This window comes from Pipistrellus kuhlii, unplaced genomic scaffold, assembly GCF_014108245.1.
Source record: "Pipistrellus kuhlii isolate mPipKuh1 unplaced genomic scaffold, mPipKuh1.p scaffold_m20_p_21, whole genome shotgun sequence".
Lineage (NCBI taxonomy): Eukaryota > Metazoa > Chordata > Mammalia > Chiroptera > Vespertilionidae > Pipistrellus > Pipistrellus kuhlii.
The window spans coordinates 501,522-635,742 of NW_023425520.1; the positions used below are offsets into that span (position 1 = coordinate 501,522).

Below are 134,221 nucleotides of genomic sequence, written 5' to 3' on the forward strand. Positions count from 1 at the left end.
ATATTTCAGAGAGGAAGTAGGAGGGAGAGAGATAGAAACACCAACGATGAGAGAGAATCATTGATTGGCTGCCTCCTGCATGCCCACACTGGGGATCAAGCCCACAACCGGGCAGGGGACTGACCAGGAATTGAACTGTGACCTCCTCGTCACAGTTTGATGTTCAACCACTGAGCCACGCCCGCCAGGCAAAACTGTGATAATTTTATGGTATGTGAATTATATGTTAATTTAAACATGTGTATGAGAACATGTTTTGCCTGGGAGCCCTGTATTCTTATTTGCCCAATCCGGTCACCATAACGTGGTGAGTCCTACAGAGCCTCCCAGGCAATTGGTGGCTGACCTTTCGGAGGGTCCCCTTCAGCCTCACAGACTCTCATGACCAGGTCCAGCAGAGGGGCAGCCGAGAAGCCTGCAGCTGCAGAGACCGTGGGAGCCCCAGGGAAACAGAGGACACGGATGCTGTCTTGGGGTTTTAGGCTTTTCCCAGCCTTAGGTTTCCTTCTGCAAAGCGGGGCTGAACAATTGTCGTCAGGTTCTTGTACGAGGTGGTCTCACAAGGCACTTAGCCAGATATCCAGGTTGGCACTCTTCACAGGCAACCATCCTCAACAAAGGAACGGGCAGCCCTGGCCAGTGTGGCTCATTGGATGGAGCGCCCTCCCCTGCGCGGAAGGGTCGCAAGTTTGATTCCCAGACAGGGCACCTACCTGGGTTCAGGGTTCCATCCCAGATTCTATGCTTGCCTGAGGCAACCGATCCGTGTTTCTCTTTCACAGTGATGTTTCTCTTTCCCTCTCCCTGCCTCTCCCTCAAAAATAAGTTAAAGAAACAAAACATGTCTTTGGGTAAAGATTTTTTTTAAAAGAAAACAATCTGGCAAAACTACAGTGGCTTCCTGTTCTTATAAATAACATTTTATTGGGACTAGGATCAGGATTAGGTGAGGCAAAAGAATCAGGATTTAGGACTACCTAAACAGTCCTTGCAGGGCAGTGCAAGGGCAGAGCTTGGTCCTGTCTTTATTTAAAATGGTGATATTTTGTAGATCATGCATTATTGTATTAGGTTTGATTTTTTAAAATAATGAGTTTGGGGAGAGCTTTACATTTTGCACGAAGATGAGTGCCAGCCTTGTGGGGTGCCCTGGGCACACGGATTAACCTCTTGGGACCGCAGCTCCCTCATCTGCAAAATGGGGGTGACAATGCTCCCTTCTTTCTAGAAGGATTCATTGAAAAATGTTTACTTCTGGGCCCAGGATGGGGCGGGGCCTGGGAGGGCTGGGCCGGCTTGCCCAATGGGGTGGGACCTCCGAGGAGGACTCCAGGGAGGGCGGGGTCAGCGGCGTCAGCTGACCGGCTGGATCGGTGGGGGCCCCCACGCGCAGGGGCGGAGCGGAGGGCGTGTCCGCTGCAGAGACCAGCGAGCCATGGACGAGCCGAGCCTCCTGCGGCGCCGCGGGCTCCAGGTGAGGCCCTGCGCGGGCGGGGACCTGGCCTGGGGGCGGGGAAACTGAGGCAGGGGCGGGGCGCGCTCTGATCTCTCCCTTTTGCCCGGCTGGTGGGGAAGGAGTACGTCTCCTCTGACATATGGAGAAACTGAGGCTGCAAGAGCTGGCCCGAGAGAGAGGGGCTGAGGGATGCGCCTTCCCCCACCAGCGGCTCCAATAATAACATGAGCAGCAGCAGCCCAGGAGCGCTCACCATATGGTCATCGTTGCGTTCATCCCGTTGCGACACACTAATATTCATTAATGGGAATTCAAACTTGCCACCTTGTTCCGGCCTCAGCTCAGCCAGAAGGCAAGCCGGGGAGGCTCGGGCCGTCCGGGTGCCCATTTGTCAGATGGGGAAACTGAGTCTGGGGAAGTCACCAAGCCGAGGTGGCCCAGCAGGGATCTGACTCCGAGTCCATAACCGGCTCTCAGACACCGGTGATCAGCTCTGTGCGAGGCGGGCTGCAGAAGGCGCCCCTGCTTCTGTGCACCTCCGTTTCCCTGGGAGCCTAAGAGCGCCCCGTTTTTGGCCGGGGCTGGTACCCAGGAGGTTGCACAGAGGCCTGGGTTCGAACCCCGGTGGCAGCAACTTCTTGGAGCTTAATTCCCAGGCAGGGAACGGAGAGGATCTGCGGGTTTCCTGAGGGCTTAGACCGCGCTCTTTTGGAGCCACCAGGTTGCAGGTGGGGAGCCTGAAATTGGTCATGGACCCAGCACACATGTACTGAGTGCCTTCTGGGTGCCTTCTGTGAGCCCGGCTCTGCAGAGGCAGCGGGGCGCTCCCCTCCCGCCCCCTCCTCCCGGACCCCAGCCGGGCGGGAGGGATGGAGGCCAGAGCTCAGGGGCGGGGGGCGCTCAGGCACCCCGGAAACGGCGGCCGGCCCAGCGTTGCTGGTGGCCTTGGGGCAGAGGAGGCAGGATCTCTGGGGAAAGGAAAGAAGCTGAGGGCAGCGAGAACTAGGAAGGGTGGAGGGTGGCGGGCACCGAGGCTGGCAAAGAAGGGGGAAGGCGGACTGGAACCCAGGCTGCTGCGGGACAGGATCCCCAGGACTGCGAACCCCTGCAGGTGCTGAGGAGCGGTGCGTTGGGGGCGGGGGGGGGGGGGGGGGAACTGGGAGCCAGCGGGCATTGCCGCGGGGCAGGGCCCCCCAGGGCGTGGTGGGGTGGGGAGCAGAAGGGTAGGCGGAGGCCAGAGACCGGAGAGGAGGAGAGGGGGGCGGGCAGGACTGGGGAGCAGCGGGATGCTGTGAGGGGACAGGCTCCGCCTGAAGCCCCAGTTAGGCTCGAGCCCCGCCCGCGGCCTCTTAAAATAGAGAAACAGCCTTCTGGTAGGCGAGTGGGGGCGCTGCGAACGTCAGGAAGTGGGGGCCTGTTCCACTGGGAGGAAGCACCCGTCCGGGTGTTCAAAAGGGGAAATGGAGGCTCAGAGAAATGTAGCCGCTGTTGTTGAGGGGTCACATCAAGGAGGGGGCAGATCAGGATGTAAATCCCGGCAGGTCCTGCTTCCCCTACACACCGGCCCCACCCTGGCCACGGGCCACCGGTTTGGGGGCCACCAGCTGGTGTTGGCTGTGGGTCAGGGGAGGAGTGGACCTTCCTGGTTTGGTCAAGTTCAGACTTCTGGGTAGCATTTATAGGAGCCAGTTACCACGAGCCGTTATTGCGACCATGACTATTTTCCCATCATCTCCCACTTGGCAAACGACAAAATTTTAAAACACCAGATCCCCAAACACAGTATCCAGGGGCAGTAGAGCCTGGGTCTGGATTCTGTCTCTGCTCCAGCGGGAAGGTCCACCCTGCTTCTTCGTGGCCCAGTCCCACTTCCTCTCTCCCCGGAAGCCGGTGCTTCTCCAAGGTGGTCCCTGAGGACATCTCTCCCCTCGGCTCCAGCTGAGAGCTTCCGGTGGGACTTGGTGCCCACTCTTCTGTTTCCCACTAGCCTGCTGGCCCAGCCGGACAATGCCCCCCCCCCCAGCCCCTTCTCTCCCTCTGGGTCCCCTCAATGCCTCCTATGGGACACCTCGTCCTGCTCCGTCTCCTCCAGACTGGGGATTCCTCAGCGTGGAGCTGAGACTTCTGGAGGGAGGCAGCATGGCCAAGCCCAGCCAAGCACAGAAGATGCTGTAAATATTGTTTTAAAAAATATATATCTTTATTGATTTCAGAGAGGAAGGGAGAGGGAGAGAGTTAGAAACATCAGTTTGGTCGGCTGCCTCCTGCATGCCCTTGACTGGGGATTGAGCCCGAAATCCGGCCATGTGCCCTTGACCAGAATCGAACCTGGGACTCTGAAGGCTGGCACTCTATCCACTGAACCAAACCAGCTTGGGCTGTAAATATAATTTTTAAAAGGCAGCTCCAGGGAATCATGGTCCCCTTCCTATGCCTGATGCCCTAACTAGTTGGCTCGGTGGATAGAGTGTCGGCCTGTGGACTCAAGGACCTCAGGTTCAATTCCGGTCAAGGGCATGTACCTTGGTTTTGGGCACATCCCCAGTAGGGAGTGTGCAGGAGGCAGCTGATCAATGTTTCTATCTCTCTCCCTTCCTCTTTGTAAAAAATCAATAAAATATATATATTTTTTTAAATAAAAAGAGGGGCCTGAGGGCCAAAGCAGATGATGCAGGGAGCCAGGGTTTGGGTTTTTTTTTGTTTTTTTTGTTGTTTGTTTTTTTTTTGGGGGGGTGGTGCCTGGAGAGTTCTGTTAGGCCCAGCCTTTGGGAGGGGGAAGTGAAGGTTTAGGGGGCTGCTCATCTTCCCCTCTCCTCTCGGCCACTTCACATCCTTTAGTGTTTGGGAAGCACATTAGGAAATGGTGGTTACTGTTAACCTCACAGAATTGTCTTGACTCCGATTCATAGAAGCCACCCTTGAGCTTGCTCCCTGATTCCTCTCAGGACCCTGTGCAACTGGGCTGTTTTCCAAATGAGGAAACGAAGGCGCCAAGGGGTGATTTGCTTGGGGGGTCACACAGCCCAGACGGGGGGCAGCCGGACAGGGAACCAGGGCTGTCAGGGGCTTTGGAAGGAAATGGCTGGGATAGAGAAGGATGCAGCGGGTACCCTGGTTCAGATCCCAGCTCCTCCCTGTTTCCCGTTAGTAGGAGTGGGGCGGACCGAGAGGGGAGCTGACCTAAGATCCCATTACAATTGGATGGGGCAGAAGGAGACCCTAAGTGGTAGCGGTGGTGGTTCTGGGTCTATAACCTCTTGCCCTGAATGGTAGTGAGCTCTCTGTCCCCAGAGGTATTTAAGCAGCCGGACCTCAGGGGGCAGGTCAGCCTCCTCCCACCTTGAATGGCTCGGTTTTCTGAGCTCGAGGTAGCTGGGCGACAGGTAACACCCCCACGAACCCTCCTCTTCCCCTGCGGGGGGGGGGGGGGGGGGGACCCTGCCAACTCCTCCCCGGGCCCTCCAATTGGCTGCGGGGGCTAATGACGTCACTGGTTGCCACAGCGAACGCTCTGGTCCGGACGTGGGCAGCCCCCAGCCCACCTTAGGCAAAAATAGCAACGTGTCCTGGACTCCACCGCCGGCGTGTTCCGTGTGGCGGGGAGGGGGCGGGCGGAGGAGGTGTCCAGAGACCTGGATTCTCCGCTTTCTTAGCCAAGAGGCGTGGGCGGCTGGCTTCCCTCCGCGCCTCAGTTTCTCTGCCTGTAAAAAAACAAAAAAAATATACAACAAAAAACCGGACTCTGCTCTTGATGCGTAGTAGGCACCTCGGTAAAAGTAAAATTTACTAGTTATTCTGATAGTCTGTGGGGTCTCTTGCTGAGTGCAACAACACACAACGGTAATAAAAATAATAATAATAATGGCTGGTTTACCCGGAACCCTCCTGATGTTATCTCCAAATTGCAGAAGAGAGAACTTCAGCCCGGAGTACAAGCCACTTGTTCTACCGTAGGTCCCACAGCCAGGAGAGAACAGATAGCCCAGGTCTCAGGGTCCCCAGACTCTAAACTTGTGCCACATGGTCTTTTGGGAATTTAAAAACCCTCTACGGTAGGGGTGTCGAACTCAATCAGAGAAGGGGCCAAAATCTAAAATCCAGCCTAAATCGCGGGCCGAATGGTTTACTGAACAGTCATAAACTGTCATTGTGATGGAAATGCAGCGGAGTGCAGTGATGACAGCGCGGTTCGGCCCGCGATTTAGGCTGGATTTTAGATTTTGGCCCCTTCTCTGATTGAGTTCGACACCCCTACCTAGAGTGAGCCACAGTGGAGGGTGGGCTGGGGGACGGGACGGGGGGAGAATACAATGGACCCCAAGCACAGGGCTTTTTTGCCCTGCGTGTGTGAGGGCACCCAGGGTTAGGCAGGTCAGCTTGCTGAGCTCTAAAAGGGTCTTGAATAGTGAGTCATTGGTCAGGGCCCTGCTTCCCACCAGGGCCCAGGACCCAAACCTGAGGAGGCTCCGCAGAGGGTGGAGGAGGAACGGCTTTCAGATCTGAGAGGGGCGGGGTGAGGCTGACTCAGGAACCTCTCTCTCCTCAGTAGATTGTTAGTATCCAGCCACTGTTGACATACGTCTTTTAAAATGTAACTAATTTATCTTAAAGAATGGAGTTATTTATCATACCCATAGGGTGTGAGCTGGGCAAGGAGGTAGATAGGGAGTCCAGAGGAGCTTTGAGGAAGAAGGGATGACTGAGCTGAGACCTGGGCTGCCATTAAGCGGCACCAGAGTGGAGAGTGATCCTGGCGGAGGGCACAGCGGGCGCAAAGATTCTGAGGCGGAGCGGAGCCCAGGATGAGGGTAAAGCAGAAAGAAGGCATAGGCTGGGTTAGGGTAAGCATGGGGCCACTGGGGTGTGAGGTGGGGGGAGGGCCAGGGCGGGGAAGGGCTTGTCTCTGGGAATGACCCATCTTCATCTTCTTTCAGAAGGAACTGAGCCTGCCTCGCCGAGGAAGGGGGTGAGTTTTCGGGTCGGTTGGCTGGGTGGGGGCCCTGTGGTGCGGGGCACACAGATCTCAGCTGCAGCCTCCAAATTGTGAATTTATTTATTTAATCGTTACAACCAAGCTTCTCACCTTGATCCTACTCCTGGTGTTTGCAAAGCAATTCACAAGTGCCTCACGGGGCCTCCCCACAGGCTGGGAGGCCCAGGCTGGTTTGCAAATGAGGAAATGGGGGTGTAATTGCATCACTGGCTCAAAGACACCCAGCTTCTGAAGGCGGGCAGGCTTCTCTGGCATCCGAGTCCAGATTCTCAGAGAATCACAATCCAATGTCCCAGAGGCAGCTTACTTGCCTCCCGTGATCGGGACCTCTTTCGGGGAACATGGGTAAGAAAATTGTATCCTTCAGGGTCACAGAAGTGTTCCTGTAGGCTGGCGTTTCTGGATCCCCAAAAAGTTCAAAGAACATGTTGTTCAGCACCGTTGCTAGTTAACAGATGGAGAAACCAATGCCCTGGAGAGGAGGGGTTTACCTTGTGCTGATGGTCTGGAGGTGCATGAGTGCAGACACCCCCTCTTTGGAGGTTGTATTCAGCCATGTCGGGAGTACAGATTGCTTGCCCACCAGGGAAGTCATTCACTTAACAAACTTTTTTTAAAAAATATTTTTTATTGATTTTCCACAGAGAGGAAGGAAGAGGGATAGAGAGCTAGAAACGTTGATGAGAGAGAAACATCGACCAGCTGCCTCCTGCACACCCCCCACTGGAGATGTGCCCGCAACCCAGGTACATGCCCTTGACCGGAATCGAACCCGGGACCCTTCAGTCCGCAGACCGACGCTCTATCCACTGAGCCAAACCGGTTTCGGCAAACTTTTTTTTTTTTTTTTGAGCCCCTCCTGTGTGCCAGGCCCTGTGCCAGGCACAAGGGGCACGGAGACTGGCCATTGCTGGACCCTGCCCGCTCCACCCTCACTCTCTTGGGGAGAGGGGTGGTGAAGTGGTGTTATGAAGGGGAGAAATGAAACAGAGACAAACCTTGAAGGGAGTAACATTTGAGCCTAAATCTGGAACCAGAGGAAGAGGCCCGGGAAAGAGTCTAAGGGGAACGGCATTCAGGCAGAGGGAACGGCATGGGCGAAGGTCCTGAGGTGTGCACCCGTGTGGCCTGGGAAGAACAGCGTGGAGACGGGTAGCTGAGTGAGCACAGGGGAGGGGGCGGGGGGAAGTGAGAGATGAGACAGAGGCCGGAGACCAGGACACAGGCTTCATCAGAGGAGCGGGAAGCCTGCTCCCAGAGGAAGAAAAGCTCATGTGCAGGGCTGAACATGCCTTTGTAAGGTGACCAGATGTCCTGCTTTTGGCAGGACAGTCCTGATTTTTAACAATTGAAATTGTTAAAAATTTTTACAATTAAAATTGTGAAAACTGGGGCTGTCCCGCCAAAAGCAGGACGCCTGGTCACCTTACGTTTGAGGGGAGGAAAGGGAAGGGACCGAGGCGGGGCTTAGGGCACTCTGCACACGCTGATGGTGGTTTCACATAAGGCACATGATTAGGGACTTAGGAATGGGGGCTTAGGGTATTGGGCAGGTGCGGATTGGTGGTTCAGTGTACAGCCCATGTAAGGTGCCTGGTTCGGTGCTCAGGAATGTCCGGCTGCAGGTGCAGGTTACGTCATTCTCCGTCCATAAGCTGGGGGAGGGGAGGATCTATCAAAAAGAAAGTAGAGGTTCAGGTGTTTGATGACAGTTTGAAATCTCATGGTGGGGACAAGTACAGAGTGGCCCTCAGGCCCTAACCATCTGCTCTCCTGGGACTGGGGCTAATGCAGCTGCGGGGAGAGCCTGTGGCCCCAGCAGGGGCTGGGTCTTGGACATTGCCCGGAGAGTAGTCTTTGCCCGGGCTGGGGGCGGGGTGGCGGACAGTGAATCAGTCCGAACCACGGAGGGCAAAGTCCCGCACCGCGGGCAGGACCGGAGCAAAGACTCCCTAGGGGCTGTCTAGCCTCTGCCACCTGCGGCGGGCCGGACTGGGTCCACCCAGCGATTCAAGGGGGCCAGAGCCACAGACGCCCCCTCCTTCGGGGTCTCGTAGGACGGGCTTCTCCGAGGAAGGGCGGGTGGGGCCAAAGTCGGATCTGAATGCGGGGTGGGGACGGGATTTCGCGGCCTGGGGACCCGCGGGGCACCGGCCTGGAGGCGTGGCCGGGGTCGGAGTGTGCGCACCGAGGCCAGGACCCGCCGCCAGGGGGCGCCAGTGCCGGGGTTGGAGGATCGGGGCGGGACCTGCTCGGATCGTGTGTCCCGGAGACCCCCAGAGCTGGGACAGCGCAGGGGCCGGCGAGGCGGGGCCCGGCGGCGGAGCTGCGATGCGGTCGGGGAAGCAGCGACAGCCTCCCCTGTCCCTCCGTGCGGTCCCGAGGCCCCTTCCCACGAGGGAGTGACACCCACCGCCCCGGCCCGCACTCCAATCGCTGCGGCCGCTGGGCAGGGCCTGCGCGCAGGTGCGGGGCTCGGAGGCCCGCCCCGAGGCGGGGAGAGCCCGCCCCCCGCCCCCCGCGGCCCGGCCCTCGCCGCGTCCGCCTCTGGCGGGCCCGTGCGATCACGCCACCGGCAGGGTTTTGGGGACCGCGGAGGGGGCGTTGGCACCCGCCCGTGTAGACGCGGCCCGGCCTCGCCATGAAGTCCCGCAGGGACAAGCTGCACATCCCGGCGCTGACCCTCGAGTGAGTGGCTGGGGAGGAGAGGACCAGGGGGGAGGGGCGGCTGGCCACCACCCGTCCCCCAAGTCTCCGTTCCAGTGGTTCAGACTGGCACCGCTGCCTCCCAGGAGCTTGCCTGGGTGACCCGGCTGGCCCCGCCCTCGAGGCCTGCAGGAGACCCAGAATCCGGGCCTTGGGCCCCTTCCTCCTTTTCCTGGAGAACCGCAGCCCCTGGAGTGGGCCACCCACAGGGCGCCCCAGGTTCACCGCCCCCGGCCTCTCTCTTTGCAGTCTGTCTCCGAGTAGCCAGAGCCCGTCCTTGCTGAGCCCCAGCAGCCCCTCCCTGGGACTGCACCCCTGGAGGTAAGTGACAGCCAGCAGGGCAGGGCTCAGACAGGCCCTGGGACCCCAAAGCCCTGGAAACTCCCCAAACCCAGCTCCCTCCCCAAGGCACTGTGGGCTGCTGACCTCGCCTTCTGGGCCTCAGTTTACCCCTCCATAAAATGGCGCTGTGAACCACAGGAGGGTCCCGGTGGGGAAATTACACTTTCAGTCACAGCCAGCAGGTCCCCGTGTGACAGGTGGCCAAGGTGAGGCCAGAACTTCAGGTGTTGCCCAAGGCCCTGAGGCAGGTGCTGGGTTCCCAGCCTGCTCCGAACCCTCCCTGCTGAATCAGCCTGGCTCCCAGCCTGTGACCTCAGGGATTCCCCACACCCAGCGCAGCTAGCCAGAAAGCTCCCTCCGAATGAACACACACACACACACACACACACACACACGGTTAAGAGTTCACCATGACAGCCCCAGCCCCTGAACCTAACAGAGAAGTATAGGCAGAGAAGTGTAGGCAGAAAAAAATCCTGCTTGACCGAGCACCAAAGATCCCTCTGAAACCCTTGGAGGGAGGCCCCTCTCCAGACCCTGTTTCCCACCTGAGGGAATAGGCTCCGAGCGGAAGCACCAGTTCTCTTGGCTCAGCGTGTCTGGGGGCTAAGCCTCAGGGCCAGCCTGGCCGCCAGAGTCTGTCAAGGGTTTGAGCCACCCTCTGTGACTGATGGGGCCCAGGACAGGACACAATACCAGCGTTATCCTGGGCTTCTTGTACAGCTCAGGACGGGGACCGATGTGAGTGTCAGTGGCGTCCAGAATGTGGCCGCCCATCAGTCCTTTGCACCTTAGTGTGAATGAGCTGCCCAGGCTCTCCCCACAGGCCTTTAATGGGGAGAAGAGAGGACGATTTGGAAACCATACTGGGAACTGGGCAATAGGCAGACACCTTCAGTTGGTCAGCAGCATTTGTTAGGCACCTACTATGTGCCAGGTGCTGAGGATATAGCTGTGAGCAAAACGAACGTAGTCCCTCACGCACGGGGCTCCGGAAGTGGGTCATGAGCAAGTGGGCGGACAAACAAGATACATTCAGACAGGGGCCTCTCGGAGGAGGTTATGTTTGAGCTGAGGTGTGGACAGAACTAGGGGAGGAACCACTAGGCAGAGGGAACTGCATGTGCAAAGGTCCTGGGGCAGAACTGAAGCTTTTAAAGCCTCAGTGGCTGTCTTAAGGGGAAGAAGGTCTTCTGAGACAGAGGCCAGGAATGGAGATGGCAGAGGCAGGGAGGTGGCTTGGTCAACATATGGGTAGGTGATGGTGGTTCTGGACCATTTCCAGTGTCCAGAGGCAGGCACTGCTGTAGCCTGAGGCACAGGATCTCAGATGATGTTGTCCAGGGGCACCTGGGAGACAGCGTTAGGCCAGGACTGACAGCTCTGACTTGTGGGGACCAGCCGGTTTTAGCAGGAGGAAATGGAGAAGTCTGGAGACTGCCTCACTCGCCACCAGGGGGCAGCAGATCCTCATTGCCTTGGGCCATTTAAGGACATGGGTCTTTGCCTCTAAACTCCCTAGAAACAGGTCCCCAGTTGTCCCCTCAGCCGCAGGGCTTCTTGGAAGTCCTTGCCTCCTCTTCCTCGTCTCTTCATCGCTCACCCTGCTCTAGCCAAGCAGCTTCCCGAATGGCTAGCATGTGAGCCAGCTCAGCCTCAGCGCCTTGGCACTTGCTGTCCTTTCTGCCCAGAGCCTTCTTGTCTCCACTTCCTCTTTTCTTTGTTTTTCAAGTATCCATCAAGCCCACAGACACGGAAGCCTTCCTCGAACACCCGCTGCTCAAGGGTGCCCCAGCCCTGGTACAGCCATTACACCCACCTATTTCTCTCATCCTGATCTCATCGTGGGTGGTATTTCCATGTTTTCTTGTGTGACTGTTGGGCTCTTTTCTTTTCTTTTTAATACATTTTTTTATTGATTTCAGAGAGGAAGGGAAAGGTAGAGAGAGACAGAAACATCAGTGAGAAAGAATCATCAGTCGGTTGCATCCTGCACATCCCCTCCTGGGGATCGAGCCAACAAACCAGGCATGTGCCCTTGACTGGAACTGAACCGGGACCCTTCAGTCCGCAGGCTGATGCTCTACCTTCTGAGCCAAGCCAGCCAGGGCTGTTGGGTTGTTTTCTCTCCCAGAGATCTGGGAGCGACCTTGAGGGCCAGACTGGATCTGTCCTGGCCATCCTCTACCTTCAGGGCCAGCCAGGTATACACCAGGTGCTCAGTTGATGCTTGTGGCGTGGACAAGAGGGAAGCCATTGGGAGGGCGCTGCCTGTGGCCGTGGTGGTGGTGGTGGTGGCGGCGGTGGTGGTGGTGGTCGTGGTGGTGGTAAGAGGCGTTAAGGAAGGTCCTGAGTTGGGCCCTCACAGACAGGGGGCAACAGACGCTGTTCTGGGCAGGAAGAGCACGGTCAGAGGAGAGATCTCTGGGGCCCTGAATGCCAAGGATAGAAAGAATTTGGATTTCCTACCCAGGGTACTTGGAAGCCACACGGAGTATGGGACCGAGAGGGGTGTAGACAGCGCGTGGACAGCTGGGAAGGCCACACTCCCCCTGCTCCAGACAGCTCCTGCTCCCCATGGCTTGGTCTGCTGAACCCGGAGAGCATTCCTGGGGAGACACCCAATAGCTGTCTGGACAAGGTGGGCCACTGAGTGTGACGCGGACATGAGGAGGCAGGATAGGGAGCCGGGAGCCTGAGAAAAATCAGTCGCGAGAGAGACGAGCAGGTTAGGGCTACGCACTAGGCAGCCGCATGCCCCCTCTGCCTCAGTCTCCCTTCTCAGATACGTAATCTGGTGGCAGCCTCAGCACTCGGCCGGGTACCAAAGTGTCATGTGGCCTGTGAAGGGGCCGCCCTCAGAGTGATGTTGACCCTGACTTACTGGGACTGTCATGAGAAGAGGGAAGCATTAATTTACTGCCTACTGTATGAGACCTTTCTCCTTCCGTAGTGAACACGAGGTTCTGTACCCCTACTCCCCCTGCCCCCCAAGCCAGGGAACCGTCACTTTTGGTGCTTCCAGTCCTTCCCATTTTCACGAGGGATTGTGTAGAAGGGGAAACAGAGGCCAGAAAGTTAGCCTGAGGCCGTATGTACATATAATTCCTGTAATCCTCTTGTCAGCCTGTTTCCCTCCCATTTCATAGCTGAAAAGATTTGCAAAATCACATCAAGCCTCTGATTCTGGACTGTAGCCAGGCTGGAGGTCTTTTCTGTCAGACTGACAGGCAGAGCCTGGCCTGCCAGAGGCCCTGACTCAGTTTGCCAAACAGCCCCTCTGTGCCAACCCAGGCCTGGGCGGTGCTGGAAACCCGAGGAGCCCCAAGCCTCGGGGAGACAAAAGCCGGGAGACCCAAGAGAAGGCTTCCTGGAGGAGGGGGCGCTGGGTTTTGCCAGACGCGAAGGGTGTTCCCAAGAGGGGAGCCAGCGTAGGCGAGGTGGCATGGGCCCCGCCTGGCCGCCGGCTGCGCCGCGGGGGTCGCACCGAGCCGAAGGGGTTCGCGCCGCTGGAGAGAAGGGAAGGGCGGGCGGCGATCGGAGTTACATTTTATGGGGAAGAAGGAGCCATGTTCCCAGGCCCAGCCTCCGAGAACCGCCAACGCCCCGCCCCCGCCGCTCCCGCCCTAGCAACGGCCGGACCTGTCCGCGCAGAGGCCCCCGCAACGCCCCGCCCCCCCGCCCGCGGCCCTCGCAACGCCCCGCCCCTCCGCCCGCGGCCCTCGCAACGCCCCGCCCCTGCCCTGGCAACGCCCCTCCCACTCAGCTGCACGCGGGGCCGCGGCGCCGCTTCCGCCTCGCTCGCCCCGCCCCCGACAGGCCCCGCTGGGCGGGGTCCCCGGGCGCGCGCTTCCTCCCCGCCACCCACCCCACCCCACCCACCCGGGCCCCGGGGCCCCCCCCTCCCCACCCTGTGCCTATGCCCTCCCCGCGCCGCCGGGCTCCGGGCGCCGATCCCGCCGCGGAGGCTGGCCCCCGGCCGCCGCCGGCTGCGCCCACGCGCCTCCCGGGCCTCGGGCGGCACAAAGGGAAGCGGCAGCATGTCTGACCCCAGCTACTGGACGGCGGTGGCGGCGCCCGGCCACCGGAGCCGCCTGGCCAAGGGCGCGCTGCTGCAGCGCTCCAAGAGGTAGGGACCCGCGGGGCGGAGGCCCGATGGACACACCGGTTGCCGGGAGTGTGTCTGGGCGACGGGAGGGGGACGGAGAAGGGCGCTCTGGGACCCAGGCATCCGCAGGTGTCCCCGACACCCTTCTGGGGCGAGTGTGTTGTGCCAGTCCGGGTCGCAGCCGGGGTCCGAATGAGGCAGCCCTGAGTTGAGACAGGATTCGAACCTAGGGCTCTCGTCCCGGGCCGAACCCTGGGGGAGGTGCTTCTGGGAAAAACTGACGCCGCCGATCTCCCCGATCTCTCTCTCTCCGTGGGGCCCAGCTAGAAATGGTGATTCACAAACAAACATTGGCAGCACGCGGCTGGCGAGCGTGTGTCAGGAGCGCCGATAGCGGGGTTTACCCTGGAACAAAGCCCGGCCCGACTTGGGAGTCTCAGTTTCCCCTTCTAAAAGCCAGAGACCAAGCAAGGTTCTGTGGGCTCTCCCGGACCTGGACTCAAACGCCAGCTCCGCCACCGTCAGGCTGTGTGACCTCAACCCGTTCCTTTATCTCTCTGTGCCTGGGTGTCTCCTGGTGCTGGGATGGGACATTGCCCAAAGGGGCGGACAGGCGGAGGCTGGGCGGGGGAACCTTAAATGCCAAGTCCAAGGATTTAGGCTCTTCTCCCAGACCCCAGAGAGCCACAGAGGGCTTATGAGCACCTCGGGCGGGGATTGGGTGCAGGAACTAGCCTCAGGCCCCTGTTTTCCCCCATGTTCTCATTCTGTTGGACCACATGGGTGGTGATTGGACTTCAGAGTCCTGGGCCCTCACCCGGGAGGGCCGGGCAAATGCTCAGCACTCAACAGACGTTCAGAAAGTGAGCAGACGGTGCCCACTTCCCTGACATCTCCCATCAGGCTGTTCTCAAGAAGACCCCGCCTGAGAGGAAGCGGTAGGCTGCCAAGTATTTTTCCCAAATGCTGTGGAAAGTGACACATGATGGGAGTGGAGGGGGGGTGAGGAACCAGGTGAGGGGCAGGGAGAGGATGTGGGACTGGTTTGTGTGTGAGGGTGGGGGGTGGGCAGGAAGTTTTGCAGGAACCTGCGGGTTTCACTTTTGCTTCGGCGCCTCAGTCTAGAAGACAATCCCTGCGGCTGTTGATCTGTAGCCTCAGTTTCCCAGGCTGGGAAATGGGCACATCTGGCCTCTCCCACCTCCCGGCCTGTTGGAATTGACACACGGCGACTTAATTATCCGGGGAGGCATGGCCTGCACCCTGACGGTGCACCAGGCTCTCCCTGCAAGCCAACAGGACGACATGAACCCACCACCACCCAGCGCCGGCCCAAAGCTGAGCTTGGTGTATTGGTTTTTATCAAATCTTCCCAGCAGATGGGGAAACTGAGGCTCAGAGGAACAGCTGTGAGCAGGCTGGATCCAAACACCAACCCCCACCCACGCTCGTCTGGATCGGTGGCTGACCACCTTCCCCACACCTCCTCCCGCCCCCTGCCTTCTCCCTGGGACCCTGTTCCTGGGCCGGTGGAGGGAGGCTTCTCTCCCTTGCAGAGTGCTGCGGCTGCGCTGCGTTGGCAGCTGGGGTGTGTGGGCTGATGCACTTGCTGAACAAGTAGAGCTGTTGCTGGGCGACTGATCTGAGGGAGTTGGGGGTGGGGGGGTTGGTGGCTGGAGACAATGTGGTTCCCAGCTTCCCTCCGTCAGTGGGCGCTGGGGCCAGGGCACGAGGTACGGGTGGGCTCAGCCTGAGCCCGGGGGCTGGCGGCCAGGGGAGCTGGGATGGATGAAAGGAAGGAAATGTGTTGACAGAACAGAAGACAGGGCACTCCTGCACGAGATCCTGGCTCTAGGTTTTTGTTTTGTTCGTTTTAAATATTTTTTATTGATTTCAGAGAGGAAGAGAGAGGGAGGGAAAGAGAGAAACATCAATAATGAGAGAGAATCGTGGATCGGCTGCCTCCTGCACGCCCCACACTGGCATGTGCCCCGACCGGGAATCAAACCATAACCTCCTAGTTCATAGATTGATGCTTAACCCCTGAGCTACGGTGGCCCGGTGACTTTAGGGTTTTTAAGGGTCAGGCTGGCATTTTGGGGGGATTTGGGGGAGGAATGTTGCCGAGGGATGGGGCAGTGGCCTGGGAAAAGGGCATGGAATGGGGTAGGGGCGCGCCTTAACCCACTGGTGGGCTCCCGGGTCCTTTCCACCCTCTGCCTTAGTCCCCGGAGCCCCTGGCAGTGGCCACAGCATGGGAAAGGGGTGGAGGTGGGGTGTGGACACCAAAGCCTGGAACATCAGGCTGGCTGTGTGCGGTGACCACCAGGAGGCCGGAAGTGCTTCATGCCACCACTGATAATAACCGAAATAGCACATTTAATACAAACAATATTTGTCTGCCCTGGCCAGTGTGGCTCAGTGGATAGAGCATCGGCCTGGGGAATTGAAGGGTCCCGGGTTCGATTCGGGTCAAATGCGTGTGCCTTGGTTGCGGGCACATCCCCAGTGGGGAGTGTGCAGGAGGCAGTTGATCGATGTTTCTTTCTCATCGATGTTTCTAACTCTCTATCCATCTCCCTTCCTCTCTCTAAAAAAATAAATAAAATATATTTAAAACATAATATTTGTCAAATACAACCCCACTGGGCCTCCAACCAAGGGCCACGGGGGAGTCAGTCAGGGGCGGAGCGGGAGTGGTCCTGCCCAGTTTCCTATCGGGCCCCAAAGCCAGCTGCGTGTGTGCCCCAGCCGGGGCGTGGGAGCCGGGGCCGGGGCAGCGCCTAACCCCATCCCCACCCGCCCCTGCAGCTGCCGCAGCGGGAGCCGCAAGAGCCTCGTGGTGGGAACACCCTCGCCGACCCTCTCCAGGCCCCTGTCGCCGCTGTCCGTCCCCACTGGTGAGCGCGGGAGCCGGCGGGCGGGGCTGTGTCCTCCCTCCACCCCCGATGACTCAGTTTCCCCTGGCCTCCTGATCAGCAGGCAACAGCCCCCTGGATAGTCCCCGGAACTTCTCGGCTGTGTCAGCGGCCAACTTCCCCTTTGCCAGGAGGTGAGTGGTCCCTGGCTCCGGGGGACGGTGTCCTTGTGAGGGCGGAGGGGACAGGCAGGTGTGTGCGCCTGGCGGCCGTGCCTCCTCACCGCCTCCTCCCCGGCCTTTTCCCCGCCCCGGCCCTGTGTCTCTGCCCCCGCCTCGGTCCTCTGCAGCCACGTCTCTCGGACAGACAGGTAACGTCAACCAGCGCTAGGGGTGGGGGTGAGAGGGGCCTCGGCCGGGTCCAAGAAGTACGAACTGAGCGAAAGCCATTTGCTCATTGAATAGGAGTTTATTAACAAGCGTTCGGGGAGGGCCTGTTTGTGTGCCAGGCGTTCGTTTTATTTTTTAACTTACGGGTTGGTTTTAGGGGAGTGGGGGGAAGAAACATCAGTTTGTGGTTCCACTTACTCATGCATTCCTCGGTTGCTGCTTGTACGTGTGCCCTGACTGGGGATTGAACCCGCAATCTTGGCGGATCGGTACGACGCTCTAACACACTGAGCTACCCCAGCCAGGGCCCGTGCGCCAGGCTCTTACACGTCACTTATCCATTCAGCATTTATTGAGTGACCGCCGGCAGGCTGGGGAATGGGGGACTGGCCTCTGGCTTTTGGGGAGTCCTCAGTCTGGTGGAGGCAGCCAGCATGTACCCCAGCAGGTGCGACTCCGAGAGGTGGCAGCTTTGCCAGGGGCAGGGGCAGGGAGGACTCCTGGAGGAGGTGTCTGAAGGACGAGGGAGAAACCCTGGCCTTGCCACCCTGGCTTTCTGCTCTCCGCCTCATAGGGTCCTTCCCCGCCGTGGGGCCAGAATCTGGCAGCCACAGTGTTTGCCCTGGGTCCCCCCAGACCACAGGGGCCCTGTCTTCCTTCCAATTCCGCTTCTCCTTTCCAGGGCCGATGGCAGAAGGTGGTCCCTCGCATCCCTCCCGTCTTCTGGCTATGGCACCAACACACCCAGCTCCACCGTCTCGGTACCTACCGTCCCCCTGTGGCGGGCGGACAGCGGGTGCAGGGGCGGAGGGGGCATCTCTGTGTTTCACAAGGGGTCGTGCCGCTGCCTGTGCTGTGTTCTGGGTGATGTGGGGACCCTGAGAGGACCCGGCCTTAGCCCTGGAGCTCCCCCCGCGCACACAGATTCTCCCGGGGCCTGGCCAGAGCGGGACTGGGCGCTGCCGTGGGGAACAGGCAGAGAGGACTTCTTGGAGGAGGGGGCATTCGGGCTGGGGCATTCAGGGGTCGGAGCCAGGCATTCTGGGCCCTGAGAGGTAGTGCTGGGGTCCTGGCTGTGGGGCTGACCACCAGCCCGTGACTCTGACGCCCTCCTCCCAGTCGAGCTCATCCTCCCGGGAGCACCTCCACCAGCTTCCTTTCCAGCCGACGCCAGACGAGCTGCGCTTCCTGTCCAAGCATTTCCGCAGCTCGGAGAGCGTGGCCGACGAGGAGGGCGGCCACCGCTCACCCCGCCTTCGACCCCGCTCCCGGAGCCTCAGGTGGGCTTTGACCTCTGGCCCGGGGCTGGCTTTGGATGGCAACATGGCTCCCCCTCCCTCCTGGCCTTGGCCCTGGCCCCGCCCCCTTCCCCATGCTGGGTCCCGGGTCCTGTGTCACAAGCTGATCGTCACCCCCCTTCAGCCCGGGACGCACCACAGGAACCTTCGACAATGAGATCGTCATGATGAACCATGTGTACCGGGAGAGGTTCCCAAAGGTGGGCAGCACCCAGGGCTGGACGGGCCCCAACCCCACTCTGTGACAGACGGGCATCCTCTGTCTCGGCTGTGTCCCCACGTCTGTCCATGTCTGTTTTCCCCTCCGGGTCTCAGACGTCCCCCCCAGTCCTCCGACCCCATCAGCCTCATCGCCTCTCTTCCCACTGTCTCCCCCGCCCTCCGTCTGCGGGTCTTGTTCCCCAGTCCCGCCCAATGACCAGGCCACCCGTCTCCCCCCGCCAGGCCACGGCCCAGATGGAGAGCCGTCTGCAGGAGTTCCTCACCGCCTTCTCGCCCGGGGCCCAGCTGGCACTGGCCGATGGCGTCCTGGGCTTCATCCACCACCAGATCATTGAGCTGGCCCGCGACTGCCTGGCCAAGTCCGGAGAAGCCCTCGTCACCTCCCGCTACTTCCTGGAGATGCAGGAGAAGCTGGAGAGGCTGCTGCAGGATGTGTGTGGGGAGCTGGGGGCCGGGGGTCCCCGGGGTGGGGCGGGACAGGACAAGGGCCCATGAGTGATGCCCCGCCCACCTGCCAGGCCCACGAGCGCTCGGACAGCGAGGAGGTCGGCTTCATCGTCCAGCTGGTCCGGAAGCTGCTGATCATCATCTCACGACCCGCCAGGCTCCTGGAGTGCCTCGTGAGTCCCCTCCGTGCAGAGGGCTAGCCGAGCTCAGACCGGGTCCCCGGGAGACAGGGCCTGTGAGGCTGCCGGCCTGGGGTGGGCTCCCAGCAGGACGGGACCCCAGGGACAGGTTGGAGCCACAGGTCAGAGAAGGCGTTTGCAAAGGCCTGGAGGGGAGGCCGAGCCTTGGCTGACCGGAGCTCCGCACCCCCAGGAGTTTGACCCCGAAGAGTTCTACCACCTGCTGGAGGCCGCCGAGGGCCAGGCTCGCGAGGGCCAGGGCATCAAGACGGACCTGCCGCAGTACATCATCGGGCAGCTGGGCCTGGCCAAGGACCCCCTGGAGGGTGAGCTGACGGGCGGGGAGCGAAGGAGACGGAGGGGAGGCTGGTATAGTCATGCTATCCTTGTCTCTCTGTTCCCTGCCTTCGGTCACCTATGGGACCCGCCATGGGGAAAGGGCCCGAGACTCCAGGGTCAGGCGGCTGCACATGGGGCCCCCTGACCTTCCAGGGCAGTGGTCGGCAAACTGCGGCTCGAGAGCCACACGCGGCTCTTTGGCCCCTTGAGTGTGGCTCTTCCACAAAATTCCACTGCCTGGGCAAATCTATTTTGAAGAAGTGGTTTTTGAAAAAAAATTAAGTTTAAAAACTGTGGCTCTCAAAAGAAATTTCAGTCGTTGAACTGTTGATATTTGGCTCTGGTGACTAATGAGTTTGCCGACCACTGTTCCAGGGCCTTGGGACCCTGTGTTCTCAAACGCCGAGTTGAAATGGGCTAGGGCACAGGGACCCCCCCTGGCACTGACATTCACATCGTCCTGCGAATTCTCAGAGCCCGTTTCCGGTCTCATCCGGCGATGGCCCGGGGCTGGGCCGAGTCTGTTCAGACTACCTGCAGGCGAGAACTCCCCCCCACAGCCAGGACGGGGGAGCCAAGATGGAACTGGGGGTGGCCTGTCCTGGGTGGTGAGGGCGGGCTGGAGAGAGGTGATGTGCGGGCTGAGGATGGAGAGGTGACCCGATGCAGATGGGAGGAGAAAAGGGGGAGCTAGCCAGGGGAACCACGAAGGCCCTGAGGTGGGACGGTGCCCGGCATGTCGGAAAGCAGCGGGGAGGATGTCGCCGAGGGAAGGGGAGCTGGCTGGAGGCGAGGGGGTTGGCAGGGCCTGGTGTCAGTGGCCAGTGTCCGCCCAGCGTTACGGCTGTGCTAACGCTGAGCGGACACTGTCCCCATTTAGAGCCGGAAAGACAGAAGCTCCAAGCAGAGGAGGTAGAGCAGGGGATCAGACACAGGTGTGTCCGAGGCCAGCCCCCTGGTGGACGGGCTTGTGGACAGCTGGCTTCCTGTCTGTCCAGTGGAAATAGCTCAGGTAGCGCTGGGGTGGGCCTGCCGTCAGAGGGTGTAGGAAGTGGTGAGGCAGATGGCGGCGGAGGCTGTGGGGGCAGAACACCTCCCCAATACCTTGGGGTGCCACTGAAAGTGGAAGGGGCTGCCTTGGAGCCAGGCCTCTCTCACCCCTGAGTCCCCACCGCCCCATTCCAGACGAACTCTGGGACCGTGAGTGTCATTGCCACGGTCACAGCTCGCAATTCACGGACCACTCACCGTGACCAGCCCTTTGCCAGGACCTGGGGCGGGACTGTAAGGGGGCTCCTCCCCCTTGGCCACGCCCTGAGCTGGGAGGTTTTCAGGAGCCAGTGTCACAACTGGTGTCACTGGTCCAAAGTTTGGAGCCAGGGGTTGATGAGAGCTGAGTATCGGGAGCTTGGGCTGCCTGCTGGTCCTTCTAGACAGTGCCTCTGCTGTGTAGTCCGGCCTCCTGAGCTTCGCTCAGACTTGGGCACGGTAAAGGCCCATTGGCAGTATCATGGGGGTTGGGCAGAGACCCCCCCCATCCCTAGCCCCGGATGAGCCTTGGGGGCCTCGGAAATCTGGGTGACAGGCAAGGTGTAGAAGCCCCGTTCAAGGCTCCTCCCTTGTCTTGCAGAGATGGAACCTCTGAGTCACCTTGATGGCAAAGGACAGCCCCCAGCGCCCGAGTCCCTGGAGGTGAGGCACAGCTTTGGGTCCCCGCACCTGTCTTGTTCTTTCCAGGCAGCTGTGGGAGGGGCTGGGTTTGCAGAAGTTTTTGCATGACTGGTGATTAATAAATGCCTGTGACTATGAGGGGAAGGTGGGGGAAGTTAGGTTGCTGTGCTGTGTAGGTTGGGCAGGGCTGGAGGGGGGCACTGGAAAGGTTTTGAAGGATGTGTAGGAGTTCTCTGGGTAAAGGGCACATCTTGAGCCAAAGCTCGGAAACGTGGTCCCTGAGTTGGAGAAGTTCGGATGGGAGAGAAAGTGGCATCAGGCACCAGGAGGACTTGGGGGCCGGGGAAGCCCAAACCACTCCTCAGGGAGCCAGGACCCTGAGCCCTTCTCGTCCCACAGAGCCGCGCCCTGGTCGGTCCGTCACGGAGGAAGCCATGTGAGAGTGACTTCGAGACCATCAAGCTCATTAGCAACGGGGCCTATGGGTGAGTCCTCAGGTCCCCCGTACACCCATTTCTCAGATGCCCACAGAGATGGCTAAGGCTCAGGCCGGAAACAGAGGCCTACAGAGGGAGACGGAGATGCAATAACACAGCAGACATGGCCTTGAAGGTACTCATCCTTCATCAGGTGTAGGGGGTTCTGGTCAGGAAAGAAGATGACCACACGGTGGCAGTAGCGTGCAGCAAGCATTATTTGCCGCTTGGACAGATTTGCAGAGTGTGGGAGTGGGGAGTCCCTGACAGCATGAGGCCATCAGAGCGAGATAGATGGGAGAGGGGGCCAGTGGCCAGGTGGGGAGTCTTTGGGTCAGAGAGCCCCAAAGGGCAGCATCAGCATCTGTAGGTTCCCTATAACCCCAGGGTTTATCTGTGTCCAGGAGCCGCTGGGTACAATTTCATCAAGCATATAAAGCCAGCAGGCACTCCATGGCTAATTTGGATTCTGTGTCATGGATCTCAGCTACGAATGAATAAATACTCTAAGGTAAGGTGACTGGACGTCCTGCTTTTGGCGGGACAGCCCCGATTTTCAATAATTTGTCCCGCGTCGTTTTAAAAAGTCCCGATTTTAAAAATCGGGACTTTTTAAAACGACGCGGGACAAATTATTGAAAATCGGGACGTCTGGTCACCTTACTCCAAGGGCCAGTACACCAGGGCCACGTCCGGTTCATTTGTAGGACACCAAGGAGGGCAGCTTACTCCTAGGGTGGCTGCTTGGGGAGAGGGGCCGGGGGTGGAGACAGGTGTCCCAGAGGGAGAGCCCAGCACAGACCAACGCCCTCAGACCGGGTCCGAGGCCCGGGCTGGCTCGCCGGGGCCGTGTGCGCAGGCCTCAGCGGCCCGGCCTCCCTCCAGGGCCGTCTACCTGGTGCGGCACCGGGACACCCGCCAGCGCTTCGCCATCAAGAAGATCAACAAGCAGAACCTGATCCTGCGCAACCAGATCCAGCAGGTCTTTGTGGAGCGCGACATCCTCACCTTCGCCGAGAACCCCTTCGTGGTCAGCATGTTCTGCTCCTTCGAGACCCGGCGCCACCTCTGCATGGTCATGGAGTACGTGGAAGGTGCGGCCCCCGGGCTGGCGTGCCGCCGGCAGCCGGGAGCTCGCCCTCTGCCTGGGAGGAAGCCCTCCCTCGGGCCAGGCTGGGATCTGTTCTGTCCTCCGGGGGTCCCTGCCTGCCTCGGGGGCCCTCAGTCTAAGATGGGGCATCAGGGCAGGGGGAGCCCAAAGAAGAGGGTCAGGGAGGGACCCCTGGAGGATGGGGGGAAGATGTACATCCTTGCAGGGGGGACTGGTGGACAGAGACCTGGAGGCTGGGGGGACGAGGGAGGGTCAGGGTGAGGAGTTTTGGCTTCAGGTTTGCAGTTCAGGATGGAGCAGTCCCTGCAGGTAAGTGAGCGAACAGGCACCGAGGTGCTGCCAGGCAAGGAGAGAGCATGCACTTCGGGGTGCCCGCTGTGTACGGGGGAAAACTGTGCACTTGAAAGAGCTGCTCCTCCGTCCGGGGAAAATCAGGAGGCAGGGTCTGTCCTCCCCAAACGCCGTCCGGTTCCCCACCGGGTTCAGCACCCACGGGGGCCTTAGGCACCGGCGGGTGTTACAGAGGCGCCGGGCAGGGCTGTAGAGACCACGCCCCTGACATGGCTGCCCTTGCAGGCGGTGACTGCGCCACGCTCCTGAAGAACATGGGCCCGCTGCCCGTGGACATGGCCCGCATGTACTTCGCAGAGACGGTGCTGGCGCTGGAGTACCTGCACAACTACGGCATCGTGCACAGAGACCTCAAGCCGGACAAGTAAGCTGCCGGGCCTCGGGGTGGGTCCCGGAGGGCTGGGGTGGGGGTTGGAGCCATGCATTGGGGCGGCCGGAGGGCTGGGGGTGGGGGTTGGAGCCATGCATTGGGGCGGCCGGAGGGCTGGGGTGGGGGTTGGAGCCATGCATTGGGGCGGCTGGAGGGCTGGGGTGGGGGTTGGAGCCATGCATTGGGGCGGCCGGAGGGTTGAGGGTGGGGGTTGGAGCCATGCATTGGGGCGGCCGGAGGGTTGAGGGTGGGGGTTGGAGCCATGCATTGGGGCTGCTCAGGAGCCCCACCTGTCTGGGTTCTGTTGGCAACGTGGGGCCCCTCCTGTCAGAAAGGCAGGGAACTCACACATCTTGAGCACCTGATGTGTGCAGAGGAGAGCAGTTACTTAATAGGCACTTGTTGTATTCAGTAGGAGGTGGTGCCAGGAAAGGGGAGGGAATGTGCGCTTAGGATGCGGAACTGCACGTGGGAAGGGCTCATGCACGCAGAGCTGCTACTGCACGAGGGGAAAGAACATGCACTTATGAGGCGCCAGCTGTATACAGGGAAAAGGAACATGCATGTTGCAAGACCTTATATGTGAAGAAAGGGACTGTGCATGTCTTGAGCACATGTGGTGTTTTAGTTCAGGAGAGAAAGGAAGAGACCATGTTTATTGGTTTTATTTGTTTTATTCCAGCATTTAGTAAGCACCTACTGTGTGCCACTTTTTCTATGGGTGGCTGGGAAACAGGAGCATGAATGTGAATAATCCTTCATGCTTTGTAGTCCTTACATAATTTTCAAAGCACTCTCCCCTGCATTAATTGAGCACCTGCTGTGTACAGAGGAAAAGGCCACCCATATATTGAGTGCCCTCTGGATATGAGGCAAGAACCACTTGTTTCTTAGGTTCTTGCTATTTGGTGCACAGAGAGAGGATGTCATGTGGGCCACAAAAAAACCCAAACACTTCAATTTTCATAGAAATGTAGGTTTATTTCAATAGAGATGCTGAATACATAGGGCTAAAATAAATCAGTGATCATTAACATAAAATAATAGAACATTTTAATAAAAATTAACATTTTTTCTTAAACATTAACTTACCAAACACTGAATAATTATACAAATTAATAAGTGTAAAGCAAATAAACTTATTTTTCTTGTTCTCCAAAACCAAAGTATTTTCTGTTTCGCGCACCAAATAAGTCAGTACAAGACTAATGGCGTGGCAGTTGGCTGCTAAAATATTCGCTGCTGGTATTAGTGGAGATAAATGGTTTGCCTGCACGTAAGGCGCATAAGGAAGTGAATGTAACATGATTACAGTAATCAGTCATTAGTGAACGTTATAGTTGTTATTAATAGTTATAACAGTATTGTAAAAATTAAGTTATGAAATTTTCATTAAAATGTTTCTTACATACCATTATATTGTCTGGGCCGCAAAAGCATTCGTTGTGGGCGGCGAGTTTGACTTGCTTGGTGTCCACATGCTTGGTGTACACAATGACAAACCAACCCAGCCACTAAGCAGGGGCTAGATGTGCAAGTTTTTAAAGAATGGATACAGCCCAGCCGGTTTGGCTCAGTGGATAGAGTGTCAGCCTGTGGACTGAAGGGTCCCAGGTTCGATACTGGTCAAGGGCACATGCCCACGTTGTGGGCTCGATCCCCAGTGAGGGGTGTGCAGGAGGCAGCCCATCAATGATTCTCATTATTGATGTTTCTATCATTCTCTCCTTTCCCTTCCTCTCTGAAATCAATAAAAATATATTTAAAAAATGGATCCACTCATGAGGTGCACAGATATATTTCTTTGTACATCAGGTGCTTGAGATATATTCAGTTTTCTTTTCTGTAAACATATATATATATATGTTTTAAATATATTTTATTGACTTTTTACAGAGAGGAAGAGAGAGGGATAGAGAACTAGAAACATTGATGATAGAGAAACATTGATTAGCTGCCTCTTGCACATCCCCCACTGGGGATGTGCCCACAACCAAGGCACATGCCCTTGACCGGAATCGAACCTGGGACCCTTCAGTCCTCAGGCCGACGCTCTATCCACTGAGCCACACCGGTTTCGGCTATAAACATATTTTTATTGATTTGAGTGAAAGGGAGAGGGAGAGATAGAAGACATCTGTAATGAGAGAGAACCATGGATTGGCTGCCTCCTGCACAGACACCCTCTCCCCCCTCCCTTGCCCAGGGGATGGAGCCAGAAACCCAGGCACGTGCCCTGACTGAGAACTGAACTGTGACCCAGTTCATAGGTCGATGCTCAACCACTGAGCTGCACTGGCAGGGCTCAATTTTCAACATGGAATGTAAACAAGAGGTGCTTGCAAAGTGTTTAGTTTGTTACAGTAATGGATGTGTGTACAAACAATACTAGATACCCCTCCCCCCCAGCAGGTGTTCAGGAAATGGTTTAACACACAGTTGGAAGGTGCTGTGATTCCCAGGAAATTTAGTTTTGCCCAGAAAAGTATACAAAGGGTGCTCACTAGCAACACCCAATGTACCCAGTAGGTGCACAGATCTGTAATACTGTCTGAGACCCGCTGGTTCTTGTGATAATTGGCTGTTTACTGGAAGGATTTTTTAATCCCCGGGGGGCTCTGGCCTGTCCTGGGTGGAGCCAAGTTCAAGGGCTGCTGGGCCCCCAGCCCTGAGCCGTCCGCCTGCCCACCCGCAGCCTGCTCATCACCTCACTGGGCCACATCAAGCTGACCGACTTCGGCCTGTCCAAGATCGGGCTCATGAGCATGGCCACCAACCTGTACGAGGGCCACATTGAGAAGGACACCCGGGAGTTCATGGACAAGCAGGTGGGTGGGCAGGCCCCCTGAGTGTCGGGGCCCCTTGTCCCCAGGACATGGCAATAAAAAATGAGGGGTGGGTACGTCTGCCCACCCCTGTTCCCAGCCTGGCCGGCTCCCTGTCTCTCTGCTCTCGTGGGGGGCCTCGGGCCGGGCCCACCCTCAGGTCCCCGTCCTGCTGCCCCAGGTGTGCGGGACGCCGGAGTACATCGCCCCGGAAGTGATCTTCCGCCAGGGCTACGGCAAGCCGGTGGACTGGTGGGCCATGGGCGTCGTCCTCTACGAGTTCCTGGTGGGCTGCGTGCCTTTCTTCGGGGACACGCCCGAGGAGCTGTTCGGCCAGGTGGTCAGCGGTACGTTCTCCGCCCCCCCCCCCGTGGGGGGGCCACGGGTGTGAGTCTGCGGCACTGGGGCTCAGGGCAGCAGTGTGCTCCCCTGTGTGAGACGGGGGCCGCCAAGATGGGGGCCGTGCGCCTGTGGTGAGCCTGGCCCCCTGGCTGGCACAGAGGACAATATGGACAGCCCTTCGGGCACTCACTGGCAGGCAAGGAGGACAGTTAGCAAGATAAATAAGCAAATTGTGGAGCAATTAGGTGCCCAAAATGCCAAGAAGGAGACACCGCAGAAGGGAGTGGGTGCTGGGGGCGCTGCTTTGAGCAGAGAGTTGTGAGGCCTCAGAGATGAGCCGAGAGCAAAGTCCTGAAGGCGTGAGAGGGAGCCGCGATGCAGACGATGGGAAGGCGCTCTGGACAGACAGCACAGCCAGAGCGTGTCTGAGAGCTGGGCGGAGGGACCGAGCCCGGTGTGCAGAGGGGCAGAGGAGCTAATGGCCTGGAGCTCAGCGAGTGAGGGCAGATGCGGGCAGGACCATCCCAACCCCCGTCCTCCCTCCCTGTGTTTTAGACGAGATCATGTGGCCGGAGGGGGAGGAGGCCCTTCCAGCCGACGCCCAGGACCTCATCACCAGGCTCCTCCGGCAGAGCCCCCTGGACCGTCTGGGCACGGGTACGTGTGGAGGCCGCGGTCAGGCTGCATGGAGGAGAGGGGCTTGGAGCTGGGGTTTTGAAGGATACATAGGCATTTGCCAACCATTAGCACAAGACCTGGAAGGGAGAGCAGGTCGCTGGTTCTGGTGCAGGGGGAGGCCCTGAGGCTGAGTGAGGACGTGAGCCTGCAGGATCGCCGGGGGCCGTGTCCCAAGGTCCTCAGCCCAGTGGATCCCATAGTCCCCTCGTGGATGGTTAGGGAACTGTTGAGACGGTGCAGCCACCCATTACCGCGGCCCTGGGGGTCATGTTCCCAGTGAAGCTTGGCCGTGGAGAGAACGGGGCTGAGGGTGGGGATCAGGACATCGGGATCTCTCCGGGGAGGAGAGACGTGGGAACGGCCCGGGAAGGAGGCCCTTCCGAGGCTCCGGGGTTTCTCCGGGCGGTGGGACCTCGGAACCCGCCGGAAGGAAGAGCCGGGCCTGGGTTCAAGCCCAGCTCTTCCTCTCGGGGCTCTGACACGGCGGCGGCTCCCCGCTCCGTCTCGCTGGCCCTCGTTGGGGAGTTCGGGGCGGGGCCCGCAGTGCTGAGCCGGCGTGTCTGCAGGTGGCACCCATGAGGTCAAGCAGCACCCCTTCTTCCGGACACTGGACTGGGCGGGGCTCCTGCGCCACAAGGCCGAGTTCGTGCCCCAGCTGGAGGCCGAGGACGACACCAGCTACTTCGACAGTGAGTGTCCCCCGACCCGGGCCCAGAGCTTCCACTTCCCGGACTCTGGGCTCGGGGTGCACACCCCCTCAAGTCATGAGAGAGGACAGCCAGCACCCCTGTGGCAGGGCCCTGCCCAGGGTCTTCCCGCAGGTTCGGTGTGCTGGGGGCGGGGGGCACCTGCTGAGCTGCTGCAGGGGGCTCGTCCCGCTCAGGGCTTCGGCCAGACACAGCCAATGCCCTTGGCTCCCAGCGCCTCTTCCGGAACGTCTGTGTGACCTTGGGCATGCCAGGTCCTCTGAGCGCCTGTTCCTTCCTCTGAGACAGGGAACATAGTGTACGTGGGAGGGGCACCATTTCCCCAATTCTGGGTGACCTCTCTCGGGTGGAGACACGAACCCGCAGACACAAGCGCTCCCACCTGTGGTCCCACAGCTTCATGGACACAGCCAGGAGGGACGCCCAGACAGGCCCTCTGCGGCCCTGCCCTTGTCCCTAAACACACAGGGCCTAGTCCCCCCTCTCCACGTCACCCGCGGCCCCGCGGCCCCTGACGTGCTGGCTGTGCCGCCCTCCCGCAGCGCGCTCGGAGCGCTACCGGCACCTGGGCTCTGAGGACGACGAAACCAACGACGAGGAGTCGTCCACGGAGATCCCCCAGTTCTCGTCCTGCTCTCACCGGTTCAGCAAGGTGAGGCCGGGCCCTGGATGGAGCTAGTGCTCAGGATGTTTGTTTGTTTGCATTTTTTTTATAGTAAAATATAGCATAAAATGCACCATTGTATCCATTTAAAGTGTACAGTTCACTGACATTTCGCACATGTACATACTGTGCAGTCATCAGCTCCATCTAGTTCCAGAACATTCCCAGTTCTCCAAAGGAAACCCATCCCGTTCACAGTCACTCCCTACCCCACCCCACCCCCAGCCCCTCACAACCACCAGTCTGCTTCCTGCCGGTGGATTCGCCTCTTCTGGACAATCCGTGTACGTGGACTCACGTACAACGTGGGCTTCTGCACCTGGCTTCTCTCACACTCAGCACGACGTGTCCCAGGGTCATCCACGTGGCAGCCCTCAGTCCCCTCATGCTGAGTGACATTCCATCGTGTGACTGTAGATGGACCACCTTGTATTTCTACTCTTCGGCCAATGGGCATTTGGGTTGTTTTATTTATTTGTTTAAAAATACAGTGAGTGGCCAGATTATGATGATCTCCAAGCACATAATAATCTGGCCACTCAGTGTATATCCTATATAATAAAAGGCTAATATGCAAATTGTCTCCTCGACCAGGAGTTCGACCAGCAGGCAGGCCGGCCAACCGCCCATGTCCCCTCCCCCTGGCCAGGCTAACTGGACCCCACCCATGCACAAATTCATGCACTGGGCTCTTAATATATATACTGAGTGGCTAGATTATTATGTGTTCAGAGATCATAATAATCTGGCCATTCAGGGTATATACACACATATATATATATACTTACTGGTTTCAGAGAGAAAGGGAGAGGGAGAAAAAAAGAGAAACCTCGCCGAAACCGGTTTGGCTCAATGGATAGAGCGTCGGCTTGGGGACTGAAGGGTCCTGGGTTCGATTCTGGTCAAGGGCATGTACCTTGGTTGCGGGCATATCCCCAGTAGGGGGCGTGCAAGAGGCAGCTGATCGATGACTCTCATTGATGTTTCTCTCTATCTCTCTCCCTATCTGCACAAAATCAATAAAATATATTTAAAATTAAAAAGAGAGAGAGAGAAACCTCCATGATGAGAGAGAATCATTGATTAGCTGCCTCCTGCATGCCCTTCACTGGGAATCGAGGCTACAACCCGGGCATATGCCCAAACCGAACCATGACCTCCTGGTTCACAGGTCGGCGCCCAGCCACTGAGCCACACCGGCCAGGATGCGTGTCACTTTATAACGTCACCAGCTTAACTTCAGTTCCTTCCTTAGTTTATAATTTGCTCAAAAGCTTCTCTGCACCCCTCGTGGGCCTGGGCCCCGGGTAGGCTGTCTGATCATCAACAGAAACCCCAGCTGTGGCCCCTTGGCGTCTGCTCCCTCTGAGCCTCAGATTCCCACCGGCACAGTGGGCTACAGAGTCTGCTGCCTTAGGGACCCGCTGAGTAAGGGTTTAATGAGGTGAATCGCAGGGAAGCACTGGGCATGCAGAGCACGGGTGCGGCTGCTGCCTCCGTGGTCATTGCTGTTGTTTATTCCTCCCCAGGTCTACAGCAGCTCGGAGTTCCTGGCCGTGCAGCCCGCCCTCCCCTTCGCCGAGCGAAGCTTCAGCGAGGACCGGGAGGAAGGGTGGGAACGCAGCGAAGGGGAGTATGGCCGCCAGCTGAGCACTGAGGTCCGGTAGGTGGGCTGGGCAGTACAAGCATGTCTAGCCTCCACGCCTTATGGGAGGTGGAGCACAAAAGCTAACATTGGGAAGAGCTTCTGAGCGGCCCAGTTGAAAAGGGTCAAACATATTGGCCAACCTGTGAGGCTTCTGCCAACCTAGCTCCTGTCGTCACCCCCCTCGGCTTTGCATTCCTAACCCCACTGAGCATAAAGCGCCCTTGCACTGCCAGAACCACCGCACTGGCAGGCTTTACTTGCCCTGCTCCCTCGGCCCAGAACACCCTTTTCATCCTTCAAAGTCCAGACTCGGCAGATATAATCCATGTCTGCTAGAGGATGGGCGTCGGAAACGGGGTTTTAAAAGATGAGTTGGCTCGGTGGATAGAGCGTCAGCCTGCTGACTCAAGGGTCCCAGTTCGATTCCGGCCAAGGGCACACGCCTGGGTTGCGGGCTCGGTCCCCAGTGGGGGGCGTGCAGGAGGCAGCCGATCCGCGATTCTCTCTCATCACTGATGTTTCTCTCTCTCCTCCCTTCCTCTCTGAAATCAGTAAAGAAATATATTTTAAATAAAATAAAAGATGGATCGGAGTTCCCTAGGTAGACACAGAGAATGGAGCAGGCAATGGCTGGGGGTGACGGGGTGTCCTGGGGTGAGGGCGTCTGACAGGCGTGACGTGGACTCTCTCCCGCTCAGGCTGAGGTCCTGGACCTCCTCAGGTTCCTCCTGCTACTCGTCCTCTTCCCAGCCCGAGCGGGGACCCAGCCCGTGCCTCATGAGCACCATCAGCCTGGACACGATGCCCAAGTTTGCCTTCTCGTCGGAGGACGAGGGAGCCGGCCCCGGCCCCGGGGGCCCCAGGAGACCCGTCTTCGTCCTGGGGGAGCCTGACCTGCCCCCGGCAGCCACCCCAGCGGTGCCCAAGCCCTCAGGCCTCTCCGGTAGGTGGGCCCGGGGTGGAGGAGGGGTGCCCTGGCCTGCGTCCCAGGGGAAGGGCTGTTTGAGACGGGTTCTGGAGGGTGACATGTTCTTCAGAGAGCATTTAGGCTGGGATTCGGGAGAAGCCTTGAGTCGCAGCGTGGCCCCCCAGGATGGGACTGGAGAGAGGGAGCTCCACGGGGGAGCTTGGGGTCGGATGATGGGGGACGGGCTTCCGGAGGAGGGAGCTTGAAGAGTGGCGCTGTGTGGGGGGAGGGTGCACAGGCAGAGGGAGCTGCCTGAGCCAAAGCCAGGAGGCTGCACTGTCCACACCGGTCCACCTTGACCCTCTCACCCTGCCAACCTCCAGCCGACCCCGCCGCCCTCAGTCAGACGCGCCTGCGGAGCAACTCCACGGGTGCCCGCCACTCCACGCCACGGGCCCTGGACGCCAGCCGGGGCCACCGCCTCAGGGGCCCCAAAGACCTGGCCCCCGAGAAGCCCAGGGCCCCCTCCGGCGGGGGCTGCATGCCCAAGTCTGCCTCCGTGTCCGCCCTGTCGCTCATCATCACGGCCGGTAACGCCCGTGGCCCTGCCTTGTCTTGGCTGTCTGTCTGTTCCCATTTCAGTCGTGGGGTGGGGTCTTCTCTGGCTGGGGTGTCAGGAGCAGGAGGGGTGTCCTTACGGGTGACGTTTGGCCTGAGCCCCAGGAGAGGGGGTTAGAAACAGGGAGACCCCTGGTGTGGCTCAGTGGATAGAGCGTCGGCCTGCGGACTGAAGGGTCCCAGGTTCGATTCCGGTCAAGGGCATGTATCTTGGTTGCGGGCACATCCCCAGTAGGGGGTGTGCAAGAGGCAGCTGATCGATGATTCTCTCTCATCGATGTTTCTAGCTCTATCCCACTCTCTTCCTCTCTGTAAAAAAATCAATAAAATATATTTAAGTAAATAAGTAAAGTTTACTTAAGGATAAAAAGAAAGAAAAGAAGGGAGTTTTAAAAAAAAAGAAAGAAAGAAACAGGGAGACCCGAGAGGCTGGCCTCCCTGGAGAGGGCACTGCCCGCGCCAAGGCCTGGCTCTGGGACATTGGAGCAGCAGCGAGGCAGCCGGAGGGGTCAGCCTGGTGGGAGGGAAGGCGCCCTCAGGGGCTGACCCACACCCTGACCCTCCTCCCTGCAGACGACGGCAGCGGCGGCCCCCTCATGAGCCCCCTCTCCCCACGCTCGCTGTCCTCGAACCCGTCGTCGCGCGACTCCTCCCCCAGCCGAGACCCGTCCCCCGTGTGCGGCAGCCTGCGCCCCCCCATTGTCATCCACTGCTCCGGCAAGAAGTACGGCTTCAGCCTGAAGGCCATCCGCGTCTACATGGGCGACAGTGACGTCTACACCGTGCACCACGTGGTCTGGGTGAGCTGTCTCGGGGGTGGGGCGGGGCAGCGTGGCTCTGTTTGGGGCTGGCTGTGCCCTGGCGAGGCGCGTCCTCCAGTCTGGGGGGTCTGGGGCCCCGGACGCAGAGCGGGGCCTCCCGGGTGTCTGCCATCCCTGCCAGTTGCAGGGAGAGGGTCGGGCACGGAGGACAGGCCGGACGGGGAGGCAGAGGCCCTTGGTGAGCGTGATGCTTAGGGCCCGTGCTAGCCAGTGCACCGTGGGCGGCTTGTCCTCCCTCCCTCCCCCCGGCCCAGGGCCTGGCCGTCCCTTCTCCACAAGGCCAGGGAAACTGAGGCAGCGTGCGAGGCAGCAGCTCGCTGGTGTCTCCGGCTGTGGGACCGCTGACCCTGCCGTCTCCCCCAGAGCGTGGAGGAGGGGAGCCCTGCCCACGAGGCCGGCCTGCGAGCCGGAGACCTCATCACCCACGTCAACGGGGAGTCGGTCCTGGGGCTGGTGCACATGGACGTCGTGGAGCTGCTGCTGAAGGTGCCGCCCCCCCTGTCCTCCCTCAGGGTCCCGGGACCCCCCACCCCCTGGCCTCTGCTGCTGATTCCCCCAGGTCTCCTCTGCCCACACTGGCTTCCCAAGCCCAGGCCTTGCACTCGCCTTCCCCTCAGATGAGGATGTGCTTTCCTCTTCGGCTCCTAACCTCACCCCGGAGCCCCTCCTCCCGGAGCCCTGGCTGACCCCGTGGGGTCTGCGCCATCCCCGCCCCCGTCAGACAGGTCCCCGGGGCTCAGGCCTGGGGGGGGGGGGGACCGGGAGGAGGGAGGCCCAGGGTGAGGAGCTCCTGGAAGCAGCATGCAGACGGCCCGCTCACTGGATGGGCACAGACAGTGGCCATGTGTTTTGGCCCAGGGCGTGGTGGATCGTTAGACGAGGCGGGCTGGGTGGGATCTGGGACTGTAGGACACACAGGAGACGAGAGGGTGGGGGTGCTCCCGGGCTGGGGCACACGGAGGACTCCCTGCCATCGCTCCTGCAGAGCAGCAACAAGATCACCCTTCGGACCACGGCCCTGGAGAACACGTCCATCCGGGTGGGCCCCGCCCGGAAGAACGTGGCCAAAGGCCGCATGGCCCGCAGGAGCAAGCGGAGCCGCCGGCGTGAGACCCAGGACCGGTGAGCGCCGGGCGTGTGCAGGGGAGCCCGGCTCGGCCGGGGCGGGGGCAGGGGGGCCTGGGGGCGGCATCAGGAAGCTCCCGCCGAGGGCAGGGCACCGGAGCACCTGGGCTCTCACCCACAGGCGGAAGTCGCTCTTCAAGAAGATCTCGAAGCAGTCGTCGGTGCTGCACACCAGCCGCAGCTTCTCGTCCGGCCTCCACCACTCCGTGTCGTCCAGCGAGAGCCTCCCAGGCTCGCCCACCCACAGCCTGTCCCCCAGCCCCACCATGCCCTGCCGCAGCCCCGCTTCGGACGCCCTGGCAGGTGGGTGCGCCCGGGAGCAGGCAGGGACGGGGAGGTGGGAGGACGCGTAGGAAGCAGATGATCAGAAGAGCCTTTCCAATTGCCCGGAGTCTGAGAGGCCACCTGGAGGTGGGCAGAGGCAGTGCGGGGACAGGAAGTGTGTGCTCAGCAGAGGGAACATCGTGAGTGAAAGGGTCTAGCCTGGAGGGATGTGAAAGCTGGGGGAGGCTGACGAGAGGACGTGGCAGGGTGGATCAGGCCTCAGAGCCGGGCTTAAATGGGCGGGCAGTAGGGAACCACAGAGGGTATGTGGGCCCCAAAGGGCATGGAGAGCTCGTTCTGGTGCGGGAAAGGATGGTGAGGGCCCCAGACTCTGAGAGGCTGAGGAGCAGCAGGGAAGGCCTCCTGGCCCCCCTGGGGATCCCAACTACTCTCCCCCTTGTGGGGCAGGGGTTATCCATGTCATCTCTGCCTTCCTAAGACCAAGCACCCTCTGGGGCTGAGGCCTGGGAGTGGAGGGGGAGCACTGGCATGGAGGAGGGCCCTTGTCGGGTAACTCTGGGGACAGTGGACAGAGGGACTGGGAATGGGTATCTTTAGCCCAGTGAGTAACGTGTCATCAGATGGGAAGTGGGAGAGTAAGAGCTAGGGCTTTGGCCCTGGCTGGTGTGGCTCTGTTGTCTGGTGCACTGAAAGATTGCCAGTCCGATTCCCAGTAGGGCACATGCCTGGATTGCAGGCTCAATCCCCGGTAGGGGGCATGCAGGAGGGAGCCAACTGATGTTTCACTCTCACATCAGTGTTTCTCTAAAAAAAAAAATCCTATATAATAAAAGGGTAATAGGCAAACAGACCAAATGGCAGAACAACCAATCAAAGCATAAATGCTAATGATATGCTAAGGCTACTCAACCACTTGCACTGACCACCAGGGGGTAGACAGTCAACCGGTTGACCAGTTGCTATGACGTGCACTGACCACCAGGGGGCTGATGCTTTGACTGGTAGGTTAGCTTGCTGCTGTGGTCTGACCAATCGGGACTGAGCAAGAGGGCTGGACACGCCCTGGAGCCCTCCCGTGGTCCCTCCCCGGCCCGATTGTGTACTGGTGCGGTCCCTCAACCTGGCCTGCGCCCTCACAATCCAGGACCCCTGGGGGGTGTCAGAGAGCCGGTTTCTGCCCCATCCCGCAGGCCACTCCCCTTGGGATGGCGCCAGATGCAGGGATGTGAGCCCATGGCAGGCACAGAGGGGCCCGGATGAGTGGGAGCAGCAGGTAGGAGCTGCAGGCGGTTGGAGCGGGTTTCGGCCCGATCCCTGCAGGCCACCCAGAAGGACCCCGTCTGTGCATGCACCGGGCCTCTAGTGAATTAATCCAGACCTAAGCCACGGGAACAGCCTGTGCAAACAACAAGAGGCGGGAAAAGCAGGCTGTATGGTCTGCGGAACATGTGGGCTTTGGCAGGTGCAGTCAGTTCCAGGGCCCTGCCTCCGGCGGGGGGACTGGAGGGCCATGGCCTGACCTTTCACTGTCGTCCACAGACACCGCGTCTCCGCCCAACGGCTCTCCGAGCTCCAGCAGCCCTGCCTCCCCAGCCACTGCTGGCCACACCCGGCCCAGCTCCCTCCACGGCCTGGCCGCCAAGCTCGGGCCTCCCCGCCCCAAGGCCGGCCGCCGCAAGTCTACCAGCAGCATCCCGCCCTCCCCGCTGGCTTGCCCGCCTGTGCCCGCACCTCCGCCCCGCTCGCCCTCACCCCTGCCCGCGCCCGCCCGGTCCCCACGGTTGCGCCGGGGCCAGTCGGCAGAGAAGCTGGGTGCAGGCGAGCGGCTGGAGGGGGAGCTGGGGCGGCGCAGCCGCGGGCCGGACTCCGAGCTGGTGGTCATGCGGAGGCTGCACCTGTCTGAGCGCCGAGACTCTTTCAAGAAGCAGGAGGCCGTGCAGGAGGTGAGCTTTGACGAGCCCCCGGAGGAGGCCGCCAGGCTGCCCGGGGCGATGCCTCAGATCGCCGTCGAGGGCGCCGAGGCCGTTCCCGGGGCCCTGGGGCCCACGGAGAAGGACTGATGCCTCCCACCTGGCCTCGCGCTGGCCTGGAAGTTGTGCGGTTTTTGTGCAAGGTTTTTCCAGTCAAGTGGCACCTGGACGGAGACGGAGCCGCCAGCCTGTGACTCCGGAGAGCAGGAAGCGTCCGACGTGCCTCTTGCTGGAAGGTGGAGTCCAGCACCTGCATGTTTTGGTGCCGTCAGTCAGGGGCTGTAGGGCAGGAATAGGAGATGAGGGTGGCACTGTAAATAGCAAATCCCTGTGAGTAATTTATTACTTTTTTTTTTTTTTTTTTTTAAGTATAAGAGGAAGTTTAGAAAGTTACAGAGGCAAAAGGAAGGCCCTGGAAAGAAAGGGGCTCAGGGAACAAGTTACAGAGGACAAGAGGGCCTTTGGGAGAGAAAGGTAAAGTAACTTGTTTGGGGGAAGAGGAGGAGGGAAGGGGCAGGCGTGCTCCCAGGAGGGAGAGCACACCGAATGCATTGCTTTTGGTCAGCGGTGGCCAGACGAGCTGCCAGGCCCTTACCCCTGGCATCTCGGACCCCATTTGCAGACCCTGCCTCTGGGCCTCTGCAGCAAGCACTTTGGACGAGTCCCGTGTGTTCGTGTTTTCTCGTTTTTCTGTATTTTTAACATTTTTGGTTTGTTTTTAAAGTTTTTTTTGTGTGTGTGTTTTACTTGATCCCATCCGTGATCCAAGACTCACCGATGGGGATGCTTGTTTGGGCCCAATTTGGATGTGACTTGGAGAGTCTAATGGATTCCCCTCCGCCACGAACAGAATCATCCCCAGGATGAGTGGGATGCTGGAGGCTGCTTCCCACCATCCCAGCCTCCACCTGTAGGCCAGCCTGGCTGCTCTGCCTGTAGGGGCTTAGGGGACATGGGAACTGGGGCTTTCATTGATGAGTAGGAGTTCGCCACCTCTAGTCCCCGGGGGACACTAATGCCTTAGCAGGCGGCGGCCTCAGGCACTGCCAGGGCAGGATGTCCACCCTGGACAAGATCTCACGTTTGATGCTGATCAAGGTGAGCCCTTGAGCATGATGTGTCTGAAGCACCCTCTGACAGCCCCCTCGATGTGTCAGAGCCTCCCCAGGATGAAACTGAGTCGAAAACCCAAATGGGGAAAAAAGAAAACCCAAATGGGGGTTAGTGAAGTCTGAGTGTGAGTCTTGGCTTCACTGTTTGGCTCTGGGAAAAGGGTCGCTCCACTCTGTGCCTGAGTTTCCTCGTGTTTACAAAACTAATCCCAGTAACTTTATTAAGCACCTACTATGTGCCAAGGTCTTTTACTCACGTCTTGTTCCTCGGCCAGCCTTGAGAAGGCTGGAGCTGGCGTCATCACCCCCATTTACAGACAGACATCGGAGGCCTGACAGGGCCAGAGACTTGTCCCACAATTGCTTGGAGAGAGCCATGCCGCCAGGCCCTGCCGTGGGCCTTGTCAGCAGGCGGGCTTGAACGCAGCCTGTCATACAGCTGTGTGACCCGTGGGGGTCTCTCGGAGCCCGTTTGCCGTGTGGAGGTGGCCGGCAAGATCGCTGTGCCCCGCGTGGTTCAGGCATTTCCCCGGATACTGCAGCCTGCTCTGCGTCCTCCCGCCCCTCCCCCAGCACTGCCTAGTGTTGGAGCTAGACCCGGGCTATGCATGACTTGCTTCTTCCTTCCATCACGGAGCTGACAGTGAATAAAGCCCACACTGACAAAGAGGAGGTCCACTGTCTGGATTTGTGACCCGGGGCCGGGAATGAGTAAGGGAAGGGGGTGGAGGTGGGCTGAAAACAGACCCTGGGCTCGAAGTCCTTTAAATTAGGTTTTGAATGCTGCATAGGAGTTCATTGAGGTGCTTTCTGGTGGCTCCTCTGGGCACTGCCAGGCACTGCCAGGGCAGGATGTCCACCCTGGACAAGATCTCACGTTTGATGCTGATCAAGGTGAGCCCTTGAGCATGATGTGTCTGAAGCACCCTCTGACAGCCCCCTCGACGTGTCAGAGCCTCCCCAGGATGAAACTGAGTCGAAAACCCAAATGGTTTTCGACTGCTGCCCTCTCCCTGTGAGTACCCATCCTGGGCTCTGCTCTTTAAAGTTTCATTCAGGCCGAAGCCGGTTTGGCTCAGTGGTGGAGCGTTGGTCTGCAGACTGAAAGATCCCAGGTTCGATTCCCGTCAAGGGCATGTACCTTGGTTGCGGGCACATCCCCAGTAGGGGGTGTGCAGGAGGCAGCTGGTCGATGTTTCTCTCTCGTCGATGTTTCTAGCTCTCTATCTCTCTCCCTTCCTCTCTGTAAAAACTCAATAAAATATATATTTTTTAAAAAAGTTTCATTCAGACACCCGCCCAGGGCCCTGAGCTCGGTTACTAAATAAACCATTCCTACATACTTTTTTTTAAAATATATTTTATTGGTTTTTCACAGAAAGGAAGAGAGAAGGATAGAGAGTCAGAAACATCAATGAGAGAGAAACATCTTTCAGCTGCCTCTTGCACACCCCCTACTGGGGATGTGCCTGCAACCAAGGTACATGCCCTTGACAGGAATCGAACCTGGGACCTTTCAGTCCGCAGGTCGATGCTCTATCCACTGAGCCAATCCAGTTTCGGCCATTCCTACATACTTTTTTAAATATATATATTTTTTTCATTGATTTCAGAGAGGAAGGGAAACATCAATGATGAGAGAACCATTGATTGGCTGCCTCATGCTCGCTCCCACACTGGAGATGCAGCCCGAAACCTGGGCACGTGCCCTTGATTGCAGTCAATCCGGGGACCCTTCTGTCGCAGGCCAAAGCTCCATCCACTGAGCCAAACCAGCTAGGGCTCCGTGTCCTTTTTATACTTGCTTGAGCTGTGCCCTAAAATCACCCCATCTCCACCCAAACTGAGCTCTGCCAAATGCGTCAGATGCTTACTGAGCTCTGCTCAGGGTCAGAAACCTCTGGCCACGCCCCCGTTCCCAAGCGTCTGAGGCCGCTTCCAGAAAACAGCTGTTTGCATTTGGCCTCGGGTTGGGCGTGTTCTCGCGCAAGCGGGGCCGGAGCTGGCTCAGCTGCTGCCAGACGCTCTGGGTTGCCATGGGAACGCCTCCAAACCCCGGCTCTTCAGATCACAGCTTTGGGTAGTAGCTTCTTCCCATATCCGCCGGCTCCGGTTTCCTGAACCCCGGCCCCCACCACCCACGCTGGAGCAGCCCATTCTTAGGCAATTTCCAGAAGCTGGCTGGCCATCTCTGGTTCTGAACTCCTAGGGCCTCCTTTGGGGCCGAGGACGCTCGGTTCTTTGCAGAAACTCCGCGGTCTCGAGGCTCAGCCTCGTCGCCAGTCCTATGGAGCTCTCTGAGCCAGTTACCGAATCGCTCGGTGTCTCCAAGCTCAGCCGAACCAGGCTTTAGGATCACTCCTCTGACCCGATTATGCTCGGCCGTTTCCGGGAAGGATCACTAGGGGACGTCAAAGCTCGGGCGAGCCTAGCTGAGCCCAATCTCGGGGTTAGTCGTCAGGCCCCATGGCGCTCGGCTATTTCCAGAGTCGCTCGGGTATCCCTGAAACCCACGGTCCGCTCCGGGTCGCCCACGTGACCCGGCCACGTTCGGCTGTTTCCGGAAATGGGGACTCTCTCGGGGACTCCCTACTTCCAGTCTCCAGTCCCGCGGGATTACGTTCGGCTCTTTCCGGAAGCGTTCCGGCGTCTCCCGGCTCCTCCTCAGCCACCCTGCTTCCGCCTGGCCCGAAGGCGCTCGGCCGTTTCCGCCGGGGGTGGGCCGGGTCGTTCGGAACCGCGGCGGCGGAGGCGGGGATCCCGCGGTGGCGCTGACGGCGACCGCGGTGGAGCCACTGCTCGGGCTCGGCTCCTCGTTACGGCCGCCTCGGCGTCGGCGTTGGTGGCCGCGACCAGTAAGTCCGGGCCGGCCGGCGTGACAGGCGGGGCTGGGGGTGCGTGCAAATGCTGGCGCCTCGGCAGAGCTTGGCCCGTGGGACCCGGGGAGACCACGGGAAGCCGGAGGCCTCGGACTCCACCTGGCAGCCGTGCAGCCACCGCACGGAGGGGGCGGATCGGGGGCCTCCAGGCGAAGATAAGGGACTGGAGCCTTGGCCGGGAATGGGGGGAGGCCCTGCTGGGAGTGGGGCGTCCAGCAGAGACGAGGGGCTCCGGGCATTATGTGAGCATAGTGAGGTCTGAGCGTCGGGATTCGGCTCCACTTCCGGGGGTCCACGCAGGCCTGAGTGTGCGTCCGGACACTCATGAGCACGCAGGCCCTGCCTCCAGCCGCAGAGCCCCTGCCAGGCCTGGCCCCGCCACCCCGCCTCTTGGATTAGGGGAGCCTCGGTCCCTGGTGTGCACACCGGGCGAGTGCAAACGAGTGCAGACAAGCGAATCCAGGCGGTTTTCTAAAGGTCCTCTCTCTGGACCTGTTTCCCCACCTGTAGCATGGGGATGCAGGGCCCAGGGAGTGGGTAAGTTGGGGGGCCCCGGAATGTGGAGCCTCTGCTCTCTTTTCCGCACCTCCCGGGCTCTCGGTGGTGGTGGTGGAGGAGGAGGTGGTGGAGGAGGAATGCCCCTACCCTCTAACCCTCTGCCCGGCAGGCAGAGTCCTGCGTGGTGGTCGGTGACTTTCTTAGAGCCATCTAAGCAACTGCCCACTTTCAAGTGGCCAGTGCCTGCTTCTGTCTTTAGTGGGGACCTGCCCTCTGGAAAAGCACCCCCACCCCAACCTCTAAGAAGGACTGAGCCTGCAGAGCTGATACTGGGAATGTGTGTTTGCTGAGCCCTGTCTCCCTGAGACTGGGGACTCCTGGAGGTTGGTCATCAGCGGGCAAACAGCAGCCTTTCCATTGGCAGCCGCACTGCCCTCCTGCCACCCACTGTTGGCCCCGGGGCTAAGGTCTTCCCAACCTCCCACCGACCTGCTTATGCCCTGAGCACCTACTGCGGGCCCTGCGCTGAGTCAGCCAGGACTCCTGTTCATCTGTTCCTGTCTCCTCTGCAGAGATCAGACCCTTTGCCCGTGGGAAGGTGGGGTGAGTAACCTGCTGGGACCTCCTCTCCTACCTCTTTGTGCCCTCCTGTCTCCTGTGCTCCGCTGGCCCGATCCCCGCTCAGGGGTCCCACCGCACCCTGAGCGTTACCCGCTCTGAGTCTGCCCAGCTGGCCATGTGGCTGCTGCCTTCCCTCCATCCTGGGCCTTGAAGTTAGGCACATCTGGGGTTTTGAGTAGTGGCTTCCTGGCAGGACAAAGACCTTCCCGCCCTTAGCCTCAGTTTCCCCATCTCTAACAAAGCTTGTTTACCCGGCATACAGTACATCTGGGGCAGATACCCCAAGGAACAGCTATTATTATTTTTTATACATATATATTTTATTGATTTTTTACAGAGAGGAAGGGAGAGAGATAGTTAGGAACATTGATGAGAGAGAATCACGGATCAGCTGCCTCCTGCACATCTCCTACTGGGGATGTGCTCGCAGCCAAGGTACATATCCTTGACCAGATCGAACATGGGACCTTTCAGTCTGCAGGCCAATGCTCTCTCCCCTGAGACAAACCAGCTTCGGCAGGAACAGCTATTATTATTATTTTTAATATATATTTTATTGATTTTTTTTACAGAGAGGAAGAGAGAGGGATAGAGTTAGAAACATCTGTGAGAGAGAATCATCCATCAGCTGCCTCTTGCACACCCCTTACTGGGGATGTGCCCGCAACCAAGGTACGTGCCCTTGACCGGAATCGAACCTGGGATCTTTCAGTCCGCAGGCTGACCCTCTATCCACTGAGCCAAACCGGTTTCGGCAGGAACAGCTACAATATTATTGCACCCACTTTACAGCTGGGGAAACTGAGGCCCAGAGAGGGACAGGAAATAGCCCAAGGTTACCAAGCGAGTCAGGGGATTCCAACCTGGGATTTGGGCCTATCTCTGGGTTGGGGGTGGGAGGAGTCCGACCGGGCTTATGCGGCCTTGCCCTTTCCTTTCCTGTCTCCCCCCAGGTCAGCAGCCCCTGGTCCCCCGCCGAGCATGGTGACAGCTGGAAGGACCGCCAGCCTCGGGCGCCTGTGGCCTACCGCGTGAGAGAGTGAGCGGCAGGCCCGGCCCAGCCCTCCGGATCGAGGGGGCTTCGCGACGACTGAATGACCAGAGCACTCACTGGCGACCCCTCCCACCAGTGGACGAATGATGGGCGGAGCCACGAGTGACCCTTCTGAGGGTCATGGAATAACGACAGGAAACAAGGCATGAGCGTCCCCTAGAGTCACCTGTAACTTCCTGCTGGAAATAGAGGTCCGAGCACCTCAAGCCAACCCCGTGGACCCTCCTGGCCCCCACCCAGCGGATGGGGCCGCTGGGGCCCCGAGCGGCCACCTGACCTTACAGACCCTCCCGCCCACCATGGCCGGCGCCGAGGGCTTCCAGTATCGGGCCCTGTACCCGTTCCGCCGGGAGCGGCCGGAGGACCTGGAACTGCTGCCCGGTGACGTGCTGGTGGTAAGCCGGGCGGCCCTGCAGGGGCTGGGTGTGGCCGAGGGCAGCGAGCGCTGCCCGCAGAGCGTGGGCTGGATACCCGGCCTCAATGAGCGAACCCGGCAGCGCGGCGACTTCCCTGGGACCTACGTGGAGTTCCTGGGGCCCGTGACCCTGGCCCGGCCCGGCCCGCGCCCCCGCGGCCCCCGCCCGCTGCCTGCCCGGCCCCAAGAGGGGCCCCCGGAGCCAGGTGAGCAGTAGGCAGGGACTCTGTCAGGGATGTGGTGGGGGGAGGGGGTCCACTTAGACCCTCAGTTTCCTCTTCAGTAGGCAAAGCTGCCTCTTCCCGGGAAGGAATAAGGACGTTTAGTCCGTTGACAAGTGTCCAGGGCCAGACGCAGCTGACAGAATCGGGAGCACAGGGGTGGACACAGGCCTGGCCTGCCCTCAGGGGCCTGGTTCAAGAAATGAACAGATGGTGATTCGCTGACCACAAAGGCTGAAAGGAAGGAGCCGGGGTGAAGGGCTCTAGGCAGTGGGCCTAACAGGACAGAGTCCATGAGGTGGGGATGTGGTGGGTTCAGGGAATGGGGGCCATGCTTGGGAGACATCCTGGGATTAATTTGGAAGATTGTGGGGAGTTTTCAGTAGCATTCAGAGGCTCAATTTAGCTTCATTCTGTGGTTTGTAGCCAGGGTTCCTTGAGGCACCCCCTTTGTTACCCTGATTTTACCTGGTTTCAAAATGAAGGGCGCCTTGAAACCAAGAAAGGGTGGTCGCTCAATGGAGGCCATACAGCAGGTGCAGTGTGAGGACATCATTCCCTCCGGAGAGACCCTCAGCCACACCCCCAGGCTGTGCTGGGGGAGAGACTCGTGGGCATGTGTTGAACTTGCTGTTTGCTGGGCGGGGTCCGTGTGTGTATGGGGCGGGGTTCTACCATGGAAATCACGGGTCTGGTTGTGGGGAGGAGACTGATGGGTGCTAGTGCCCAGCATGGTCTGCTCCGGCCTCACAGCAGCCCAGGGAAGCCCATGGACAGATGGGGAGGCTGAGGTGCAGGGGAGTCCGGGCACTCAGGACCACCCAGTGAAGGCAAAGGGCCTGGATGCACCGTGGCCCCCCCCGCACCCCCCGGGACCTGCCTGGTTTTGTGCCAGAGGGACCCTGACGCCCACAGCGGGTGGAACGGGGGCACTAGGGCCGTGGGTGACTTGGGACTTGCAGCATCTGGTGTCTCCAGGGCCTGGGCCCGGGCCCCGTGTTGGCCTGGAAGAGCAGGAGGTGGCCCCATCCGGGCTCCCAGCCAGAATCTGCCTCTCTCCCTGGTAACAGCCGCCTCCCTCCCCTGCCTGGCCTGGGTCCAGCCTCCACACACATCCCTGCTCAGGGCAGGAGCCCTGCCCTCCAGATTTTCCAGGCTGGGTGCCTGGGTGTGGAGGGGCCACTCTCAGACTCAGTTTCCTCATCCGAAAACAGGGAGAACTGGTCTCTTTGTGCCTCAGACCCTGCCTCAGCGGGATCCTGGGACCCCCCCCCCCCCACACACACACACACACACCACCCCGGGGAGCATGCTGGGGTGCGCTGTTTCCTCTATGCCACCCCATGCGGGGTGCCGAGCACAGCTCCCCAATGTCACCGGGGCTGGTTGCTCCCTCTCTGAGCCTCAGGTCCTCATCCATAAAACGGGTGACGGCTGTTCTGATGGAGCCTCCCTCCCCGTGTCACAAACCGGTCACCGAGCCGTGGCAGCCCCTCCCTCTCGCCCCTTGTTTTATCTTCCGGCTTTTTCACAGGAGCTGGGCCTTTCTCCAGCTTGAGGCACCACCTGGCCCATCACTCAGCGAGGCCCACAGGCCCCTGCTTGCCCCTGCTGTGTGCCAGGGCGTCCCTGCCGAGGGCCAGAACCGCCTCAGATGGTGTCTGTGCAGGCGGAGCCTGGAAACAAAGGGCCCCTGGGAAGCTCAGAGCCTGAGGGGCTGGGCCAGGGAGGCCCCTTTCCCTGGGAGGGCGGGGCGGGGTGTGTGTGTGTGTGATTTCAGCATTTTGAAAACGGGGAGGTAACTTTTTCACTGCAAAATGACTTAGAAAGTAAAGGTATGTCTTTGGACTGAGGAGTTCTGACCAAGATGGGGATATTTTCTGTTTAGACTCTGCCCACCACGTTGTTAAACTCTGCCCACCACCGAAAAGGAAGAGGGAAAGTCTCTCAGTTGAGGAAACTGAGGCACGGGGAACGTAGTTCCTGGGCGGAGGCTGCACAGGGAGCCGTGGCTGGGCCCCAAACCTGTTGTGTGAGTTTCCGGGGCCACAAACTCCCACAAACCAGGTGGCTCCCAACCGCGGGAGCGGGTTTTCTCCTGGTTCCGCGGATCCGAAGTCCAAGATCAAGTGTGAGCAGGGCCACACACCATGTGCGGGATCTCTTCTGCCTCTTCCGGCTCCTGGTGGCTCCAACATCCTTAGCTTATGGCCGCCACGTTACCCCAACCTCTGCCTCTGTTGTAACATGGCTTCTCTCCTTTTTTTTTTTTCCTTCTTCTTCAATTTATTTTAGAGAGGGAGGAAGGGAGCAAGAGAAACATCCATGTGAGAAAGACACATCAACAGGTTGCCTCCCTGTATGCACCCCAGCCAGGAATTGAACCCACAACCTAGGTATGTGCCCTGATGAGGAATGGAACCCTCAGCGTTCCGGTTGATACTCCAACCAACTGAGCCACACTGGCCCGGGCACATGGCTCTTCTTGTAGCTGCCAGTCATTGCGTTTAGGGCTCCAAACCCAAGATGATCTCATTTCAAAATCCTTCCCTTCATTCTACCTGCAAAAACCCTGTTTCCAAATAAGGTCACAGTCACAGGTGCTGGGGGTAGGCTGTGGGCCTCATTTGGGGGGACACCAATCAAACTCCTACGCTTGGTCTGAGGTGGTGTGACTGTCTTCACCCAGAAAACGGTTTGCCACTAACGTGGTCCTCCCGCCCTCAGCCACAGGGCCCCTGGCTTTCCCTGGCTAGCGGTCCAGAAGCCAGGCCCCTGCCTGAGCTGGGCCCTGCCTGCAGCTGCCCCGGCTGAGATGCAGGAGGCCAAGAGGGTCTTTCTGGGGATCCTGGCAACATGCTGTCCCCCCTGCCAGGCCTCACACTCCCTGACCTGCCTGAGCAGTTCTCCCCACCCGATGTGGCTCCCCCACTGCTGGTGAAGCTGGTGGAGGCCGTCGAGCGGACAGGTGAGCCTGGGCCTTGATGCGACCCCTGTGTTCCGCTTGCTTAATTCCGGTGACGGGCGACTCATCCCTTAACGGGCTGCTGGGCTCAGTCTGCACGGGAGAAGGCTGAGTTCGGGTGCTCCCCGCCTCCTTGAACTGGGGGAGGAATGACTCCCAGGGGAGATGGGACTGCCCTTGCCCTTGCGTGTGCTGCGACCTCTGCCCCCCTCCCCCTCCTTTTATTTCTGGGAGGTGGAGTAACCACCCTCCACCTCCATAAGGTATCAGAGCAGCATCTGACAGCCGTCTCCCTCCTCCCCCCCAGGGCTAGACAGCGAATCCCTGTACAGGCCCGAGCCGCCGGCCCCGAGCACAGGTGAGGGCGCACTTCAGCGGGTGGGGGGACAGGGCGTCCACCCTAACAGCCCCTCAGACATCGCCCTCCTGCACCCACAGACTGGTCCCTGAGCGACCTAGAGCAGTGGGACCCGGCAGCCCTGGCCGATGGCATCAAGGGCTTCCTCCTGGCACTGCCTGCGCCCCTCGTGCCGCCGGAAGCGGCTGCGGAGGCCCGCCGGGCCCTGCGAGGTGAGCCTGGTGGGGGGCCCTGGGCACGGAGGGGCCGGAGCGTACGATAGCCCGGCTCATCCCGCTTCGCTGTCCGTCCGCAGAGGCCACGGGGCCCGTGGGGCCAACCCTTGAGCCCCCGACGCTGCCGCTGCATCACGCGCTCACGCTGCGCTTCCTGCTCCAGCACCTGAGCCGGGCGGCCCGGCGCGCCCCGGCCCCGGGTCCCGCTGTGCGAGCCCTGGGCGCCGCGTTCGGGCCTCTGCTGCTGCGGGTGCCTCCCCCGCCGCCGCCGCCAGGGGGCGCACCTGTCGGGTGAGCAGCCAGCGCCTGGGGCGGGAGGGGGGGTGGGGGGGAGAAGGGGAATAGCAGGCACCGCTGCTGTGATTGGGGTGGAAGAAAGGCTAATAAGGGGTGAACCTGGGCTTCAGGAAGACCCCCTCCTCAGAGGACCTGGGGCCTGGACCCAAGGAGAGGCACCTGTGTGGGGCCTGGACCTTCCCTTCTAGGTGCTGGGCTCCGTCAGGTTCGGGGTATTTATTGAGCGCTCACTGCGCACACACAAGCCGCAGTGGCTCCCCACACCTGCCTGCGTCATCTGCCCTGCTCCCCAGCCTTCAGGTGTGCTCACACAGGCATGCAAGCACATCGAGGACCATGTGCACACACGTGTGCAGATACCCCTGCCTGCTCACTCCCCTCTCCTCCCCTCAGGACTGAGCCCAACCCCGACTTCCCAGCCCTGCTGGTGGAGAAGTTGCTTCAGGAGCACCTGGAGGAGCAGGAGGTCGCACCCCCAGGTGAACCCCGTTTGCCTCACCCTCTCTTACTGTTGGAGGGGGTGAATGAAGACAGGCCCCGCCGGCATCAGCAGGCTCGGTAGCGGGGGAGCCGACCACGGCCTGGAACTGGTGTTCACTGTGATTGTTCTGTCCTCCAGCTCTGCCACCCAAACCGCCCAAAGTAAAGCCCGCCCCCGCAGGGCTGGCCAATGGGGGCAGCCAGCCCTCCCTGCAGGACGCTGAGTGGTACTGGGGTGACATCTCCAGGTAGGGTTGTGGGGTGGGGGCCATGTGGGAGGCAAGGCCTGGAGGACGGGGTCTCCAATGGGTGCCCCAATCCTGGGTGTCCCCACAGGGAGGAGGTGAATGACAAACTCCGGGACACCCCTGACGGCACCTTCCTGGTCCGAGACGCCTCCAGCAAGATTCAGGGAGAGTATACCCTGACCTTGAGGTGGGGGCCTGCCCCTCGGACCTCTGGGGTGGGAGGTGGGAGAAGGCCATGTACGGTGTCAGAGCCAGGACACCTGGCAGTCAGGCTTGGGGTCCTGGGTGGTGACGCCCCCTCTTACCCACCCCAGGAAAGGCGGAAACAACAAGCTGATTAAGGTCTTCCACCGCGACGGGCATTACGGCTTCTCGGAGCCACTCACCTTCTGCTCCGTCGTGGACCTCATCACCCACTACCGCCACGAGTCCCTGGCCCAGTACAATGCCAAACTGGACACACGGCTCCTGTACCCCGTGTCCAAGTACCAGCAGGTCTGGGGCCTGGGCAGGAGCCAGAGAGGGTGGCCCCGGGCCTGACCGCCCAGGTGGCCTCACTGGTCACCCTGGGTGTCCTCAGGACCAGATTGTCAAAGAAGACAGCGTGGAGGCAGTGGGTGCGCAGCTCAAAGTCTACCACCAGCAGTACCAGGACAAGAGCCGCGAGTATGACCAGCTCTACGAGGAGTACACGCGCACCTCCCAGGTACCCCGGCCCGCGTGCGGCCGGGCACGGCTGTGGGCACAGGCAGCCACTGCAGGTCACAGCGCGGTCACTTAGCACCAGGAGCGGCCCTAAAGCATAGAAACAATGTACATGGTGGCTTTTGTTTTTTAATATGCTTTTATTGATTTCAGAGAGGGAGGGAGAGGGAGAGAGACAGAAACATCAATGACGAGAGAATCATTGATCGGCTGCCTCCTGCATGCTCCCTACTGAGGATCGACCCTGCAACCCGGGCATGTGTCCTTGACCGGAACTGAACCTGGGACCCTTTAGTCTGTAGGCTGACGCTATATCCACTGAGTGGTACCAGCGAGGGCGTACGTGTTTTTATTCTTTTTTTTTTTTTTTTTTTTTTAAGAACAAATGAGATGATGCTAGTCAGCCTCAGGAGCAGCTGGGCTAGGACATGGGAGATGTTTCGGTTAACCTGTGCATCTCTCAGTATCTCAGTTTCCCCATCTGTAAGCTGGAACTGTGTGTTTTAATTCCTTCTCCGTCCCCTTCAACCTAGAGGTTATTTACAGATAAATAACTATAACTGTCTGTCTAATCCGACAGGAGTCTGATGGATTAGACAGTCAGGAGGTCACATTAAAGAACAGCATCTTCTAAAATAGGGAAGGGAGGCTTTCTTACTCTGGAATTGTGTTGAAAAGATGTTTTGGCAAGTTGAGAGGCAGTCTGCTCAGACCAGATGTCCCTCTCGGGCTGGGAATGGCTTACTTCCCCTGTGGTCCCTAAGGGGTTTCTTTCTTTTCCTCTTCTTACTGACGCGTCTGCTGGCTCTGAGTGGACAAGATGCCTGCCTGGGATCTGTTAGGAGCATCATGACTTGGACAAGACGTAGGCTCCCTGAGTCTTAGTTTCCCCATTGATATTTCTGACTCTGTAGGAGGCTGTTGGCAGGCTCTGTGACATGGCGCGCGGGAAATGCTTAGAACAGCATTTACTCAGAAGGAACCGCATGAACGGTAGCAACTAGATTTATCATTGATTCTCAGCAGTGCTAACAAGTCTAGGCGTTTGTAAGGTGCCCAAAGGAGGTTATCAAAGAGGAGTGTGTTTGGGGAAACGGGGCATTGAAGGTTGAATAGGAGTTCGTCTGGCGCCATAAGAGCTAGAGGAATGGCATACGTAGTGGATGGAACAGCTTGAACCAAGGGTTGGGGTCTGCCGTCTCCCTCATGCTAAGGTGATGCTAAGAGTCGCCCCTCCTCCAGGAGCTGCAGATGAAGCGCACCGCCATCGAGGCCTTCAACGAAACCATCAAGATCTTCGAGGAGCAGGGCCAGACCCAAGAGAAGTGCAGCAAGGAGTACCTGGAGCGCTTCCGGCGTGAGGGCAACGAAAAGGAGATGCAGAGGTGAGTCCTGCTCCTCTGCCCCGCCCCACCCCACCCTATCTAGTGGGAAAGAAATAGAAATAGAGGGGGCAGCTGGAATTCCTCAGGGAGGGAGGGTCAGTTGAAATGGGCTTTGAAGGCTGAATAGGAGTTCACCAGAGGAGAAATCGGGGAAACAGCATGTGCAAAGGCTTGGAGGCTGGGAGCCATCCACAGCCTCCGAGCCACGCCTCCCCCAGGATCCTGCTGAACTCAGAACGGCTCAAGTCCCGCATCGCCGAGATCCACGAGAGCCGCACGAAGCTGGAGCAGGAGCTGCGGACACAGGCCTTGGACAACCGGGAGATCGATAAGCGCATGAACAGCCTGAAGCCAGACCTCATGCAGCTGCGCAAGATCCGAGACCAGTACCTGGTGTGAGTGCCCCGCGCTTGCCCGTGACCCCAACATGAGGACCTGGGCAAGGGCTCTCTTCCCGCCTGGGCCTTCGATGCTTGCCTGCACCTGCTACACGCCCGGCACTGTGCTGAGCAGCCCTGCACGCACGCATTTTGTCTCTCCAAGGCCTTTGTAAGCTTTCCCCTTTCCAGCGAGGAAACCTGAGACGCAGAACAGATAACCGCTGTGCGTGGGAAGGCCCATAGCACTGTGTGCAGCCCCTGAGGCGGAGTCTCTGGTGGGGATATGACCCTGCGGGTGGCCCGCGCTGGAGGCTCCACCAGGGTTAACAGAGACAGAATAGATAGGGGGGTTCCTGGCAGAGCCAGCCAGGCTCCTCTACCTTCAGGCTGCCCCTTGTGGCAACCGGTGGTATTGGACCCAAACCCACCCTCCTGGGTCAGCTCTTGCCTCGGGGCTGGCTGGACTGGACTGGACCCCTGTGGTCTGGCCCTGCCTCTGCTGCCCCACCCACCTTCCCTTTTCCTCCCAGATGGCTCACCCAGAAAGGCGCCCGGCAGAAGAAAATCAACGAGTGGCTGGGAATCAAAAATGAGACTGAAGAGTGAGTGACCACGTGAAGGGCAGCAGGGAGGGCTTCCCGGGAGAAGGGCCGCTTGGGTGGGTTTTGCAGAATGAGGAGGAGTTCGCCAGGAAGGCAGTGCTGTGGTCCGGGTGGCAGGGGGCCTCAGAGGCCGGCGGGTCTGTGACCAGCGCCCCTCCCCGCCTCCCCCACAGCCAGTACGCGCTGATGGAGGACGAGGAGGACCTCCCCCACCACGAGGAACGAACCTGGTATGTGGGCAAGATCAACCGCACGCAGGCTGAGGAGATGCTGAGCGGCAAGCGGGACGGGACCTTCCTCATCCGGGAGAGCAGCCAGCGGGGCTGCTACGCCTGCTCTGTGGTGTGAGTGCCCTGGGGGCGGGGGCCCCTGTTCTGCCAGGAGCTCTTCCTGAGCACCTCCTGCGTGCTAGGCTTCGGGGAGACAGCTGGGAAGAAGGGATTACTGGGGGTAGGGGAGGAAGCTGGGACAGTGTCCAGGCCAGAGATGTTGGGGGCTGGACCAGGTCAGGGTCTGAGAATTGAGGGAGCGGCCGGGGGAGCCCCTGGCGTGCCCCCCTGACCGCCTGTTTGCTCACCCACAGGGTGGACGGCGACACCAAGCACTGTGTCATCTACCGCACGGCCACCGGCCTGGGCTTCGCGGAGCCCTACAACCTGTACGGGTCCCTGAAGGAGCTGGTGCTGCACTACCAGCACACCTCCCTCGTGCAACACAACGACGCCCTCACCGTCACCCTGGCTCACCCCGTGCGGGCCCCGGGCCCCGGGCCGCCCCCCGCCGCCCGCTGACTCACACAGAGCAGGACTCCATCTGTCTGTCTGTCTGTCCCTCTTCTTTGTGAATCTTTCTCTGTCTCTGTCTCTGTCTCTCGCTTTCTCTGAGCCTCTCTCTTCCTGTCACTCTTTCTATCCCCATCTCTGTCCTCTGTCTCTCTCAGTCTCTGTTTGAGGAGCTTACCTCCTCCGCCCTCTGTCGCCTTCCCCCATGGGCACTGCCCGCCCCTGGCTCTGGCTGCTCCCCCTGCCTGGACCTGCCATGTTTACAAAGGCCCCAGCCTGGTGCCCTGATTTTTAAGCCATAGACCCGGGGCCGGGCAGGAGGACGGCAGGAAGGAACTTCGCTGGGCCTCTTCCAAGAACCTCCGCTGTGACACTGAGGGCCGGGCGGGTCCCGACGCCCCACAGACACAACTTCCCCCTCCAAACCCTGAAGTGAAACCCGCACCGGTTTCCCCCCTGTGGAGCTGCTGCCCAGAAGCCCTCCTCCCCCAGAAGCAAATGATTAAAAATAACCTCAAGCGCTGGGCCCCGCCTAACCCCGGGCTTCCCGGGAACGGAACCGAGGCCACCGCTGCAGCCTGGGCCGGCGACACGCACGGCCGCCCACAGCCCCTCCGCTCCACGCCGCCTCAAGGCTCCTCCTCGATCATGCTGGTTCTGATTTTGTTCCCTTGACTGTAAACCCATGTCCTCCTCTTTTGGGACAAGAACCCCGGTTTTCTATGCTGCCATGGACACCCCCGCGCCCCCCTGCCTGCCCAGCGAGGCTGGCAGGCGGGTTTTGTATGGTACGCTGACACTGATGTGGATATAAAACATGGAGCTCGGTGGGTGCTTCTGTTATCGGTGGGCCTTCTCCGTGGCCACCAGGGGCCCTGGCATTCACGGGGTCACACAGATGGGCTTGAGTTTAACCCGGGCTGCCCGTGAGGGCCCACAACCCCACCCCCCACCCCCCAGGGTAGCTGCTTATGTCCAGAGAAGTTGAGAGACCTGACCTCAGCAGGTCACACAGCAGAGAGGTTCAAACCCTGAACTCTAGCTTGATCAGGGGACCCCAGACTCCAACCCAGCTCTTGACTGGCCCCCTAGGTTTGAGTCCCAGCCCTCGGCCACCGGCCATACCCTGATGTGTGACGTCCCTGTTGCCAAGTGCGATAGATAGTCACAACCCCTCCCAATCCACCCAAAGAGCTTTCCCCGTGAGCCGGGGCTGTGTGTGAGTCCATCCAGAGCTGTGAGCAGGTACTGAAAGGTCAGCGTGGTGGGTGGTGCACGTGGCAGGCTGAATAGCCATCTCCGGTGGTGACTAAGGAAAACGGAAATTATTTAAGGGAAGGGGTTGGGGATGAAATGTCCAAAGGGAAGGGCTGCACAGCGCTGAGCCACGGGGACTCTGGGTCCTGATGGCGGCGCCCAGTGGCTCCAGTTCCATCTCTGTGTGCAGCCACTGGTGGGAAGCTTGTCGTCAGCAGGGTTGGGGGCTGAGCGGGTGGGTTGGGAATGCAGGCTGTCCGGTGCCTTCAGGACAGTTTCCAGTCCTTGAGTGGCCTGACTTCCAGCAAGTTTTCCCTGGGCTTCTGTTCTCCTGAGGCGGGAGCTTAGCGATGGCCGCTGAGGGTTTATTGCCCTATAAGCCTCACAACTGTACTTCTCTGTTTCTCCCATCCCGCCCGGCACGGAGAGCACCCAACCGGCTCCCAGAGCTGTGCTGCTTCGTGTTGCAGAGACGTCAGGGTGGACGTGGGTTTTGTTACGGGTCTAAAGGGATGGTAAGGGTGGGTCGTCAGCCATGGGGACCTCAGGCCCAGCCCGCTCCCAGCCCGTGGCTGAGGGCCTGTGTGTGCAGGCCGCGCTTCCCGGGCCTGGGGGGGGGAGGACGCGGCTGTGGGAGCGGTGGCCACGGGCGTTGGCTGTCTTCCCAGCAGGTGGTGGGCGTTCCCTCCCGTGAGGTGAGGTCTGACTGTGTCACGACCGGAATGTGAGCCCTTGCGAAGTGTGACTATCTCAGTCCTTCTCCCAGGCCTCCCAGCTTCCAGTCCTCCAGCCCGGTCACTCTGTCCCTTTGCTGCCGCCCCGGGTCAGCCCCTCCCAGGGTCACCGCCCAGCTGCCCCACCCCCTCCCCAGGCAACTCTCCCTCTGCCTCCGAGTCTTCCGTGGTGGCTTCATTCCCAAACCTCCCTCTTCTCCCTTTTTGTAGACTGGGAAACTTACACCTGCTCTGACTCCTCTTCCTCTCCAGGGACCCATCACTTGAGGTGCCCAACACAGTCCTGGGGCGAACCTGGTCTGGCTGACTTGGGTCCTACATGGCATCCCCACCCTCCACCCCTGGACATAGTACAGGCTTCGGTGATTACTGCTCCAACCCCCCAGGCACTTGCTGGGAGCTTGTTGGGAACCGGGATGCTCACCGCCGCCCCTCCCCTCCAAACCCCTGGCCTTGGGGAGAATGACCACCAGCTTCCTCCCCCCCACCCCCCGGAGTCGGGGGGGCCAAGAGAAGTGAGAGGTCCTACAGCTCTGGCTTCTGCTTTCTGGCCCAGCTGCGGCCAAGTCTGAGTCAGCCCCTCGGGACTGTATCTGGGCTGGGGGGTGGACTGGGGCAGGGGTGAGCGGCAGGGCCCCTGGGCTAGGAGTGACGGGGGTCCTGGGCCAGGTGAGGGAAAGGGTCCCGGGCTGTGCACCAGTGCCCGCTCCCAGGTAGGGAGTCACACCCGCCCTCCCCAGCCCCTTGCGGTGCATGGATGCTGGGCCAGGGCAGAGGGCTAGACCACCCTAGCTGCCCCAAGGGCTCTGTGGGGCCAGAAGACCCTTCCGTCTCCCTCTCTGTGTCTGTCCCCACCCCACGGGCGCTCCAGGAACTTGATCCCAGCTTGATCCCAGATCCCAGTCTCTGGGCTGGAGTGAGGGTGAGGTGAACCGCTGAGCGGCCCTGAGCGGCGGCCGGATGGCCAAGTGGTTGCTGTCCCAGCACCTGGCGGTGGGGGAGGGGGGGGAGGCTGGAGAGGGGGAGGCCCAGAGGGAATGGCAGACACCAGAGACACCAGCCCGGCCCCGAGGGGCGTGGGCCCTGGAGGCGGGTCCGGCCCGGGGGCAGGGCCAGGACCTGGTTAAAGGCGGCGCCCTCCCCCGGCTGCTCCTGTCGCCGCCCCAGCCCACGCCGCGATGGCCGGGTCGCCGCTCCTGCCGCTCCTGCTGGCGCTGCTGCTCCGGGTCCCCGCCGAGGCGCGCGCCCCGCTGGACTCGCTCCTCCGGGGGGCGGCCCCCTGCCAGGTAGGGGCCGCTGGGCGGCGGCGGGCGGCTCGCCTCCTCCCCGGACCCGGCCCGGCGGCTCCCTGCGATCTGGGGGGACCGCCCCGCCGGGGCCGAAATCCCCCGGTTAACCCCGGGCTCTGGCCGCGCTCTCGGAGCACTTTCGCTTTCCCGTCTCCAGCGGAGACGCTCGCTGTCCCCCCTGCGTCCCCGAGCACCTGTGCACACCTGGGGGGTGGGGTGGGGGGTCAGGGGGAGCCCAGGCCAGCTGCCCATGGCGCCCGCATCCCTATCGGATGCGCCTCGGCCAAGGGAGAGCTCCCGGGTCTCTGGGGCCAGCACGCGCCTCGGAGGCGGGGCGGCCGGCTCCAACCCTGGGTGCCTGCGCCCCCACTCGGCTGGAGCCGGAAGTCAGCACTTATTAGGCGCCACCTCCGCCGTGGACGTGGGAAGGGTTTCGCGGCCCCGTGGGAGGGGTTCCGTGGGTCCCTGGAGAGGAAGAGGAGTCAGAGCAGGTGTAAGGGCCAGGCTCTGAAAATGAAGTGGCAATAGATGAGCATCCATTAGTCTCCTGCGGTATGCACCTCTGGGAAGGCAGGATTGAGGTCAGGGGCCAGAAATGTTCTTGCCTCGAGTCCTTACCGTAAACGGTTCCCCTGGGCCCGAGGTTTCACCTCACCTGGAGAAAAGCAGGAGCTGTGCATGAATGAATCGCCTGCGGTATACAGGTCTGCCCCGTCTGGTTTGCAGCCAAGCAGATTTAAGGGCTCAGGAAAGCCTCAGAGTCAAGAGTGCGCTCGGGACGGGGCGCTTACTGCTTGGCTCTCCCTTTCTGCAAGGGAACGGAGCAGAGCTAAACGTACTTCCCACCCCTTCCCCCTGCCCAGGCCGGTCTCCCGTGCCCACTGGCGCCCCTGGGGAAGCCCTCCTCGCCTCGCGTCAACGTGAGCCTCTACTACGAGGCCCTGTGCGGGGGCTGCAGGGCCTTCCTGGTCCGGGAGCTGTTCCCCACGTGGCTGATGGTCAACGAGATCCTCAATGTCACGCTGGTGCCGTACGGAAACGCCCAGGTACACCGGCGCCGGGGACCCTGAGGCGGGGCCGGGACTGGGAGACTCCCCGGGGGAGCCGGCCGCACTCACCTCGCTGCCTTGCAGGAACATAATGTCAGCGGCAAGTGGGAGTTTTCGTGCCAGCACGGAGAGGAGGAGTGCAAGCTTAACAAGGTGGAGGTGAGCAGCCCCCAGGGCCCCACGGGGGCGGGGGGCCGGAGGCCCGGGAGGCTTGGGGGGGTAATGAAGGTAAAATCCGGGCTCAGGCGGGATTGGAGCAGCTCTCTCCCCTGCCCATGTGTCTCCGTTCATTGCTTTGCTAACGGGGCCCGTGGTTCTTACCAGAGGGGTCCTGGCGTGCTCTGGGCCCTTCTCAGGCCTCTGCCCGCCCGCCCCTAGGCCTGCCTCTTGGACCAGCTAGAGTGGAGCGCAGCCTTCCTAACCATCGTCTGCTTAGAGGAACTGGATGACATGGAGGGCAATCTGAAGCCGGTGAGGGAGACCCTTACGTGGCCTGGGTTGGGGGGCCCTGGCCTTCCCTACACTCAGGGAACCAGGCGCAAGTCCTGTCCCCACAGCCACTGTCTGGACGGCCCCAGGGGAATGCTCTCCTTTCTAAGCCTCAGTCTGTGAACCCGGGGCAGGAGGATCTCCTGGGGCCCGGGGAGCGGAGGGCGTGCTTTTGCTAGGAGGGGCCTCTGAGCTGGGCTTCCGGGAGCAGGAGGGTGTGGGGACACAGACGATGACCCTCCGCCGGGGTATGGGGCTGACCAGAAGGCCCGCCCACCTCCCCGGAAGGTTACGAAAAGGAGCTCCCAAAGGAATGACTCTCCTGTCCCGGTCAAGTATTCACTCATCAACTATTCAGGCCACCGGGAGGACTCACCCCGAGGCACCCCAGCCCTGTGGAACGTACTGGGGCTAGGAGAGCACAGAGGGGGAGGGAGCCTTGAGGGGATGCTGAGGAAGCTGGAGGGGGGTGCTCCCGGCAGAGGGAACAGCACAGATACAAGCTCTGAGGAAAATGTGGGCGTCCAGGGCTGAAGGTCTGGTCCTAGCAGACTCAGGAGCAGCCTGAGCTTCTGCCTCAGGGGCCTCACTCAGGCATGTATGAAGCGCCTGCTGTTTACATGCGTTGTTACATTGCTCTGGACCCGACTGTCCCTTATGGCCAGGGAGGAAACAGAAACGTGGCTCGGGGGGGCCCCGAGGGGGACTGTTGGGGGGATAATAAGGAGACAGCTCAGGCTCACTGACCCTCCTCTGCCCTCAGTGCCTGCAGATCTATGCCCCGAAGGAGTCCCCCGATGCCATCATGGAGTGTGCCATGGGGGACCGCGGCACCCAGCTCTTGCACGTGAACGCCCAACTTACAGGCGCTCTGCAGCCGCCCCATGAGTATGTGCCTTGGGTCCTCGTCAATGGGGTAAGAAACTTGTGGCCCTCGGGTCGGCCCTGGGCAGGGACCAGGGTGATGGATGTACCCACCAGCCTGGGAGATGGGAGGCAGGGGCCAGACGCGGGGCCATTTGCAACCCCTTCCGGGCCTGGCATGGGGTGGTCAGGCAGGTAGCCCTCGTGACCTCCTGTCTTGCTTTGTGCAGAAACCTTTGGAAGACATAAACCAGCTCCTCTCCCTCGTGTGCCAGCTGTACCAGGTAAGCCGGAGGGAGGCATCGGGTGGGGGGAGGGCCTCTTTCGGGCCCCCAACTCACGGACTCTCTCCTCCAGGGTGAGAAGCCAGAGCTCTGCCCAGCCCAGCCCAGCTCCCACAGGGACGTCTGCTTCAAGTGACAGCCGCTGCCTTGGAGGAAGCCGATGGAAGCATGAGCTCCACCCCTGACCCCTGACTCAGCGGCTACAGCTCACCATCCAGATAACGTACACATCCCATGGAGTCCAGACTCAACATTTTACCCCACGATCAGGAATCTACCGCTGAGAATGGTGCTACATCGAAACGAGTTTAATAAACCCTTCAATATCCTTCCATTTCCCCCACCCCCGGCTGTGACAACTGCTGTTCTTTTGTTCCTATGAGTTTTACTTTTTTAAATTCCACATAGAAATAAAGTCATACACTATTTGTCCTCTGACTTATTTCACTTAGCACAGTATCCTCCAGGTTCCCCCGTATTGTCACAAATTGCAAGATGGCTTTCTATTTTTTTGTGGTCGAATAATATTTGTTAAAAAGAATACTATCCAGCCGGTGTCACTCAGTGGTTGAGTGTCAACCTATGAACCAGGAGATCCGAGTCCCATTCCGGGTCAGGCCTATGCTCCAGTTGTGAGCTCAATCCCCAGTAGGGGGCTTGCAGGAGGCAGGCAATCAATGATTCCCTCTCATCATTGATGTTTCTATCTCTCTCCCTCTCCCTTTCTCTCTGAAATCAATAAAAAATATATATATTAATAAAAGAATATCAAAGAAAGAACTTCGTTGGCAGATCTAACTAGATATGTCCTGATGATTTACCAGGAAGCAGCAGGCATTCAGTTTGCTTTGCTGGAAGTTTCTGTAAGGAATATCAGGTTGGACTTTGAAAAGCCTCTATCATTGGCTAACTAAAGATGAGAAAGTGGACCAGGTTTCACCTTGCAGTATCTATGCCTCTTGGTAAGTTCTTTTAAAAATATATATTTTATTTATTTATTTATTTATTTATTTATTTATTTATTTCTGTATTTTACAAAGAGGAAAGGAGAGGTATAGAGAATTAGAAACATTGATGAGAGAGAAACATTGATCAGCTGCCTCCTGCACAACCCCTACTGGGGATGTGCCTAAAACCAAGGTACATGCCCTTGACTGGAATCAAACCTGGGACTCTTCAGTCTGCAAGCCAACGTTCTATCCACTGAGCCAAACCGGTTAGGGTGAATATTCTTTTTTTTTTTAATTGGTTAGAGAGAGAGAGAGAAATAACATTGATTTGTTCCACTTACTTATGTGATCACTGGTTGATTCTTTATGTGCCCTCACTGGGGACAGACCCATAGCCTGTGTGTTTTGGGATAATTCTCTAATCAATACTCTAAGCCAGGGCCACTTTCTTCTCTTTTTTAAATGGATTTCAGAGAGAGAAAGGGAGAGGGAGAAAGAGACAAAAACATTGATGAGAAAGAATCATCATCAGCTGCCTCCCGCATGCCCCCTCCTGGAGACGGAGCCTGCAACCCAGGCCTGTGCCTTGACCAGAAATAGAACCTAGAACCGTGACCTCCTGGTACACAGGTTGATGCTCAACCACTGAGCCACACCGGCCAGACAAGGCTTATTTCTGCTTGATAGCCCCTGTGAGAAATGTTCAGCTGTCCAACTTAAAATAATGAACTAGGAGACAGAAGCATGGCGAAATGAGGTCTTTAACACGTTCTCCAGAGCAGTGTCCCTCGGCTGTACAGGTACACAAGGAGTAGGGATCACAGCCTACTTATTCCCCAGGTGCGAGAGTCCCTCCTCCAGCTCCTCATTGGTTGAGTGCTATGGGGTTTACAGTTTCCTCACACATCGCCTAGGTCTTACTGGGTTATTTTTTAAAATGGGCTGAGAGGCCTTTTCTAGCTGTCTCCACTTACCCCGGTCCAGTTGAGGCAGCACCTTGGGGATTTCCGCCATGACACTGGCTAGTGTACACAGTTCCTTGTTCTTATACCCTCTCCCCTCCTCCCTACATTCTGTTTGCCCTGGGGAAATTCAGTAACCGTTTCCATTACACGTTGACTGTGCTGAAGATGGATCACAGAGGTTTATTTCTTACATCCCTCAAATATTACAAGAGTCACAGTGGGCCAGGATCGACCTGTAAGACTGAACCTGCAAGGCAGTTATGCATCAGTTTTCCTGTGAAGTGTGGACCAAAGGGGCCACGTGCTGACCTGACAAGTTCAGGGGAGGCCTGCATGGCGGGCTTGCAAACTCAGAGACCTAAAGGAACCACAAAAGATGGTCTGAAATTAAACTTTCACTAAAAGCAGTTATGGTGGGCAGTTACTGTCCTAGGCAGGTCTTAACTGAGCCTATCTGTCTTTTTGCATCTATGATAACACACCCTTGAAATGTCTGGGTAACTCGCAACTTCCCTTCTTCTGGAGCCTCTGGGGCACAACCTAATGTGTCTGGACAGAACAGATACCACAGATTCCGTCATTATCATGTTAATTATCCCTGCACCTATCTAAGTATGTGTCCATCATTTTACTTTTTTAGAATGTAATAAATCTTTATTGTTCAGATTATTACAATTGCTTCTCCTTTTTCCCCTCCACCCGGTTCCCACCCCACCCTCTGCCCTTACCTCCCTCCCCCCCGCCCACTGTCCTCATCCGTAGGTGTATGATTTTTGTCCAGTCTCTTCCTATACGCCCCCACACCCCTTTCCCCCTGAGAATTATCGGTCCACTCCCTTTCTATGCCCCTGATTCTATTATATTCACCAGTTTATTCTGTTCCTCATATTTTTAAGTTTTAGGTTCACTTGTTGATAGATATGTATTTATTGTTCATAATTTTTATCTTTACTTTTTTCTTCTTCTCTTTCATTTTACTTTTTATCCATCCCAGGTGTTCCCCCCCCCCCTCTCTCGCTTTGCTTTATCCCACCTCCTTAATCTATCACCAATGAATTCCAGGTAATCCACCTAAGTCCCTCCTTTGATTGCAATATATAAATACAAATGTAACCGCCATTCTCCGGAACATTATCTCAATTCATTGAGGTTCTGCTTCCCTGCATGTGTCAACAGTTTGGCTCAAATAAACTCACAAAAATTCTTTACAAGTTTCAATGTGGTTTTTTTTTTACATTAACAGAAGATTTTATAGACATCAGCTCCCCAAAGTGAAACTTGTTTTCTTGGATGTGGTTGTTGATGAAGTTTACCTGACTATCCTATGAATCAAAATTGGACATTTTAAAGCATGCTGGAAGATTTCCACCAAGATCAGTAAAACCTAAAGTCTGTAATACCAGGCCGAGGTACTTGACAGCAGTAATTGCTGGAGGATAATTTTGCCAAAACAGGTAAAGTCATGATTCTCACACAGATGTAAAAATGGGCATGTGTTAAAAATTGTTAACTTAAAAAAAATTGTTAACTTATTATAAATGAGGACAAATGGTCAGGTGTTAACACCATTTTAAAGGAGATCTAAAGAACAAACATATCAGGATATTAAAATGAATATGCAAAGTAAGGCAAAAATAATTGGGGGACAATGTCTTTCCACCTGGCAGAATTCATTTGCATGTCCATAGGCAAAGATTATTTTTTGCTGTTATCAGTTATAACTACAGTCTATAAAAAAAGTGTGGACAACCTTTGTAATAATATGAACAATAAAGATTGATTTAAAAAAAAAATAAGTGTGGACAAAAGGGGTCACATGCTGACCTGACAAGCAGCTCAGGGGAGGCCTGCATGGCAGGCTTGCAAACTCAAAGACCTAAAGTAAGTAACCACAAAGGAGGGTCTGAAATTAAACTTTAACTAAATGCGGTTATGGTGGGTAATCACCTCCCAGGCTGGTATCTTCACTGGCAAGGCCATGCTTTACCTTAACTGAGCCTGTCTTTTTGCATCTATGATAACATGTCCTGCAAATGTCTGGGTAACTTGTAACTTCCCTTTTTCTGGAGCCCTTGGGGCACAGTCTAATGTGCCTGGGCGCAGGACAGATACCACAAATTTCTTCATTATTTTGTTATCATGTTAATTGCTGACTGTTAACTATCCGCACCCACCTAAGTATGTTGCCATAGTATAACCCCCATCTTACAAAGGACACCTCAAAAACTCGAATTATGGAGTCATTTATTAAAAGCTGGCAGCATACGAGGGAGCAAAAGCACTCCAGACAGCTTGCCACATCTGGCTTATATTGGCAGACTATCACAAAGGCATTGATTACATCTTTGGGTATGGAATGAGGAACCGGTTTCTTGAAAAGCATTTTACAGAGGCGAGATTGAGCAAGTTAGTTATCTAAAGTATCTATGAATCACTGAATCAACAGTAACACATTATCTGGGACCACCAGGGCAATTTAGGATAATTGTGCTCTTCTGATTCCAGGACCACTGAGTCAACTGAAACTCAGTTATCTGTAGCTACTGAGACAATCCTATCTAATAAAAGAGTAATATGCAAATTAAGCATCACTCTGCTACACCCACCAGCCAATCAGAGCAGGTATGCAAATAAACCCAACCAAGATGGCTACAGCCACAAGAGCAGGAGAGAGATTTGGGTTTCCCAGGCAATGGAGGAAGCCAAGCTTTCCGCCTGCCCTTGCTGGCCTAAACCTCCACTCAAGGCTACAAAGTTTGTTATAAAAAGTAAACAAATCCAAACAGAAATGGCGGCAGCCACGGAGCTGGAAAGAGTGGGAGGCTAGGGTTGCCCCTGGCAATGGAGGAAGTAAAGCTTTCCACACACCCTGGCTGGCCCAGGCCTCCACTCCAGGCTACAGAGTTTCAATTATAGAAGATAAATACATTCCAGATACCAGGGCCTCTGCTTGGGTCACCAGGGGGCATGGCTGGCCTGCAAACCACCAGAGGCCCCTTGCTCAGGCCACCCACACCCCAAAGGAACCCCCACCCTGATCCGGGACACCCTTCAGGGCAAACCAGCTGGTCCCCACCCATGTACCAGGCCTCTATCTTATCTAATAAAAGAGTAATATGCAGATTGACCATCACTCCAACACACAATATGGCTGTCTCCATGTGGTCAAAGATCCTGCGCCTATGTGGACACAAGATAGCCACCACAAGATGGCCAGCAGGGGAGGGCAGTTGGGAGGCACCAGGCCTGCAAGGAAGGGCAGTTGGAGGAGATCAACCCTGCAGGGGAGGGCAGTTAGGGGTGATCAGGCTGGCAAAGGAGGGAAGTTGGGGACAAACAGGCTGGCAGGGGAGCAGTTAGACATCAATCAGGCTGGCATGGGAGTGGTTAGGGGTGATCAGGCTGGCAGGCAGAAGCAGTTAGGGGCAATCAGGAAGGCAGGCACATGAGCAGTTGGGAGCCAGCAGTCCTAGATTGTGAGAGGGATGTCCGATTGCTCGTTTAGGCCCGATCCCACCAGGATTGGGTCTAAACGAACAGTCAGACATCCCTCGAGGGGTCCCAGATTGGAGAGGGTGCAGGCTGGGCTGAGGGACACCCTCCTCCATGCCCCTGTGCATGAATTTCTTGCACCAGGCCTCTAATTTGGAATAATTGAGCTGTCCTGGTTCTCAGAAGAATGTGCTTCAGGAACCAGTGAGATCACAATCAATGGGATATTCAAACCACATCAATGGAGTATTGGGATAGCATATATAAGTTCAGAAAATCAAAATAACTTTATTTTATTTTTTTAAATATATTTTATTGATTTTTTTACAGAGAGGAAGGGAGAGGGATAGAGAACTAGAAACAACAATGAGAGAGAAACATCGACCAGCTGCCTCTTGCACACCCCCTATTGAGGATGTGCCCACAACCAATGTACATGCCCTTGACTGGAATCGAACCTGGGACATTTCAGTCTGCAGACAGACGCTCTATCCACTGAGCCAAACCGGTTTCGGCCAAAATAACTTTCTATCATTTTAGCAAACAAATGCAGAACCCAAACAGCAGTTTCTACCTGAGATGATTGCTACCATACATCAATGTGTCTATCGTTTTACTTTTCATCCAGTCCCAGAGGTACCCCCACCCTTTGCTTTTTTCCCACCTCTCTAATCTATCACCAGTGGATTTCATGTAACCCATTTGATTGCAATGTATAAAATAGATGAAAAAACTGCCATCCTCTGGAGCATTATCTCAATCCATTGAGGCTCTGCTTCCTGGCCATTGTCAACAGTTTGGCTCAAATAAACTCATAAAAATTCTTTACAGGTTTGAATGTTTTTATGTTAACAAAAGTTTCCATAGTGCAACCACTGTGGAGAACAGTATGGAGCTTCTTCAAAAAACTGAAAATGGAACTCCCATTTGACCAAGTAATCCCACTCCTGGGAATATATCCCAAGAAACTAGAAACACCAATCAGAAAGGATATATGCACCCCTATGTTCATAGCAGCACAATCTACAATAGCTAGGATTTGGAAACAGCCTATGTGCCCGTCAGCAGATGATTGGATCCAAAAACTATGGTACCTCTACATAATGGAATATTATGTTGCCATAAAAAAGAAGAAATTCTCATCATTTGCGGCAACCTGGATGGAACTGGAGACATCATGCTGAGTGAAATAAGCCAGTCAGTGAAAGAGAAACATCACATGACCTCACTTATTTATGGATGATAAAGAACATTATAAACTGAAGAACCAAAAGATAGATATAGCCGAAACCGGTTTGGCTCAGTGGTAGAGCGTCGGTCTGCGGACTGAAAGGTCCCAGGTTCGATTCTGGTCAAGGGCATGTACATTGGTTGCGGGCACATCTCCCGTAGGGGGTGTGCAAGAGGCAGCTGGTCGATGTTTCTCTCTCATCGACGTTTCTAGCTCTCTATCTCTCTCCCTTCTTCTCTGTAAAATATCAATAAAATATGTTTTTAAAAAAAGATAGATATAGAGACAGTAAAGCAACAAGCAGACTGTCAAATTACAGCAGGGAGGGGAGGGAGATCTGGGGGAAATAAGATATCAACCAAAGGACTTGTACACATGCATATAAGTACCACCAATGGACACAAAACTCTGGGGAGGGAAGGCATGAATGGGGGGCGGGCAATGGCATATGTACACAGATAATAATTTAATAATAATAATAAAAAAGTTTCCATAGAATCAGAACCAGAATATGCTGAAAGGCAATTTTTGTTTTTTTTGTAAAGTGCCATATAATAAATAGTTTATAGTTTTTATAGGCCAAAGTCTTTGTTACAACTCCTCGTTGTAATGAGATCAAACAACACAGACACGAATGGGCACAGAAGTTTGAATTTCATGTAATTTTCATATGCCCCATATTATTTTGATTTCCCTCTGACCAATGCCAAAATGTAAGAAACATTCTTAGTTCGTGGGCTTCACAAAAAGAGGCAGTGACAGGATCTGGCCCGCAGGCTGCAGTTTGTGACATCCTATTTCTGTAGGTGAATGCATAGGTTTCCGTGGAAACTCACATTTTCCCTTACAGTAACACAGGAAATACCATGGGTATATGATTATTTGTGCAGCAGCAGAGTTGCTGCCAAACAAATTACTGCACGTAATGTGCTTGGAACAGTGCCTAACAATTTCATTATTATTGTGGCACTAAGGTCAGAAGCCCAGCTAAAAGTCAAGACCAAGGTCAAGTTCTGGACCCGTGGAACTGTAGCCCCACCTCCAATACCGTGAGTCTTTGTGGGATTAGACTTCCGCCCCGGTAGCTGACATGGCCACTGGTCTGCCCGCCTACTCAGGAATCTCGCGAGAATCTGGAAATAGGAAAGGCTAAAACCATAGAGCGTGATTGGCCATCTCAGTGCGAGAGGTGGGACGACAGGCGTAATGGTGGCCTGAGATTGGTCAGTGCGGTCTGAGATGGTAAGATAATTACCCTTAAGCCAGTGGAGAAAGGGGCGGGGAAACGCGAGTGATACCTCAGCAATTGGCAGGCGTGATGGGGTGCGACGCTTGTGATTGGTCTACACGGCCATGCGTGTCTTCGTTCAGGGATTGGCCGAGGGGTAGGAAGTCGGCCTTTTATTGGATGACATCTCTCAGGGCGGGCAAAGCGGAGCACCGAGCAGTCAGCACATCCCGGCGGCACGATTGGTCGCGCCGGGCAGGCTGGCCCGGAGCGCCGGTTCCTGGATCCCCCGCGCGCGATGGCGTCGGGTGGCTGGCGCTGGCTGCGTGGCCTGTGGGCCGTGGGGCAGCCCATGTTCCAAGGCCGCGCGCTGCTCTTTACCAACACGCTGGGCTGCGGCGTTCTCATGGCGGCGGGGGACGGCGCGCGCCAGTCCTGGGAGATCCGCGCCCGGCCCGGCCAGAAGTTCGACCCGCGGCGCTCAGGTGAGAAGGCCGATGCCGCTAGTCCTTGACCCCAGGGGACCTTTGACCCGACCTCAGATTTGGAAACCCCGGGACCGTACCCGCGGGCCATGACCCCTAATCCGTGGGCCGAGTCCCCGGCAGGACCCTGGATCTCCGCGAGCACCCTATAACCTGACAGCCCCTGACAGCCCCTGTCCGGGTCTCCCCTCCCACCCGGGCCTCTGCCCCATCCCTTCCCCAGTCTCCATTTCCTCCAGCTTGGAAGAGTCTGGTCCCCTCCCACCTCCTACATCTGCATCTCTCCCACCTGCATTGAGGGGTTGAGCACTCAGCCTGGGAAGCTGCGCCCGGGGTAGTCAAGGACACATGGTGGCGGGACCCCCGGCAGCCTGGGAGTGTGCCCTGGCCTCAGATTTCCCTTTCTGCTGTGCTTCGGTTTCCTGTTCTGGAAATAGGGGCGCTGGTGGAGTCCTCTCGCAGGGGGGTGAAGGGATGAGGTGAGGTGTAAAAGCAGCCCCTGGAAGGGTGCCTGGCAGTGGGAGAGGATCCGGGTGGTCTCGGGAAGGGCACTGGGCTTACCCAGGGAGAGAGTGGAGGGGGAGGTTTCAGGTATTGACCTGCCCCCCCCCCCCTTGGACTGCCCTCAGTGAGCATGTTTGCTGTGGGCTGCAGCATGGGCCCCTTCCTACACTACTGGTACCTCTGGCTGGACCGCCTGCTCCCTGCGTCCGGCCTCCGTGGGCTTCCGAACGTCCTCAGGAAGGTCCTCGTCGACCAGCTGGTGGCCTCTCCCCTGCTGGGTGTCTGGTACTTCTTGGGTAAGGAGCCCCGGAAGCTTGAGCTTTGCAAACCCTCATGGGCCAGGAGGGGCAGAGCAGCCTGTGTTAGGGAGGGTGCACCTCCCTTGGTGGGTGGTCCCGGACTGGAGGCGGGGTCCCAGGACAGACCTGGTGGGGGCAGGTGTGAACGGGCAGGAGCACCGACAGTGGTACTGAGGGTAGGAGGGATGAGGACAGTGTCTGATGGGGCTGCCCTGGGGGGAAGGGTTGGAAGGGGTTCCCAGAGGGAGGAACTCTGAAACTTGAAGGAGTCAGCAGGTAGAGCAATAGCCTGGAGGAGGAAGAGCTGAGCCTGGGGTTTGATGGGTCAGTCACCCCAGCCTTTGCCTCTAGGAAGAAAGTCCTCCCCTGTTCCCCACCCCGCAGGCTGTTTCCTGTCTGGGAAGGACCGGTAATAAAAGCCCGAGCATCAGGAGGGCGTGTCTCTCTGTCCCTCGGGTGCACCTGCCTCCCGCACTGGGTTTCTCCCACCTACAACACTGCTGAGCGGGCCTTAACTGTCAGGTCCCTCTGCCTGGGGCAGTTGTCTCTCAGGGGTCCCTCCCCTGGGGCTCCATCGGCTGGACTCCCTGACCTTTGACACCGCACCTCTTCCCCAGGTATTGGCAGCCTGGAGGGCCAGTCCCTGGAAGAGAGCTGCCAGGAGCTTCGGGACAAGTTCTGGGAATTCTACAAGGTGGGCATGTTATCCCGGGCCCCGCCCGCCCCGTTCATTGTCCTCCCCCCGCAGCTCCCTGGCCCCACCCTTAACCCCACTCTGTGCCTCCCCGCAGGCTGACTGGTGCGTGTGGCCTCCTGCGCAGCTGGTGAACTTCCTCTTTGTGCCCCCCCAGTTCCGAGTCACCTACATCAACGGCCTGACCCTGGGCTGGGACACGTACCTTTCCTACCTGAAGTACCGGGTGAACGCAGGGGCCAGGCCGGGCGCCCAGGAAACTGCTCAGGGGCCACACATGTGAGCCCCACGTGGCAGTCCAGCTCCCCTCCAGGGCGAGGGCCTCCGGTGCCCTGACAGTCCGCACCTCCGGGTTGGCAGGCGGAAGCTGATCACCAGCAGAGTGAAGACCGAGCCCCTCAGCTGTCTAACGGGACCTTAGCCAGGTCCCTGCCTCATCTTTTCAGTGAGGCGGACTCCAACCCCCAGACAAGTGGAGAGCTTGGTGAGGAGCCTGAAGGAGGGATGGATGTGGTGTGTGGACAGATCCCAGGCTCCATGACACCCCCAGCAGGAGTGGCCCGGTGCGGACTGAGTTGCCCCACCCCCTCGACTAGATGCCAGATGAGGCAAAACCAATTCCACCCGAGTGGGAAGAGGGATGGGCCCAAAGCAGGCCAGGGTCCTGGGCTGAATCCTACCCCCACCTCCACTCCTATGCACCTGGCTGGGCTGCCCCTTCCAAGCCCACGACCAGGCCTTAGTCTTCCCACCTGGAACCTAACCATGAAGATGGAGTCATCCCCCAGGTCTTCTCACCGGGAGCCTCTGTGACCAGGATGTCCCACCATTAGCACTGGGCCCCAGCCCGCCCCAAGCCCTCAAAACTAACTGGTTTGGCTCAGTAGATAGTGTCGGCCTGCGGACTCCAGCCAGGTTCGATTCCGGTCAAGGGCATGTCTCTTGGTTGCAGGCACGACCCCAGGAGGGTGTGTGCAGGAGGCAACTGATCGATGTTTCTCTCTCATTGATGTTTCTAACTATCCCTCTCCCTTCCTCTCTGTAAGAAAATAAAATATTTAAAAGAGAAAAAAAAAACTACTGGGCTCTGAGCCCTAGGGACATTGTCTGTCCACTCAGCAGTGCCTAGCCTGGAGCCAGCCCCCAGGATCCGGAGCTGGGCAGCACCAGGGTCACGTACTGGTTGTGGGCTGTGGGAACTTCATCACCTTCTCTCTGTAATTTAAAGTCTCACAGATGACCACAGCCAGCGCTGGCAGGCAGCACTCGTAGACACAGCATCGTCCATCCGTTTTATTGGGTGTGTGTAGTGTTGTCATGACATCTCCTGGGAGAACTGGGAGCACATTTGACACTCATGACGTCAGGCCTGTGGGGGTATTGCCAGGTTCACTGCAGCCCCCGCTTAAAAATAAAAAGTAAAACTTGGGGCCAGGAGCCGGGCGGGCCATTGTCAGGCTCTGACCCATCCATCCTGTGGTCCATGCCGAGATCCCACTGTGGCTCAGGGGCTGACAGACATGGCTACCTTACATCACCTGGCTACCCTGCCCTCCGGTGTCACTGGACCCCCTTCAGAACTGAGAACTATAGATGGGGTGACTTTTTAAAAAGGGGGGGTCTGGAGGAGAGGAGTGGTGAGTTCGCGGGGGAACAACACGCCACGGCAGAGCAGAGACAGGGCTGTATGTACAGGGTGGGGTGCAGGGGGTGGTGGTGCCAAGCCCCCGGGGGATCTCGCCAATAAATAAATAAATAGCTACAATAATAAATAAGGGTGACGGGCTAGGGCTAAGTCGGGGCTGGGTCTTGTGCCCGTGGTCAGGAGGGGCCTGGTGGTGGTTGGGGAGAGCAGGGCGGGGGTGGGCGGGCCGGCTCTCAGCAGGCGCAGTCCTGGTGTGGGGGCGCCTGCTGGTCCGTGAGCTGTGGGCCCTGCTTGGCGCCTGTGACGGCAGGGTCCGCTGTGTCCAGTGACTCGGACATCTTCTCACAGATGACGTCCACCAGGCGCTCAAAGGTCTGCTTGACATTAATGTTGTCCTTGGCACTTGCCTCAAAGAACTCAAACCCTGTGGTCGGGGGAAAAAGGGGTGAAGACCGTGGGTCCCCACCCCCAAAGACACGTCCCTGAGGTCAGAAATAACGAGGTTCCTAGTGCCTGCTGCACCACAAAGACACTGGCAAGGAACATGGGGAAGTAACGTTTAACTGGGTGTCTGCACTCCGTTCTTCACCCTAAAACTGTCCCTTTCTTGGCCCTGGCTGGTTAGCTCAATTGGTCGCCCTGATATGCCAAACTTGTAGGCTTGATCCCCAGTCAGGGCACATATAAGAAAGAACCAATGAATAAATGGCAGCAAAGTGCTGTTTCTCTATCTCTATAAAAACAAACAAACAAACAAAAAACAACCCTTCTCATTGTCTCCCTGGCCCTGGTAAGACCCACCACCTGGCCCAGTCCCATCCACTGCCCCTGGTGTCATCTGACATTCAGATCCAGCCATGCCTGTTCCTGTTCACTCCCTATTGCCCTAGGAAGAACCCAGCTCTTCAGCTTGTGGTCAGACCCTGCATCAGTGGCCACAGTTCACCCCGACTAGCCTCATGTTGCAACTGTGTAAAAGTGTTTGCCAAAATGCATGGCGTCTCCCACTCTGTCCTCTGCCCAAGCTGTTTCCTCTGCCCGAAGGCCCGCCCTTTCTTAAAGAACCAGATGCAATGTCCTTCCTCCACAAGCCTTTGAGGCAACCCCCACTGGACTTGCCCAGCCCTAGTCCTTATATTCCACAAAGCTGGAGGCCCAGCAACACCCGCAATGAGGCTGGGCAGCAAGGAAGTGTAGAATGAATCAGTAACCCCCTGCATAGGGAACATAAATCTACCCAAGACTCAGCCTGTAGGTGTCCAGCCCCTCCGGGCACTCACCAAGGTGGTCAGCCAGCTGCCGGCCGCGTTCGGATGACACCACCCGCTCATCCTCCATGTCACACTTGTTCCCCACCAGCAGCACCTGGGCATTGTCCCAAGAGTAGGTCTTGATCTGGGTTGACCTGGACCAGAAGGCAATGGGCAGGTTGGGGCTTGGAGGATCTGAGCCCCACTCCTTCACCCCTCCCCAGCCCCTCAGCTCCCCATTGCCCTTGAACCTGGCAGGTTCAGTTTCTCCTCCAGCCTCTGTCCTGCCAGAAACACTCTGCTGCCTGTGGGTGTCTGTTTCAGCAGCTCCCTGATCTCCAAAGTCTCACCTTCCCAGATCCCTGCCCCCAGAGACAACGTCTCTCTCCTCAGTAAAACCAGAAATTTTCTTAAAATTTATCTTCACTTCGGGGCAGAAATGTAAATGTGTAAGTCCTTTAACCTGTGTCAACTGTCCTTATATTTTCTGTTCTTCCCTCACCCCTCAGATTTTTTTCCTCTATGTTTAGTTTCATTTTTCCACCTGAAATCTCTCTCTCCCCCTCTGTTATTTTGAGCCTTGCTATTCCTAAGAAGACAGTTTGAGGAATAATGAGGCAGAGGCAGAAGTGGAGGGAGAGAGAACAGGGTGGAGGTATCACAGGGACAGACCTGCTGTTTTAATGATTATAGACTGACAGGAGGCCTGGGCCCCCAATATTGTTATTTACATATCTGCTGGGGGACTGGGGATCCCTCATCCGCCTACCCACTAGGCTTTGCAACATACCCAGCTCAGAAGACAGTCTGAGAGAAGGGGTAAGGGGGTGCTCACCAGTCCTGCACAGCATTGAAGGACTCCTCGTTGGTGATGTCATACATGAGGATGAAGCCCATGGCACCCCGATAGTAGGCTGTGGTGATGGTTCGGTACCGCTCTTGCCCTGCTGTGTCCTGAGGAAGAAGAGGCAGGGTCAGAGAAGACCCACACGCAAGTTCTTCGGTGGAAATGAGCTCTGAGACAGTCCAGTCTAGCTCTCGCGAGACCCAGAGCTTGCCCAGAGGCACCGGGGGCCAGGGAGAGCCAGCCAGCCACCTGCACCAAGAATGTGTGCTTCTTCATCCTATAGAGTCCAGCACCGGCAGAACTGTCCCCTCATTCATCAGTACACGTGGACAGGGCACTGCCCTGTGCCATGTACCACACTGGGCACCGGGGGCACAGCTGTAAAAGCAGATGAAAACCACTGCCCTGTGGGACTGACTGCTCAATGCAGGAAACAGAAAATAAACACATGGAAGAAAATGTACATATGTCAGAGGGCGGTAAGGACTGAAGAGGAAAGTCTTGTGGGCCGGGGCAGGTTTTAAAAACCTGAAGGAAGTGAGAGAGCACAGCCAGGCCAAAGATGCCGGCATGGGACTGCTCCGTGGGTTTGAGGAATAATGAGGGGGAGGCAGCAATGGAGGGAGACTGGGTGGAGGTAGCACAGGGACAGACCAGGCAGGGGCTCCTATGCCAGGGTGGGGTTTGGGGTTTACCCTTGTGAGGGAGGAGCCCATGGAAGGTCCTTCAAATCTCTGAGCGGTTGTGGGAGGCAGCCAATGACCTGTCCCAGGCAATGAGGTTGGGGGCCAACATCTGGTGAAACCTCAAACAGACTCACATGGAAGGACTTGCAAATGAGGAAACTGAGGCACTCAATGATGCTCCTGCAGATATCAGGAAGATACATAGGAAGAACCCAGTATTGCTCATCCCTCAGCCCTGGAGAGCACTATTTAAGCTCCAATGGAAGAGGAGGGACTCTCTTCTGTGCCTTTGGTACCCCATACGCACATGGTAAATGCCCAGTTTTGTGAATGAATGAAAGAGACAGGCAAAGCTGGGGCTGTTTTTCCGGGAAGGGAGGGAGAGTGTTGGAGCTAGGAGCCCCCCAGCTGGACCCACCCAGATCTGCAGCTTGATCCTCTTGTCATTGCGGTAGATAGTCTTGACCTTGAAGTCTATGCCCACAGTGCTGACAAAGGCGGGAGTGAAGGAGTCGTCTGCATAGCGGAAGAGGAATGATGTCTTGCCCACACTGCTGTTACCAATGATAAGGATCTTGAACATGTAGTCAAAATTCTGGTCCGAGGACTCCTTCTGTCCATAGCGAGAGTCTGTGGCTGACGCCATCTGGGAATGTGGGGCACAGGCTGGTGTGAGGGGTCCTCTGCCATCCCCAGGCCCAGGACTGGGATGGAGAAAACTCTAGAGCCACAGGGAGGAACCAGCATTCCGCCAGAAGCCCCAGTACAACTAACTGTGGAACCCAGGGAAGAGGGCTGATGTGACCTTGAAAGGTAGGGGAAGGGGAGTGTATTTCAGGAAGGAGTTCAGAGAAGCCGGGATGGGGACACTCCTACAGCCCCTTCCAGTGGACCTGTGCCCCAGGTCAGGCTGTAACCCTACACCCTATTGCCCGGAGGGGGTAACTGCGGCCGGCCCCGCCCCGCATCTATCATTTATGTTCCTCAGAACCCAAAGCGGGCACACCTGGACAGTCCGCCTGGATGCAAATCTGCAGCCCCAATTCCAGGCTGGGGGAGCTCAAGCTGAGGCAGCTGCATCACGTGATAGGGTGGAGCGTGCACACTCTCACATGCACACATCAGGGCATACACCGGTAAACGTGCACCTGAGAGGCGAACACACTCGGAACACAGAACAGAGATGCAGACACCTGTCTGCACACCGGCATGCATATACAAAGGTGCTAACCCATGCGTGCACACGGCGCCCTTCACACAGGCAGGTGCGTGTACATAACCCACACAGGCACGCATTCCCTTGTATGTATGCACACAGCCGTGCACGCACACGCACAATCCATGCGTTTCTCTCCACAAGCGTGCAGCAAGGACATATTTGGGTCAGGACCCACACGGAGTCACGCGAGCATATTGAGGAGCATGCAAGGGTGCATACAGACCCGCCCACACAGGCGGGCGCGCACACGCGTGTGCACACCCCGCGCACGCGCACGCAGTTTCCCGCAAGGCACTCGCCTCCCCTCCCCCTCCCCCTCCGCCGCAGAGGAGGGGGTGAGAAGGATGAGGGTAGGCCAGGTGAGGGGAGCCAGGGCCCTACTCCTCCCCAGGCCGGCGACTACCTCATCCTCTGTCTATTTAACGCCCAACAACCTCGTCCCCTAACCCTGCCAGTCCATCACCCAAATGAAGTTTATTCAGATGCTCTCAGCGGGAGCGCACCAGCTCACCTTGCCCTGCACCGATGCGGTGACGACCACAACAACGGCGACTTTTTTGGCAATGGCGGTGAGGAGCCTCCCGTGCGAGGATGGAGGGCTGCGCGGCAGCAGCTTGAGCCCCTGCAGTCTGCGGTGACGTCCTGCAAAGAGCGGGGCGGGGCCTCACATGCAGATGCGGCCGTGACGCCATCGTGGGGCGGGGCCGCGCTGGAAGAGGTGGCCCATTAACGCCCTCAGAGCTGGAAGGGGCGGGACTCTTACGCAGATTGACGCACGAATGGGGCGGGACCCAGCGTGCGCATCCAGTAGCGGGCGGGAACGTCACAGGGGGCGGGATCGCCTTCCGGCTCCGCCTCTTGTCAGTGTCATGGAGGCGGGGCTGCGCAGCAACCTCTAACTGGCTTCAGCATGGAGCGATGGGCCGATTAGCCAATCGGTGGTTATTATCTTCCTCCATCTGTTCATTAGCGGCTCCCGAGCGGTGGGTGACGAGGCCGAGGCCTGAGGGGGTCCGGGTGTTTTGGGGGCGTTCTCCTTCCCCACCACCGCTCACCCCAGGTGGGGACACTCTGGCGGCGCCTACCCAGACCAGGAAGCTGTATTCTCTTGTCAAACCCCCCCTCCTGTCCAATTTTAGAAAAGAGAAACAGAGGTCGAGAGCTGATCCTTGCCTCCTATTTACAGGGTTCAAGAAAGTACAAAAGAAGAAAAAGCGGAAATAGGAGTTGAGAGACCCCGTCCATTTTCAGAGATGAAAGACCCCAACGTGGGCTGGGCTGATAGATGCACCATGGTCCCTGTTGCTGAGATGAAATAAGAAACAGGGACCGATAGAGTCACCCTCCCCACCATTTCCCAGAAAAAGGAAAGGGGTGATGGACGCCCCAACAACCCCACTCCTTCCTGACCTCCATTTTCCAGAGAAAAATTCTAAGAAAAGGCAGAAATAGGACAGAGAAACTGCCTAACCCGTAAACCTGCAAAGCCGGGAGCAAGAAGCTACCAGCGAGGCTTAGACACCCAGCGATGATGACGCGGAGCTGGAAGAGGCTTCTCCCCTCCCTGGTTCCGAGTTACAAGACAGGGCCGGAGAGAGCCCCCTCCATCCTGGGAAACAAGACCCAGAGTGAGACTCTGGGGCCTGAGGCGCTCCATCACAGTCCCCCCCATCCCCCCAATATTGAGGCAGGGGAATCAGAATTGCGGGGGGTCCCCAGTAGGGGGTGTGCAAGAGGCAGCTGATCGATGATTCTCATCGATGTTTCTAACTCTCTATCCCTCTCTCTTCCTCTGCAGAATTGCGGAGGGGCGGGAGAAGGAGATACCCAGCCCTCATTCCAAGTCCGAGCCCCAACCCCCTCCGGGAGAATCCTCATTCCCCTAATTGCCCCCAGGAGGCGGGGATGGGGAGAGGCTCGTCCTGTTTATAAAAAGCTCTCCAGCTGCGGAGGCGAGGAGAAACCGGAATAACTTTGCGCCTGGAGACCGCCCCCTCAGTCCACGCCTGCCCTTCCCCCCTCCCCCGCCCTGAAAGTGCAGAATGCCCTCCTGCTCTGCTTGCATCTGGGAAATCTGTTTTACTTACGGGTAACATTTTTGTCCATCTCCCCCACTTAGACTACCAGAGTATCACAGACCCACTGCAGAGAATTGTGAACATTCAGGAAATAGATACATAAATAAATAAATCCACCCAGGTTCCCTGCACACAAAGATGGCAGTAGAGTCCCAGCTCTGGTGTGGCTGGTCCAGGCACCCAGTGGGAGGGAGGACGTGTGAGGCCACTTGGCTCCCTGACCCTCCTGCTTTCTGCTTCGTGTGTGGGTGGCACTTGGAAATACCTGCTTTTTCTCAGGGGAAAACACCCCAACAATGTGCAACAGCTTCTGCCCAAATTTGCATTTTAACATAAAAATCACGCAAGGCCTTTCTTACTAAGAATCAGCATTTGGCTCTGGTACTAGAGATGGTTGATTGGGGGGGAGGGGAGTTTTGTGTTTGGGGTGGTGTCCTGTCTGGCAGAAGAGACAGAGCTGGATGGGAGAAGCACCCCAAACCCTCCCAGGTCCCGCCCCACTCAGCAAAGTCCAAACTCCTCCCTGAAACCCAGGTCCCACAAAGTCCCCACCACTTACCCCCATCTCATCTTTCTCCTCCAGTCAGACACGCCTCCACCGGTTCCAGGTGTGATCCGGCCTCAGGGCCTTTGCATCTGCTGTTCCCTGTGCCTAGAGCACTTTACCCCTACCCCAGCTGTCCCCTCTCCTTGCTCTCGCATCCTTCATCAGGTTGATCAATGCCACCATCTCCTTCCAGAGGTTCCAGTTTCACCCTGTGGATTCCTATCATAGTTTTCTTTCCTGACCCATCAGAAATGACTATGTTGATATGTTTATCCATTAGCCATGTATGAGCTCTGAGAGTACTACACCTGTGACACAGTAGGTGTCCTATGATGGTATGACGAGAATGAATGAATGAATGAATGAATCCAGGGAGTTAGGAAAGACCTCTCAGGGGAAGTGACTTATGAGCAGGAACCTGAAGGAGGAGGAGGAATTGGCCACAGGGAGAGTGAGGGAACAGCCCTGAGGCTGGAGCTCACTAAGCATGCTTAAGGGGCAGCTCCTCTCCAGTTCTGTGAGGGAGGTGGAGCAAGCAGCTTTTCCCCCTTAACGGAAGGCAAACTAAGGCCCCGAGTCACCCTAAGGGGCCATAAGAACTAAGTGTTCCAAGGGGCCCGAAAGACTTTCTCCCACCCTCCTCTTTGGGGGTAGGGTGGGCCACCAAGGCGAGACCCTGAACAGCATAACAATCACCACTTCTGTGGACCTCAGTTTCTACATCTGTGAAATGGAAGAAGAGGTCACGTTGATTTGCACTTTGAGCATGTGTCTCAGGGCGGAGCTCAGGGCATGCTTTCCTCAGATGTTACCTGTTATTGTGATTACGGGACCCTCACCAAGAGCCCTCTTTATCCATGGAAAGACAAAGGCCTCAGGAGGTCACGGGCCTTGTTGAAGTTGTCGAAGTCCATTTTGGTTTGGGGACACTGAAGATGGTGCAATGGGCCTGGCCCAGGCATCCCGGGGTCATGGTCTGGAAAGAGTGACGGACATGAATCAAAGAATTCCCCAGAGCTTCCACCAGTGCCAGCCTGGAGTGGAGTGTTAGGGAGGATCTCCCAGAGGAGAGCTCGCTGAGCTGAGACCCAAAGGATGAGGGTGAAGGAGAAAAGAAACATCCCAGGTGGTGGGCAGAGCATGTGCAAAGGTCCTGTGCTTGGGTGTGGAAAGCCAGAGTGGGTAGAGTGCAGTCAGTAACGGGGAGTGAGAGGGATGCCTGTAGCACAAATTCAAGGGGAATATACTAGCATTCTTATGAATGGGTGAAGAAAAATCCAGAGGGAAATAAGGTAAAATGCTGAAGATAGATGGTTTATGAGTGAAGTTATAACTGAATTTTATTTCCTTCTTATGTTTCCATTGTTCCCAAATTATCTAAGGTGAGCATCCATTACTTGTAAGGAAAGGGGCAGAGAGCAAAACTGTAAATAATCATTCCCTTAAAAAAAAAAAAAATTGACCCTAACTGGTTTGGCTCAGTGGATAGAGCGTCGGCCTGCAGACTCAAGGGTCCCAGGTTCAATTCAGGTCAAGGGCATGTGCGTTGGTTGCGGGCACATCCCCAGTGGGGAGTGTGCAGGATGCAGCTGATTGATATTTCTAATTCTCTATCTCTCCATTCCTCTCTGTAAAAAAGTCAATAAAATATATATATTTTTAAATTTGCCTTTTAAAGTTCCGGAAGCAAATGCACCAAGTTCATGACCCAGATGACGTTTAATTTTCCCTCTGTGGACTGTCATCAGTAACTGAGATTATGAATTATCAGTGGAGTAATTTAGTAATGGAGGGAGCTGTTCTGGAAGCCAGAGGATGCTGGGTCTCACATACATTTTCAGGCACGCTGGGAAGGAGACAAGTTCTAGGATGGAATACGGAACCTTCCGGAGACAGGAATGGAACCTGACACTGGAACACAGAGCGGCCTATCCATCCCTGCCCTAGGCTGAGCTCCAACCAGCGAGATGCCAGAGGGGAGGCCAGCCAGAACAGGACCCCCCATGCGCTGCACCTCCCGCCGCCAGGGGGCGCCGCTAGCTAATGTCCAGCACCCAGCAGGGTAGAGTAGGCAACGGGACTGCTCTGTGCCTCAGTTTCCCCATCCATGAAATAGTCATACTAGTTTAAGTTACTAAGGATTTATTTAACTTCAGAGAAACGTTCACTGCCCCAGATTCCTAAGATATTTCAGGGTGGTCACAGACACTACCTCTCAACCAAAGTTTACCCAAATAACTAGGATCAGGCCATAGAGGGGAAACTGAGGCCCAGGAGGCCTCCCTAGGAGGTGTCTGGGGCACCCTCAGAATTGGGAGATACAGAGACCACCGAAGGAGTGACAGGAAGTGTGTGCTTTTGTTGCTGTCCGGAGGGAGAGTGGGGGGTGGGGCCAGCAGAGGTCCTGAGGTCAGAGAGAGAACAGAAATCACAGCTACTTAAAGCAATAACTGCTGCACAAGCAGCCACAGGCCACCTCAGTCTTCAGAGATGTCCCACACGGAGCCCTCTCTTTGCTGCCCCCTCACCGCTCCCCTCTGGGGCTCCAGAGCCAGAGTTGGGAGTGGACAAAGCTTTTCCCCATTTAAGGCCCCATTCTCCTGCGGGGAGCTGCCCAGCAGATGAAAGGGCGGTGCCTGTGGGGGGGCATCTCCTTGGGGCTGACTCCTCCCCCCATGCACAGGGCTGCCCCAGGGGCACAGAGCAGGCTCAGGCCTGGCACACAGGATGTGCCCAATAAATATCTGACAAAGAAGGAAAGAATAATAATAAGAAGAAGAAGAAGAAGAAGAAAAAGGATGAAAGAATAAGTGATGGGTGTGGCTCAAGAGTGACCACTGGAGAAGTTGGGCCTGACCCAGCGCCAACATCAGAGCTGACACTGGAGGAGGAGCGCTCAGCAGAGCCAGCGGTCAGAGTGGACCCCAGCCAGCTTCCTTCCCGAAACCTGCCTAGAACGAAGGCTGTCTCCCTCCGTGTGCGGAGAAGGCAAGCCCTGAGTCACCTGGGACTGCGTCCTGGAAAGTCCCCCAACTCGTTAGGGGCCGTTAGGAGCCAGATGGCTCAGCCACTACGTTGCCCTCCTGGTCCAGGCAGGGCTTGCCCCCGGCCCTCTGGTTGTCTAGGCATAAGGCCCCAGGGTCTGAGCTGGCCTCAGGGGACAGGAGGTCAGTGCCCGGTGACTCTGAGGCCTCCTGAGCCAACATTCTCTCCTCCTCCTCCTCCTCTTCTTCCGCCTCCTCCAGAGTCAGCTCGAGCTGGAATCTGTCGAGGCCGCCCTGCTCGGGGCTGGCGGGCTCCGCCGGGCTGCGGGGGATCTTGCTCAGGTACCACTCGCGGTTGTCCTCCAGTGTGTCCAGCAGGCCCTGGGCATCTGGGTGCACCAGGTCCGCCCAGGTCTCCCACAGCGGGTGGGCGATGTAGTCAATGAAACCCACCTGGGGGCGATCGGGGTGGGGCGGGGGAGGAGGCTGTGCTGTGAGTCACCATGGAACCCAGATCCCGTTAAACCTCCAGGCCTAGGCTGTTCTCTCTCCCAGGAATGCCCTTTCCCAACTCCTACTCATCCTTCAAAGCCTTCTTCAAACAACCCCTCTTTTAGGACGTCTCCCCTGCCCCTCGGGGCTCCCCCAACCCCTAAGTCTTTCCTCCCACCCCAGCACAGACCCTCAGGGCGAGGTGTATGAGTCCCAGACTAAGAACCCCTGCAGGGGCCCCACACCACTCAGAATAGACATTTCCAGACCCCTGAGTGCAGGTCCCTCTCCCCGTAGCCCAGAGAGAATGGATCCCCGCCTGACCCCACAGCCCAGGGCAGACCACGCCCTTAGGCCTCAGTCCCTCGTTGACCAGCCAGGGGTCAAGCCAGAACTCATGGGGTGGGCTCAGCGACGCCTTTCCCTCCCCCTCCCCGGTGCCCGCCAGCCTGGCCCCGTCGCCCTCTGACCTGGGACTTCTCCACCGAGGCCGTGTGCTTGTCGCACATGGGGCTGATGTCCAGGCCCGACGCCCGCTCGCGGTCGCCCTGCTGGAAGAACTCGGCCATGATGCGGTCCGTCCACTGGCGGTACAGGGGCAGCGGCTTGGTGGGGTTGCTGAGGTCGGCACAGTGCACCAGGTTCTGCAGGACCTGAGGAGACCATCCCAGGCCGGTGAAGCCCCGCTGTCAGGCCGGTGCCGTGGACACACCCCTCTCCCAGGTCGGGAACGGAGGCCCGGGAGGGGAAGAAGTGGCAAAGGCACAGCCACGTGAGCCTTTCTGCCTCAGTTTCTTCAAACTTGGCGCACAGGCGACGCTTCGTAAGTGTGGCTGAAGGAGAGGCGTGGGGACCCAGGCCCTCCCGGCCACGCACCTGGATGCGGTCGGAGTAGTTGTCCAGCAGCAGGACGCCCAGGCTCGTCACTTTCTTGGTCTCCACCATGGTCTTGAGGTCAGCCAGGAGGTTCATGTGTTTGGACATGTCGGTGGCCAGCACCTGAGGGCAGGGGAGGGGGGAATGACAGGGACGAGCACTGCTCCCACCCCACCCCTTACTCCCAGACACCACACCCCTCAGCCCCTCGGCCCTCCGAGTTTGTGTCCTCATCGTGAAATGGAGGGACGTAATGAGATTGGCTGCAAACCCAGCTCACAGGAGGAGCTGAGTCAGGGGTCCCACCTCCAAGGTCTTTAGGCTCATGGGATGCACCCCACACATTAAAGGTTCAGTGTGGGGGTGAGGGCAGCAGCGAGGCTCAGCCCAGGACATGCCTGTGCCAAGGCCCTGGGCTGGATGAGCTGGGGACACAGAGGAAGCACTTAGGGCTGGAGCCAGTGAGGTGGACGGGAGCGGAGAGGGCCTCAGGGGGGAGGGGACTTACCCAGAGGGCCATGGGAGCCATAGGTGGACTCGAAGCTGGGAGGAACCTGACCTGGTGCTCCCCAAACCTCCCTGTGGCCATGTGTGCTTGGGAGGGCTGTTTTCAGCACTTTGGAGGGAAGTTTGGCCCCAAACACAATTGTTTAAAAATCAACTTCACTGGATCCATAGGGGCCCAGCCCAGGAATAACGAATTCCCAGCCCAGGGGTTTCTCTGAGAATCAGACAGAAGTCTCAAAACGTTTTCCCAAACCTCCAGTCAGCCCCCGAATGACGCCTTCTTCCCAAGGCCCCACCCCTGTCTCACCACATTTCTAGTTTCTCTTCCCACATGCTGTTCTGTTTGCCGAGAGCACTCCTCACCAGCTCCTCCCCTCCCCACCCTGCAGGCTCCAATTTCAGCGTTTCCTCACGGGGAAGCCCTGGCTGACCTTGAGCATGGCCCCATCACAGCTCTGCCTACACGTCATCCATCACAGCTCTGCTTTGGGGTCCCCGCTCCCGCTCCCATCCACGTGCCCGCCTCCCTCACGAACTGTCATCTCAGAGAGGCCCGAACGGCCTTGGCCATTGTGAAGCTCACAACCGGCGTTCAACAAACGCTTCTAGCGCGATGGAACGAGGCCCAAGACCCCCAAACTTACTGGCGTCTTCCAGAAAAACACCAAAAGGACCGACTAAAGGCTCAGAAGAGTTCCCTCAAACCCCGGAAGCTGTTTCCACATCGCGTGTGTGTGCACCTCGGCCTGGTCACCCCACCCAGGGCTGAGGGGGTCAGCGCCCCCTTTTATAGCCCAGGAAGCTCAGGCTCAGAGCGGAGGCACGCCCAGATCGGCCGGCGAAGACCGCCCACCGGGCCCGGGGCTGTGGCCTCACTATGTCGATGACCATCCTGCGCAGACTCAGCCACTCCCTGGGGCCGAGGCTCTGGAAGATGTTGCAGTTCTCCGCCTGCAGCAGCTTGAAGCCCATGGCCAGGTGGTGGTTCTCCAGCACGGAGGCGTCATTGTACATCAGCGCCAGCTCCGAGTCTGCGGGGAAGGCGGGGCGCCTCACCATCTGCCCCACCAGCCGCGTCTCCAAAAGGCAGGTTTGCTGAACTCTTGGCTGATTCCTACTCACACACTGAAGCTCCAGCCCTAATGCCCCCTCTTCAGGAGGCCTTCTATGACTCTCTCCCTCTCTCTCTCTCTCTCTCTCTCTCTCTCTCTCTCTCTCTCTCTCTCTCTCTCGCCATGCCCTGATTCCATGGGGCTGGGGGCATCTGTGTTCTGCTCTGCCTCCTCGAGGCTGGGGTCTCCTTGGGGACTTGGCATGGCAGGAAAGAGTGTGAACTAAGTGCTGGCTGAATGAACAACTGAATCTTTGTCCAGTTAGACTCTGGGATCCTCAAATGAGAGGGCTCTCCTGGGATGTATACAAAAGGTGCCCAATAATTGCTTATTGACGGAGTTTTCCAGGAAATCTCAAAGGTCCCTTAAACTTTAAAATCTCAGTGGGCTCAGATTAGTTCTGCCACATTTGTTATTCTCTCGTTTATTGAGTGTCTACCATGTGCCTGGACCCGCTCTGAACACCCAAGGAGGAGAAGATTGTCACTGCCATTTCATGAACAGGGAGACTCGGCTGAAAGCAGGGATGGGAACCACTGGAGATCCTATGATGGACAGGTGGAGGCAGGGCCCTCCCAACTCACTGGTGTTAATGAGAAACTGGTTGGAGACCCCAGGATGGTCCACATCGTGGATGGCGCTTGCAAAGATGGCAGCCAGGACTTCCAAGTCTGTGAACACAGCCTGAGCAGGCACGGGCATGAGGGCTGAGGGGCGGGCCCCCTGCCCTGCACCCTGCCCCTGCCCACCTGCCTAGGGGACCGTACCTCCAGCGCAGGCATGGCCAGCAGCACATGCGTGGACTGGGCCACGTCCGCTGCGTGCAGGCTGTTGTGGTAGGCCACGTCGGCGTGGTAGTGACCCTCCAGCGTCAGCAGGTAGGTGGCCAGCGTGTCCACTGGGATCTGGAATGTCTTGAGCAGGTCCCGATTCTGGTTCACCACAGGCCGCCCATTAGGCCCTCCTCCAGGCGGCGCACACACCGTTCCCGCACCTTCTCTCCTTCTGAACGCCTATCCCTCTCTCCCACGCCCCATCTTCCAGGATGCCCTCAGTTCTGGAATCACTTGGTCCTTGACCTTGCCCTCTGGTCTGTCTCTGACCCCCACAGCAGTTCCCTCCAGACTAGGTCTCTCCGGGCCTGGGTCCAGAGCTGAAGCCTGTTGGCTAACAGCAATGGACTGTTCAGCCGAGTGAACTCCTATGCATCCTTCAATGCCCTGCTCACATGATTTCATTCAGGGTGTCAGGGAGGGGCTGAAGGGTGCGTGTGCCCCTGAGGTCCTGAGGTAGGAAGAAATTGGTAGCCCAGGCCACGGGAGGTACCTGAAAGATGCTGAATATGACGGCTGTGAGGGGCCGGTTCCCACTGAGCTCTGCCACCTTGAACACATCCAGCCCCCACTTGTTGGTGTCTTCCAGCTCCTAAAATGTGAAGAACTGGAGCTTGGTCTGGGCCCAGCTTCCCCAGACTCTGAACCTGTGAGCCCCTCCCCCAGATCTTACATCCCCCCGCCCCCTACTCTTGCCCAGAATACAAGTGGGCAAACTGGGACTCAAATAGAGCAGAACCCTAGCCCAGGGCTCAGCGTTCTAGCTGGGAACCCACCTTGGCCAGCTGCCCCTCCTGGTCAGTCTGGACCCCAAAGCGGGGGACGGCGGCTGCGGAGAGGCTGGCGCTGTGGGGGAGCCCCTGCAGGCCGCTGATCCGGGACATGGGCCTCGAGGGTTCCTTGGGGGTCCCCTTGGGCAGCTCCACCTCCGCCTGTTGGTCTGCGGGGGGGGGGGGGGGGTTAGGACTCAGAGGGGCCAATTCACATGCTAGGGGGGTCCTGCCTGGTCTCAGGTCCCAGACTTTGCTAAGCCTCAGGATTAACCTGTTTCCTTTGTTCCTGGATCCCAGGCAGCTCAGAGCCAAGTCCCCACGTGGCCTGGAGCGACCCCTCTTTTCGTGGCTGATCTCAGGAGCCTCTTCCGGTGGACTTGGCCCCTGAGAGCCTGGACTCAGTGTTTCCCCCCAGCAGCTCCATGGCCTTTCCAGCTCTCTAGATGGTTTCCTCCATCGCCTTCTTGGAAAACTTCTACTCATGCTTCAAAACCCTGGCGTTAATGCCCCCTCCTCCTGGATCTTCCTCCTGCTCCTCCCTCTGGCCCAGCCCTCCTTCCCCCATGTGGCTGGGGGTGTCCCTGTCTGTCTGCTCTGCCTCCCCCTGCCTGAGGTCTTTTCCTCTTTCTTCCTCCCTCTGTCTGTGGCCCAGGCAGGGACCCACCACAGCTCACCCAGGAAGGTCTGGGAAATGTACTCTGACACCTGGTTCCCCGAGCGGCTGGTCTCAGACAGGTGAGTCAGCTCCCGGTTCAGCATCCGCTTGAACTGGGGGGGAAGGTGCGGACGGTGATGAGGGGGCACGGCGGGGGGAAGCAAATGCTCCCCGCTCGCTGGCCCTCCTCACCTTGCTGGAGGCCATGTCCCCCACCGAGTGCCGGGTCTGCAGCGCCTCCAGCTGGTCCAGACACCAGTCCAGCTCATCCAGTGTCTCCAAGGCCAGCTTCTGCCCAGTGTCCTCTGGGGGCTGAGCCATCAGAACCCTGCCCTGCCCCACTCGGTGACCCCGCCCCTTCATGTCTCCATCTCTCCACTAGACCCTACCGCCCTTCCCAACCGGGCCACTCCAGACCCCAGGGGTTGAGTCCCAGATCTGTCCCAGGTGGGCAGGTCTCTGCCCCTCTCCGGACCTCAGCCTCCCCATCTGCCATGTGGGCATGGGAGACGCCATCCCTGAGGGTGTTTTGGAGGGTTGCGATGAGCACAGCCTAAGGATGCATGGGCTGGGAGGTGGCCACGGAGAAGAAATTGACCTTGGTCCCATAGTGTGAGGGAGGGGCAGGAGCAGGAGAGTTACCTGTAGGCGGAGGGGGCTGGCTGGCAGGTGGAGGGCTCCCGATGGTTGTCTGCCTGCAGTACAGTCTGCTCTGGGGTGGCCTACCTCACCCAGATGGTCCCGCCGCATCTAGCCCACCTCCTCCCGGCCCTGCCCTTCTCCCTGCCAGGCCCCCCCCCGCCCAGCCGCCTATGTACTTGGCTGCTCTTTGGCCTTGCAGGTGGGCTAGGGCAGCCACATTGCTCCGAACAGTCCGCAGACTGGCCAGGACCTGTTGGGAGGGCAATGATTGGCATTGGAAAAGGTGGGATCGATTCCACCTGCTTGCCTCAGGCAGGGGAGGGGGAGGAGCGGGCACCCACCTGGGCAAAGGGGGTCACAATCATGTCTTCTCCATGTCTGTGGGGAGACAGGACGTCAGAAAGGGCGGCCAGGGAGATGTCCCGCGCGGTCCCATCTAACGGCTTTTGCCCACACTGTGCCCTCCGCTGAGCACATCCTTCCTTCCCAACTCCTCCTCCCCGGGGCCGTACCAATCCCCGGCTCCCCTTACCCGACTCTTCCCTGAAAGCCACTACAGCCCCTCCCACCTCACTCATGGGGGAAGCAGGAATATTATTATATTTCCCCTTTTATTATGGCTACCAGGAAGGTCTCATTAAGGTATCTGCTCAGTTGCTACTAACTTCATGTTTCTGGATTGCCACCCAAAGTCAAGCCCAGATCACCAGGTATCATTCTAGGCATGTTCAACTGAATAAGTGGCTGCCTGACAAACTCCTACTTAAACTTCAAAACCCAGCTCCAAAAGCCCCTGGAAGGAGATGTGCTGAATGGAACAATAAAAGGAGGAAGAGATGAGTAGGTGTCACGCCACCAGCCCCAGACTCACAGGTCGCTGGCCACGGAGGAGTTCCGGGACATGGCCTTCGGCAAGAGGTCATAGTCGCTGTCAGAGCGGTACAGGAAGGACTCCCGCCGCTGGCTGTGTTGGGCAGGGGCCTGGGTGGCCTGGCCGAGGCCAGGCCCGACGTGAGGGTCCTGAGCGCTTCTCCCACGTGAGAGTGCATTTTCCAGGTCAAAGCTGGAAACAGATGAGGCATGGTCAGAGCCGAGGGGCCTGGCAAGCGGGTGGCCTTTGGTGGCTTGAACTGTGCTTTCACATCCTCCCTGGAGCCAAACGGTGGGCCAAGAAGGAGCAGCTTACAGTGTGTCCGCCTGCCTCACAGTCACACCCCCACCCAGGGACCTGGCACCAGCCTTCCCGCTGGGACCAGTCTGACTGCAGGACGTGAGCTTCAGATCTGTCCCCAGATGTCCTGACCTGACTCTAATATAGGCATGGCAGGGTCTTCTCCCCGGGCGCTTTTCTGTAGTTACAACTGAGCACCTGAGAATGACAACTGGGCTTCCATATTACTGAGAAGGAAACTGAGGTCCAGGTCGCATCGTAAGGTCACAGAGACTGGAAACGGGCTTTCTGGGCTCTCTTCTCCGGAGGGGCCTGGGTCTTGCCTAAATCAGGCCAAGGTTCCCCACAGCCGGAGAGGCCCCGCCCCCAGCCAGTTGTGGTCACTCCTTGGGTCACCCGTTCCCTCCCCAGCCCACACCCTCAGCCCACTTGGCCCTGCCCCAACCTAGTCTACCACGCCCCCATGCCCATTACCACCCTCCACTCCCCACCCCCTAGATCCTTTACTCCCTGCTTCATTGTCAGCGAACGCTCTGGCTCTGCTCTTCCACCTCCAGCTTCCGCTAGGGGCCATGCCCTCTTCCCGGAGCACCATCCTCCCCACAGCACCCCTGGCTCCGAGCAACCTTCAATTCCTCCCTTCTCGCTCTTTCAGCCCGGCCCCTCCCTCCCGCCGCACCCTGGCTGGTTAATGGAGAATCTGTGCTCATCCTCCTTGGGGTCAGAAGTCAGAGAAAGAGGGGGAGGGGACGTGAGCCAGAGCAGAGGTTCTGCAGCGGAGGGGCTGCTGGAGGTCACGGGCTGGGAGAGGGCAGGCAGGAGGCAGGCAGACACCGGGGGCTTCTGGCCGAGGGTCCGTGTCCACCTGCTCCCCGCCGACCAGGTCCCCCGTCCGGGATTCGGCTGGATTCGGTCCGGCGGGGTCGGGTTTGAGTAAGTTCTATTGGGTCTGGTCCAACTGAGAGTTCGGTCGGGCGAGTTCTTTTCGACTTGGCTACGTCGGACCGCGCTCGGGCAGGTTCGGGTGCGTTCGGGAACGTTCGGTTGTGTTCGGCAGGCTCCGGAGGATTCGGGCGCGCTGGGCTTTGTCCGGCATCAGTTCGGCTTCAGCAGAGAAGCCACCACCGCGCGTGCGTGCCGCCTGGTGACGTCATGAGGGTCGGGGCTTCCGAACGCGGACCCGCGGGGCTGGGGGCGCGGGGCGGGCGGAGGGCGCCCTGCCGGGGAGGCCAGCGGCTGGCCCAGCAACCTGCCCCCCGAGGGGGAGGCCTGGGAGCGGCCACCCCTCTCCCTCCTCGCCTCTGGGAAAGCCCACCCAAGGGAGACGCACCTAGGGAGGCTGCAGCGGGAGGGGGCGAGGGGAGGAGCGTAGGGAGGGTAACGGTGCTGGGCTGGAATCCCAGGGGCCGGCGCTCAGGGTTACGGGCTGGTCACCGCCGGGGAAGTTTTGTTTTGGGTTTTTCTGCTCTAATCTTAGCTGCGAGTGGCGGGTCAGGCGGTGCTTCCATGACGCGGGCGGCGCGGTGCGAGGTCGCCTTGACTGTGGAAGCCGCACGTCTGTCCATGGGTTAGGCAGGTAAACTGAGGCACGAGGGCCTCGGAGGGACCCGCCATCCCCTAGCCTCACCTTCTGGCTCCCGAGGGCGCTCCCTCAACGCCCCTGGGCAGGAACCGCCCTTAGCAGGCGTCTGGGGGCTCTGGGGGCGCTTTCCCGGAGCTGGGACCCCTTCCCGGGCTGCAGGGGCGCCGTCAGAGACGCCACCACGGCTGCCCCGCCCCCGCCAGCCGTCGCCGGCCTTTGGAAGGGACCTCCGGCGCCGGGTGCCACACTCTCCAGGGGTGTGAATGCTGCGGGAACCGCGCCGCGCGAGGTGCCAGACGGGCCGGCGCCCACACGTCCCACCTCCGGCCCTGGCCTCGCCCCCACACACCCCACTCAGTCGCTCCCCGAAGGGGCGGGATTCGAACCCAGAGCGACGCCGCCGAGTTGCGCTCCGGGTTCCGCTCTCAGTCTGGGACGTGAAACTCCCCCCTCACGCTAGGGGTGCCTGCCTCCTAACCGGGGTCTTCCTCCGGGGCGGATGGAGGAGGGCAGACCAGCGGGGGTGACCCTCGCCCTCCCCCTCCCTCCCGGGCGCTCAGGCCGCTGCCCAGGCGGGAGGGTCCGGGGGAGAGTGAGCCCAGCAGCCCCCTCCGGGACGCACAGCTGGGAGCCCGGCCTGTGTCCGGACCGCGGGTGGAGGGAGTCCGAGACAGGACAGGGGAGACAGACACCGAGCAGGGGCAGGAGGGGCCGAGCGCCCACGCCCTGCCCCGGCCCGGCCCAGCCCAGCTCTCCCCGGCCGTGTCCTCCCCACCTCCAGCCTGGCCTTCCGCTGCCCCCGCCGCCTCGCCTCTCCCCTCACCACAGAGGATGGGCCACGGTGAAGCGCCGCTGCAGGCGGAGGCTCTGGTTCACCAGGAGCTTCCTGAAGAGCCCGGGGGAGCTGCGCGGGGAGCCCCGCGGGGAGCCCGGCCCCGGCGCCGGGGCGGACGCGGGGGTGCCCTGCATCGCCGCAGTCAGCGCCGAGGCAGGACCGTGGAGGCAGGACGGACGGACGGACGGACGGAGCGGGGGCCCTGAACCTTTTCTGGACGGCCGCGGGGGCGGGGCCCGGAGAGGGGACAGAGGGCGCCCCGCCCCGCCTCCCCGCTGGTCCCTCTGGGACGCTCCCACCAGGGGACATGGGGACACTGAGGCCCGGAGCTGGGTGCCACTCTGCTCCCCTCTTTGGGGGCGGCCCTCCGGGGCCTAGAACCCGGATATCACTCTACTTTCGTCAGCCAGCCTGTCTCACAGGGGTGCAGCTGTCTGCGGAGAGTGAGATGTACAAGCCGGAAGGGGAAGCACCCTCCACAGTGAGCGGGGCACCTAGGCAGGAGCGCGCTGAGGGGCTGCCCAGGTCCCACCCAGCCTCCAGTCCCTCTCTGCCCGTTTTCCAGATGGAGAAACTGAGGCCTGGAGCCACAAAGGGGCTGCCCGGCAGCAACAAACCCTTACTCCTTTGCCAGGTAAGGAAACTGAGGAAACAAGGTGGTAACAGACATAAACTTCAGGGCAGGGCAGAAGGCCGGGAAGAGGCTCCTCCTCCTCCAGGCCCCTCCACAAGTCCCCGCCTGACCCCCTCCTGCTCTGACATACCCCAGGCCCAGTCTCCGGATCCTTTTCCCTCTCTTGCTGTCTCCACTGGACAAACATCCGCTCTCCACTCCAGCCAATCTCCTGTTCTGTGAAGCATCAGCTACCCCTCCTCCCCCCGCCCCAGGAAGGATGGGGGGGTGTGTGTGAAAGGGAGCCCTCACCTCTGGGGTCTGGGAGTTGGGGGCCTGAACCCGGTGCTGGGTTGGGAGCCCTGCTCTGAACTGAGGGAAGGAAGCACATCTCAGAGGGTGTCACTGGGAGGCAGGACCCCAAGTGCCCACATCACAGGTAGAGGCCGCTGAGGGACAGGGAGGCTGGGCCTCCCCGACCCCCCCCCCCCCACTGTCTAGTAGGCCTTGCCCCGGGAGGACTATAGCAGTTGCGGGGCACCCCCATTTCTAGGGGAATATGAGATAGAGCTTGGGGTGATCAGGGCTTCAATGGAGGGAGCCTGAGGCACCACGGGAGGAGATCCTGACCCTCTCCTGACCTCCTAACCACGCTATTGGCCTCATTGTGCAGATGAGAAAAATGGAGGTTCAAGGAGGGGTCATGCTGGGGCCCAGGAGGACAAGGAGTCTCAAGGGTCAGTCCAGGAACCCCCTCCTGCCATCTGCGGCCCTTCAACCAGACACCTGGTGGGAACAGACTTGCTGTCCCCGAGACAAAAATACCCTCCGGAGCTGCTGCGGTTGCACCTAAATATAGCCGATCCCCGGGGGCTAGAGGCGGCCAGGATCCGCCCGGTGGAGACTCTGGGGCCAGGATCCCTCCCAGGGCCTCAGCACCATCCCAGCTCCATGGGAGGGGCTTGCATAGTCTTTTGTCCTCTAGGAGAAACTGAGGCACGGAGGAATTCAGTCCCTCCCCTAAAGTCGCAGCATGAAATGGAAGGTTAAGACTAAGTACATCAATACAAACAGCACTTCCTACTTGCCTGGCTCTGAGCCAAGGGCTGTGCACCTAACAGTCACTTGCTTTTTGGAGCAATTCTTGAAAGTGAGACTATTTCGCCGAAACCGGTTTGGTTTAATAGAGCATCCATCGGCTTGGGGACTGAAGGGTCCTGGGTTCGATTCCAGTCAAGGGCATGTACCTTGGTTGCGGGCATATCCCCGGTAGGGGGTGTGCAAGAGGCAGCTGATCGATGACTCTCTCATCGATGTTTCTAAATCTCTCTCTCTCTCTGTACAAAATCAATAAAATATATTTTTTTAAAAAAGAAAAAAAAAGAAAGTGAGACTATTCTGCTTATTTGGCCGGGGCAGGTCGTGGGGAAACTGAGGCACGGAGAGGTGTGTCCAGTTGCCACATGGATTACCCAGCCAGTGCTCTCTCCCACTTAATGCTTCACTGGCTCCATCCCCTCTGAAGTCCCAGGCTTCATGAATGTTTTATCAACAGTTTAATATTAATGTTCATTAATAGATTCAACCTTAAATATTTTATTAACAGTTTTAACAGTAATGTGTTATTAATAGCTTTTTGGATGGAGAAACTGAGACTCACAGCTGACACTCGGCATTGGAATCTGGCCTGCCTGACCCTGGGTGGCCCCCAATCCCTGCGGGGGGTAAAGGGCAGAGGCTGAAGGATGGGGACCCGGGGACCCCCATCCTCACTTTGTCCCTGTGTGCTGCATGACCTGAGGAGGTGCCCCGCAGCCCCTGGTGCCCTAAGCACATGGCTTCATCCCCTCTCCCCCATTTGAGCATCTCCGCCTGGGCAAGCACTTTTCTCTCCTGCCACCAGAGGGCCCCAGGGAGACAGGATGCGGGTGCTGTGCCCATTTAAGGACAAACAGGCGAGAGAAATGACTTTCCTGTCTCCATGGAGTCTAGACAGGGAGAAGAGCGTGGGGGCGGTGGCACGTGCGCAGATGCTCACATGAGTTTGATCTCACGCTCCCCTGCTCCAGACCCTCCTGCGGCTCCTCGCTGCCCTCTCGTCTGAGTCCACACTCTCCGGAGGCCCTGTGGTGCCGGATCCCTGCGGGCCTCCCGCCCTCTTCCTCTTGGTTCACGCTGTGACGGCTTCATCCCGCTCCTTGCTGGGTCAGCCAGGCTCATTCTCACACATGTCCTTGCCCCTACACGCTTCCCCTGCTGCCTCTTCCTCTCTCAGATCACCCCTCCAGGAAGCCCTCCCCGACCAGCTGGGTAAATGTTCTCAGAGCACCTTCTCTCACAAGTGCAAGTTCACATGTATTGTCATCATTATTTGATCTGTTTCTGCCTTGCCCACCAGCCCCTCGAGGGCAGGACCAGGTCTGCCTTGCTGCCAGCTGTGCCCTCAGGGCCCAGCACTCCACAGGCTCTGAGTTAATGCTTGGGAGACAGTAGGGAGTCTCCCCTCCACGCTCCAACCACATTGATTTATATTCAGCTCCTCCTATACCTGGTCCTTCTGCGTCTGAGGCTTTTCACGGTTTGTTCCATCTAATTGGCAAACCCTTCCCTGCACTCTGGCTGACTTTTCTTCAACCTTCAGGTTAAGCTTAGATGCCACCTCTTCCAAGCAGGCCCTCTTCATACACCCTCCCCCCAAAGCTGGGTCAGAGGCCTTCTCTCTCCAGCTGGTATGAGTCTGTCTCCACCATCAGCCTGTGAGCCCCCGCTTGCCCATGGCTGTGTCCCCAGTACCGGACCTCGCACACAGTAGGTAGCTAATAAACGTTTGCTGAACGAGATGCTAGGATCCTTCCAGACCCAAGTGTCCCACCGGGACAGTGGGGGAAAGAGCCACAGTGGGGGACCAGGCTCCCACACGGCAAGTTCTCCAGGAATACAGGAAGTACAGCTGTGTGTTTGCATTGCGTTAGTATTCTCTGCTTGCTGGGGAGCACCTAGCAGACTGGCCTTGAACCCAGTGGGCCTGAACCTGAGGGCTGAGCCCCTTCCCCACATCAGCACATACACGCACCGGCAGGATTCTCAAGTTCCCCTTCACAGGGACACACCCGTCTCAGAACCTTTCAGAGCCACGTGGGCTCTCCCCCCGGACGGGCCCAAATCCAGTCTCTGTTTGTTCTTTCTTGAAGATGGAAAATTATGAGTCACTGGGAGGGGGGAGGCAGGAGGAGCTGAGGGCTGGGAAGTGGAAATGGAAGCAGTGGACCTGCTGGGTCACCTGGGAAGACCTCCAATCCCAGATGCCTCGGGGCTGGGGAGTTAGGCTCGGCTTGTAGACCAGGAAGCCAGTAAACCCTAGGACAGAACTCAACAGAACCAAATATCAACAGTGCAATGATTGACATTCCTTCTGAGAGCCAAATTTTTTTAAACGTAAACTTTTTCTGACGCCACTTCTTCAAAATAGACTCTCCCAGGCTGTGGTATTTTGTGGAAGAGCCGTATGTGGCTCACTAGCTACGATTTGCTGACCACTGCCCTAGGAGGTCCACGGACCGAGGTGGGAGAATGACCATCTAGAGAGGAAATTGACTCCCCTGAGGTGACCAGCCTGACCAAGCCCAGGACTCTAGACCTGGCCCCCTCCCACCCAAGAAGGGTCTGGGACTCCTGGGCCCTCCAGCCCTGGCCCAGCAGCTGAGACTCCCTCCTCTGTTTCTCTCCATCTCTCTCTTGTCATCCCATTCACCTTTTATAGGAAACAGGAGGAGCAGCCCTTCCCCCTTCAACACCCCCTTCTCTACCTCATCCTTTCTTAAGGGAAGGAACATCCTGTGCTCAGGCTCCCAAGAGGCTTCCCCCTTCTTCTGGCGACAGGGGCCAGCGGTGGGGGAGAGGGTTGGTGGCAAGGCGGGCCACAGAGCAAGCTCCCCCCCAGGGCTGGGGACAGCCTGACCTGTTCCTCTCAGATGCTTGGTGTGGCTCCAACCCCACAAACGTCCGCGGACACTCCAGGGTCTAAAAAAGGACTTCAGTTGTGTTACAGCAAAGACAGTCTCACTGGTCCACATACCCACAAGGACCACAAGGGCAAAGTACACAGGCAGATACTCAGCTGGTGCGCATACGACCGAGCACCTCTGGTCACACACCCAGAGGCAGCAGCTAGCTGGCTGCGAACACTCACGCAGTAGGACAGAGCACACTCAGGGTCACTATTGCGCAGATTCACACACACTTAGATGCAGCCACTCCTGGCCCTCCCAGGCACCCCCCCTAAACAATCATGTGTCACCCCGTGTAAAAACAGCTTTTTCCTCTAAAGCACCGGCCTCAGCTGAACAGTAGAGACCCCCGCCCCCTGAAGAAGCAAGGACCCTTCCCAACTCCCACGAGTCCGGGCTCCCCTCCCCCACGCCCACCTACCACCTATGGAAGGAGGTGGGCCAGGAGCACCTCGACTTCTGCAGCCCCCGCCGCCGCGGGCCCCGGTTCTGCTGTCTGCGGCCCGCGGACTTGTCCGGGTCCGAGGAGTAGAATCGCTGCTGGATACGGATGGGGCACCGCGGCTGCCGCCACAGGTGCTTCGGGGGTCTGGCTGAGCCCTGGCCGCTGAGAGCGCGGGTCAGCTCGCCGGGTGCCCACTCCCCTTCTGGTACCCCCGGGGTCTCCATGCTCCAGCGGAGGGCAGCAGGGAGAGGAGGAGAGGGAGCCTTCCTGGGATGAGGAATGTCTGTGTCTGCGCCCCGGTCTGCCAGGGAGGGCGAGGGTGGAGACGAGGAGCTGTGGGCGCCAGCGGTGTAAACAGGGGCTCAAGGTGGGGCGGACGCCGGGGAGCTGTCCGCGCCCAATGGTGCTGAAGGACAGCGGGGTGGGGCGTCTGGAGGTGGAAAACTTGGGCGTGGGGATTAGAGACAGGTGCTGGGGAGACCCTCTCCCTCTCTTCCCCGCTGCCCAGCGCCGAGAATGGTCTGTCGTTTTCCTGTCATGGACTTGGACTTGGAGCAGAGAAGACAGAAATTGTCCTCCCGATTGGAGAGAGGCAGGGCCTTGGGAGACCCCCAGCGTCCAGGCACTGTCCCTTCTTCTGGCTTTGGAAGGAAAGAAGGGAGTAGTAGACGGAGGGTGGGTGAGACAGCGAGTTGCTGTCCTCGAACTGTTGGTGCTGAAGTCAAGGCAGGGAGACCAGGGTTCCTGAACACCTCCAGACTAGGGCTCCGTGCGCATGGAGGTGCTGAAAGCTGAACAGCGGCGGGTCCTCAGCCCTCCCCAGTGACGGTAGCAAAGGAGTCTGGAAGCAGTCAAAGGCTCTGGTCTTCAGAGGGAGTAACAAATAGCCACCTATCCACCAAGCTCAGACATTCAGACTCAGAGGGGGTCTCTTTGGAGTCCTAAAATTCCTCACTCACACAGGGTAGAGATCTGGGAAGAACAGAAAAACGTGCCTGCCTGGCGTGGGCACACAGAAGCCGCCTCTGGTCAGGGCCGCCAACAGTGGGAGTGGGCAAAGAAGGGCACCCTTTTATAGCCACACCTGTGCCCGGCGGAAATGGCAGAATCTCATTTGTTCTGTGACACACCATGGGCCCTTCACAGGCATGCCTCTCCCCTCCCTTCCCCAGTTCCAGAAACTCAAGGCCCTTCCCGCCAGGCTTTCTAATCTCATGAGAAATTTCCTGGGAAGTGGAAAAGGAAGGATGAGAACACTTTCTATCATGATTAACAGAAGTAGATGTGGACACCCTGGCCAAGTAGCTCAGTTGATTAGAGCATTGTCCTGATACACCAGCGTTGGGGGTTCCTGGTCAGGGCACATACAGGAATCAACCAATGGATGCATAAATAAGTGGAACAACCCCCCCCCCCCTCATTCTCATCAATAAATACAATTTTTAGACGAAACCGGTTTGGCTCAATGGATAGAGCGTCGGCTTGGGGACTGAAGGGTCCCGGGTTCGATTCTGGTCAAGGGCATGTACCTTGGTTGCGGGCACATCCCCCAGTAGGGGGTGTGCAGGAGGCAGCTGATTGATGATTCTCTCTCATCAATGTTTCTAACTCTCTATCCCTCTCTCTTCCTCTCTGTGAAAAATCAATAAAATATATTTTAAAAAAATAAAAGAAATAAATACAATTTTTAAAAGAAGTGGATGTGGACAAGAGTAGGGCCGAGAAGTGCAGGCACTAGGCTGTGGTAGGAAGGCCTTGGTGCAGAAAATTTGTGAACAGAAAGAGCCCTGATTTTTTCAGAGGGCGTAGAGGGTATTTTATGGATATTTACCAGGGACACTCTACCCTCTACCCTCGCTCGAACCACTAGGTTGGGGAAATGGAAAATATCTGGGCCATGGAGCCAGACAGACTGAGTATTGCCATGTCTTGCTGAGTGATGAAAAACAAGTGACTCCTCTCTGCCCTTTACTTTAAAAAAAGTTAAATATGTTTTTATTGATTTCAGAGAGAGAGGAGGGAGAAAGAGAGAGAGATAAAAACATCACTGATGACAGATAATCATTAATTGGCTGCCTCTTGCATGGCCTCTACTAGGGATCAAGCCCACAACTTGTGCTCTGACTGGAAATTGAACCCTGATTGATGGATCATGGATCAACAGTGAGCCACTGAGCCATACTGGCTAGGCCTGTCCTTTACTTTTATGGCTCAATTCTTGGCCTTCCTTTCAATCCCCTGTCCTCCAAAACTGACAGTGAGGGACAACTTGACCCACTGGTGGGGGACATGCTGGTCAGTTATCACTTCCCCTTCCCAAGCTTGTTTTCTGTTCTGGAAAGTGGGGGTAATGATGGTGTCCCCACCTCTTGGGGAGATGTAAATGAATGTCATGTGTGAAGGGTCAAAGACAAGGAGTTGCCCATACCAATCCCTGTTCTCACTTACCCTCCGTGGGTGTCCACCAATGCCTGGTGTGTCTACTTCATAGATAACTTCCGAATCTGCCTACTTCTCTCCAGCCCATGGCTCCCAGCCTGGTTCAGACACTACCATCTCCTGCCTAGAACTGCCTTCTCCCTGGGCTCCTGCTGCTTCCACCCTGCCCCAGACAAAACCCCCCTCCACCGGAAGCCAGAGGAATTTTTTAAAATGCCGATCGTAACCATTCACTCTCTTGAAAACACATCCATGTCTCCCCACTACACCATTCCCACCTCCTGAGGCTCTCCTCCCACCCTCCAGCCATGTTGATCTGTATTCAACTCCTCATACGCCACACCTGGGCCTCTTGAGTTTGAGGCTTTGCACAATCTGTTTCTTCCTTGTGCTCTTCCTGGCTGATTCTCTTCATCCTTTAAGCCACCTCTTCATCCTTAGATGCCACTTCTTCCAAGAAGTCCTTTCTCACCCTCTACTCCCCAGTGCTGGGCTCCACGGCACCTTCATCTCTCTGGTTGGTATGACTCTGTCTCCACCGTCAGCCTATGAGCACCTACGTGCCCATGGCTGTGCCCCTCATACAGGGCCTGGCACACAATAGGTGCTCAGTAAGTGCTTTATGAACAAGTTAAAGAAATGTCCATCTAGATGAGCCGTTTTCCTCTCTCTCCTGGGATCGGCCTCCCCCTCTGCCTCCTCACCTGCCTGAAGCTGGACCGTGGCCTTGCTCTGTCCCTCGAGCCCCGATGGTGAACACCACACAGGAGCTGTGCTCAGCGTCCCCAGGGGGCCTGAGGCGGCTCGACAGCGGTGGCAGCAACGGGGTCCCTGAGAAGCGTCTCCAGATGACACCACTGCCACGGGGACTCGCAGGGGCTGAGCTGGAATCCGCAGACTCTCGGACCCGCTAGGGAGAGACACAGTAGCAAGACATGAGTGACTTCCCAGGCACAGGACCCTACTGGCTCCCTGGGACCGTGCGGCTCTGAGGTTCCTTCACCCAGATGCCTGTCTGGCCCAGAGAGCTGGATCCCAGTTTTACTGCCCCCCCCGAGTGAACTCACTTCTCTGAACCTCAGTTTCCTCATCTATGAAATGGGGAGATAGATCTCAACCTTGCCAGATGTGAATAGTGCCTGGCCTAGAGTAGGTATTACAGCAATATTTATTTATTCACCAATTAATATGCAGTATATTCATTATTTATAACATCATGTAATTTATACTGCTATTTGTTATAATAAAAGGCACTTTAATGGTATTTCATAAATTATATTACTTATTAAAATATAAAAATAAAACATGCAGTAAGTAAACAAGTGAATCATAATGGCAGTACCGATGGCCAGTCTATCTTGCATACTCATTCCACATAGGGGCTGTTCTAAGAAACCTTGTGGGTCAGCCCATGAGGCACGGCGAGGCCATGTTGTACCATTATCTTCATATTACAAAAAGGAAGACTGAGTCTCAGGACTTCAGTAACTTGCCAGAGGTTAAATAAATGGTGGGGATGGGATTCTGGACGCTGAGCCTCAGTTCATTTCTTAAAGGAAGGACTGGACAGGAGAAATTAAATAAAAGGCTGTCTGCAAACATGCTCTGAGTAGACACTAGAGGCATGTAAACACCAAACTGAATCAGGTTCAGTTAATGAGTCGGGAATGTAAGGTCTCCAGCCCAACAGATCTGGGGTTGGTTCAGTTCATGTGCCTGGTCTCTAGGGCAAACATGCCTCAGTTTCCCCATGGAGGAGGGGCGGTGGTAAGAAAACAGTGCCAATTCCTCTGGGTCATAGGTGATAAAAGAATAGGGGCTCAGTGGATAGGGCATCGGCCTGCGGAGGGTCCCAGGTTCGATTCCGCTTAAGGACATGTACCTTGGTTTCGGGCACATCCCCAGTGGGGGATGTGCGGGAGACAGCTGGTCAATGTTTCTCCCTCATCGATGTTTCTAGCTCTCTTATCTCTCTCCTCTCCCTTCCTCTCTGTAAAAAATCAATGATATATTTAAAAAAGGAAGAATAGGGGTCCTCTGGAAGGGCCAGCCGCCCGCTCAGAGCCCGGCCTCGCCCCCCTGGGCCCTGACCCTGAGGAGCTTCCCACAGAGGCCTCCCGGACCCTGCCTTCCTCCCCGACTCCCCCCCACTTCCCCCAGGGCTCAGAGAGGTTCCTCATCTAGGTGGCCGGGCTGGCCCCCCACGCATGCCTGTCTCCTGCTCACCTGGCCCCGCCTCGGTCTCTCCCGCCTGTGACCAGCTCCACACGTGCCATAACCCCGCGGGCGGCGCCACACCCAGGCCCCCTTCAGCTCCCAGCCAGCATCCTGCCCCCACCCGCCGGCCTCCCGGCCCAGCTCCTGCTGCAGCCGCTGCCAAGGGCCACCGTCCCGGTTGTCCCCATGCCCTGTCGCATCGCTGTTCTTTTTTAAAATACAGAGAGGAAGAGAGAGGGATCGAGAGCTAGAAACATCGATGAGCATCATCGATCAGCTGCCTCTTGCACACCCCCTACTGGGGATGTGGCGCAACCAAGGTACATGCCCTTGGCTGGACTCGAACCTGGGACCCCCTCGGGACGCCGGCCGACGCTCTAGCCACTGAGCCAAACCGGTTTCGGCATCGCTGTTCTTTTTGTCCCTCTCTCTATATATATAAAGGAAGAGGGGACTCTTCTCCCTCCCGCCGTGGGAGCCTGTGCTTGTTCTTTCATGAATTTCCACCTTTGCTGTACAAAAGCACCAGCCACAGGCTGGGAGCTGTCCACGGTGCTGACCCTAGGGAGTGGCACCCAAACTGGAACCAGCAGCAGAGGGTGTGCGCTGGGGGTCAGAGAAGTACCCGGGGACATGGAGCTCAAAGGGCGGCCCAGCTGTTTTCTGCCCCGCCCCCGAGCCTCACCAATGAGTCAGTGTCCACCATCAGACTCAGCATTCAGATTTAGAAAGTGAGGCCCAAGACCACAGGCTGACCAGGGCCACAGCCAGGGCAAGGGGAGCAGGGAAGAAGCCGAAGGGAGTGCACAGCAGTTGGCACCTCAGAGCCTCTGCCAGGTGCCGGAAATGGCACAGCTCCTCTTCTCCTCTTGTCTCCGTGCCACAGAGGAGGACGTCAGTGTTCCCAGAGAAATGACCTGCTGTGGGTCACACAGCTGGGCTGCTTAGCTAACCTCTCCCCCAGCTCCTTGCACAGATTGATCCCTCTAGGACCCAGCACTCCTGACATCTCCCCGCCATCCCCGAATCTGAGCTCAACTGACACCCTCACCCCCTCTCACAGGTACCTGAATTCTGCCGCGGAAATCTAAGTAGTCAACCCGGGCCTCCCCCCGGAGAGGGTTCCCAGCAGCGAGGAGGGAGGGTGTTCAGGGAGAGTAGAGGGTGTGTGGGAAGCAGGCCTCTCCCAGGACAGGAAGCCCACTGATATCAGCTGCCCACTTCCTGCTTGGGGAAACTGAGCCAGAAACTTGCCCACATTCATATCCATTTATTTATCCAACAGATAAATAAAGTAGCTCAGCCGAAACCGGTTTGGTTCAGTGGATAGAGTGTCGGCTTGGGACTGAAAGGTCCCGGGTTTGATTCCGGTTAGGGGTGTGTGCCTTGGTTGCGGGCATGTCCCCGGCGGGGGGTGTGCAGGGGGGCAGCTGATCGATGTTTCTCTCTCATCGATGTTTCTGACTCTCTATCCTTCTCCCTTCCTCTCTCTAAAAAATCAATAAAATATATTTTAAAAAAAGAAATAAAAATAAGGTAGTTAGTATAGTGCTAGAAAGAAAACAAAACCACATAAGGACCTGGAGAGTGATGGGGACACGGGGGGTAAATGTCACTCGGACATAGTTAGGGGGCCTTTCTGAGGAGGTAATTTTCACCTGAGACTTGAACGAGGAGAAGGAGCTGACTAGGAGCGAGCTTGGGAGACAGCACACGAGACAGAAGGGCCAGCAGGTGCAAAGGCCCTGAGGTGGGGCTAAGCTGGTGGGTCTGAGGAACAGCAGAAGGAGGGAGCGGAGTGGAGAGTTGATGCACGACCTTGGGGGTGGGATGAGGATTTGGGAATGAATTATGAGAGTGGACTGAGGGCTTTCAAGGGATGTGATTTGCTTTATGTGTGTTTTTTTTAATTTCAAAGAGGAAGAGAGAGGGAGAGAGAGAGAGAGAGGGATCAGCTGCCTCCTCCATGCCCCACCCTGGGAACAGAGCCTGGAACCCAGGCATGTGCCTGACCGGAAATCAAACCATGACCTCCAGTTCACAGTCAGCGCTCAACCACTGAGCCATGCCGGCTGGGCTTGGCTGCTTATTTCCATCCATTCTTCAGCTCAGTGGTCACCTCCTTGGAGAAGCCCTCCCAGCCCAGCCTGGGCAGCCCCACTCATACTCCCCTACTTCACTTTTGGTCTCAGTTTAACATCCGTCTCCCGGTCTATGAGTCTCTGTGCCCCCGTGCGTAGCACGAGGCCAGGCTGTAGGTGCCCCATGTGCAAAGGAAGTGACTGATGCTGTAAACGGAATGTTTGGGGGAGTGCCAAGAGGCCCCCACTTTACAGAGGAGGAAGATGCGGCTCAGAGATGGGGGTGGATAAGTGTACTAATGTGTGTGGGTACTTGCCTGCTGGCTCATCCTGATCTCTCTTAAGGTTTTAGCCCCCCCTCCCCCATTTTCTTTCTTTACAAAAGAAAATAGTGCTGAAACCGGTTTGGCTCAGTGGATAGAGCGTGGGCCTGCAGAATGAAAGGTCCCGGGTTCGATTCCGGTCAAGGGCATGTACCTTGGTTGCGGACACATTCCCAGTAGGGGATGTGCAGGAGGCAGCTGATCAATGTTTCTCTCTCGTTGATGTTTCTAACTCTCTATCCCTCTCTCTCTTCCTCTCTGTAAAAAATTAATAAAATATATATTAAGGAAAAGAAAAGAAAAGAAAAGAAAAGAAGAGAAAAGAAGAGAAAATAGTCCTGGAGAGGTTATCAGCCACTCAGGTGGCAGTGACCAGCCTGGGATTCAAACCAGCTCCTGCTGAAGGAGCCCCCTGCCGCCTGTAAGCCTGCTCCAGTCTCCCAGAGCGAGACCATTGGCTCTGCCCCAAAGGTGTGGCCTCCCTTCCTTGGGTAATAAAAAACTTGGTTCCAGACCAAGAGTGTGCCTCCCCCGCCCCCTTGGTCCCTTGTACCTCAAGATAGTGGCCGCAACCCTGGGCTCGACACCTGGATTGAGTCTCAGACTTGGAGTGGCCTCTCTGGGCCTCGGTTCCCCCACTTGGCTCCAGGCAGCTCTGGTGTTTCCGAGCAGGGGTGCTGCTGGGACACCCGCCCCCATGGCCTGTATAAGGCCATCTCCTGCCACTCACCTCGCTGAGCAGGAAGGAAAGTGCTGTTCCACTGCGCCTCATGCTGCGGGCGTCTCTGAACCTGGGGAGACGGATGTGAAACCCCAGGCCCCAAAGGGTCCAGCCTTGCCCCCTAGATGGGGCTCACTCCCACACCCCGCACCCTCTCCTGGAACCCACAGATACTCAACTGAGGCAGCTAGGACACCACCTGAACCTCTGCAGGGGCCTCCATCCAGGCACAGGGCCTGGGTGCCCACATACACTCCTCCCTTCTCCCTGCTGTGGTCAGCAGCTTGGGACCATCAGGTCCCCCAGGGAGACGTCCCCTGGCCCCGGGTCCCCTGGGGGAGCCCTCAGTTCTCAGACCGGCTCTGGAGGGTTTGGAGAGCCCAGTTCACCACCTGAGAGCACTCCAGACTCACACGGCCTCTGTGAGGCCCAGGCAGGCCTGGCACACACCTCCACGGCCCAGGGTTCCCTCAGCAGAGCCCTTAACTGTCAGCGCCAAGCCCAGACCGGACACACCCACACACCACCCTCAGGGCCCAGCCAGAAGGCTGCAGGCAGAGTGATGGGGAGATATCACCGAGAGAGACGAGCATGGCAGAGAGAGTGGCCAGGGGGCTGACCTAGTGTGGGAGAACAGGGAAGGGGGTGTTAAGTTTAATTGCTCCTGTGTTTGCTTATGAGAGAGGGAGAGAGATGGAAACACAAGGAGTCAGAGAGAAAAATGGAGAGAGAGAGACAGAGGGATGGAGAGAGTAGGGGTTGGGGTGGGGGGGAGAAAGAGGAAAGAGACAGACATTGACAGAGAGAGAGATGGAGAGACACAGAGAGAGGAACAGAGAGACAGAGAGATGCAGACAGACAGGAAGACAGAGAGAAGTGCCATAAGACCGGGAAGGTTTTACTGGCTTGAGGTCTGGGACACTGTGCTTCCCCGCAGAGCCCTCTGGGGTTTGAGGGCGGCCCCCAGGGGTCCCCGGAAAGTCGCTCACCTCGCTGCCGGCCGTAGCCCCTCCACACGCAGCAGCCGGAGCTCCGCTGAGCCCGGCCCGGGAAAGTTCACGGGGCCCCGGCAGGGACAGGAGTTCCTGTGGTGCTTCTGCCTCCGGAGCCACAGGTTAATGTTTCACCAGCACGGCTGCCTGCTGCCCCCGGAACCACCGGAGCATGACTGTCCCTCCGCGGGCTTTTCCCCAGCGTGTGGGTGACCTTGACGGCAGGCTCCCTGACCACGCATTTCACAGCAGCTCACCCAGCCTGGAGGGGCGGCGCCAGGCCCAGCCGTGGCCCAGGGGCTCGAAGCTTCCCTGTCCTCGCGGAGAAGCCCCAGGGCCTGGTGGGGACAGGAGCAGGCAGCAGGAAGGGTCCCCTGACCTGCCGAGGGCCCCCCGCCCCAGGCCTGCTCCCCCAAACTCGGTGTCCCCTCCTGTCCAGTGGGAGGGGAGAGCGTGGGGTCCAGCTCAGAGCTGAAAAGCAGCACTGAGCAATGGGGGGAGGGGCGTTTTGACTCCCTGCTCTCCGTCTGCTTCTGGGCTTTCCTGCCTGCAAGCCTCTGCATAGGGTTGCCCCTGCCTCCCGCTATGCCTTCTCCCTCTGCTTATCTGCCCCTTAAGCCCCTGAAGGAAGGCCGAGCAGACCCCACCACCTACCGGGTGCTCAGGTTAAACCCTCCCCTCTTCCCACCTCTCTGTTGTTTCCCAACAGCCCAGTCCTTCCTGCCCCAGGGCCTTCTTCCCGGCTGTGCCTGCTTCCTGTGACACCCGCCTGGCTCTCCCCAGGGTGCCTCCCCAGAGAAACCCCCCTGCCAGTCAGCAAACTGGACACACAGGCCACCGGAATCCGGCCACAGTGCCAGCATGTGGTTCCGTGGCCTTTGGAACCATCTGGAATGTTTTTTGAGCCCCTGGCTGTGGTCCGTCTCCGCCCTCGGGGCTGCGGGCCCCATGAGGGCAGTAGGACAGGAATCCACAATTCAGGAGGCCCCAGAGGACGGTAGGGCTTTACCCCAACCTTGTCCCCCCCAGGTGCCCGGCCCATCCAAGTCCCCACCCCACAGAGCCGCTCTGGTGGGCGATGAGCAGGGATGACCTTCGGCCCATCGTTTCCTGGAAGAAAAACACACACGGAGTGTCAGGCACCAGGGCCTTGCTCTGCTTGGCATGGCGGCCCTCCAACCGGCCCCCATCTCACCATGGACATCCCATCTGGCGCCTGGAACGCAGGCCCACCCTGGTGACAGCACCTCACGGCCGTTACCACAGACCGGCTGAGCAGAAAGGACACCAACAGATACACGGTCACTCCCACCCCCCGGTTCCGGGGCAGCTCAGGCCCCAGCGTCACCTGGAGCGGAGGGAGGAGCCCGGAGTTAGCCCTGGAGCCCACCCCTCCCCTCTCCAGGCTGAGGTACCCTCAGGGCCCAGAACCTTTAAACCGGGCACTCACTTCCCTCTCTGGTCGCCACCCGCACTTTTTTATTTTAAATATATTTTATTGATTTTTTTTTTTTTACAGAAAGGAAGGAAGAGGGATAGAGAGTTAGAAACATGGATGAGAGAGAAACATTGATCAGCTGCCTCCTGCACACTCCCTTCTGGGGATGTGCCCGCAACCAAGGTACATGCCCTTGACTGGAATCGAACCTGGGACCCGTGAGTCCGCAGGCCGACGCTCTATCCATTGAGCCAAACTGCTCGGGGCTGCTCTGACTTTTTAAAGGGCCTCCTTCTCCTTTTGCTTGTGAATATGTCTGTCTGTAAGGAATTCATTCTGTTTGCCGTCTCAGCTCAGCAGTTTTCACTGCTCTCATGGGCCACTCCCAGGAGTTCTCACACAGTGAGAAAAATCTGGAACTCCGTTTACAAACTCTGCGGCCTTCTGGGGATCATATGAAATAGGACACTCTGAGGAGATGGCTTATAGCCTGTGACTTTAAGCAAAAGCTCATCACACTTGGTGCTTGCAATCTTCTTTGAACATTTCAGAGACAACGTGGTAGTTTGAGTGACAATTCTTCTAGATGCCTCTGAAAATTCTTGGCCTCTATTGCATCCCTGGGGTCCTGGATGGTCACACTGTACAATCTTCCCATCCTCTTGGCTTCCCCATGAGTATCCTCCTCCCAGTTCCTCAAGTGTACCAGGCACAGTCCTACCTCAGGACCTTTGCACAGGCCGTGCCTGCTCCCTGGGCTGCTCTCCCCGTAGATAACTTGTAACTCCTCTCTCACCTCTTGCAAATCGAGACCTTTACTGGCCACTTATTTAAAAAATTTAAACCATTTGTACTCATATTCCAACCCTTTATTCGGTTATATTTTGTTATTTTATAAACAAATATGGAATTTACTTATAACAGCTGTATCCCACAGGCTGTGACATACACGAGGCACTCTATTTCTTTATTTTTTTAAATATATTTTTATTGATTTTTTACAGAGAGGAAGGGAGAGCGACAGAGAGTTAGAAACATCGCTGTGAGAGAAACATCCATCAGCTGCCTCCTGTACACCTCCTACTGGGGATGTGCCTGCAACCAAGGTACATGCCCTTGACCGGAATCGAAGGTGGGACCTTTCAATCTGCAGGCCGATGCTCTATCCACTGAGCCAAACCGGTTAGGGTGAGGCACTTTTAATGTGTCTGAAATGAAGGAGGCCCCAGAGCTTTCAGCAATACCGGGAGTGGAGGGGAGGGAATCGGAGGGGGTGCCCTTTCGAGCACATTCTTAGGTCTGTGTCTCCCCCTGGAGGCCGATCCCAGAACTGCAGCCGGTAACCTCAGCCATCTCTCCCCTCCTTTTGCCCCCCACTCCCCGCAAACTGCCCAGAAGCACAGAGCCCCCTGGAAGTGGGGCTCGAGTGCAGGGTCCAGGAAGTGGAACTCACTCAGGTGGCAGGAGTGGGAGGTGGGGTGAGCGCGGAGCTGGAGAGCCAGAATTGGGGTGGGGGTTACCTCTGAATTTAAGGGGCTTTGCAGGGGGAGGGCGGAGGGGGGGGGGGAAGGGGAGTCTGTCCCTGAACCAGGGGCTGGAGTGGTTGGGGGGGGGGGTCCCCTGAACTAGGAGAGAACTGTGGCTGGAGGGAACCGGGTTTGGAAGTTGAGGTTTCAGGCTCCCTCCTAACACAGGACAGCAAACACCAGAGGGCACAGGGAGGGGGTGATGAGGAGAAGGGTGGGGGTCCGGGCCCAGCCCCTCTCTGGATGCCCTCTTCCCTCTTCCCTCAGAGAGTGACCCTGCTCCCGGGGGCTGGAGGGGCTAGTTCACCACCGAGTGCCCAGAGGGACGTGAGGTGCCCTTGTACGGAGCTCTCTGAGCCCGCAGTGCAGCTTCCAGTCCAGGCTGCCTGCTCCCAGCCCCCTCTCTTGCTTTGAGGGCCCAGAAGCTCTCTGGGCACAAGAAATGGCTGCAACCCAGGCAGCACTCAGATGACCCCCCCCCCCCCATAGGCTCTAGAGAACATGCAGCACAACGAGCCTTTTTAATTTTCTTTTTTAAAAAATTATACTTTAATGATTTTGTACAGAGAGGAAGGGAGAGAGACAGTTAGAAACATCGATGAGAGAGAAACATCGATCAGCTGCCCCCCACTCCCCGCAAACTGCCCAGAAGCACAGAGCCCCCTGGAAGTGGGGCTCGAGTGCAGGGTCCAGGAAGTGGAACTCACTCAGGTGGCAGGAGTGGGAGGTGGGGTGAGCGCGGAGCTGGAGAGCCAGAATTGGGGTGGGGGTTACCTCCCACCGGGGATGTGCCTGCAACCAAGGTACAGGCCCTTGACTGGAATAGAACCTGGGACCCTTCAATCCGCAGACTGACGCTCTATCCACTGAGCCAAACCAGCCTTGGCTTGGGTGACCCTTTCAAATCTCCTGGGACTCAAAGGGGTTTTTGTCTGTGAAAGGGACAGCTCCGGTAGGCAGCCCCTCAGAGTCACACAGGTCTGCGCATGTGGGCGCACAGACCCTCAGAGCCCTCAGAGAGGATCAGCCCTAATCTTCTGCAGGACCTGGAAGGTCCTCACGGCCAAACTCAGTTTTTTGTTGTTTCACTTAAATTTATTTTTATTGATTTCAGAGAGAGAGAGAGAGAGAGAGAGAGAGAGAAATGATGAGAGAAAATCGTTGATCAGCTGCCTCCTGCATGCCCCTTACTGGGGATCGAGCTCACAACCTGGGCATGTGCCCTGACTGGGAATTGAACCGTGGTCCCTGGTTCATAGATCAGTGCTCCATTGTGTCAGCATCAGAGTCCTAATGGGGAGTGGGGAGAGGCCTGGGCTCTGGGAATAGTCGGGGGATCAAAGCTCTGAAAAACTCCGCCCCCATCCTTGTTCCAGCTGCTCCTGGCTCCTGACCCTCCAGGCACGGAGCCCTGGGCCAGGCTGAGGGCAGGTAAATATTTCATGGGCCACCTCCTACAGTTACTTCCCTCCCAGTTCCAGGCTGCTGCGCACCTTAGCTGCTTACAAGTTCACTCACCGACCCTGTCCACGCTGCCCCAGTGGACCTTTGTGCTTCCTCTCTTACCGCCCGGCTGGCAGGAGTGTGGAGGTAACATTCAGTACGAGGCTCCAGAGGGGCCTGGGTCCACACACAGACCCACTTTTCTCAGTCCAGTCTCCAGGCCCTGTGGGGATGGCAGCTGAGCCAAGGAGAGGGATTGTGCCCTGGCCGGACTTTGTCCCCATTTTACAGATGGGAAAAACTGAGGCCCGAGGCAACTAGGAAGGTGGGAAGAGGGTCCCTCAAGGTCCTCCAAGGAGTCAAGGACTAAAAGGCCAGCCTTCCAAACTACCTCTCACCATTTGAGGAAGAATCCAGAGGATGAGTTTTTTTGCTGAAATGAGGGTGGCTCAGGAGCCACAGTGGAACTCGGGGGAACTTTTAAAATTTTATTTTATTGATTTTTTACAGAGAGGAAGGGAGAGAGATAGTCAGAAACATCGATGAGAGAAAAACATTGGCTAACTGCCTCCTGCACACTCCCCACTGAGATGTGCCCACAACCAAGGTACATGCCCTTGACCGGGAATCAAACCTGGGATCCTTCAGTCAGCAAGCCAACGCTCTATCCACTGAGCCAAACCAGTTAGGGCTTCGGAGCTGAACTTTTAAAGTGCACTGAGGAAGCCCAGCCAGTGCGGCTCAGTGGTTGAGTATTGACCGATGAACCAGGAGGTCACAGTTCCATTCCTTGTCAGGGCACATGCCTGGGGTTGCTGGCTTAATCACCAGTAGGGGGCATGCAGGAGGCAGCTGAGGGATGATTCTCACTCATCATTGATGTTTCTATCTCTTCCTCTTCCTTCCTCTCTCTGAAATCAATAAAAACATATTTTTTAAAAAATTTAAAGTGAACGGAGGAAAACTAGTGATTCTTGAAAGAGGAGGAAGTGGAGGACACAAGCTCTGCTGAGCACCTGGCACAGAGCAGGCAGGAGCTCATGAGCTACTGGAGAGCGGACAAGAGGTAAAGAGGGCCGAGGCCGGTTTGGCTCAGTGGATAGAGCGTTGGCCTTCGGACTGAAGGGTCCCGGGTTTGATTCCGGTCAAGGGCATGGGGGTGTGCAGGAGGCAGCTGGTCGATGTTTCTCTTTCATTGATGTTTCTAACCCTCTCCCTTCCTCTCTGTAAAAAAACAATAAAATATATGTTAAAAAAAAAAAAGAGGTAAAGAAGGTTTATTTTTATTTTTAGGAAGTTTGTCTGTTGTTTTGGTTTTTATTTTTATTGGAGAGAGAGATTTGTTGTTCAATTCATTTATACATTCACTGGTTGATTCTTTTTTTTCTTTTTTTTTCTTTTTAATGTTTTATCGATTTTTACACAGAGAGGAATTGAAAGGGATAGAGAGTTAGAAATGTCGATGAGAGAGATACATCTACCAGCTGCCTCCTGCACACCCCCACTGGGGATGTGCCTGCAACCAAGGTACGTGCCCTTGACCGGAATCGAACCTGGGACCTTTCAGTTTGCAGGTCGACGCTCTATCCACTGAGCCAAACCGGTTTCGGCACTGGTTGATTCTTGTATGTGCCCTGACCAGGGATCGAACACACAACCTTGGCATATGGGACTACACTCTGACCAACTGAGCCACCCAGCCAGGGCGGAGGGCTATTTCTATGTCCTGGGCCATGAGGCCTAGGCCAGGAGGCCAGCACGGGCCAAGTCAACTGGTTCTAAGCCAGCTCAGGCACAGCTGGGGGCTTGCACAGCCTCAGTTTCCTGAGCTATAGATGGGGATAAAGAAGGTGCTTTCCGAGAGAAGCCCTGGCCTGCCAGAAGCGCCATATGGGTGGTGGCCTCCACTCTGATATTACCGGTCCGGGCAGGTGCACAGGTCAGACAGTGACGGTTTGGTGGGAGAGAAGGCAATGCAAGAGTCCAACTCCAGTGGAATCACTGTTGCACACCTGAAACTAACGTAACAGTGTATGTCACCGATAAAATAAACCTTACTAAGAAGTTCAGTTCTGCATCCTGGGGACAGTCAGACAAGCGGGCACCAGGAGCTTCTCCTGGGAGCATGGATGCTTAGGGAACAGGAAATGAGCCCGTCCCCCTTCCCATGGCCCTGTGTCCTCCTTCCCTCGGGGGCTGGCGAACAGGAGCAGCTTTAAAATGGAACCTCAAACTGGGTACGAGGCAGCCACAGCTTCTTACTGGCTCAGGCCAGGCTGGGGTTGCAGAAGTGGCATCCTCAGGGTAGAGTGGGGCGGTGGAGGGGTGGGGGTGCTGCTGCTGTTCTCATGACCCCCACCTTGCTTCGGGGAGGGGGGAAGGAGCCCTTCTGGGGGCGGGCGCCTGGCAGACCAGCCTGGCCTGAGGAGAGGGCCGGACCCCAGGTGTATGCTGGCAGTATGGCCCTCCATTCCCCCCCCCCAGGTGTATGCTGGCAGTATGGCCCTCCATTCCCCCCCCCCAGGTGTATGCTGGCAGTATGGCCCTCCATTCCCCCCCCCCAGGTGTATGCTGGCAGTATGGCCCTCCATTCCCCCCCCCCCAGGTGTATGCTGGCAGTATGGCCCTCCATTCCCCCCCCCCAGGTGTATGCTGGCAGTATGGCCCTCCATTCCCCCCCCCCAGGTGTATGCTGGCAGTATGGCCCTCCATTCCCCCCCCCAGGTGTATGCTGGCAGGATGGCCCTCCATTCCCCCCCCCCCAGGTGTATGCTGGCAGTATGGCCCTCCATTCCCCCCCCCCCAGGTGTATGCTGGCAGTATGGCCCCCCATTCCCCCCCCCCAGGTGTATGCTGGCAGTATGGCCCTCCATTCCCCCCCCCCAGGTGTATGCTGGCAGTATGGCCCTCCATTCCCCCCCCCAGGTGTATGCTGGCAGTATGGCCCTCCATTCCCCCCCCCCAGGTGTATGCTGGCAGTATGGCCCTCCATTCCCCCCCCCAGGTGTATGCTGGCAGTATGGCCCTCCATTCCCCCCCCCCCAGGTGTGTGGTGGCAGTATGGCCCTCCATTCCCCCCCCCCAGGTGTATGCTGGCAGTATGGCCCTCCATTCCCCCCCCCCCGGTGTATGCTGGCAGTATGGCCCTCCATTCCCCCCCCCAGGTGTATGCTGGCAGTATGGCCCTCCATTCCCCCCCCCCCCCAGGTGTATGCTGGCAGTATGGCCCTCCATTCCCCCCACCCCAGCTTTCTAGAGGCCAATCTTTTTCCTTACCTGCTCTTACCTGTAGGGGTGTCCGCAGCAGCAGCCGGGAGCTGCCCTTCCTGCGTGGGAGGGTGGAGGGCGGGCTCTGCACAGGTGTGATGTGTGGTCAGGTGCGTGGCCAGGGGCTGCTTTTTACACCTGTCCCCGGGGAAGGGGGGGGGGGGCCTCAGGACACAGGGTCTATGGGTGCCACCGTTGGCCAGGGCCGCCATACCTGCCCCCCTCCACCTGGACACCCCCCTTCATCTAAAAATTCCGCCTGAACCATGACCCAGAAGCCCTCAAATTCTGCACATCACTGCAGGATCCCCCTCCTTTCCATTCCCCTCCCCGCAGCAGCCCCACCCGCTCTGTGGCCCCTTCCATAGCTGCCTGAACCCATGCTGCCATCCCTTTGCCACTCCTTCAAGCAGGCTGCCCCCTCTGGGTGCCTGTAGCCCCCTCCCTGCTCCCTGCCCTGTCCCTGACCTCACAGGCTGGGAACATCTGTGTTCAGCTCTCTCTCACCCAGACTGGAGCCCCTTGCGGTTGAGCCCAGCATCCCCCCAGATCAGTCCCTGGCCGAAAACCGCTGGCATTTCCTGAATAAGGCACCATGTATGCACCCAGAGGGTTCCCAGGCCGAGGGCCCAGGGCCCAGACACTGGCTTCTGGAGTGTGTCAGGGACACCGCCCCACTGTCATGGACAGATCCTACGGCCATATGGAGGCCCCTGACCTCCGAGAAGGCTTGGGTCCCTCTCCCAGACACAGACCCTGGGAGCCCACGACGTGGTTGAAAGTTTTAGGGTCCCTCCAGTCCGGAGTGTTCCAGATTCCCTCACTCCCTGCCACCCCCCCACCCCCCCATGCCCATGATACTCCTAGGAGCGTAGGTAGACCAAGACCCAGGCTGTGGAGCACTTTATTCATTAGACCGAGAGCGCCACATGGCATCGCCCCGATGTCCCCCGTCGGGCCGTCAGGGTGCTAGACTCCTGGCCACTGCGCGTCCTGTGGGCCGTCCCGCGCCGCTGGCCTCAGAAGCGCGTCCGTGGTGAGGGAGGACCGCGTGTAGTGGCCCCGCCATGTGGCCTGGAGTATCTTGGCGGCCACCTGCTCCCTCATCAGCCGGCGGCGCACGACGAAGCCCCTCCAGATGGCCTGGATGAGCGTGGCCGCCTTCATCTGGCTCGGGGTCAGCCTAGCGCTCTGGGTGCTCAGCTGGGTGTCCTGGCCCCACCGCGCGGCCCCCTGGTCCGCGGTGCCCCGGCCCGTGCCCTTCACCACCCTCGTGGGCAGGGTGTAGCCGCACGTGTGACACGTGCGGGGGCTGGCACCTACGAGCATCACGGCGCTGGGCACGCTGCCCAGCCTGGTGCTCAGCGACTGGCAGAAGGCGCAGGCGCGGGGCTGGCAGGCCTGGAAGCAGCGGTGGCCGGAAGTGGGCGTGGTCCTGACGCTCACTTCCGCCCTGGAGCGGAGGAGCGGCACGAGCTGGGCCAGGCGCTTCCGGTGCCGGCGGGCGCTCAGGCCTCGCCACGAGGCCTGGATGGTGATGGCCGCCTTGAGGAGCCGCGCCAGGTCCCGGCGCGCGCAGTAGCCGCGCCAGGCGGCCTGGATGACCGCCGCCCACTGGTGCCACACCCTGATCGTGCGGCGCACCAGGTAGCCGCGCGCGCACGCCTGGATGACCACGGCGGCCTGCAGGATGATCATCTCCATGGTGCGCACAGACGTCACCAGCAACCCCAGCCGCCGGGGGTCCACCAGCGCCTCCAGGCCCATGGCATCCCGCGGCTCGTCGCACCGGGGCGGCTTCCTGGCGCCGCAGGGGGTCTTGTCCCCCCCCTTCACGGGCTCCACGGCAGCGCTGGGGATGGCGCCGTTCCATGTTGGGCCGCCAGCCATGGCGGGGTCCATGGAGACCTGGAGTAAAGCGGAAGTCAGAGGTGCCCCATGACCGCGCACAGGAGCCACGGGGTCCCCCGAGCGACTCCCGGTTAAAAAGGGGACCGCCAGGAACCACTTGGTGAAGATTTATCACCCAGAAGCCCCCTGCGAACCCCGCCGCCGGGCAACCCAGGGATGGCCATGTCGTGGCCAGACAGCAGTAAGGATCGTTGGCGTTATGGCCGGCAGCGTACCCCTGGAACCTTTGGGGCCTCCCTGAGGGCCCTGGAGGCATGCTCCGCCGCCTCCTGGGAGGCCTCAGCCTTGGCCACAGAGCCATCTAGCATTCCGGAGGCAGCGCTACTATGCAAGGACGTGTAGCGTTCTCTAGCCAAGGAGGTCACGGTGGCTGCTCTGAGCCAGGTTCCCAGATACTGGCTTCCAAATGCACTGGCACCCACTGGACGCCACCCCACTGGCCTTAGACTATACGGCAGCCCACGTGAGGCCACATGGGTGGCCCCTGACCTCCGGGAAGGGTTCGAGATCCCCCCTATCCCAGACGCAGACCTCATATGCAAACTAGATGCCACAGTCCTGTCGTGAGCCAGTGTGGGTGACCCCGATGTTACTGTGGAAGCCACCATCCCATAGGAATGGCTCCCAGACATGTGAGCAGCCGAGGCTCTGAGGGACAAGGTGAGCCACTGACGCCTGTGAGCTCAGGGGGCCCTGTGTCCATTTGCACACTGGAGACCCCATGAGAAGTCACAAAGTGGGAGCTAGGAGCCCTCCCCCTGGTGGCTGGCTTCTGCTGCAGAGTTCGGGTGACCCTGCTGGCCCCGGTGTGCAAAACCTGGAGGCTGGGGAAGGACGGGGTGACGCCATCATCACAGCCCCGGCTCAGCTGGGAGCTGCCCCTCCTCCGACCGCTTTTGGCCTTTGGAGTCTTGTCCTCTGCCAGGAAGTCACGGTCGGAGTCCACATCAGGTGACAGGGGATTCTCAGACATCCATGGGGTTGCCTCAAGGCCCATGGACTCCCTACGAAACAGGACTTCTGGGAGAGAGCCTCGTCCAGGGCCTGGCCATCTCTGGTCTCCAAGGCTGTTGTCCCATGAATGTGGCTCGACAGAGGCTCTGCCATGGGCTCTTGGTACTCTCCTCTGGCTCTGCCACTGGATTCTTAGGCCTGGGGCAGGGCTTGAGACCATGGTAAGGATGGGCGGTGAGTCCATGGAGTCTGGACCCCTGGGGAAGGCTGTGAGTTACGCTTCTGACTGTGGAGGGTGGACTAGCCTCGCAGGCCATGGACCTCAGACCAGGCTCTGACTCAGTCCCCCAGTCATAAGTTCTGCGACCACACTAGAGGCCACAGAACCAGAAGAGACAGACACTTAGGCCCACCCCACTCACCCCTGAACCTAGGGCAGTCTTGGAGAGGTTACTAGTACAGGGTCTTACAGAGAGACTGCCTGCACCAGGTGCGGTAATCGGTCTGGGGGCACTCTATTCACCACAGAACCTGGGGGTAGGGTCCTGGCCATGTCACTGGCCGCAAACACTGGAGGAGACTCTGGGCCACACCACCGATGACAGAGCCTGGAGAAGGGCTGTGGACCATGGCATTGGAGGTCCTGGCCTAGGCAGGCAGCTGATCACGGATCATGGCTGAAGGGCTTGGGCCACGTAATTAGCCACGTAACCTAGTGGAAGGCTGGGGCCACACAGTGGATCTCAGACCCTGTGGGAAAGCTGAAGGTCTTGCCACGAACCTCAGTACCTGGGGCCACCGCTGTGCTCATCCTATTGGCTACAGAACCCGGCACTGAGACTGGCCATGCCCATCTCGGCTCCTGGCTGGAAGCATTTGATTGTTGATAACTGGATGTGGTGACTGTGGACATAAGGCACTGGTGGCCCACATGGATCAGCATTGACCTGACCTGTGCTGGAGCCCACATTGGCCAGGGGAAATCTGGACGTACTCAGACCTTGTGGCCACAAAAGCCCGAGAGCAGCCAACCCTGCCCCCACCCCCCCTTGAAGCTTGTTCATGAGCCAAAGGGGTACCTGCCACAGAGGCCCAGAATGCCATGGGAGCCGTGCCACTGCTGATCTGAGATGGCCTTGGGCCCACAGCAGTTGCCACGCTTCTCCGGCACATACTCCTTGTCACACCGGGAGACACAGGTCCTTGAGTCATATTTAGGAACTTTTCAGTATCCAGGGTCCCAAGACACATTTGAGAGCATACCAGCAGCCACTGCCCTGACACGTGCTTGTAGCCAGAATCCCGAATAGAATGCCTGACAGCTGGTTCCCGGCCTAGGCAAGAAACCCCTCCATGCGTCACAGCTGCCGGGTAGAGGTTTGGGGCTGAAACAGTGACAAGAATATTCTGTTTGGTACCTCCCACCAAGACCGAGTGGCTGATGAAACCCAGGGGACACTTCTCTGAATTCAGGGGCCTGGACCTATGAGGTCATCCCATGACCCATCAGAAGATATTGACATGGATTCACCCCAGTGGCCAGAGATGGCTGGCTCAGCCCCCAGCCATGCCCCTAGCCCAGACAGATGTGTTGTATTCCAGGTGACTTCAGCCAGCAAGGATGGATGACAGACGAGGGGCCACTGCATTCACTCTGGACAGGAGATCTGAACTCACCTCGGGGCCCAAAGTAACAGTGATTGCATAACCCTTACTACTCATCACAGATGGTTGGCCTAGGCTGGGGGCCACACTATTGCCCATAGTTGCATGGGTTAGGCTAGGGCAGTGGTCGGCAAATTCATTAGTCAGCAGAGCCAAATATCAACAGAACAACGATTGAAACTTCTTTTGAGAGCCAGATTTTTTATACTTAAATGTCTAATGCCACTTCTTCAAAATAGATTCGCCCAGTATTGGTATTTTGTGGAAGAGCCACACTCACAGGGCCAAAGAGCCAAATGTGGCTCACAAGCCGCAGTTTGCCGAGCACTGGGCTAGGGGCCACTCCACTGGTCATAGATGCTGTGCTAGGCTGGGGCTTACCCTTAGATGGCTGGCCTAGAAGGCTCAGATAGGCTGTGGGGAGCTTACTGGCCATAGAAAGCTGGCCTGGGTTTGGAGCCACCTTACTGGTTACTGATGGCTAGGATGGGCTTGGGATCAATTTACTCATCAAAGATGGCTGCTGCTCAGAGGGACCACATGACCCACAGACAGTCCTGTCCTGTAGGGATTCTGGCACAAGCTATCTTTTGGACTCAGAGAGTTTTGGCTTGAGGACATATACCTCTTGTCCTCAAGAGCTCCAGTGGATGCTCAAGGTCATATGACTGGACACTGAGCTGTGGTACAGAATGGGGATCAGCTCTGAGGCCAGGAAGGGTGAGTGGTGGAGGTTTGGGGCCATGTACCCATGACCCACTCTCTCCATCTCTCCCAGGTCCCCAGGCCTCTGGGACCTCCCCATGGTCTCCCCAGAGAGGAAGTCCTCTCTCTGAGCTGGCCTCCCAGGACTCCTCTGCCAAGTCGACAACAGTCAGGCTGGCCACAGTCAGGGTACAAAGACTGAGTGGGCTACAGCGGCACAGACAGCTCTGGGACCTGCTCGAACTTGGGCCACAGCCTGCAGAACCCTTGGAGGAGCTTCTGGCCAGGTCAAGGTCATTGTCTGAGCCCTGTGGCAAACAGTTCACTGAGTATATAGCTCCCATGGGCAACACGTGCCAGGATTGATACCCCATGTTCAATTCTCGAATGGATGTATGGGGAAGGGAGGGCATTAACTGGCTTTCTGGGGACGCTTCCCTGACTTTCGAATGCCCAGAGGTGACCAGGAGCCATGGAGCCAGGCAGCAGGATGCTCTGTTGTGTTTGGGTGCCTTGGGGGGGTCTGTGGTTGAGTTAGGAGACTTTGCTCACTGGTGACCCTCGGGAGACCAGAGGCCACCTTGTTGGTCATCTCACTCGGGCCCACAAGGGCCTGTGTCTGACTTGGGGACTGAGTCCTCTGCATGGTCTCCGCAGGGACCGTGATTCTTGCAGACTTTTGGCGCTGATGGCTGGTGTCCCCGCTGGTGACCCCGAATGGCTGACACCAATAAGCACCCCCCCCATAGGTGGTGACAAACTGGTGGGAGTGGATGGTTATCCCACCACCCACAGTGCTGGCAAGCTTGCCTGGGGCCACCCTGTCCTCCTCCAGGGATGCTGACAGACATGGGGTCATCGTGCTGGCCACATGTGGTTTGTGGGAGTTTGGGGCCACGCCACTGGCAACTAGTGGCTGCCACAGATGGCGGGGTGGCTGCAGGGGGAGCGGCTCAGGCAAACGGGCCTGCATCACTCACCCTGAGTGGAGAGCTGATGGCGATTCGCCCGCCCCTGGGTGCACGGAGGTGTCTCCCTTATCCCATGACAGAGTGGGGTCCAAAACTGCAGTCAGGGGAACTGGAGAACGGTGATGGGCAACCTGGTGACCAAGGAGGCACCCGGACAAGCAGGGTGACCTCCTGACCGTGGCCCATCCCCCATCTCCTCCAACAGCCCTCCCAGGCCCCACCCTGGGGACCCCTGACCTTGCTGGGCTGTGGCCTCACACGGCCCATGGTGGGCCCCCATGCAGCTGGCCCGCTCCTCCTGGAGTCCACCTTCACCGGGACTGGCGTCACAGTCATCCCACTTCCCATTGTTTTCGAGGCGGCCCTTGGGAGGACGAGTTCAGTCTGGAGGGCCGCCTGAGACAAGGACTGGCTCAGGACGGTGCCCAGCTCCCCCTGGCACACCGCCTGGCTCAGAGCAGCCCGGTCTTGCTCCGTCAGGACCTTGCTGAGCACCTCCACCAGCGTGTTCTGGATGGCCTTCGTGAGTTCTGCCCGCAGCTCCCCCTGGGAAAGGGCACGGGACAGGGCCGTGCCCAGCTCGCCCCAGGACAGAGCCTTCACCAGTGCTGTGCCCAGCATGCCCGGGGGCAGGGCCTTGGCCATTGTGGTGCCCAGGACCTCTTTGGACAGCAGGGCCTGGTTCAGCGCCGCCCTTGCTTCCCCCCGGGGGAGAGCTTTCGCCAGCAGAGCACGGATGTCCTCCTGGGAGCCCAGCGTGGCGGCCAGCTCAGCACACAGTGAGGCCAGCTGGGCGGCCCCCAGCTCCTCCTGGCAGGGCGCGGCTGGGCTTGTGGTCAATGGCTGGGCCAGGGGGGCCCGGCTGTCACCCCAGGACTCGACGTTGCATGTGGAAGGTCCAATGGACACCAGCCGAGGCACCAGCATGGTCTGGGTCTTGGAGGCCCCCTGGCATGGGCTCTTGGTGGCTTTGTCCTGGGCACAGCCATGGGCTGGGAGCTGGGTTAATCTGTCCTCTGGCTTTGCTCGGGACAAAGTGCAAAGAGAGCCGACGTGTTGACAGGGCTGGGTGGAGGCCTTGAACCCAGCCAGGAGTGGCTGGGACCGAGTCTTGCTACCGAGCTCGGCTGCCTGGCGGGCAGAACAGAGGCACTTGGCTGTTTCTGTGGCCAGCTGGGCTTGGGAATGCGCCTTGGTCAGCCTCGCAGGCGGATGTGCTTGAGACTGGACCTTTATCACTTCTGTGGTCACAGGTGCCGGGGACTGCGTCTTGGCCAGACATGTGCCCGGATGGGCCAGGGTCGGGGCTGGGGTTAGCTTGGCAGGTGGATGTACCTGGGATGGGGGCTTGGACAGACACCTGGCGATGTTTGCCTGGGGCGGGGGCCTCATCTGCCTTGCCAGCATATGTCTCTGGGGCGAGGCTGTGGTGGGACAGGTGGCCTTCTGTGCTTGGAGCAGGGGCTTGGCTGGGCACGGGCCCCGCTGTGCTTGGGGGAGAACCACCGCCATCTCTACCGGCGCACAGCCCTGGGACCGAACCTTCGGGACATCTGCTCTCAGCTGTTCCTGCGATAAGACCTTGGCCACGCTGGTGTTAGACGTGGCTGTCATTTTCACCTGCTTCTGGGAGAAGAAGGCCTTGATTTTCTCGGCTTCCTCAAAAGGCCTAGATGGAGCCTTGGGAGCCCCAGCCCCCAGATGTGGTGGGGGGCAGAATTTCACCTTTCCCTCAGCCAAGTGTGAATGGGACGAGACTTGGCCCGAGCCTGCCATCTGCCTCCCGGTCACCACAGCCTTGGCCTTCAGTCTGTTCAGGTCAGTATGTGACGACGGGGTATTGGGAATCCCATCCCCCACGGCTGCTGGAGGCGAAGCGTCCAGATTTCCATCTGCAGGAGGAGACAGGCAGAGGTTCCTGATGACGGTGGCCACGGAGCGTAACTGGGCCGGCGTCTTGATGATCATGGCTGCCAGACGTGTCTGGGTAGGGGTCTGGGTCACTGAGTCTCCTGGGAGCGTCTGAGATGGGGTCTGGGTCACCGAGTCTCCTGGGAGCGTCTGAGATGGGGTCTGGGTCACCGAGTCTCCTGGGAGCGTCTGAGATGGGGTCTTGGCTGTCGCAGCCCCCGGACATGTCTGCAGGAGGGACTTGGCTATCGGGACTGTTGGGCACATCAGGGGCAGCGGGGGCTTGGCCATCACAGGCACCGGGCAGGTCTGTGCCGGGGGCTTGATAACTGAGGTCATGGCAGCCGGTTGTCTCAAGGCCGTTGGTCGCATCTGAGCTGGGGTCTTGGTCATCGGGGCTGCCGGGCTCGGCTGGGGCGGGGTCTTCGTTGCCGTTGTGGATATTGGGCGCGGCTGGGCTGGGATCTTGTTCAAGATTGCTGCCAGGCATGACTGGAATGTGGTCTTGGCCACGGGGCCGGCTGAGTCCAGCTGAGGTGGGGTCTTGGCTATTGTTACCCTGGGCCTTGGGCAGTGCTGGGCTGCGGGTTTGTGCATTGTGGAGGCCAAGCACGAATGGAGTGGAGTCTTGGTCGTCGAAGATGCTTGGCCTGCCTGGGGTGGGGCTCTGAGGACCTCTATTTCCACCTGGGCCTGCGCCTGGGTCTTGAGGGGGGCGTGAAGCGTCTGGGCAATCCTTTCACAGGGTAGCCCGAGGGCTCCTGCCTTGCTGGCTCTGCCAGTCACTTTCTTGGTCTTCGTCCAGTCCCCTTCTGAGTGGCTAAGGCTGGTACTTCTGACGGTTCTGGTCAGCAGACAGGGATGGTACTTTGCATTCAGACCCACAGGACACGGAAGTCTGAGGGAAGTCTGGTGTGGCAGGAAAGTGGCGGTAGGGCCTCCGGTGGCACCAGTAGCCTGCGCGTCGGGCCGTGGTTCGCCTGGGGGCTGCAGCAGCGCCAGCTGGAGGGCACAGGCAGCCAAGCTGTCATCAGAAGGGAACTGGGTCTCCTTATTCACCATGACAGGTGGGGCCAGAAGATACCTGTCTTCTTCTGCATGCTGGAACCGCACCAGCTGAGGGGGGTGGTAAGGGATGTTCTCCTCGTCCACTTTCGATTTTTTCTCCGCTGCCTTGCCATACCGGAGGCGGCGTTTGGTATTGAAGCGCCGCCAGGCCGCGTGGACGCCTTTAGCCGCCAGTATGTGGGTGGTCAGCTTCCTCCGGAGCTGGTGGCCCCTCCAGTTGGCTTGGATGAGGGTGGCTGCACGAGACTCCATCATGTCCATCTCATCCACCAGGATGTTCTTGAAGGCCTGGCTCTCGACCACAGCCCGGAGGCGTGGGATGTGGTGAGGTGCCCCCTTGGCCTTGTCAGGCTGTTGCAGGAGGGTCTTCCTGGAGGCAGGAGGTGTCCCTGCTTTGCCTTGGTAACTGGGGGTGGGCTGGGCATGGTGGGAGCGCTGCCCGCTAAGCGAAGACTGTAACCATGTTGCTTGTGGCATTGTCTTGGTTCCTAGGTGGATCAACTCTGCCTGTGGGGTGGCAGGGAGGTAGTCAGAGAGTGGAGTTGTGCAGACAAGAGGGGTCCTGGCTGGAGCAAGCGCTTGCCCCGGGACCTTCATCCTGTCCCTGGTACCTTGTAATCTTCCTCCTGCCCATTGCAGCCCTCTCCATCCTGGCCCCCTGGCCACCTGAAGCTGGAACATTCTGTGAGCACAGCACTGATCACACTATTTTGAGAATTTCCTGTGTGTGTGTGTGTATTGTTATTTCCCTCTCCCAATTGACTATCAATTCCTAGAGGGCAAGAAACAGGTCTGAGTCACGCCTGTGTCCCCATCGCAGTCATAGGGTCTGGTTTCAGGATGTGAATGGGTAGGTGTTGGGTGAGTGACTAACTTGACTAATAAGTGAGTGGGTGAGTGGATTGGAAGTCGAATGAATAGACGAATGCATGACTTAATACTGAATGGGTAAATACATCTGTGGGTGAATAAATGGTAGGTCAGTTGGAGGGATAGTTAAAAGGTTGGATGAAAGGATGGATGCATAAATGAAGTTGATGAATTTATGAGAAGATCAATACAAACAGAAATGGACATCCTAGCCGGTTTGGCTCAGTGAATAGAGCATCGGCCTACGGACTGAAGGGTCCTGAGTTTGATTCCGGTCAAGGGCACAGGCCCAGGTTGTGAGCCTGATCCCCAGTAGGAGGTGTGCAGGAGGCAGCCAATCAATGATTCTCGCTTTGAAATCAATTTGGAAAAAAAAAATTTTTTTTAAAGAAATGGACACATGGAGGGGTATATGGCTAGGTAGAAGGATGAGTATATGGATGGTGGATGGATGGATGGATGAATAGATGGGTGGATGGATAGGTGAGTTTGTAAATGGGTGACTGGGTGGATGGATGGGTAAATAGATGGTTAGATATTTGGATGGAGGGATAGATGGGTGGGTAGAGGGAGTGAGGAATGGATGGAAAGATAGAGATATGGATTTGTGGATGGATAGGTAAAATCTGAGTAGATAAATGAGTGTGTGAATGGAGAGAGTTTAAGGTATTGGTGGACCGATTAATGGATCTGTGAATGAATGGTGCATGACTGACAGATGATGGATAGATTCATGGCAGATGGAAGGATGGGTAGAAGGAAGAATGAGGAAATGACTGTGGTTTTCAGAAGTACCTGTTGCAGAGAGGACTGGGATGCTGTCAAGCAATCCTGATACATAACCTGGAGCCTGTCTGGCTGAAGTCCCTCCCCCTGCCACCCTCCACTCTGGTTGGACCAGTCTGACCCTTGCCCAGCCATCTTCATACCTTAGAGGATCACAGAGTTGGAGGAGGAGCAGGAAGAGAAGGTACAATCTCAGAAGTCAGCTTGCAAGAGTAATCAGCCTTCACCCTTCATCCCATGCAACGTGCAGCAACACTGCCCTGGGCTGGCTCTGTGCTCAAGACCAATGTAAGAGATGTTAAAAGCAAAAGTTAAAAATTAAAATGTCAAGGAAACCCAACACTTTTAAGTCCACACAGATGGATGTACAAGAAAGCGTATTCTGGTGTTATTTTGTATGTAACAACAAAACAACTGGAAATAACCAAAAAGGTGATTGCTAGGGGGTCAGTTACAAATGCATGAAGAAGGGTGTTCCAGAATGTTCATCGCTGTATTCGTTAGAAAACTAAAAACTGAAAACAATCCAAATGCTTTATCAATAAGATGTTGCTTAAATTCATCAACAGAACACTTGTAGAGTGGCACACTATCCAGTCACTAGAAACAGTGTCCAGGTCCACAAGAAGAGCTAAAATAAAAAAGATGGCCCGGCCGGCATGGCTCAGTGCTTAAACATCAACCTATGAACCAGGAGGTCATGGTTCGATCCCTGGTCAGGGCACATGTCCAGGTTGTGGGCTCCACCCCCAGTGTGGTGTGTGCAGGAGGTAGCCAACCAATGATTCTCTCACATCATTGATGTTTCTCTCTCTCTCTTTCTTCCTCTCTGTAATCAATAATATATATATATATTTTTTTTAAATTATTATTTTTTTTAATATGGACCACTTGGGGAAATTGTCAGTATCTTGAAGGCAACATAATCCACACTGCTGAATATACTCAAGAGGTCTGTTTATACCCATCAAAAGAAAAATAAATTTCATATTAATCAATATCTATAGATATAAAAGGCTAATGTACATAGTGTCCCCTCGGGAGTTCAACCAGGAGACTGGGAGTTGGATCACTTGCTATGACATGTGCTGACCACCAGGGGGCAACACAGAATGAAAGAAGGCCCAGCTGGCAGCCAGCAGCTGGAAGGAAGGCCTCAGTTGGCAGCCAGAAGGCCCTGATCACCAGCCAGGACTACGGACCATACCTGTGCACAAATTTCATGCACCAGGCCTTTAGTATCAATATAAATAAATATCAATATAATTACTGACTTATTTGTAAATCAGTGTACCACATTCAACACAGCTAGAAAAAAAATGAGCTCAGTGATATATGTGTATCTCACATACATTATTTTGAGTGAAAGAAAACAAATTGGTTATTCTAACTATAGAAAAGAAAAGGGAACAGAAGTTAAGCTCTGCGATTAGAAATCAGTATAGGCCCTCGCCAGGCTGCTCAGTTGGTTAGTGTCATCCCTGATATCACAAATTTGTAGATGCCATCCCTTATTTAGGCCCATAGAAGCAGCAACCAATGAATGGGTAAGTAGGACCAGTTGGTGTTCTCTCTCCCTCAAAACATGGGTGGCTGGGAAGGGACAAAAATAGGCCTTAGAGATAATCATGTGGGTTTGTGTGGATTGTGAAAATTAAAACTCATGGGTAAAATACAGCCGAAACCGGTTTGGCTCAGTGGGTAGAGCATTGGCCTGTGGACTGAAAGGTCCCAGGTTCAGTTCCGGTCAAGGGCATATACCTTGGTTGCGGGCACATCCCCAGTAGGGAGTGTGCAAGAGGCAGCTGGTCGATGATTCTCTCTCATCGATGTTTCTAACTCTATCCCTCTCTCTTCCTCTCTGTAAAAAATCAATAAAATATATTTTAAAAAAAACAAACAAAAACTCGTGGGTAAAATACAAATGTTCTTTAAAAAAAAATGACCAGTTATCAAAAGAATACTATAGGCAAGCATGTATAAATCACCAAGGTAATTCATTATATCTAGAAATTTAAAAGACAGCCTATGATTTTTCAAAAAAATGTCAAAAAGGTGTTTTATCGCCCTTTTGGTTTGGCTCAGTGGATAAAACGGCCTGGGGACTAAAGGGTCCCAGGTTTGATTCCAGCCAAGAGCACATGCCTGTGTTGCGGACTCAAATACCCCCCACGCTCCCAAGGAGGGGATGTGCAGAAGGCAGCCAGTCAATGATTCTTTTTTATTTTCTTCTTTTTTTATATATTTAATTGATTTTGTACAGAGAGGAAGGGAGAGAGATGGAGAGTTAGAAACATCGATGAGAGAAAGTCATCAATCAGCTGCCTCTTGCACACCCCCTACAGCGGGTATGCCCGCAACCAAGGTACATGCCCTTGACCGGAATCGAACCTGGGACCTTTCAGTCCCCAAGCCGACGCTCTATCCATTGAGCCAAACAGGTCTCGGCTCAGTGATTCTTTTTCATCATTGATGTTTCTATCTCTCTTTCTCTCTCCTTTCCTCTCTGAAATCAATTTAAAAAAATATTTATCAGCCGAGACCTGTTTGGCTCAATGGATAGAGCATCAGCTTGGGGACTGAAGGGTCCCGGGTTCGATTCCGGTCAAGGGCATGTACCTTGGTTGCGGGCATATCCCCAGTAGGAGGTGTGCAAGAGGCAGCTGATCGATGTCTCTCTCTCATCAATGTTTCTAGCTTTCTATCCCTCTTTCTCTCTGTAAAAAATCAATAAAATATATATATATTTAAAAATCAGTGGAAAACTATTTTAAAAAATACTTATCAAATGCAATGGCTATTTTTTTTCTCTCTCTTTTATTCGGGGGGCGGTAATTCTCACTTGAGGATATTTTCCCATTATTTTTAGGGAGCGTGGATGGGAGAGGAAAAGACAGAAAGAAACATTGATGTGAGACACAAATTGATTGGTTGCCTCCTGCATGCACCCCGACCAGAGCCAAGGTATATACCCTGGACCCTTCATTCTGCTGGCAGACGTTCTATTAGGTGAGCCAAACTGGCTAGGGCTGCAATGGCTGTTTCTAATAACAACTTATAAAAATAGAATAGTATTAAAGATGGTAAGGCTAACCACCAAACCACAGCAAATGCCACTTTAAATGGTGAAATCCTAAAGTCATTTGCACTAAAGGAACAAGATGCACAGATGGTCCAGCCAGCTTGGCTCAGTGGTCACAGTTCAATTCCCAGTCAGGGCACATGCCCGGGTTTGGGCTTAATCCAAGTGTGGGGTGTGATTATCATCATTGATGTTTCTATCTCTCTCTCCCTTTCTCTTTGAAATCAAGCAAAATATTTTTTTGAAAAAAGATGCACAGTTGCCCACCCCCACTACAGGTATCATTTTTTTTTAACATATATTGATTTTTCACAGAGAGGAAAGGAGAGGGATAGAGAGTTAGAAACATTGATGAAAGAGAAACATTGATTCAGTTGCCTCTTGCACACCCCCTGGTGGGTATGTGCCCGCAACCAAGGTATATGCCTTTGACTGGAATCGAACCTGGGACCCTTGAGTCCGCAGGCTGACACTCTATCCACTGAGCCAAACCAGTTAGGGCAGGTATCATTTTTAAAAGTAAAATGACAAGGACTTGAATGACCAGTGTAAGTATTTTTATTGTTTGTTTGTTGTTGACAATATTACAGATGTCCCCCATTTTTCCGTTTCCATCCAGTTCAGCCCCATCCCAGGCCTTCACCGTTATTTACAACTAGTGCCCTGGTGCATAGATTCATGCACATTAAAAGGAAATTAATTAGCCGAGTCCAGTTTGGCTCAGTGGATAGAGCGTCAGCCTGCGGACTGAAGGGTCCCGGGTTCGATTCCAGTCAAGGGCATGTACCTTGGTTGCGGGCACATCCCCAGTGTGGGCATTCAAGAGGCAGCTGATCGATGACTCTCTCTCTCTCTCATCAATGTTTCTTTTTTCTTTTCTTTTTTTTTTAAAATATATTTTATTGATTTTTTATAGAGAGGAAGGGAGAGAGATAGAGAGCTAGAAACGTCAATGAGAGAAGAACATCGACCAGCTGCCTCTTGCACACCCCCTACCGGGGATGTGCTTGCAACCAATGTACATGTCCTCGACCGGAATCGAACCTGGGACCTTTCAGTCCGCAGACTGATGCTTTATCCACTGAGCCAAACTGGTTTCAGCTCATCGATGTTTCTAACTTTCTCTCCCTTCCTCTCTATTAAAAAAATCAATAAAATATATATATTTTTAAAAGGAAATTAATTAGAGGATGGCCAGTGGGGTGGGATTGGGGAAGAAGGTTAGACAGGCCATGGAGCCAACCTCCTGCCATCCCTCCCTGCTGGCAGCACAGGGCTCTAAAGGTGTGTGCAGAGTGCACTGGGTCCCTCTAGCAGGTGGGGTTCCTCAGCCTGGCCTGCGGGGATCGGCCGAAACCAGTTCTCTGACATCCCCTGAAGGTCCCAGATTGAGAGAGGGTGGTTCTCAGGTGACACACCTCAGAATTGGGCTCCCTCCTCTTTGGTTCTGGGGTCCATCAACCCTAGAACCGCCACTACCAACTTACCATAGTTCAGCAGCTCTGCATTAAGCCTCTGCCCCCTGGTGGTCAGTGTGCATCATAGCTACTGGTCAGATGGTTGCTTAGCCTTTTATATATATAGAGGCCCGATGCACGACGATTCATGCAAGAATCGCCTTCCCCCTGGCTGCCAGCACCACCTTCACTCTGGCTGGAGCCACCTTTCTGCTCTGGCCCAGAGCTGCCTTCCACCTTCCCACGCTGCCCAGGGGCCCAGAGCGGCTGGGGTGGTGCGGAAAGCCTGTGTTGTCGCATGGCGATGACACAAGCATCCCGCCCAACCCTCAGTCTCTCAGCACCTGCGTATGCTAATTAACTTGCCTTTTTTGTTGGGTTAAGTTGCATACTCACTCCTGATTGGCTGGTGGGCGTCACAAAGACACAGTCAGTTAGCATGTTACTCTTTAATTAGTGTAGATAGCTATAACCTGGAAATAGCCTGAGTGCCCATCAGTAGATGAGTGGATGAAAAAGCTCTGGTGCATTTACACAGTGTAAGTATTTGAAAAGGAGAGCAGTGGCCACCTTGACATGGATTCACCATGGGCTGTCATACCTGAATTGTCTGAATTGTCTACCTAAAAGACCCAAGATGTTCTAATTTTATTATTTATTTTTAAGTATATTTTATTGATTTTTTACAAAGAGGAAGGGAGAGAGACAGAGAGCTAGAAACATTGATGAGAGAGAGACATTGATCAGGTGCCTCCTGCATGCCCCCCACCAGGGATGTGCCCGAAACCAAGGAACATGCCCTTGACCAGCATTGAACTTGGGACCAGTTTCGGCAAGACATTCTAATTTTTAAAAATAGCCCTGCTGCTGCCAGGCTGGGAGCGGCCAGGCCCGGAGCAGCCGGGTCTTGTGCGGCCAGGCCCGGAGCAGCGGCTGCCAGGCTGGGAGCGGCCAGGCCCGGAGCAGCCGGGTCTTGTGTGGCCAGGCCCGGAGCAGCAGCTTCCAGGCTGGGAGCGGCCAGGCCCAGAGTAGCCGGGCCCAGAGCAGCTGGGTTGGGTGTGGCCAGGCCCGGAGCAGCAGCAGCCAGGTCCAGAGCAACTTGGTCGGGAGCGGCGGTGACCAGACCCGGAGCATCTGGTTGTGGAACGGACCAGAGCAACAGAGGCCAGGCCCGAAGCAGCCAGGCCCGAAACAGCTCGCTTCTCGCCTGCCCCTGCCCCACGGCTGCCTCTCAGACATGGCTGGAAACTTTTGTGGGAACTTGAGGGTCTGCTGAATCAAGTGATGAAGGCTTAGATCTGGATGTGTTGAGTTAGTATAGGGTTGGGGTGTTGATCTGTGAGTGCCTTGGGTGGGGCCTGGATGAGGCTGGTTGACCTATTTGGAAATGTCTTTTGTGTGAAATGTATCATTGGGCATGTGGTGGTATTATTGATATGAGAAAATGCTAAGTAACTGATTTACTATCTGAAAAGGGATTTACTATCGGGGAAAGGGAAGGAGGAAGAGACTGAATATAAACTGTGCACCTATGGATGAGGACAATGGGGGATGGGGAGGGGGCAGAGGGTGGGGTGGGAACCTGGTGGAGGGGGGAAGAAATGAGGAACCTTTGTAACAATATGAACAATAAAGATTGATTTAAAAAAAAAATAGCCCTGCTGATGTGGCTCAGTGTCTGAGCATTGATCTATGAACCTGGAGGTCATGGTTCAGTTTCCAGTGAGAGCACACGCCTGGGTTGTGGGCTCCGCCCCCCTGGGGGATGTGCAGGAGGCAGCCGATCCATGATTCTCTCTTATCATTAAATTTCCTATCTCTCTTTCCCTCTCCCTTCCTCTCTGAAATCAATTAAAAAAATGTCTATTTTTAAAAGGGTACCTAGGTTTGATCCCAGCACTGGTCCCTGGCCCTGGCTGGGGCATGTGCAGGAGGCAACTGTTAGATGTTTCTCTCTCGCTCTCTCCCTTCCCCTCTCTCTGAAAATCAATGAATGAGGATTAAAAAAACAAACATATCTATAAATATATATTTATATATTCTGCATTTAAATATGTATTATTAATGTATTAATATTTATAATTTTGAAATGTAATTTATATAAACGTGTATACATTTAAAATGTATACATACACACTTTAAATAATTATAAAGGCAGTGTTTATTAAAATACATTTCATTTTCAAAATTGAGCTATCAGCAGTTAAAGTGTGTATACATTTTTTTTGGACAGCCTGTGTGTGTGTGTGTGTGTGTGTGTGTGTGTGTCTGTATGTATCAAAAAATATATATTTATTTGCTGTTAATCCTCACCTGAGGATATTTTTTTTCACTGTTTTCTAGAGAAAGTTGAAAGGAGGGAAGGAGAGGGAGTGAGAAAGAGAGAAACATTGATGTAAGAAAGACATCGATTGGTTGCTCCTGCACGGGGATTGAACCTGCAATGCAGTTACATACCCTTGACTGGGAATTGAACCCTTGACCCTTCAGTGCACAGGCCCACGCTCTAATCACTGAGCCACGCCAGCCAGGGGTACATTTACATACATTTTTAATACCTACCTGAGGATATGTTCATTGATTTTTAGAGAGCAGAAGGGGGAGAGAAAGTAAATGAAAGAGAGAAACATTACGAGAGAGAGAAACGGATTCGTTGCCTCCGGTATAGATACATCCTGATCCCCACCCTGACCAGGAATTGAGTCTACAACTTTTCAGTGCACTGGACAATGCTCCAGCCAACTGAGCCACACAGGCCAGAGCTGTATCTGTATATTTTTATCTTCCGTCTTTCCTAAGGCACATGGATGCATACAAAACCAGCAGCTTTGCCGAAAGGAGCAGGAGGCTTGGCTCCACTCCAGGCTACAAACTTTCTATTGTAGAAAGTAAATATATCCCAGATACCAGGGCCTCCGCTTGGATCGCTGGGGGCGTGGCCGGCCTGCAAAACACCACAGATCCCTCGCCCAGGCCGCCCAATTCCCCAAGGGAATCCCCACCCTGATCCAGGGCACCCTTCAGGGCAAACCACCTGGCCCCCATCTGTGCACCAGGACTCTATCCTATTTAATAAAAGAGTAATATGCAGATTGACTATTGCTCCAACACACAATAGCTGCCCCTATGTGGTCAAAGATCCTGCCCCCATGTGGACACAAGATGGTCACCACAAGATGGCCAGCAGGGGAGGGCAGTTAGGAGGCACCAGGCCTGCAAGTAAGGGCAGTTGAAGGTGATCAACCCTGTAGGAAAGGGCAGTTAGGGGTGACAAGCCGGCTGAGGAGGGAAGTTGAGGGCAAACGGGCTGGCAGGGGAGCAGTTAGACATCAATCAGGCTGGCAGGGGAGTGGTTAGGGGGTGATCAGGCTGGCAGGCAGAAGTGGTTAGGGGCAATCAGGAAGGCAGGCAGGCGAGCAGTTGGGAGCCAGCAGTCCTGGATTGTGAAAGGGGTCCCAGATTGGAGAGGGTGAAGACTGGGCTGAGGGACAACCTGTGCCCGCACCCATGCACAAATTTCATGCACCGGGCCTCTAGTTATTAATAATGATGGAAGACTAGCCATAAGGTAAATGAAACTCTAGGTGGTTTCCTAGGGCTTAGGGAGGGCAGATCTGGAACAGGTTTGGACCGCCTCGGAGCACATGTGGTTTGGCCTACCCAGGAGCGGAGATGTCTGCTGGCTCGGCCATGCCGGAGCTGGTCTGGAGTTGCTGGGCATGGACAAGGTGGAGGAGCCGGGGGTCAGCAGCTGGTGATGTAAGCACACACGGGGAGTCGGGGTGCTGGGTGTTGCAGGAGGCCCTCGGTGCACGGCCACCGTGAGGGCTGTGGTGTGGAGGTCGGGAAGACTGAAAAGTCACAGAGGGATGATGATCGCACCCACTGACGGTGTGTACCCCTGAGGCACGCTCCACCGGGAGCCTCCACACTGAGCCTTCTGGCAGGTGAGTCTCTATGTCTCTACATGGTCCTCCCCTGATAAAGATTGACATCGTACTCACTGGAAGGAGACAAAGGAACTTCTTTGTCACAGAGTACACACTGAGGGGATCATGTAAAGATTCAAATAATCCAAAAGGAGGCAGAAACGGGGGAGTAAAGGACTAAAACTTGCAGAGGGCAGAAAAGAAAAACAGTAGCATGGTAGACTTAAATTCCGCTGTATCGCCGAAACCAGTTTGGCTCAGTGGAGAGTGTCGGCTTGCGGACTGAAAGGTCCCAGGTTCGATTCCGGTCAAGGGCATGTACCTTGGCTGAGGGCACATCCCCAGTGGGGAGTGTGCAGGAGGCAGCTGATCGCTGTTTCTAACTCTCTATCCCTACCTCTTTCTCTCTGTAAAAAGAAATCAATAAAATATATATATTTTTAAATTCAGCCATATCATCAATTACGATGATAATGGACTAGACACTTCGAGTGTTGACCAGAATTAATTACTTTTCAGAGACTCATCCAACCCCTCCTTTCACGATGAGCACTCTGGCTTCACCTGTGTGATAGCCTGAGTGTCCAGCACCCCGCCCAACCTTCACCCCAGCCCCAAGACGGCCAGGCCCATCGAGAACAAGAGGTGCCTGGCTGGTGTGGTTCAGCGGTTGAGCTTTGACCCAGGTACCAGGAGGTCATGTTCAATTCCTGGTCAGGGCACATGGAGTTCGGGTTGCAGCTCCATCTCCAGTAGGGGGGCATGCAGGAAGCAGCGGATCGATGATTCTCTCTCGTCATTGATGTGTCTCTCTCTCTCTCCCTCTCCCCTCCCCTCTCTGAAATCAATAAAAACATTTTTTTTTTAATTTATATTTTATCGATTTTTTACAGAGAGGAAGGGAGAGGGAGAGAGAGCTAGAAACGTTGATGAGAGAGAAACATCGACCAGTTGCCTCTTGCACACACCCCATCGGGGATGTGTCCGCAACCAACGTACATGCCCTTGACCAGAATCGAACCTGGGACCCTTCAGTCCGCAGACCGACACTCTACCACTGAGCCAAACCAGTTTTGGCCAATAAAAACATTTTTTTTTTTTTTTTTTAATGAGAGAACAGCTGAAACCAGTTTGGCTCAGTGGATAGAGTGTTGGCCTGCGGACTCAAGGGTCCCGGGTTCAATTCCAGTCAAGGGCATGTACCTTAGTTTCAGGCACATCCCCAGTAGGGGGTGTTCAAGAGGCAACTGATCGATGATTCTCTCTCATCGATGTTTCTAGCTCTCTATCCCTCTCTCTTACTCTCTGTAAAAAAAAACACAATAAAAATATATTTTTTTAAATGAGAGAACAAGGGTCAATGTGAACCGAGTCATAAGAGCAAATGGATCCTAACTGGTTTTGCTCATCAGCCTTCGGACTGAAGGGTCCCAGGTTCAATTTCCATCAAGGGCATGTACCTTGGTTGTGGGCACAACCCCACTAGAGGGTATGCAGGAGGCAGCTGATTGATGTTTCTCTCTCATCAATGTTTCTAACTTTCTATCCTTCTCCTTTTCGCTCTGTAAAAAAAAAAATCAATAAAATATATATTTTTTAAAAGGAGTAAATGGGTCTAAGGCCAGCTCCCCTGAGGTGGGCCCCTGATGTCTGGAGAAGCCACATACTGTGTGTCTTAGTTGTTTATGTTGTTTCTGGTTTGCCTCCCCGATTAAGACTAAGCTACCCACAGGTGGGATATCTGTCTCTTGTTTACTTGTGGATCCCCAGAGCCTAGAACAGCCCACAAAGTGCTTACTAGATGTGTATAGATGGATGCATGCATAGATGGACAGGATGGATAGATGAATAGATGAATGGATACAGAACTGGATAAATGGATGGATGGATGGATGGATGGATGGATGGAGTCCAACCTTCAAAACTTGGACTTGGCAGCTTTAAGGTCTGAACTGGTCCATCCTAGGGACCATCCTGGAGTTTTAGCAAATACATGGTCCAGCCTTTTGGGGGAATTCAACCAGACAACAGAGTAAGAGAAAGGGGAGTACAGGGGATATAGAGGAAGAATAGGGCCCCCAAACATACAAGCTGAGTGGCTGCCTTGGCAATTCTGAGTAAACCCCCTGAGCCTCAGTTTGCCTGTCACACAAGCTCAGCCCACTTTGCTAGGCTCCCAAGACGTGGCAGTCTCTCCAGGCTGGGCCTCCGGGCAGAAAACCCACCACCAGGCCTTGGGGGACTTCAGTGCTCGCTCTGCTGAGGGGCAGGCGGGCTGATCCCTCCTCCGAGAGGCCTGGAAAGCCCAAGTGGACTCGGGGGACACTGGGGACCAGGGAAGATTGATCAGGTCCCCATGTACCCCCCCCTAAGCCCTCCAAAAGCTCCACTCACCTGCCCCTGAAGCTGAGCCCAACAGCCTGAATGCCCAAGCTCGGGGCCTTGGTGTCAGGAAGGCTTTGTGACTCACAGCCACGTTCCGGCCAATCAACGCCAGCTCCCGGGAGGGGGCTCTAGAAGGCAGACTCCGGAGGCGGCGGGCAGGACCTGGGTCAGAGCCCAGAGTCGGGCTGGCTGATACCAGCCCATCCTGAGCAGACGTTCGGGCTCTGACCACAGAAGGGCCCGCCTCCACCTCCATGCATCTGAAATAGCCTGTCCCTCGGGCGTTAGCTGAGCACCTCGTCTGGGCCGAGATGTGATCAGAGTCTGGGGACATAACCCAAGTAATGCGGGGCTGTGAACGTCAGGAAGGGGTCAAAGACGGGGTGGGATGGGCTGACCCACAGGGGAGTTGCTCCTGCCCAAACTGGGAGAAGGGTGTTTCAGGCGGAAGGCACAGTCCAGGCAAAGGCCCTGGGGTGAAAGCAAGCTGGGCATAAGGAGGGACAGAGAGGAAGCTGATATGGAGGTAAGGGAAAGAGAAGAGGGCCGGGAGGGGTCATAGCTGGGGCCTAGGAGAGGAGTAGGGGCACCTAGGAGCCATGAGGGTTTAAAACAAAGAAAACTCTGACTTTCTTCTTTTTAATATATTTTTATTGATTTCAGAGAGGGAGAGGGGAGATAAACATCAATGATGAGAGAATCATTGATCATCTGCCTCCTGCAAGCCCCCAACTGGGGATGGAGCCCACAGCTGCAACCTGGGCATGTGACCTGACCGAGAATTGAACCATGACCTCCTGGTTCACAGGTTGACACGCAACCACTGAGCCACAGGTGGGGTTTCTTCTTAGAAAGCAAGCTGGTGTCGCCGAAACGGGTTTGGCTCAGTGGATGGAGCGTCGGCCTGCGGACTGAAAGGTCCCGGGTTCGATTCCGGGCAAGGGCATGTACCTACCTTGGTGGCGGGCACATCGCCAGAAGGTGGTGTGCAGGAGGCAGCTGGTCGATGTTTCTCTCTCATCGATGTTTCTGACTCTCTATCCCTCTCTCTTCCTCTCTGTAAAAAAAATCAATAAAATATATTAAAAAGAAAGAAAGCAAGCTGGTGTCTGTGTCTGGCTCTGAGGACAAAGGCTGCTTAGGGTGGGGCTGGGCCCAGAGTCCCTTGGGATCCACACAGCCTTATGGAAATGGGCATTGACTTTTTATTATTATTGATTTTTTACAGAGAGATAGAAACATCGAGCAGCTGCCTCCTGCACACCCCCCACTGGGGATGTGTCCGCAACCAAGGTACATGCCCTTGACCGGAATCGAACCTGGGACCTTTCTGTCCGCAGGCTGACGCTCTATCCGCTGAGCCAAACCGGTTTCGGCTGGGCATTGACTCTTAGCCACAGTCTTGGCGAAGGAAGCGAAGCTGCCCTCCCCAGGCACCTCCTGGGGCTAGGCCGGCCGAGGCCTGGTGTGAATGAATCACTGCTGGCAGGGCTGAGGCTGACACACACCTTGGCCTCCGCTCAGCAGGGTCCCGCCAAAGCCACAACAGCCAGGCCCGGGGGCCTCCCTGGGCCTCGCCAGAGCCAGAGTCCAGCTGCAGATTGGTCTCCAGAAGGATTCGGCTTAATTAGTGGGTTGGAACTTTCAGCCCCACCTTTCAAACCTTCTGGGAGGGGGGGAGGCTGGAGACTGAATTAATCACCAAAGGCCAAAGATGAAATCAGTTGTGCTTATACCATGGAACCTCCTGGGGCTCCAGAGCGCTTTCTGGTTGGTGAGGACATGGAAGCGCTGGAGGGTGGCAGCCCAGAGGGGGCACAGCTCAGTGCCCTTGTGCATCTCTCCATCTGGCTGCTCCGGAGTCGTATCCTTTATAATCACTAAACCAGTAAGGGAAGCCCTTTCCTGGGTCCTGTGAGCTGTCCCAGCGAATGATCAAATCGGAGGACGTAGTGGTGGGAGCTTCCAACCGACAGCTGATGGGTCAGAAGTCTAGGCGGCAGCCTGAGACTTGGGCTGGTGTCTGTAGCGGGGGCAGTTTTGTGGGACTGAGCCCTTCACCTGTGGGGTCCATGCCAACTCCGGGTAAACTGCCAGAACTAAACGGGAGGGAACCCGGCGGGTGTCTGGAGAGTGGGAGAACTGGTTAGTGTAGGGAAAAAAACAAAACACAATTGTCATCAGAAGTGTGAGGAAACAATTTAGGCAAATCTTGCAACCTCCCTAGACCTCCTTGCGTGTCAGCTGTGTCCCTGTGGTTCACCCCCCAAACTATTCCCACTCCTGCCCTGGAAGGTGCTGCCTGGATGTGAGCCGCCCACATCACAGCTCCTCAGGTAAAGCCACCGTGGGGAGACCGGGCTGAGATCACAAGATGGCAAATGGGCACCCGCAAAGCATGGTCTACTTTGTGTCAACACACCCTCTTCTCGATCTGGCGCCCCTCTGGAAATGCCTGCCAGAGGTGGTGCCAGGGGAAGTCACATGGTAAAACCAACCCAAAGCAGCTCTTGAAGCCTCACAGGCAGACAGGGTGACCAGGGCCAGAGGGAACGTGTCGATGGTGAGGTGCCCCTCTTTGACGGCTGGGACTGTGGGCATATGCCACTCCTTTGTACCTGTAAATCAGGCACAATTCAGACACCTTCCGAGCAGGGCTGGGTGGAGTCAGTGTCCAACACACACTGCCAGCCCAGCTTGCCCTGTGTCCGGGGCCACCAAGGCTCACATCCCCTGGGGCCCCAAGGCAGACGCCCAAGCCCAGGTCTTGCCCAATAGGGAAGCCTAGCTGAGGCCAGGGAAGAGCGCAGCCTGGCAGTCAGGGCTCTGGAGGTGAGAAACCGGGGAGAAAATGGCCCTGTAGAGTCTTCTTAAAAGGCTGAGGTCCTGGCATGTGTGCTCAGTGGTCAGTGCCAGCCTGCTCACCTGAGGGTCTCAGGCTCCATTCCTGGTCAAGAGAACATACCTGGTTGCAGGTGTGATCCCAGGTCCAGGTCAGCTGACCTGGAGACAATCAATGTCTCTTTCTCTCCCCTCTCCTCCCTCCCTTCCTCTGTCTCTTAAAAAAGGAAAAAAAAAGGGGGGGGGGGGATATCATGAGGTGAGAATTACCAACAAAAAGCCTGTGTGATCTCAGAAACCGGTCACTCAGCCACTCTAAAACCTGTTTCCTCAAAACGGGAGAATATAATGTTGGGGGAGGTGCTTTCAGGAAGTATTTGGAAAATCCTGAACTCCCAGTTTGACCCATAAAAGGGAGGTCCTGCACAAAGTACCCCACCTCCAGATCTAGATAAAGACCCCTGGCTCAGATCCCTGTGGCCCCAAGACTCAGTTCCTCCAGC

At 57.1% G+C, this 134,221-nt stretch overlaps 7 protein-coding genes across 30 annotated transcripts; 4 read left to right on the forward strand and 3 right to left on the reverse strand.

Moving 5' to 3' along the window:
* Positions 1–1,383: 1,383 nt before the first annotated feature.
* On the forward strand, positions 1,384–38,010 carry MAST3 (microtubule associated serine/threonine kinase 3). 17 transcript variants are annotated; one of them, XR_006742413.1, is made up of 30 exons: positions 1,421–1,474; positions 6,391–6,422; positions 9,405–9,476; positions 16,417–16,505; positions 16,585–16,657; positions 16,813–16,833; positions 17,535–17,613; positions 17,972–18,132; positions 18,275–18,350; positions 18,595–18,804; positions 18,891–18,992; positions 19,192–19,324; positions 20,968–21,029; positions 21,408–21,493; positions 22,370–22,578; positions 23,172–23,310; positions 26,012–26,144; positions 26,323–26,488; positions 27,039–27,140; positions 27,728–27,850; positions 28,411–28,520; positions 30,062–30,195; positions 30,879–31,123; positions 31,471–31,677; positions 32,279–32,505; positions 32,890–33,012; positions 33,512–33,648; positions 33,773–33,954; positions 35,476–36,964; positions 37,870–38,010. XR_006742413.1 is itself a non-coding variant. In XM_036450057.2 (29 exons), the coding sequence occupies exons 1-29, from the start codon at positions 1,436–1,438 to the stop codon at positions 35,994–35,996; spliced, it is 3,993 nt and encodes a 1,330-aa protein (XP_036305950.1). In that variant the 5' UTR covers positions 1,421–1,435; the 3' UTR covers positions 35,997–37,687. The 17 variants fall into 17 exon arrangements, 16 of the variants coding, with proteins under 16 accessions (XP_036305959.1, XP_036305950.1, XP_045441772.1 ...); XM_036450057.2 differs by lacking the exon at positions 37,870–38,010 and having other exon boundaries at positions 35,476–37,687; XM_045585816.1 differs by lacking the exon at positions 37,870–38,010 and having other exon boundaries at positions 16,588–16,657; positions 35,476–37,687.
* Positions 38,011–38,749: 739 nt separating this feature from the next.
* PIK3R2 (phosphoinositide-3-kinase regulatory subunit 2) lies at positions 38,750–51,949 on the forward strand. 5 transcript variants are annotated; one of them, XM_036450071.2, is made up of 17 exons: positions 39,730–39,873; positions 40,968–40,998; positions 41,970–42,691; positions 45,582–45,674; positions 45,979–46,029; positions 46,110–46,241; positions 46,325–46,535; positions 46,935–47,020; positions 47,161–47,269; positions 47,358–47,456; positions 47,584–47,764; positions 47,850–47,975; positions 49,217–49,359; positions 49,578–49,754; positions 50,270–50,341; positions 50,515–50,685; positions 50,925–51,949. In XM_036450071.2, exons 3-17 carry the CDS (start codon positions 42,370–42,372, stop codon positions 51,130–51,132), a joined length of 2,181 nt encoding a protein of 726 aa, XP_036305964.1. In that variant the 5' UTR covers positions 39,730–39,873; positions 40,968–40,998; positions 41,970–42,369; the 3' UTR covers positions 51,133–51,949. The 5 variants fall into 5 exon arrangements, with proteins under 5 accessions (XP_036305966.1, XP_036305965.1, XP_036305964.1 ...); XM_045585823.1 differs by having other exon boundaries at positions 39,760–39,873; positions 40,820–40,998; XM_036450072.2 differs by lacking the exon at positions 40,968–40,998 and having other exon boundaries at positions 39,725–39,873.
* A 2,288-nt stretch (positions 51,950–54,237) lies between these two features.
* Positions 54,238–57,512, forward strand: IFI30 (IFI30 lysosomal thiol reductase). 2 transcript variants are annotated; one of them, XM_045585824.1, is made up of 7 exons: positions 54,238–54,400; positions 55,267–55,449; positions 55,537–55,611; positions 55,831–55,923; positions 56,705–56,857; positions 57,036–57,085; positions 57,159–57,512. In XM_045585824.1, exons 1-7 carry the CDS (start codon positions 54,293–54,295, stop codon positions 57,223–57,225), a joined length of 729 nt encoding a protein of 242 aa, XP_045441780.1. In that variant the 5' UTR covers positions 54,238–54,292; the 3' UTR covers positions 57,226–57,512. The 2 variants fall into 2 exon arrangements, with proteins under 2 accessions (XP_045441780.1, XP_036306025.1); XM_036450132.2 differs by having other exon boundaries at positions 54,240–54,400; positions 57,036–57,089; positions 57,163–57,512.
* A 7,641-nt stretch (positions 57,513–65,153) lies between these two features.
* MPV17L2 (MPV17 mitochondrial inner membrane protein like 2) lies at positions 65,154–67,692 on the forward strand. The gene is made up of 4 exons (XM_036450134.2): positions 65,154–65,440; positions 66,070–66,240; positions 66,861–66,937; positions 67,035–67,692. The coding sequence occupies exons 1-4, from the start codon at positions 65,254–65,256 to the stop codon at positions 67,218–67,220; spliced, it is 621 nt and encodes a 206-aa protein (XP_036306027.1). The 5' UTR covers positions 65,154–65,253; the 3' UTR covers positions 67,221–67,692.
* A 521-nt stretch (positions 67,693–68,213) lies between these two features.
* On the reverse strand, positions 68,214–73,250 carry RAB3A (RAB3A, member RAS oncogene family). Its single transcript, XM_036450133.2, has 5 exons — positions 73,096–73,250; positions 71,784–72,011; positions 70,668–70,786; positions 69,863–69,987; positions 68,214–69,006 (listed from the first exon to the last, which is right to left on the reverse strand). The coding sequence occupies exons 2-5, from the start codon at positions 72,009–72,011 to the stop codon at positions 68,816–68,818; spliced, it is 663 nt and encodes a 220-aa protein (XP_036306026.1). The 5' UTR covers positions 73,096–73,250; the 3' UTR covers positions 68,214–68,815.
* A 4,084-nt stretch (positions 73,251–77,334) lies between these two features.
* Positions 77,335–100,680, reverse strand: PDE4C (phosphodiesterase 4C). 3 transcript variants are annotated; one of them, XM_045585825.1, is made up of 16 exons: positions 100,527–100,679; positions 95,880–96,085; positions 84,955–85,146; positions 84,425–84,461; positions 84,260–84,333; positions 84,084–84,136; positions 83,634–83,746; positions 83,461–83,554; positions 82,790–82,953; positions 82,507–82,605; positions 81,948–82,112; positions 81,765–81,864; positions 80,945–81,099; positions 79,562–79,684; positions 79,156–79,338; positions 77,335–78,646 (listed from the first exon to the last, which is right to left on the reverse strand). In XM_045585825.1, the coding sequence occupies exons 1-16, from the start codon at positions 100,566–100,568 to the stop codon at positions 78,257–78,259; spliced, it is 2,190 nt and encodes a 729-aa protein (XP_045441781.1). In that variant the 5' UTR covers positions 100,569–100,679; the 3' UTR covers positions 77,335–78,256. The 3 variants fall into 3 exon arrangements, with proteins under 3 accessions (XP_045441781.1, XP_045441782.1, XP_036306024.1); XM_045585826.1 differs by lacking the exon at positions 82,790–82,953 and having other exon boundaries at positions 81,765–81,851; positions 100,527–100,680; XM_036450131.2 differs by lacking the exons at positions 95,880–96,085; positions 100,527–100,679 and adding an exon at positions 87,660–87,848.
* A 9,389-nt stretch (positions 100,681–110,069) lies between these two features.
* On the reverse strand, positions 110,070–119,476 carry IQCN (IQ motif containing N). The gene is made up of 3 exons (XM_036450401.2): positions 117,472–119,476; positions 115,627–117,411; positions 110,070–111,091 (listed from the first exon to the last, which is right to left on the reverse strand). The coding sequence occupies exons 1-3, from the start codon at positions 119,047–119,049 to the stop codon at positions 110,153–110,155; spliced, it is 4,302 nt and encodes a 1,433-aa protein (XP_036306294.1). The 5' UTR covers positions 119,050–119,476; the 3' UTR covers positions 110,070–110,152.
* Between the last annotated feature and the right edge of the window lie 14,745 nt (positions 119,477–134,221).

Coding starts and splice junctions, on each gene's coding strand:
- MAST3 (XM_036450057.2), top strand. CDS start 1,436: ATGGACGAGCCGAGCCTCCTGCGGCGCCGCGGGCTCCAG. Junction 6,423..9,404: donor CTGCCTCGCCGAGGAAGGGG/GTGAGTTTTCGG, acceptor CTCTCTTTGCAG/TCTGTCTCCGAGTAGCCAGA. Junction 27,141..27,727: donor CCTGGACCGTCTGGGCACGG/GTACGTGTGGAG, acceptor GCGTGTCTGCAG/GTGGCACCCATGAGGTCAAG.
- PIK3R2 (XM_036450072.2), top strand. CDS start 42,370: ATGGCCGGCGCCGAGGGCTTCCAGTATCGGGCCCTGTACCCGTTCCGC. Junction 46,242..46,324: donor GGCCCGCCGGGCCCTGCGAG/GTGAGCCTGGTG, acceptor GTCCGTCCGCAG/AGGCCACGGGGCCCGTGGGG. Junction 47,765..47,849: donor CCGTGTCCAAGTACCAGCAG/GTCTGGGGCCTG, acceptor GGGTGTCCTCAG/GACCAGATTGTCAAAGAAGA.
- IFI30 (XM_045585824.1), top strand. CDS start 54,293: ATGGCCGGGTCGCCGCTCCTGCCGCTCCTGCTGGCGCTGCTGCTCCGG. Junction 55,612..55,830: donor GCAAGCTTAACAAGGTGGAG/GTGAGCAGCCCC, acceptor GCCCGCCCCTAG/GCCTGCCTCTTGGACCAGCT. Junction 56,858..57,035: donor CTTGGGTCCTCGTCAATGGG/GTAAGAAACTTG, acceptor TGCTTTGTGCAG/AAACCTTTGGAAGACATAAA.
- MPV17L2 (XM_036450134.2), top strand. CDS start 65,254: ATGGCGTCGGGTGGCTGGCGCTGGCTGCGTGGCCTGTGGGCCGTGGGG. Junction 65,441..66,069: donor GTTCGACCCGCGGCGCTCAG/GTGAGAAGGCCG, acceptor GACTGCCCTCAG/TGAGCATGTTTGCTGTGGGC. Junction 66,938..67,034: donor AGTTCTGGGAATTCTACAAG/GTGGGCATGTTA, acceptor GCCTCCCCGCAG/GCTGACTGGTGCGTGTGGCC.
- RAB3A (XM_036450133.2), bottom strand. CDS start 72,011: ATGGCGTCAGCCACAGACTCTCGCTATGGACAGAAGGAGTCCTCGGAC. Junction 70,787..71,783: donor GGATCAAGCTGCAGATCTGG/GTGGGTCCAGCT, acceptor CTTCTTCCTCAG/GACACAGCAGGGCAAGAGCG. Junction 69,007..69,862: donor GCAGCTGGCTGACCACCTTG/GTGAGTGCCCGG, acceptor CCCCGACCACAG/GGTTTGAGTTCTTTGAGGCA.
- PDE4C (XM_045585825.1), bottom strand. CDS start 100,568: ATGAGGCGCAGTGGAACAGCACTTTCCTTCCTGCTCAGCGAG. Junction 82,606..82,789: donor AGGAGGGGCAGCTGGCCAAG/GTGGGTTCCCAG, acceptor TTCACATTTTAG/GAGCTGGAAGACACCAACAA. Junction 79,339..79,561: donor ACTACTCCGACCGCATCCAG/GTGCGTGGCCGG, acceptor TGGTCTCCTCAG/GTCCTGCAGAACCTGGTGCA.
- IQCN (XM_036450401.2), bottom strand. CDS start 119,049: ATGTTCCAGCTTCAGGTGGCCAGGGGGCCAGGATGGAGAGGGCTGCAA. Junction 117,412..117,471: donor AGACGCTCCCAGGAGACTCG/GTGACCCAGACC, acceptor ACCCCATCTCAG/ACGCTCCCAGGAGACTCAGT. Junction 111,092..115,626: donor TGAGGCCACAGCCCAGCAAG/GTCAGGGGTCCC, acceptor GCTTTACTCCAG/GTCTCCATGGACCCCGCCAT.